We start from the raw sequence: 144,179 nt of genomic DNA on the forward strand, positions 1-144,179 counted from the left end.
CCAAGTATATCAATTACTCAATTATACACGTTCATTATAAATAAATCCAATTATTTTAAAAGTTTAATTCTACTCATACGAACTTACCTCGTATCGTTTGGATAACAACTATCGGCTAATCGTCAACTTTTTCTTTTACCCGATCTAAACTCGATCTCGGCTTAGCTTGATCTATATATTATCAAATTCAGTACATTTAGTATTCAATTTATTCAATTTAGCCCATAATTCATTTTTTGGCAATTTTACACATTTTCCCCTAAACTATTACAATATTTATAATTTAGTCCTTTTCACATAAAATTGCACATTCATGCAATTTAGTTCAATTACATGCTAGTTGAATTTCATAAGGACTCCTAGTGGCCCATATCTTTCATTATTTCACACTTTTAATATAACACCCCTCACCCGTACCCGAGGCTTGGACAGGGTACGAGGCATTACCGAACATGCATACAAATGTTCAAGCAAAAATGGGCTATAAAATTTCTTTCAATTCAAAAGTCATTCAAACATATGCAAAACGTCCCTTGTATGGACCTATGAGGTCCAAAACATACAGTGGAAATAGTTCGAGACAAAACGAAAACTTTAGAAAAACTTGGGAAATTTTCTTAAATACAGAGCCACACGCCCGTGTCCTCAGGCCTTGTAACTCTCTACCTATGACATCAGCACCAAAATAAGGTCACACGTCTGTGTCACATGCCCGTGTAACTAGGCCGTGTGGCCAAAAGAAATTAAATGATTTTTCATAAAATGGTGCAGACTTTACACGGCCAGAGTACACGCCCACGTGGTTAGGCCGTGTCTCTCACACGGCTAAGACACACTCCCGTGTCTTAGCCCGTGTGTTTACTACTGGGTATTCAGACTTGTAAAATTTAGGTGCAGATGACACACGATTGAACAACACACCTATAGGGCAAACCGTGTGTCACACACGGCCTAGACACATGCCCGTGTGTCTACCCGTGTGAACAAATTCTAGGCTATTTTCCAACCTTTTTGTCACCCTTCAAGACTTACTCATTTATACATGTTCTCAGCATACAACAAATCACATTTAAATTACTCTAATATCCAAATCCATGATTAAATTATATCCCTAATGCCTCCATGCACTATCTCAAATTTTACATGCATTTCTTAATCTTTTCATACCAATCCATGATTAAATTTATTTTTATAAACCTCTCAGTTTATGTGCTCGCCATTCATCTAGCTCCTCTATTTGAAGCCTTCGTTCCTCATGGGTGTCTTTGTTCTCTACATGATCATAGCGTACTGTCTCCGTTGTCTTGGTTCGAGGAGGTTCCTGCAAGGACAATTGAATATTAGTTTTATCATCGACAGGTTTTATAGCATTATCTCGAGTTTTAGAGGTTTTGACTGAGTCGCGTGCTTGGAGAGTTACTGCGTCGTCACTTGTACGAAGTGTTAGCTCTCCTGTGCCTACATTAATAATGGTTCTGGCAGTTGCTAAAAAGGGTCGTCCTAAAATTAAAGGTACCTCGTTATCCTTATCCATATCTAAGACAACAAAGTCTACTGGGTAAATAAATTTATCAATTTTAATGAGAACATCTTCAATAATACCCTTAGGAAATCTAACTGTTTTGTTAGCCAATTGTATGCTCATCCTAGTCTGTTTGGGTTTACCGAGACCTAGTCGTTTAAACATTTTATACGGCATAACATTTATACTTGCCCCTAGATCAGCTAAAGCATTATTCACAGATAAACTACCAATTAAGCAAAGAATTGTAAAACTCCCTAGATCTTTCAATTTGTTAGGTAGATTATTCTTTAGAATAGTGAGCAGACTGCATTGAGTTCCACATGCGATGTGGCGTCTAATTTTCTTTTATTGGTCAGAAGTTCCTTTAAGAATTTTTCTGAGTTGGGAATCTGTGAAAGAACTTCAATAACGGGTAAGTTAATATGTAATTTCTTTAAGAGTTTGACAAACTTACCAAATTGTTCTTCTGTTCTATCTTTCGTCATCGCTTTAGGATATGGCACACGAGGTTCATAATTCATACTTACCTGCTTAGGATCATCATCGTTTACCTCTTCTCGACCTTTTTTCATCGCGTTGTCTTGCTGTAATTCTGGCTCAGGTGCAATGATTCATTCTTTATCTTGAGTACTAATTGCATTGAGGTGTTCCCTCGAATTAGGTTCAGTATTACTTGGTAAGCTACCTTATGGTCATTCAGAGATTAGTTTGGATAGCTGGCCTATTTGAGTTTCGAGTCCTTGGATTGATGCTTGTTGATTCTTAAGTGCTGTCTCAGTATTTTGGAAACAGGTTTCTGACACCGAGATGAATTTAGAAAACATCTCTTCGAGTCCTTTATAACATGCCATTCTAACTTTTATACTAAACTTAATTACTCAAAACTTACTAAATTTATCACATACCTTAGGGCTTATACTTCTAGTTCGCACATGATATATGCATATCATAAAATTCATTGCATCATTCGAAAAAGGCACATAGCAAAATCAACAAGTACATTTCACATAGCATATCATATTCGTAATTCACTCTTTTCTCAATTTTGACACATCATAAGCATGTTCCAATCCTCTCAATACCATCTGCTACAGCTCGATCAGGATCAAAATTTATTATTATACGAAAAACACATTTTAACTATCAGAAATCATCACACTATCATTTTATCACTTTATGGCATGTATAGCTAGACTCATATGTGCTACGTTAGTCCTAGAATCGACTAAACCGTAGCTCTAATACCAATAAAATGTAACACCTCTATCCCGTAACCGTCGCCGGAATAGGTAAGGGGCATTACCGGACTTGTAACTCGTGTCAGAACAGTAAAATTTTGAACTTTTTCTTGAAATAAAGATCATTCATTTAAATAAGTACTAAGCACAGCCAGGGATAAAATTTAAACTTCTCTAAGTAAACATTCAAAAGATGCCATTTTCGCATGGCTTATATACATTAACCAAAATATTCTTCCGCCACTAGTCTATTCTATACATGCCATAAGATAATCCAAAACATAGCAGTACCAAGCAGTGGATAGTGATAGTGTGAGAAGTTGCTGACGATCCCCGAGCAAAAGGCCAAATTCAACAATCTATAAACCAGAGAAACATAACAAAAGAGTAAGCTTTTATAAGCTTAGTAAGTCTTAAGCAAATTTAAAAAAAAAAACTCTTGAACTCAAATATAACCAATTTGTTTATTTGATTCATATATATAACATTTCATTTCATATCTATAGTTACCCTCATCGGTCAAGTCAAAATGTATATCTCCCAATATCCTATAATATTTCTCCATAACTTTATACCCACATATTCATATGGCATTTTCATATTTGCTTTCCACTTTACAATCATGATGTAATTCTGATGGGTCTAACATGTACAAGTATTTATCACATACCTGACCAACCAAATTAAAGTCGATCTTACGAATTCTCATATAACCTCTTTCTAGGTATACTGCCCTTTTTGGCTGAATATACACAATTACGTAATACACAGATAGCAGATAAATTCTCACTTGATAGTGATCTCTTATAAACATAGGTACATTACATATTTTCACCTAAGTTTTCACATTGACAAAATGCGCAATAATCATAAAAATAGTCTTATTGTTTTACTCACATATGCATCACATAACGACCTTGTGATTTAATTCAAATCAAGCTTAAATATAAGCTCAGAATACATACTTGTCCAACTTAACGCATTGAACGTATTTATTAACAATTGTTACTATGAAGTCATATAATCTTACGCTTTACTCGAATCATCAACGAGACCTTTAGCTCGAATAATCCCCACACGTAGTCATCGGGTCTTACCAGGAATATATTTCCAAGTTTCATGTACATTTAATCCCACGTTACAACATTAACATCGACTATCATATTTGTAATTCATTTGCCTCATCAAATATCTACTAATACACACCTTTCACAATTTGTTATTCGGCCACAATATATATACACATCTCATACATATTTCACAATAGCCATTTGGCTTTACCACATATGCATGGCTCATACATATTTCACATTAGCCATTCGGCTTTACCACATATATATATCTCATACATATTTTACATTAGCCATTCGACTTTACCACATATATATATCTTGTACATCAATTTCATCGTAACAAAATTGACTAGGTACACTAGTCATTTACGGCTTATAGCCTCACTTTAATACAGATTCAGTACTTTGATTAAAATTTTAATTGATAGTTTATAAGCAACTCAAACAGTTTTATCAATGTTTATTACTTAATCACAAATTCACTCAATCTATTTTTCCCGAGCAATAGTCATTAAATTATTCGTAACTGGAGCTACAAAACTCAAAATGAAGTGCCGTTAATTTTCCTTAAAAATAGACTCATACATATTTTATCCATAAAATGTTTAGAATTTTTTGGTTTGGCCAATCAATACCAGATTTTTCTTAAAGTTTCCCCTATATCACTGTTTGACTATATTGACCACTCTTCACTACGAATCAAATTCCTCATTGTACAGAATTTAAAATATGTTCTTGTTTATTTCATTTGAAACTAGACTCATCAAGGAGTCTAAGCATATAAATTTTGTCTTATAAAAATTTTTGTACAATTTATAATTGTTTTCTAAAAATAGAACAGGGGATTTTGGAGTCATTTTGACACTGTCTCACACAACTTTAAATATCTCATTATCATCAATTCCTTTGCTTACACAGTTTCTTTTATAAGAAACTAGACTCATTAAGATTTAATTACATAATTTATTCAGCCCCTAATTCAACTCCAACAATTTATGGTGATTTTCTAAATTCACGTTACTGCTGCTGTCCTAAGCAGAGTTATTACAATTTATTCTTAAATTTCCAAAGTTCAAACACTTAAGAACTTACCTTGAATTTGATCGACTTAGTACAAATCGGCTATTCAACTACTTTCTCTTTTCCCCTATCCGAAGTTTGTGTCCTTTGTTCTTGAGCTTAGAAATTGGCCTCCAAAAGACCGAACATTCCCAAGTCACTTTCCCCTTTTTCTTTCTTTAGTTTCGGCTAGAACCCCAAAACAATGACGTCTCCCCTATGTTCTTATCACTCACTATCTTTTATTATAATCATTTTACTTAATACAAAATACATATACACATAAATTAAGTGCAATCATGGTCGGCCACTAAAATTAAAATGGTGCATCTGACATGGAAATCCCATCTTTTAAATCATGCAAATATTTGGCCCTTTTAATTAACCTCATACATTTTCAATGTTTCACATATAAGCCCCTTTAATAAAATTCACATCTAAATGACAAAATCAATACACCAAAATTTCACACATGTAATTTCACATATAATAGACATGAAATTTAACATTTAATTATTTTTGCGGCTCGGTTTAGTGGTTCCAAAACCACTTCTCGACTAGGGTCAGATTAGGAATGTTACAACACTCCCCCTCTTCAGGGATTTTCGTCCCCGAAAATCTTACTAATGAATAAGTTCAGATATTGTTCTCTCATTGAATTATGTCTATGTAAACATTAGCTCATCAATGACAATTGTAATTCATTACGGATTTCACATTGATCTATAACATCATTTGTTTATCTTAAAACAAATACATAACATCAACTGACATATTCATAACCCACATTTTCAATCATGTATAAGTTGTATCATGGCCGAAAGTACACATATTCTCAGACATCCCAATGAATATCCTTTACAACTTTATCATATCTAAATATTCAACTTAACTTATTTCCAAAAGAATATCAACTTCCACGTACCTGAACATTTAGTTCATTTAATTCATTTAATCATAGTTAAAATTACCAGTATACAGTCGAATAGGCATAAAGCATCACACAAGTGATGCCAGTGTCCTAGATGCGGTCTTACTCACTATCACAGATCAATGCCGTCGTCCTAGACGAGGTCTTACATGAAACAAAATCCGCACACACAGTGCCCACTGACAGATCTCGCACACATAGTGCTCAGTTGAAGAACTCGCACACATAAATCCTCATATTCATTCGTTCTTATTCATTAAAGTAACTTAACCAAGTCTATAAAACATCATATATGTACACTTTTAACGTATCTTTTCATTTAATTTGAATTCATATAGTGAAGAACACTAAACTTGCTCGAATCACTGGCATTAAGCCTGCTAGGCTTGAAGGCCCGAATACACATCACCAGTACAAGACCTGCGGAACTTTAACCCATAAATAATTTCAGCACAAAGGTCTTCGGACCTCAAGTCCAGATTTTGTCCCAGCACGACTGCCTTCGGGGCTTAGCCCGGATACATCACCAGCACGAATGCTCTTCGGGACTTAGCCCGGATATAACACCAGCACGAATGCTCTTCGGGACTTAGCCCGGATATAACATACTGAACTTTTATGCATATTTATCCATCAAGTATACATTTCACTAATTTATCACATTGGCATTTCATTTGCTTTATTCGTATACAAGCACATAATGTATAATTTCATTTGACATTCGATCTATATATACAAGGATCACATATCCACCTAATTCTCACAGTTTATTTTCTAATGATCATTCGGATACATGCTTTATACACAACTATCTCGTAAACAAATTTGAGTAAAGTAAGATCAATGGGCCATGATTCATATATCATACCTTTATAACATGCCATTCTAACTTTTATACTAAACTTAATTACTCAAAACATACTAAATTTATCACATACCTTAGGGCTTATACTTCTAGTTCGCACATGATATATGCATATCATAAAATTCATTGCATCATTCGAAAAAGGCACATAGCAAAATCAACAAGTACATTTCACATAGCATATCATATTCGTAATTCACTCTTTTCTCAATTTTGACACATCATAAGCATGTTCCAATCCTCTCAATACCATCTGCTACAGCTCGATCAGGATCAAATTTTATTATTATACGAAAAACACATTTTAACTGTCAGAAATCATAACACTATCATTTTATCACTTTATGGCATGTATAGCTAGACTCACACGTGCTATGTTAGTCCTAGAATCGACTAAACCGTAGCTCTGATACCAATAAAATGTAACACCCCTATCCCGTAACCGTCGCTGGAATAGGTAAGGGGCATTACCGGACTTGTAACTCATGTCAGAACAGTAAAATTTTGAACTTTTTCTTGAAAGAAAGATCATTCATTTAAATAAGTACTAAGCACAGCCAGGGATAAAATTTAAACTTCTCTAAGTAAACATTCGAAAGATGCCATTTTCGCATGGCTTATATACATTAACCAAAATATTCTTTCGCCACTAGTCTATTCTATACATGCCATAAGATAATCCAAAACATAGCAGTACCAAGCAGTGGATAGTGATAGTGTGACAAGTTGCTGACGATCCCCGAGCAAAAGGCCAAATTCAACAATCTATAAAACAGAGAAACATAACAACAGAGTAAGCTTTTATAAGCTTAGTAAGTCTTAAGCAAATTAAAAAAAAAAAACTCTTGAACTCAAATATAACCAATTTGTTTATTTGATTCATATATATAACATTTCATTTCATATCTATAGTTATCCTCATCGGTCAAGTCAAAATGTATATCTCCCAATATCCTATAATATTTCTCCATTACTGTATACCCACATATTCATATGGCATTTTCATATTTGCTTTCCACTTTACAATCATGATTTAATTCTGATGGGTCTAACATGTACAAGTATTTATCACCTACCTGACCAACCAAATTAAAGTCGATCTTACGAATTCTCATATAACCTCTTTCTAGGTATACTGCCCTTTTTGGCCGAATATACACAATTACGTAATACACAATAAGTAGATAAATTCTCACTTGATAGTGATCTCTTATAAACATAGGTACATTACATATTTTCACCTAACTTTTCACATTGACCAAATGCGCAATAATCATAGAAACAGTCTTATTGTTTACTCACATATGCATCGCATAACGACCTTGTGATTTAATTCAAATCAAGCTTAAATATAAGCTCAGAATACATACCTGTCCAACTTAACGCATTGAACGTATTTATTAACAATTGTTACTGTGAAGTCATATAATCTTACGCTTTACTCGAATCCTCAGCGAGACCTTTAGCTCGGATAATCCCCATACGTAGTCATCGGGTCTTACCCGGACATAATCTCCACACGTAGTCATCGGGTCTTACCAGGAATATATTTCCAAGTTTCATGCACATTTAATCCCATGTTACAACATTCACATCGACTATCATATTTGTATTTCATTTGCCTCATCAAATATCTACTAATACACACCTTTCACAATTTGTTATTCGGCCACAATATATATACACATCTCATACATATTTCACATTAGCCATTTGGCTTTACCACAAATGCATGGCTCATACATATTTCACATTAGCCATTCGGCTTTACCACATATATATATCTCATACATATTTTACATTAGCCATTTGGCTTCACCACATATATATATCTTGTACATCAATTTCATCATAACAAAATTGACTAGGTACAATAGTCATTTACGACTTATAGCCTCAATTTAATACGGATTCGGTACTTTGATTAAAATTTTAATTGATAGTTTATAAACAACTCAAAAAGTTTTATCAATGTTTATTACTTAATCACAAATTCACTACAAGCTATTTTTCCCGAGCAATAGTCATTAAATTATTCGTAACTGGAGCTACAAAACTCAAAATGAAGTGCCGTTAATTTTCCCTAAAAACAGACTCATACATATTTTATCCATAAAATGTTTAGAATTTTTGGTTTGGCCAATCAATACAAGATTTTTCTTAAAGTTTCCCCTGTGTCACTGTTTGACTATACTGACCACTCTTCACTACGAATCAAATTCCTCATTATACAGAATTTAAAATATGTTCTTGTTTATTTCATTTGAAAATAGACTCATTAAGGAGTCTAAGCATATAAAGTTTGTCTGATAAAAATTTTTGTACAATTTATAATTGTTTTCTAAAAATAGAACAGGGGATTTTGGAGTCATTCTGACACTGTCGCACACAACTTTAAATATCTTATTATAAACAATTCATTTGCTTACACAGTTTCTTTTATAAGAAACTAGACTCATTAAGCTTTAATTACATAATTTATTCAGCCCCTAATTCAACTCCAACAATTTATGGTGATTTTCTAAATTCACGTTACTGCTGCTGTCCTAAGCAGAGTTATTACAATTTATTCTTAAATTTCCAAAGTTCAAACACTTAAGAACTTACCTTGAATTTGATCGACTTAGTACAAATCGGCTATTCAACTACTTTCTCTTTTCCCCTATCCGAAGTTGGTGTCCTTTGTTCTTGAGATTAGAAATTGGCCTCCAAATGACAGAACATTCCCAAGTCACTTTCCCCTTTTTCTTTCTTTAGTTTCGGCTAGAAGCCCAAAACAATAAAGTCTCCCCTATGTTCTTATCACTCACTATCTTTTATTATAATCCTTTTACTTAATACAAAATACATATACACATAAATTAAGTAAATTCATGGTCAGCCACTAAAATTAAAATGGTGCATTTGACATGCAAATCCCATCTTTTAAATCATGCAAATATTTGGCCTTTTTAATTAACCTCATACATTTTCAATGTTTCACATATAAGCCCCTTTAATAAAATTCACATCTAAATGACAAAATCAATACACAAAAATTTCACACATGTAATTTCACATATAATAGACATGAAATTTAACATTTAATTATTTTTGCGGCTCGGTTTAGTGGTCCCAAGACCACTTCTCGACTAGGGTCAGATTAGGGATGTTACAACACTCCCTCCCTTCAGGGATTTTCGTCCCCGAAAATCTTACTAATGAATAAGTTCAGATATCGTTCTCTCATTGAATTATGTCTATGTAAACATTAGCTCATCAATGACAATTGTAATTCATTACGGATTTCACATTGATCTATAACATCATTTGTTTATCTTAAAACAAATACATAACATCAACTGACATATTCATAACCCACATTTTCATTCATGTATAAGTTGTATCATGGCCGAAAGTACACATATTCTCAGACATCCCAATGAATATCCTTTACAACTTTATCATATCTAAATATTCAACTTAACTTATTTCCAAAAGAATATCAACTTCCACGTACCTGAACATTTAGTTCATTTAATTCATTTAATCATAGTTAAAATTACCAGTATACAGTCGAATAGGCATAAAGCATCACACAAGTGATGCCAGTGTCCTAGATGCGGTCTTACTCACTATCACAGATCAATGCCGTCATCCTAGACGAGGTCTTACATGAAACAAAATCCGCACACACAGTGCCCACTGACCGATCTCGCACACATAGTGCTCGGTTGAAGAACTCGCACACATAAATCCTCATATTCATTCGTTCTTATTCATTAAAGTAACTTAACCAAGTCTATAAAACATCATATATGTACACTTTTAACGTATCTTTTCATTTAATTTGAATTCATATAGTGAAGAACACTAAACTTGCTCGAATCACTGGCATTAAGCCTGCTAGGCTTGAAGGCCCGAATACACATCACCAGTACAAGACCTGCGGAACTTTAACCCATAAATAATTTTAGCACAAAGGTCTTCGGACCTCAAGTGCAGATTTTGTCCCAGCACGACTGCCTTCGGGGCTTAGCCCGGATACATCACCAGCACGAATGCTCTTCGGGACTTAGCCCGGATATAACACCAGCACGAATGCTCTTCGGGACTTAGCCCGGATATAACATACTGAACTTTTATGCATATTTATCCATCAAGTATACATTTCACTAATTTATCACATTGGCATTTCATTTGCTTTATTCGTATACAAGCACATAATGTATAATTTCATTTGACATTCGATCTATATATACAAGGATCACATATCCACCTAATTCTCACAGTTTATTTTCTAATGATCATTCGGATACATGCTTTATACACAACTATCTCGTAAACAAATTTGAGTAAAGTAAGATCAATGGGCCATGAATCATATATCATACCTTTATAACATGCCATTCTAACTTTTATACTAAACTTAATTACTCAAAACTTACTAAATTTATCACATACCATAGGGCTTATACTTCTAGTTGGCACATGATATATGATTCATTGCATCATTCGAAAAAGGCACATAGCAAAATCAACAAGTACATTTCACATCATTTGTTTATTTGATTCATATATATAACATTTGTTTATTTGATTCATATATGATTCATAAAATTCATTGCATCATTCGAAAAAGGCATATAACCAATTTGTTTATTTGATTCATATGTATAACATTTCATTTCATATCTATAGTTACCCTCATCGGTCAAGTCAAAATGTATATCTCCCAATATCCTATAATATTTCTCCATAACTTTATACCCACATATTCATATGGCATTTTCATATTTGCTTTCCACTTTACAATCATGATGTAATTCTGATGGGTCTAACATGTACAAGTATTTATCACATACCTGACCAACCAAATTAAAGTCGATCTTACGAATTCTCATATAACCTCTTTCTAGGTATACTGCCCTTTTTGGCTGAATATACACAATTACGTAATACACAGATAGCAGATAAATTCTCACTTGATACTGATCTCTTATAAACATAGGTACATTACATATTTTCACCTAACTTTTCACATTGACAAAATGCGCAATAATCATAAAAATAGTCTTATTGTTTTACTCACATATGCATCACATAACGACCTTGTGATTTAATTCAAATCAAGCTTAAATATAAGCTCAGAATACATACCTGTCCAACTTAACGCATTGAACGTATTTATTAACAATTGTTACTGTGAAGTCATATAATCTTACGCTTTACTCGAATCATCAACGAGACCTTTAGCTCGAATAATCCCCACACGTAGTCATCGGGTCTTACCAGGAATATATTTCCAAGTTTCATGTACATTTAATCCCATGTTACAACATTAACATCGACTATCATATTTGTAATTCATTTGCCTCATCAAATATCTACTAATACACACCTTTCACAATTTGTTATTCGGCCACAATATATATACACATCTCATACATATTTCACAATAGCCATTTGGCTTTACCACATATGCATGGCTCATACATATTTCACATTAGCCATTCGGCTTTACCACATATATATCACATATATATATCTCATACATATTTTACATTAGCCATTCGGCTTTACCACATATATATATCTTGTACATCAATTTCATCATAACAAAATTGACTAGGTACACTAGTCATTTACGGCTTATAGCCTCACTTTAATACAGATTTGGTACTTTGATTAAAATTTTAATTGATAGTTTATAAGCAACTCAAACAGTTTTATCAATGTTTATTACTTAATCACAAATTCACTACAAGCTATTTTTCCCGAGCAATAGTCATTAAATTATTCGTAACTGGAGCTACAAAACTCAAAATGAAGTGCCGTTAATTTTCCTTAAAAATAGACACATACATATTTTATCCATAAAATGTTTAGAATTTTTTGGTTTGGCCAATCAATACCAGATTTTTCTTAAAGTTTCCCCTATATCACTGTTTGACTATATTGACCACTCTTCACTACGAATCAAATTCCTCATTGTACAGAATTTAAAATATGTTCTTGTTTATTTCATTTGAAACTAGACTCATCAAGGAGTCTAAGCATATAAATTTTGTCTTATAAAAATTTTTGTACAATTTATAATTGTTTTCTAAAAATAGAACAGGGGATTTTGGAGTCATTCTGACACTGTCTCACACAACTTTAAATATCTCATTATCAACAATTCCTTTGCTTACACAGTTTCTTTTATAAGAAACTAGACTCATTAAGATTTAATTACATAATTTATTCAGCCCCTAATTCAACTCCAACAATTTATGGTGATTTTCTAAATTCACGTTACTGCTGCTGTCCTAAGCAGAGTTATTACAATTTATTCTTAAATTTCCAAAGTTCAAACACTTAAGAACTTACCTTGAATTTGATCGACTTAGTACAAATCGGCTATTCAACTACTTTCTCTTTTCCCCTATCCGAAGTTTGTGTCCTTTGTTCTTGAGCTTAGAAATTGGCCTCCAAAAGACCGAACATTCCCAAGTCACTTTCCCCTTTTTCTTTCTTTAGTTTCGGCTAGAACCCAAAAAACAATGAAGTCTCCCCTATGTTCTTATCACTCACTATCTTTTATTATAATCATTTTACTTAATACAAAATACATATACACATAAATTAAGTGCAATCATGGTCGGCCACTAAAATTAAAATGGTGCATTTGACATGCAAATCCCATCTTTTAAATCATGCAAATATTTGGCCCTTTTAATTAACCTCATACATTTTCAATGTTTCACATATAAGCCCCTTTAATAAAATTCACATCTAAATGACAAAATCAATACACCAAAATTTCACACATGTAATTTCACATATAATAGACATGAAATTTAACATTTAATTATTTTTGCGGCTCGGTTTAGTGGTTCCAAAACCACTTCTCGACTAGGGTTAGATTAGGGATGTTACAACACTCCCTGTAACACCCCGTACCCGAGACCGTTACCGGAGTCGGACACGAGGGGTTCACAGACTAAATTCGCTTACTATCGCAGTCCATTTTAAAAATTTCCAGGCAGTTGGCTTACTGCGTCACTGTCACCTTAAAAATCATATCTTGAGTTTCACAACTCGAAAATCAGTTTCGTAATTTTTTTCCTGAAACTAGACTCATATGCCCATCTACATATTTTTTTCTAGAATATTTGGTCGGGCCAATTAGTACAGTTTATTCGTTAAATTCTCCCCTGTTACAGGGTGCGACTACACTGACCTTCATGCATTACGATTTGGATATCTCCCTGCACAGAGTTTCAATACTGATTCCGTTTGTTTCTATAGAAACTAGACTCAGAGAGGAATCTATACATATATGGCATGTCTCCTAATTATCTCTGGTTAATTTATAATGAATTTCCAAAGTCGGAACAGGGAATCCAGAAACCGTTCTGGCCCTGTCTCACGAGAACCTGAATATCTCTTAACATACTGTCCATATGATCGTTTCGTTACTTTCCTATGAAAATAGATTCATCAAGGTTCGCTTACATAATTTATTCACTATTTAATTCCATTCCTACTATTTTTAGTGAATTTCCAAATGTACATCACTGCTGCTGTCAGCATCTGCCTTTAAGGTAGACTTTACCTATTTCATAGTTTCCATGATTCAACTAGCCCTTTTAGCATAAATAGCACAATTTATGATAGTGATTAACCATTCCCATGGCCAATCCTTGTCAAGCATATCCACACCAAATGATTATAACATTATACTCAAACATATATAAGCCATTTTCGCATGGCTAACCAAAATTATACAAGTCCAAAGGGTCCATGACCCACAACAAACGGGTAGTCCTATACATGCCATTTCGAAGTTCAACCAAAATTGTACCAAAAGGGGGCTTTGATAGTGTGGGCGACTTCGACTTCAAGATCCCGAGTCCGATAGCTGGAGAACCAAAATCTATAAAATAGAGGATCAAAGAAACGGAGTAAGCAATTTATGCTTAGTAAGTTTTGAGCAAGGAATTCCAGCACAGCAAAAGTATAGCATTCATATAGCTAAACGAATAATTTCATATGCACAAATTTTTGATATCATACTTGCTTCACATTACCAACCCTTATGTACATACACAAAAGATCAACTTAGCCAAAGGCCGGTAGCTCGTTTATAAACTGAGCGAATACTTATTTGTAAGGGCTCAACTAAATTCAAGCACATACGAAACATACCTCAATGTTGGGATGTTTCTAGAGTATTTACTGAAACTTTTACAGCAAGATCATTCATTCCCAAATCACGTACCTTCGGAATTTAACCGGATATAGCTACTCGTTCAAATGCCTTCGGGACATAGCCCGGTTATAGTAACTCGCACAATTGCCTTCGGGACTTAACCCGGATTTAGTAACTCGCACAAATGCCTTCGGGCTTAGCCCGGAATTAGTATCTCGCACAAATGCCTTCGGATCTTAGTCCGGATATGGTCACTTAGCACAAAGCCTTCGGGACTTAGCCCGGACATCATTCAAATAACCATGCACATTTAACAGTAAATCATGGCACATTCGTATTTCATTTTCGTTAACAAAACTCAAACACAAGACACTTATCATTCTTGCAATTTCGGCTCAATAGCCACACACAAAGAGCATGATTTTGATTTGCTTAAAACATGATCTAATCAAATCATAATTTAAGCTCTATTACTCAAGAACTTACCTCGGGTGTTGTCGAACGATTCCGATAGCTATTCGACCACTTTTTCCTTCCCTTTATCGGATTTAGTTCCCCTTTGCTCTTGAGCTTAATTAAACAAATAAATTGATTTAATCATTTGAGCATCGGAAAGAGGAACACAAGGCACTTAGCCCATATTTATACATTAGACATTAAAGTCACATATGTACGGAATCATGAATCAAACTCAAAAATTTAGCTAATTTTCCCCCTTGGCCGAATTTTCTAAGCCAAGACAAAAGCATCAATATGCTTGCCTCCAACCGAATACATGCAACACCAAATCTTCTTCCTATGGCCGAATATGCATGTCTATGTTGGGGCCGATTATATGCTTAATACTTCCTACAAGTATGGTTACTTGTATTGATTATAAATATCATCTTGTTTCAAGTTGAAAACTTGGCTAATACACACATATATACACTAGTAAAGCATCCTCTCCCTTTCCATCAATTTAACACATGCATTGCTCATTAACATACAAAAGTTATATTCGGCCTTAGCACACAACTTGCTAGCTGATTCTTCCCCATCTAGCAACCAATGCACATATGTGCTCACTCAAAAATGCTAAAAATGAGATTCAAGAATCATCAATCCACCATCACATGCATCATTAACAAGCTTCATATTTAGCATGCAATGGCATTAACACAAAATCCACCTAGGCCGAATATCATCCCCATGACATAGCAAGGATTTGAACCATGGGCTAATTAGAACTCAAGCTAGCAACTAAAAACATGCATGAATCTCATGGCACAACCTCAAACATACCTTAATCTAGATATAAGTATGGCCAAACCTCCTCCTAATCCTCTTCCAAATCAAACATGAAGCAAGAACTCCTTCCTCCTTCCTTAGAATTTTCGGCCAAATGAAGATGAAAAAGGATGAACAAAATTTTCTCCTTTCTTTTCTTTAACTCACGGCAATGGGGGGGAAAGACAACCACACACATTTTTTTTTCTTTCCATCATATTCCCTTTCATTATTTTATGCCCATGCTCCTTATTTTATTTTTCCTAGCATACCTCACTAACATAACATGTTTGTGACATGTTTCCACTCATGATGCACTAACACAACATGTCTATGACATGTCTTGCCCATCACACTTGGTCTACCATGCTTGTCATGGCCGGCCACTACTCATTAGGGGGGAATTTGACATGCAAGTCCCCCCCTTTTTCCACATGCACTAATAGGTCCTTACGCATTGACCTATCACATTTTAAAATTTTCTCACATAAGTCCTATTTGATGAAATTCACTTACAATCGACTAAATCGAAGCTTGAAATTTTCACACATTCATAATTACATATTCTAGACAATAAATATCACATTCAAACATTTCGGTGACTCGGTTTAGCGGTCCCGAAACCACTTCCCGACTAGGGTCAATTTTGGGCTGTCACAACTCTCCCCCACTTAAGAAATTTTCTTCCTCGAAAATCTTACCGGTAAATAGGTTTGGGTATCGTTCTTTCATCGAGCTCTCGGTTTCCCAAGTAGCTTCCTCAATCCAGTGTTTGAGCCATAACACCTTAACTAACGGAACCCTTTTGTTTCGCAACTCTTTCACTTCACGAGCTAGGATACGAATCGGTTCTTCTTCATAACTCAAGTCAGATTGAATTTCAACTTCTGAGGGATTAATCACATGCGACGGATCGAATCTATAACGTCGAAGCATAGAAACATGAAAGACATCATGAATCTTTTCAAGTTCAGGGGGCAAAATCAATCTATACGCAACCGGACCAACTCGTTCGGAGATTTCGTACGGCCCAATGAATCTCGGGCTCAACTTGCCCTTACGGCCAAATCTGAGTACATTTTTCCAAGGCGAGACTTTAAGAAACACTTTATCTCCCACCTGATATTCAATGTCTTTTCGTTTCAAATCCGCATACGATTTTTGACGATCTGTGGCTGCTTTCAGACTTTCACGGATTACCTTTACTTTCTGTTCGGCATCCTTAATCAAATCAACTCCGAAAATTTTACTTTCACCGAGCTCGGTCCAAAACAATGGTGTACGGCATTTACGACCGTACAAAGCCTCGTAAGGTGCCATCTTAATACTTGATTGAAAACTATTGTTGTAAGTGAATTCAATCAAAGGTAAATACCGTTCCCATGAACTACTGAACTCGAGGATGCAACATCTCAACATATCCTCAAGTATCTAAATTATCCGCTCGGATTGACCATCGGTTTGGGGGTGAAAAGCAGTGCTAAAATGCAGCTTGGTACCCAAAGCTTCTTGCAATTTCTTCCAAAACCGTGAGGTGAATCTTGGATCTCTATCTGACACGATAGAAATAGGTACCCCGTGTAATCTCACAATTTGAGAAACATACAATTCAGCTAGTTTATCCAATGAAAAATCCGTACGCACGGGGATAAAGTGAGCCGACTTAGTCAGTCTATCAACAACAACCCAAATCGCATCCTTCTTACTTGCTGACAATGGCAGTCCAGACACAAAGTCCATTGTGACTCGATCCCATTTCCACTCGGGTATCATGATCGGCTGAAGTAATCCTGAAGGCACTTGATGTTCCGCTTTCACTTGTTGACATATTAAACATCTCGAAACAAAGTCGGAGATGTCTCGTTTCATACCATGCCACCATTTCGGTGACTAAATCGAAGCTTGAAATTTTCACACATTCATAATTACATATTCTAGACAATAAATATCACATTCAAACATTTCGGTGACTCGGTTTAGCGGTCCCGAAACCACTTCCCGACTAGGGTCAATTTTGGGCTGTCACACTCCCCCCTTTAGGGATTTTCGTCCCCGAAAATCTTACTAATGAATAAGTTCAGATATCGTTCTCTCTTTGAATTATGTCTATGTAAACATTAGCTCATCAATGACAATTGTAATTCATTATGGATTTCACATTGATCTATAACATCATTTGTTTATCTTAAAACAAATACATAACATCAACTGACATATTCATAACCCACATTTTCATTCATGTATAAGTTGTATCATGGCCGAAAGTACACATATTCTCAGACATCCCAATGAATATCCTTTACAACTTTATCATATCTAAATATTCAACTTAACTTATTTCCAAAAGAATATCAACTTCCACGTACCTGAACATTTAGTTCATTTAATTCATTTAATCATAGTTAAAATTACCAGTATACAGTCGAATAGGCATAAAGCATCACACAAGTGATGCCAGTGTCCTCGATGCGGTCTTACTCACTATCAGAGATCAATGCTGTCGTCCTAGACGAGGTCTTACATGAAACAAAATCCGCACACACAGTGCCCACTGACCGATCTCGCACACATAGTGCTCGGTTGAAGAACTCGCACACATAGTTCCTCATATTCATTCGTTCTTATTCATTAAAGTAACTTAACCAAGTCTATAAAACATCATATATGTACACTTTTAATGTATCTTTTCATTTAACTTTGAATTCATATAGTGAAGAACACTAAACTTGCTCGAATCACTGGCATTAAGCCTGCTAGGCATGAAGGCCCGAATACACATCACCAGTACAAGACCTGCGGAACTTTAACCCATAAATAATTTCAGGACAAAGGTCTTCGGACCTCAAGTCCGGATTTTGTCCCAGCACGAATGCCTTTGGGGCTTAGCCCGGATACATCACCAGCACGAATGCTCTTCGGGACTTAGCCCAGATATAACATACTGAACTTTTATGCATATTTATCCATCAAGTATACATTTCACTAATTTATCACATTGGCATTTCATTTGCTTTATTCGTATACAAGCACATAATGTATAACTTTCATTTGACATTCGATCTATATATACAAGGATCACATATCCACCTAATTCTCACAGTTTATTTTCTAATGATCATTCGGATACATGCTTTATACACAACTATCTCGTAAACAAATTTGAGTAAAGTAAGATCAATGGGCCATGATTCATATATCATACCTTTATAACATGCCATTCTAACTTTTATACTAAACTTAATTACTCAAAACTTACTAAATTTATCACATACCTTAGGGCTTATACTTCTAGTTCGCACATGATATATGCATATCATAAAATTCATTGCATCATTCGAAAAAGGCACATAGCAAAATCAACAAGTACATTTCACATAGCATATCATATTCGTAATTCACTCTTTTCTCAATTTTGACACATCATAAGCATGTTCCAATCCTCTCAATACCATCTGCTACAGCTCGATCAGGATCAAAATTTATTATTATACGAAAAACACATTTTAACTGTCAGAAATCATCACACTATCATTTTATCACTTTATGGCATGTATAGCTAGACTCATACGTGCTACGTTAGTCCTAGAATCGACTAAACCGTAGCTCTAATACCAATAAAATGTAACACCCCTATCCCGTAACCATCGACGGAATAGGTAAGGGGCATTACCGTACTTGTAACTCATGTCAGAATAGTAAAATTTTGAACTTTTTCTTGAAATAAAGATCATTCATTTAAATAAGTACTAAGAACAGCAAGGGATAAAATTTAAACTTCTCTAAGTAAACATTCAAAAGATGCCATTTTCGCATGGCTTATATACATTAACCAAAATATTCTTCCGCCACTAGTCTATTCTATACATGCCATAAGATAATCCAAAACATAGCAGTACCAAGCAGTGGATAGTGATAGTGTGAGAAGTTGCTGACGATCCCCGAGGAAAAGGCCAAATTCAACAATCTATAAACCAGAGAAACATAACAAAAGAGTAAGCTTTTATAAGCTTAGTAAGTCTTAAGCAAATTTAAAAAAAAAAACTCTTGAACTCAAATATAACCAATTTGTTTATTTGATTCATATATATAACATTTCATTTCATATCTATAGTTACCCTCATCGGTCAAGTCAAAATGTATATCTCCCAATATCCTATAATATTTCTCCATAACTGTATACCCACATATTCATATAGCATTTTCATATTTGCTTTCCAATTTACAATCATGATTTAATTCTGATGGGTCTAACATGTACAAGTATTTATCACATACCTGACCAACCAAATTAAAGTCGATCTTACGAATTCTCATATAACCTCTTTCTAGGTATACTGCCCTTTTTGGCCGAATATACACAATTACGTAATACACAATAAGCAGATAAATTCTCACTTGATAGTGATCTCTTATAAACATAGGTACATTACATATTTTCACCTAACTTTTCACATTGACCAAATGCACAATAATCATAGAAACAGTCTTATTGTTTTACTCACATATGCATCACATAACAACCTTGTGATTTAATTCAAATCAAGCTTAAATATAAACTCAGAATACATACCTGTCCAACTTAACGCATTGAATGTATTTATTAACAATTGTTACTGTGAAGTCATATAATCTTACGCTTTACTCGAATCCTCAGCGAGACCTTTAGCTCGGATAATCCTCACACGTAGTCATCGGGTCTTACCCGATATAATCTCCACATGTAGTCATTGGGTCTTACCAGGAATATATTTCCAAGTTTCATGTACATTTAATCCCATGTTACAACATTAACATCGACTATCATATTGTAATTCATTTGCCTCATCAAATATCTATACACATCTCATACATATTTCACATTAGCCATTTGGGTTTACTACATATGCATGGCTCATACATATTTCACATTAGCCATTCGGCTTTACCACATATATATATCTCATACATATTTTACATTAGCCATTCGGCTTTACCACATATATATATCTTGTACGTCAATTTCATCATAACAAAATTGACTAGGTACACTAGTCATTTACGGCTTATAGCCTCACTTTAATACGGATTCGGTACTTTGATTAAAATGGTGCATTTGACATGCAAATCCCATCTTTTAAATCATGCAAATATTTGGCCCTTTTAATTAACCTCATACATTTTCAATGTTTCACATATAAGCCCTTTTAATAAAATTCACATCTAAATGACAAAATCAATACACCAAAATTTCACACATGTAATTTCACATATAATAGACATGAAATTTAACATTTAATTATTTTTGCGGCTCGGCTTAGTGGTCCCAAAACCACTTCTCGACTAGGGTCAGATTAGGGATGTTACATTTAGCATAATCATACATAGTACGTGGAGCAGGATTTTGATTAACCGCAATTGCTGGAGGTAGCTGATTACCTTGGTTTTTAGCCATCTCGTTGGTTGGAGGTTGAGTATTGTCTTCTTGCTCGTTCTATGTGTATCTTAAGCTGCGCCTTATTTCTCTTTGATTTTTATGAATTGTACGATCGATTTCTTCATTAAAAAGTAATGGTCCCGACGGGTTTCTTCTAGTCATAAACTATAAAAACCTGCCAAGAGAGGGAAAAAGTAAATTAATAAATAATAAAATAAAATAAAATAAAATTGCAAGAAAAAATAAATGGCTAAAGTAATAAAAATTTAGCGTTCCTAATATTTCAGTTCACCGGCAACGGCGCCAAAAACTTGATCACGTGATTCGTAACAAGTAATAAATATTTATAATGAAGATCAAACCTAGACTAACTATTATCACAACGAAAAGGCAAGCGAACCTATCGAACAATAGTATAGTAATGGCAAGACTGGGATATCGTACCCAAGGGAACCAAAAGTACTAGTAATAACTATCTTTTTATTATCTAACCTAGAAATAAAGAGGGGTTGTTTATTAAACTAATTAACTAAACTAAGAACGCACAGAGAAAAGAATTGGGGAATTGTTGTTGGGAAAATCGATTGACTTGAGACAATACCTAAGGAAAAATCCACCTAGACTTTACTTGTTATTCTGGCTTCAAATCGGACGATGTATTCATTCAACTTGTTCCGTAGAGATCCCTAAGTTATGTTATTATCCCTATTAAAGACTAATAACGTCTAATCCCTAAATTGAATAACCGAGACTTTTCTCTAATTAACACTTTAGGTTGCATTAACTCGATCTATGGATCCTCTTATTAGGTTTCACCCTAATCCGAAAAAATCTTGTCACCCTATTTTTAGGCGCGCAATTAACTCCGCTTAATTATGAAAAAGTACTCTTAGACAGGGTCTATTCCTCCTCCAAATAAGAGCATGTCTTGAATCAGTATCCTGAGATATCAAAACAAAATTTAAGTACACATAATTAAGAACAAGTTAAATATTTATCATACGATGCAGAAAATAATAACAAGATTCATCTTAGGTTTCATTCTCCTTAGGTATTTAGGGGATTTAGTTCATAACTAAATAAGAAAACATCTCAGAAGAATAAAGAATACAAAACATAAAGAAAACCCAAAACTCCTGAAGGGAAATTGAGGAGAGATCTTCAATCTTGATGATGAACTCGGTTTCTGAGATGGATCATTCGGCTTTCTTGGTGTAATTCCTTACCCTCTTCTGTGTCTCCGTTTTCCTCTTCTCCTAGTGTGTATTTATAGGCTTTGGAATGCCTAGAAACCCTCCAAAGTGGCCTTTTTCGAATTAGACTTAACTTGGGCTCGGTGGGGACACGTCCGTGTGACACGACCGTGTGAAGTGATTGCCAGGCCGTGTGGGTCAATGGCCATGCCGTGTGAATCATGAAAGCCTTGGTCGACACCCTCGAAAGACACGGGCGTGTGAGCTGCCCGTGTGGCAAGGCTTAGGCCATGTCATATTCTCGATTTGGTCCGTTTTGTCCTTTTTTGGCTCGTTTTTGGCTCCTTTTGACTCTTGGTGCTCTTCTGAGTACAAAACATGAAATTAAAGCATTAGGAGTATCGGATTCACCAATTCTAATGAGAAATCATCTATAAAATGCATTAAACATGGGGTAAAATATGTATAATTTATGGTTTATCATTGTGGCCACACTCATTGATCATGGATCATTCTCCAAATAAACATGCCATACCTTACATCCATCATTCACAAGCAAACACATGAACATGAACACATTGCATGCATACATGATTAATAGGGGTTACAACCCAATAGTAAAATATAATCCATATCTCATGGCCATATACAAAATGATTCATTAACTATCATGAGCCATTACATTTGGCTAATTTACATGACACATATAACCAAAAGATAAGTTACCCTATACATGCCATCATATCAAAATGAATAGTTCTTTTATACCCAAAACGAGACTGCCGATAGTGTAATCAAACTCCCACCATCCTCTAACCTTCACAAGTCCAAAAGCTCTAAAAGACAGGGAAAAGTAAAAAGGGGGTAAGCATTACATGCTTAGTAAGTTAGTATAATGGAAAGTAAACTTACCGGTCATTTTAAACACATAATCACAATAAGCCATGTTATCAATCAATTATAAATAATTTTCCCTAAACACATGTACTCAATGAACAAGTTAGTCTTATTATTTTCAAGATCCATAGATGAGCTCATCACATTATATACATATTCAAATTCGTATTTCTCATGTCATTTATAAATTTTTATCCGGTGAATCATTGAATTCCCAATGGATATTTCATCACTTAGTATGCTTCAGGTGTACTATTTTATTAACCGTCAATTTATATCCAATAGTACCCTATTCGGTACATTCTAGAGCCCCATCTCTTACAGCAGAATTACAAGTCCAAGCTAAATTCTAGCTGTATCATGTACTCTAAGGGCTTTGTCAAATTACTAGTCCAAGCTAAATCCTTTATACGACAAAGAATTCCCTACAGAGTCTAATCTGGATTACCAGTCCAGGCTAAATCCAGTCAACTAGGATTACTAGTCCAAGCTAAATCCCAATTGAAACGTATACTCGATAGGCTCGTTTCAGGATTACTCGTCCGGGCTAAATCCTTTCCATAATGAGATCAATGGATTACTTGTGTGGGCTAAATTCTTTTTTGCAACACATGCAGGATCCGATTTCTAAGGAAAAATGACATATCCATAGGAATTCGATCTATATTCAAACGAATTCTAACCCATTTTCAATCAAATTCCAAATTATGGGCATTTTCATAATTCATTATTTATGGATTTCACATTCGATTCAACATAACAATTAAAGTCAACATGCAATAATATCAAATTAGGTTACACGGACTTACCTGAATGATGTCTCAAGTTTGGATTTCGACTATTCCAAAACCTTTTATTTTCCACAATCTACTTCCGGAATTAGTCTTTCCGAGTGTACATAAACAAGTTAAATTATTAATTCATCACATTCTTCAAGATCCATAGATGAACTCATCACATCATATACATATTCAAATTCATATTTCTCATATCAATTACAAATGTTTTATCTGGTGAATCATTGAATTCACGATGGATATTTCATCACTTAGTATGTTTTAGGTGTTCTATTTTATTAACCGTCAATTTATATCCAGTAGTACCCTATCTGGTACATTCTCGAGCCGCATCTCTTACAATAGAATTACCAGTCCGGACTAAATTCTAGCTATATCAGGTACTCTAAGGGCTTTGGCGGATTACCATTCCAGGCTAAATCCTTTATAAGACAAAGAATTCCTTACAGAGTCTAATGTGGATTACCAGTCCAGGCTAAATCCAGTCAACTAGGATTACCAGTCCAGGCTAAATCCTAATTGAAACGCATACTCGATAGGCTATTTTCAGGATTATCGGTCCGGGCTAAATCCTTTCCATGATGAGATCAATGGATTACCCGTCCAGGCTAAATCCTTTCTGCAACACATACAGGATCCGATTTCTCGTGAAAAGTGACCTATCCATTGGAATTCCATTTTCAAACGGATTCTAACCCATTTTCAATCAATTTCTGAATTATGGGCATTTTCATAATTCTTTATTTATGCATTTCACATTTGATTCAACACAACAATTAAAGTCAACATGCAATAACATCCAATTAGGTTACATGAACTTACCTGAATGATGTCTTGGGTTTGGATTTTGGCTATTCCAAAACCTTTTGTTTTCCACGATCTACTTTCGAAATTGATCTTTTTGAGTCTATATAAAAAAAATTTTAATTCATCACATTCTTCAATTTCAGCCTGTAAACTTACTCTATGGCAAAATTATCTTTTTACCCTTAACTTTGCATATTTTTTCATTTTAGTCCCTAGGCTCGTATAATGAAATACATGCATTCCCTTGATTTCCCACTCCTATCTGAATTATATTCTAGCTTATAACAGTCGACATTTTCCTTTATTTCACTTTTCTACTACCCACTTTTACATCTTTTACAACTTGGTCCCTTTTTGGGTGTTTTCATGGAAATCCACTTGACAAAGATGTTTATCATACATCAAACTTTCATATTCCACCGTTAAACACCAAAATAAAAACATGTCACACATGGGTAAGTTTTTGAACATGAACCCTAGCTTAAAATAAGGGTAGAAATGGCTAGAACATGCTTCTGGATCTCAAAAATATAAAGAACATCAAAAACAGGGATAAAACGCACTTACAGCCATGCTTGAAATGTTGAAAACCCTAGCTATGGAGCCCCTTGAATTTTTGACACAACATGAAGAAGATGGACAACATTTTTGCTTGATTTTCCCTTTTTATTCTTTAATTAACCAAATGACCAAAATGCCCTTAAGGCATTTCTTTAAAATTTTTCCCATGCATGCCCATTTTTGTCCAAATTTTTAGAACTTCATCAAATTACTTTTTGAGGACCTCTAATTTATAATCCAACTCAATTTCATGCTAATAGCTGCTAGAACTCAAATTTTGCATATTTTGCAATGTGGTCCCTAAGGTCAAATTGAGCATCTTAGGCATAGTATTTCTCCATGAAATTTTTACACAAGCATACATTCTCATTCTAGACCTCATAATCATGAAATAATTATTTCTATTTCAAATATGTGGTCTTGAAACCACTATTCCAATTAGGCCCTAAATTGGGATGTTACATTTAACCACCACATTTTACATTTGTACAAATTAATCCCTTTTTGACATTTTTGTCAAAAATCACTTTACAAAACATGTAAAACTATCATCACAATTTCATAATATATCATCAATCATCAAATTGCTCAAGCATTCAATAATGGCAACATGTTAAATCTTCAACAATTTCAAAATCTAGGGTACGTGCTAGCTAGGATATAAAGCAACGATCTCAAAAACGTAAAAATCATTAAAACTGAGTCAAAATCAGTTACCAATTTAATTTCCAAGTGACCAAACCCTAGGAAGCAAACTTTTCTTCTTTTTCTTCTTTAAAATCAGTTAAGTGAAGATGATAATGAGAAAATAGGTTTTTGTTTTAAGTATTATATCATTTATTAACCATTTATCATTTTAATCTTAAAATTAATTCAAAATTTCATTTATGCCAAACCATTAACATCCACTAACATAGAAATGGTATATTTATCACTTAGAAACTTTAATTTAATGTTCTATAGCTATTTCACACTTTTAGCTAATAGAACACAAGTTTTATGCTTTACACGATTTAGTCCTTTTTACCGAATGAAGCATTCAAACAGTAAAATTTCTTTACGACTCTTTCACACAATAATTCTATCATGCTGTAAACTTTAATAAAATAATAAAATAAATTTTTGACCTCGAATTTGTGGTCTCAAATCCACTGTTCCGATTTGACTCAAAATCGGGCTGTTACAACTCTCCCCTTTAGGGATTTTCGTCCCCGAAAATCTTACCAGTGAATAAGTTAGGGTACTATTTTCGCATAGCTTCCTCGGGTTCCAACGTAGCTTCCTCGATTCTGTGCTTATGCCAAAAAACCTTTACTAGGGCTATGCATTTATTTCTCAATTCTTTGATTTCACGAGCTAAAATCCTGATAGGTTCTTCGCTATATGTCAAATCAGCCTGTATCTCAACATCTACCGAAGAAATCACATCTGACGGATCGGATCTGTATCTATGTAGCATAGAAACATGAAAGACATTATGAATCTTTTCAAGTTCTGTCAGTAAAGCTAGTCCATATGCTACAGGCCCTATTCTCTCAAAAATCTCATACGGCCAGATGAATTGCGGACTTAGCTTTCCTTGACGGCCGAATTGAAGAATCTTTTTCCATGGTGACACCTTAAAAACACTCGGTCCCCGACTTGAAACTCAATTTCTTTACGTTTCAAATCTATGTAGGATTTTTTTCAATCTAAAGCTGCTATTAAATTGTTGCAAATCATTTTCACTTTTTCTTTAGTATCTCTGATCAGTTATCTTTTTCTCACTTAGTTCAGTCCAGTATAGATGGAGTTTGACATTTGTGACCATATAATGCTTAGTACAGTGTCATCTTAATCCTTGTTTGAAAACTATTGTTATATGCGAACTCAATCAACAGGAACAAACTTTAAAATACAACATTTCAACATATCTACGAGAATCTGAATAACTCGCTTGGTTTGACCGTTAATCTGAGGATGAAAAGCAGTACTGAAATTCAATTTCGTACCTAGAGCTTCTTGTAATTTCTTCCAAAATCGCGACGTAAATCTCAAATCTCTATCAGAAATAATGGATAATAGTACTTCGTGTAATCGAACAATCTCAGAAATGTACAATTCTGCTAATTTTTCAAGTGAGTAATCTGTATGTACCGGTATGAAATGAGCATATTTCGTTAGTCGATCAACAACAACCCAGATAGCATCTTTCTTTTTCAGAGTTAGAGGCAATCCCAACATAAAATCCACTGTAATTCTATCCCATTTCCACTTAGGAATCATCACAGGCTGTAGTAAACCTGATGGTACTTGATGTTCGGGTTTGACTTACTGAAAAATCAAACAGTTAGAAGCAAACTCTGATATATCTCTTTTCATGCCTTGCCACCAAAAAAACTATTTCAAATCGTTGTACACTTTAGTACTTCCTGGATGAACAGTTAAGTAACTATGGTGTGCTTTGTGCAAAATCTTCTGAATGAGTTCTGAATTTCTCGGTATGCAAATTCTATTTTGAAAACTTAAACAATCATCGGTTCCAATCTGAAACTCTGAATTAGGGATATTCTTACATTGAATTCGTTTAACTTGCAATTTGCAGTCATCTTTCTAAGCTTCACAGATTTGTTGAAGAAATAATTGACAATGGTACTCTGGGAAGTCTCACAATTTCAGTAATGTACAGCTCAGCTAACTTATCAAGTGAGAAATCGGTTTGTTCAATAGAACATAGATCCTACCATGGAACCTCAAACAATCTATTGACTCGCATTGAGCTCTTTTAGCTTGTAACTCTTTATTGACTTTTTGGCCATCACAAATCTGTTGAAAAAAGATCGGTCTAACTCTCAACTCTGCTAAGATCAAGCCATCTTCAGACAAAGCCAGCCTCGTACCCATAGCTCTCAAGGTAGACAATGATTTTCTACTCAAAGCATCAGCGACTATATTCACCTTACCGGATGGTAATCAATCACAAGCTCGTAATCTTTGAGTAATTCGAGCCATCTACGTTGCCTTAGGTTCAAATCCTTTTGAGTCATCAAGTATTTTAAACTTTTATGATCGGTGAACACCCAACACTTCTCACCATTTAGATAGTGTCTCCAAATCTTTAACGCAAAAAGAATGGCGGCCAATTCCATGTCATGTGTTGGGTAGTTCTTCTCGTGAGGCTTCAATTGCCTTGAAGCGTAGGCTACCACCTTAACCTCTTGCATGAGTACACATCCCAAGCCGTGCAAGGATGCATCACTATAAATCACGAATTCTTTACCCGACTCGAATTGTACCAAAACTAGTGCTTCAGCCAATAACGCCTTTAGTTTCTCAAAGCATTGTTGACACTTTTTCAACCACTCAAACTTAACATCCTTTTGAAGCAACCTAGTCATCGGAGTGGCGATCATAGAAAATCCTTTAACAAATCACTTGTAGTAGCCGGCCAAGCCTAAAAAGCTTCTACCTTCTATCACTTTCTTCAGAGGTGTCCATTCGATGATGGCCGCAATCTTACTCAGGTCAACTCTAATGCCATCACCCGAAACAATATGTCCCCAAAACCCAACTTTTTTAAGCCAAAATTCACTTTTGCTGAACTCAGCTTACATTTGTTTATCTCTCAAAGTTTGCAAAACTGTCCTCAAGTGTTCAGCATGCTCGGATTCATTATGAGAGTAAATCAGTATGTCATCAATAAACACTACAACAAACTTATACAAGTATGGTCAGAAAATTCAGTTCATTAAGTCCAGAAATACTGCAAGAGCATTCGTTAGCCCAAACGACATAACAAGAAATTCATAATAACCATACCTTGTTCAGAAAGCAGTTTTGGGCACATCTGATTCTTTAACCCGCAGTTTGTAATAGCTGGATCTCAGGTCTATCTTTGAAAATATTGTTGCTTCCCTCAACTGGTCAAATAGATCATCAATCCTCGGCAACAAGTATTTGTTCTTGATTGTCACCTTGTTGAGTTGACGATAATTGATGCATAGTCTCATAGAACCATCCTTCTTTTTCACAAATAGTACCGGTGTACCCCAAGGAGAGAAACTAGGCCTTGCAAAACCCTTATCCGTCAATTCTTGTAACTGAAACTTTAACTCTCTTAATTCTATCAGAGCCATTGATACGGGGTTATCGAAATAGTTGTTGTTCTCTAGGTCAATGCTAAATTCAAATCCTCTAATAGGAGGTAATCCTAGTAACTCCTCCAAAAACACATCTGGGTACTCGCATACTATCGGCACTCATTCGACTTTCAATTTAGATTCCTTAATATTCAACATATAAGCCAGGTAGGTTTCACATCCCTTTCTCAAGCATTTTTGAGCCTACATAAAGTAAGTCACAACAGATGGTACGTATGACTCATCTGGTTTAACCTGAAGAGTTTCACCATTTTCACACCTCAATTCAATGACCTTCTGCCTGCAATTTACTATAGCTTCATGTAGTGTCAACCAATCCATACCCAAAATAAGATCGAACTCATCAAATGACAACAACATTAAATTGGCTAGAAAACAATGGCCTCTAATCATTAAAGGGCATTTATTGCATACCTTTCAACTAGTACGTGTTTGCCTAACAGATTCGACACATTAATCACGTATTCCTTAAATTCTACAGGTAATTCTTTACTTGACACCAATTTCATGTAGGCATACAAATGGGTTGACCCCGAGTCAATCAAAGCAACAACAGGAATATCATAAAGAGAAAATGAACCCATAATGACATCAGGAGCAGAGGCTTCCTCTCTAGCGCGTATAACATAAGTTCTCTCCAAGGCTCGATCCTCTGATTTGGCAGTAGAGTCTTTTGCAACACTATGACCTCTAGTTGCACTTCCAGGGTATCTTGGAGGTCTACCTCGAGAGGTTGGAGCATTCGATTTTGGGTTTGGCTCAACTTCTTTGTTATCTCGTTCCGGGTAATCCTTAAGGAAGTGGTCAAGAGAACCACACCTATAACCTGCCCCGCTCCTCATCTGACACTATCCAAAGTGAAACTTGTTACAACTGTTACACCGCGGCTTTTGGTTTCCCACACTTCCCATACTAGTTGAAATGGGAGATGAAGACTGCGGATTAGGGCGCTTAGAGGTTCTTGTTTTACCTAAATATCCCACTGATGAATTAGAGCATTGCTGGTGGCTTCTCGACTTCTTTGTGGGAGATGTATATGTCTTGCCCATGAATCTATTACTCAGAATTCGAGCTTTCCTCTCTGCTTGTTTCTTTTCATTACTTAGTTCTTCAGCTTTCTTGGCTTTGTTGGCCAACACTACAAACTCTCTTATCTTAAGGATCACAATCAACAGTTTAACATCGTTGTTTAATCATTCTTCAAAGCGCTTGCACATTTCCGCTTCAGTCTGAACCAACTCTTGAACATACTGGCTTAGTCGGACAAACTCCCGTTCGAATTCTACCACAGTCTAATCTCCTTGCTTAAGTTCTAGAAATTCCTTTCTCTTCAGATCTAAGAATCTTTGACTAATATACTTCTTTTTAGATTCACCTTGAAAGAACTCCCATGTAATATTCTCTCTCACTGCCACTGAGGATACAGTCTTCCACTAGTGGTATGCAGTGTTTTTCAGGAAAGATACCACGTATTTCAAACATTCCTCAAGGGTACATGATAGTTCGTCAAGAACTCGTACGGTGTTATCAAGCAAGAACTCAGCCCGTTCTGGATCATCAACGATTGTAGCCCTAAACTCTTCAGCCACATATTTCCTCAGTTTATCTACTAGAGCTTTACCAATTCCTACTGGAGCCATACCTTGTGGTACTTCTTCTTTAGATCGGGTAGGGGGTGGTGGAGGTCGTGGTATAGCAGTGTTGGTCCTCAAGCATTCACCAAACCATTCATCCATTATTTCAAAAAAGACTACCTTGCGTCTTCCCATCCCCTAGACATGGGCCTCCTACCACTACCAGACGTGGCTTGCTGTACGGAAGCTGGAGCATGGCTCTCAGCTTCCTCAGACTCATCTTGGGCTTGGTTGGAAGACATTTACTATATACAAATACATTAAAAATGGTTTGGAGATGTCATACTATCATAACTTGTATAATGGCAACTATAGCTAGACACGATACACACTACGTTAGTTCAAGAATTGACTAAACCGTAGCTTTGATACCACTAAATATAACACCCTTACCAATACCCGAGGTTGGGATAGGGTACGAGGCATTACCGAACATGTATATAATTTTTCATGCAAAATCGGGCTATAACATTTCTTTCAATTCAAAAGTCATTCAAACATATGCAAACCTTTGTATGGACCTACGATGTCTAAAACATACATTGAAAATAGTTTGGGACCAAACTGAAAACTTTATAAAAACTTGGAAAAATTTCTTAAATATAGAGTCACACACCCGTGTGAGAAAGGGGACACGCCCGTGTGCTCTTACATGCCGGTGTCCTCAGGCTGTGTAACTCTCTGACTATGACGTCATCACCAAAATAAGGTTACACGGCCATGTCACGTGCCTATGTAACCGGGCCATGTGGCTAAATAAAATGAAATGATTTTTCATAAAAATGGTGCAGACTTCACATGGCCAGAGTACATGCCCATGTGGTTAGGTCCTGTCTCTCACACGGCTAAGACACACGCCCGTGTCTTAGCCCGTGTGTTTACTACTGGGCATTTTGACTTGTAAAATTTAGGTGCAGGGGACACACGACCAAACAACACGCCTATGGGGCAGGCCATGTGACACACACAGCCTAGACACATCCCCGTATGTCTACCCGTGTGATCAAATTCTAGGCTAGTTTCCAAGCCTTTTTGCCACCCTTAAAGACTCACTCCTTTATACATGTTCTCAGCATACAACAAATCACATTTAAATTACTCCAATATCCAAATCCATGATTAAATTATACCCCTAATGCCTTCATGCACTATCTCAATTTTTACATGCATTTCTTAATCATTACATACTAATTCAAAAACAAAGGTTTTTATATCCTTCTTTCCAACTTTACACATTTATAGCATTGTTGTGGCCACACTCATTGATCATGGATGATTCACCAAATTGACATGCCATACCTCACATCCATCATTCACAAGCAACCACATCAACATGAACACATTGTATGCATACATGATTAATAAGGGTTACAACCCAATAGTAAAATATGAGCCATATCTCATATCAAACATCATGAGCCATTACAATTGGCTAATTTAAATGACACATATAACCAAAATATATGTTACCCTATACATGCCATTATATAAAAATGAATAGTTCTTTTATATCCAAAATGAGATAGCCGATAGTATGATCAAACTCCCACTGTCCTCCAAGCTTCACCAGTCCAAAAGCTCTATAAGACAAGGAAAAGTAAAAAGGGGGTAAGCATTACATGCTTAGTAAGTTAGTATAATGGAAAGTAAACTTACCGATCATTTTAAACATATAATCACAATAAGCCATGTTATCCATCAATTATAAATAATTTTCCCTAAACACATGCATTCAATGAACAAGTTAGTCACATAATTTTCAAGATCCATATATGAGCTCATCACATCATATACATATTCAAATTCGTATTTCTCATATCATTTACAAATGCTTTATCTGGTGAATCATTGGATTCATGATGGATATTTCATCACTTAGTACGCTCTAGGTGTTCTATTTTATTAACCGTCAATTTATATCCAGTAGTACCCTATCCGGTACATTCTCGAGCCGTATATCTTACAACAAAATTACCAGTCCAGGCTAAATTCTAGCTGTATCAGGTACACTAAGGGCTTTGGCAGATTACCAGTCCAGGCTAAATCCTTTATAAGATAAAGAATTTCTTACAGAGTCTAATCTGGATTACCAGTCCAGGCTAAATCCAATCAACTAGGATTACCAGTCCAGGCTAAATCCTAATTGAAACGTATACTCAATAGGCTCATTTCAGGATTACCCGTTTGGGCTAAATCCTTTCCATAATGAGATCAATGGATTACCCATCTGGGCTAAATCATTTCTGCAACACATGCAGGATCCGATTTCTTGTGAAAAGTGACCTATCTATCAGAATTCCATTTTCAAACGGATTCTAACCCATTTTCAATCAATTTTCGAATTATGGGCATTTTCATAATTCTTTATTTAGCATTTCACTTTTGATTCAACACAACAATTAAAGTCAACATGCAATAACATCCAATTAGGTTACATGAACTTACCTTAATGATGTCTCGGGTTTGGATTTTGACTATTCCAAAACCTTTTGTTTTCCACGATCTACTTTTGAAATTGGTCTTTCCGAGTCTATATAAAAAAATTAAATTATTTCAGCTCGTAAACTTACTTTATGGAAAAATTACCTTTTTACCCCTAACTTTGCACATTTTTACATTTTAGTCCCTAGGCTCATATAATGAAATACATGCATTCCCTTGATTTCCCACACCTAGTTGAATTATATTCTAGCTTATAACAACCCACATTTTTCTTTATTTCACTTTTCTACTACCCACTTTTACATCTTTTACAACTTGGTCCCTTTTTAGGTGTTTTCATGGAAAACTAATTGACAAAAGATGTTTATCATACATCAAACTTTCATATTCCTCCATTAAACACCAAAATACAAACATGTCACACATGGGTAAGTTTTTGAACATGAACCCTAACTTAAAATAAGGGTAGAAATGGCTAGAACATGCTTTAAGGATCTCAAAAATATAAAGAACATAAAAAACGGGGTTAGGAAGCACTTACAATCAAGCTTGAAATGTTGAAAACTGTAGCTATGGAGCCCGTTGAATTTTTCGCACACCATGAAGAAGATGGACAACATTTTTTCTTGATTTTTCCCTTTTTATTCTTTAATTAACCAGATGACCAAAATGCCTTTAAGGCATTTCTTTAAAATTTTACCCATGCATGCCCATTTTTGTCCAAATTTGTAGAACTTGGTCAAATTACTATTTGAGGACCTCTAATTTATAATCCAACTCAATTTAATGCTAATAGCTTCTAGAACTCATGTTTTGCGTATTTTGCAATTTGGTCCCTAATGTCAAAATGAGCATCTTAAGCATAGTATTTCTTCATGAATTTTTTACACAAGCATAAATTCTCATTCTAGACCCCATAATAATCATGAAATAATTATTTATATTTTAGATATGTGGCCTTGAAACCACTGTTCCAACTAGGCCCTACATCGGGATGTTACATTTAACCACCACATTTTACATTTTTACAAATTAATCCCTTTTTGACATTTTTGTCAAAAATCACTTCACAAAACATGTAAAACTATCACCAAACTTTCATAATATATCATAAATCATCAAATTAATCAAGCATTCAACAATGGCTACATGTTAAATCTTCAACAATTTCAAAATCTAGGGTACGTGCTAGCTAGAATACAAAGCAACGATCTCAAAAATTAAAAAATCATTAAAAATTGAGTTCACTTGCCAATTTAATTACCAAGTGACCGAACCCTAGGAAGAAAAATTTTCTTCTTTTTCTTCTTTAAAATCGGTTAAGTGAAGATGATATTGAGAAAATAGGTTTTTGTTTTAATTATATTATCATTTATTAACCATTTACCAATTTAATCTTAAAATTAATTCAAAATTCCATTTATGCCAAACCATTAACATCCACTAATATAGAAATGGTATATTTATCACTTAAGGACCATTACTTTAATGTTCTACAGCTATTTGACACTTTTAGCTAATAGAACACAAGTTCTACGCTTTACGCGATTTAGTCCTTTTTACCTAATTAAGCATTCAAACAGTAAAATTTATTTACGAAACTTTCACACAATAATTCTATCATGCTGTAAACTTTAATAAAATGATAAAATAATTATTTTGACCTCATATTGTGGTCTCGAAACCACTATTTTGATTTCAATCAAAAACGGGTTGTTACAACTCTTCTCTCTTAGGGATTTTCGCCCCTGAAAATCTTACCAATGAATAAGTTAGGGTACTATTTTCACATAGCTTCCTCAGGTTCCCACGTGGCTTCCTCGATTCCGTGCTTATGCCAAAGAACCTTTACTAGGGCTATGCGTTTATTTCTCAATTCTTTGATTTTACGAGCTAAAATCCTGCTAGGTTCTTCGCTATATGTCAAATTAGCCTATATCTTAACATCTACCGGAGAAATCACATGTGACGGATCAAATCTGTATCTACGTAGCATAGAAACATGAAAGACATTATGAATCTTTCCAAGTTCTGTCGATAAAGCTAGTCAATAAGCTACAGGCTCTATTCTATCAATAATCTCATATGGCTTGATGAATCGCGGACTCAGCTTTCCTTGACGGTCGAATCGAAGATTCTTTTTCCATAGTGACACCTTTAAAAACACTTGGTCCCCGACTTGAAACTCAATTTCTTTACGTTTCAAATCTGCATAGGATTTCTATCGATCTAAAGCTGTTTTTAAACTGTTGCGAATCATTTTCACTTTTTCTTCAGTTTCTCTGATCAGTTCAACTTAATGAATCTTTTTCTCACTTAGTTTAGTCCAGTATAGCGGATTTTGACATTTGTGACCATATAAATCTTCGTACTGTGCCATTTTAATTCTCATTTGAAAACTATTTTTTACGCAAACTCAATCAATGACAAGTATTTTTCCCAACTACCCTCAAACTCTAAAATACAACATTTCAACATATCTTCGAGAATCTGAATTACTCTCTCAGTTTGACCGTCAGTCTGAGGATGAAAGCAGTACTAACATTCAATTTCCTACCTAGAGCTTCTTGCAATTTCTTCTAAAATCATGACGTAAATCTTAGATCTTTATCTGAAATAATGGATAGTGGTACTCCGTGTAATCAAACAATCTCAGAAATGTACAATTCAACTAATTTGTCAAGTGAGTAATCTGTATGTACCGGTATGAAATAAGCAAATTTAGTTAGTTGATCAACGATAACCCATATAGCATATTTCTTTTTCCGAGTTAAGGGCAATCCCAACATAAAATCCATTGTAATTCTATCCCATTTCCACTCAGGAATCATCACAGGCTGTAGTAAACACGATGGTACTTGATGTTTGGCTTTGACTTGCTGACAAATCAAACATTTAGAAACAAACTCTGATATATCTCTTTTCATGCCTTGCCACCAATAAAACTGTTTCAAATCATTGTACATTTTAGTACTTCTCGGATGAAAAGATAAGAAACTATGGTGTGCTTTGTGCAAACTCTTCTGAATGAGTTTTAAATTTCTTGGTATGCAAATTCTATTTCGGAACCTTAAACAATCATCAGTTCCAATCTGAAACTCTAAATCAGGTATATTCTCACATTGAATTCGTTTAACTTGCAATTCACAGTCATCTTTCTGAGCTTTAAAGATTTGTTGAAGAAATATCGGTTTAGCTTTTAATTCAGCTAAAATAGACCCATAATCACAAATCATCATCTGGGTATTCATTGCTCGTAATGTAAACAAAGATTTTCAGCTCAGGGCATTAGCAACAACATTAACTATTCCCAGGTGATAATAAATTACAAATTCATAATCTTTCAATAACTCAAGCCATCTTTGTTGTCTCAATTTCAAATCCTTCTGTGACATCAAATATTTTCTTTTGTGATCCATATAAATGTGGCATTTCTCACCGTAAAAGTAATGTCGCCAAATTTTAAATCTGAATACAATTGCAGCCAACTCTAAGTCATGCGTCTGTTAATTCTTTTCATGCTGTTTCAATTTTCGGGAAGCATAAGCTATAACTTTTCCTTCTTGCATTAGGACACATCCCAGACCATTTAATGACACGTCACTATAAATAAAAAATTCTTTCCTCGATTCCAGTTGAACTAAAACTGGTGTTTTAGTCAACAGTACTTTCAACTGCTTGAAACTCTGCTAACATTTTTCTACATTTGTTTACTGAATCACCTCGTGTATTCTTATTATGTTTAACTCATTGTACAGTGTAAAATCATGTTTACAAATTGAATAATAGAACTATTGTTTTATCCTTATTTCTATTACTATACAAAGTATTACATCTTGTGCGCAGACTTAAACTTTGCAATAAGGCTTTTCGTATCAACTCGTGCGTTATCATTATTTCTAAGTAGTTGTATGACTTTCTTAACTTTTCTTGGGGCTTAGATCGTTACTCTGCCACAATCTTTCTCTTCTCTGTATGTATATAAACACATACCACTGTTCCTACAGCGTAGCCTTGGCTTCATCTCTCATCTCCGTCTTTCTAATAGATCCTACAATTAGAGGTATCCATAATAAGTTCACAAGAGCTTAGTGAAGCATTATCATATATTTATACATCATTTCATATAAAATGTAAAATATTTCACTTTAGTCTATGGAACCAAACAAGTATTTCATTAAACTCAGTAGGAACATGTATTAAATCTCTACATACCTTATATTACTTCATATTCTATAAACAATCTTACCTTAGTAGTTATCATTCGACTTACTTATGATTTTATATTGGTAGCTTACTTTCCATTTCACCTTCCTACTGGTGGCCAAGGCAGATTTTGCCCGCTTTTTATCATCATGCATTTCTCAACATTCTTTCATTGTCTCAAGCTAGATAGTTACACTTTATTCAGAGTCCACCACTTCGGTGTTGCCATTGATTCTTTGTCCCGAGGTGATTTCATAGACAACGCCACTAAGGCATATTCCTAACTTTAGATGACTTCCTTTGTCTCCTGAAGCTGTAGACACTCGCTTGAGAAACCGATTGCAATGAAGGGGTCCACTTGACTTAGATAGCCATAAAGGTGTCCATACATAATTAAATAGCTACAGGGGCATCCATACAATATTAGATAGCCACAAGAGTGTCCAGATTCATACAAATAGACTTCGCCACGAAAGCGCTTCAAACAGAACCAGCCAAAAAGGCTGACATGTAACAAAGAACAACCAAAAAGGCTTCCACATATAATAGGTTCTGCCACTAGGGCTCACATGTAATAAAGAACAACCACAAAGGCATAACTTTTAGTTAATGATGTTTTTGAACATAGGGATTTACCTAAACTCATCGTCATGAGGTTGTCCCATCATTGCCACGTACTCACCCAACCATACTTCTCTTCATTTCCATATGACATCATAGTCCCAGACTAGTTCTTACACAATGTGGCCTTTATTTCCCCATATGATGCGATAGCCACCATGACTAGGTCTTACACTATATGGTCTTGACTTGCCATGGCCATGGACTTCCATATCAGAATTCGTGTTTACTATCCCGATGGACTTACACATGCAAGCAGACTCAACATGCAGACTTATGGACAGACTCCTCATGTAGAGGCTTACTCATGTAGAGCTTATTCATGCAGAGACTCCATCATGCTTTAACGCTTGTTTATGCATGTACACACTTACTTATAGTGGACAGAAGGTTCATTCTTTATGCTTACACTTTCTTCTATAGAGAAGAAACATATCTTCAAACTCATGCCTTCTTTACACATTCATCACGCACACATTTCTTTTTCTTAACAGAGGCGTATAACATTACAGAAGCATCACATACAAGTTCCACAAGCATTCATATTCACAGAATCAACATATTACATTTTCGTGCCTTTCATTCTCATTTCACAAAATAGTCATAAACAAAGAGAGATTGACATATAAACATACAAACATACATGTATGCATAAAGGGTATAGTTAGAGATTCGTGAGGTACTCATAGGACCCTTACGATATTCTTACATAATCCTCATTTAATCCTCACCTTTTATAGCTTTGAATATCAGATCTAGGTTTCCTTCAAGTAGATCAATAACCCCTAAACGTTAAACCACAATAAACTCATGAAGATATTTCCATCTAGTTCATTTTCTTTCTCACTTTGAACACTAGAATTGTACAACAAAGCTTTACCATTTTCGTTACTAAGCTAAAGAGATCTGCTCTAATGGCAGTAAGGCTATGAAACTTACCTTAATAGGGGCATCTCAGATCTTACTCTCTTGTTTCAAGCTTATTCGGAAGGATAAGAGGATTTTTCCCTCAACTCACCCTTATACAGATAGAAAATACTTCATAGGGAAGGAAGGGAACAATCCTTTTCACTTACCTCTTTAACTAGATATTTTCCTTTGTTCCAGTGGATGTTCATTATGTGTAGTAATCCATGTGATTTACCAGGTAGATGCACGAAAGCTGTAAAGATTGGCATACGAAAATACATACGAGACTCACCATTAGGTTTTAGCTCGTCCCTTATCCTTAGTCATTTCATCAGAGTGTATTCGATGGCGAAACAATACACACTTTGGTGTGTCACGCCTTTAGGAGGAATTTTCATACTACTATTTGATATCGATTACACTCCCACATACATGCCAAGAACTTTAGTAAGGCGGATAGCGATTTATTTTCTTATAGAATTTAGAGCTCGCCAAACGTCAGGCGTTACTTTACCTCGACTTTGCTTACCCCTCCAGCCTTTTTCTTAGCTCAGAGGAGTTTTCCTATCTTCCTTTAGCCTTGCTATCCTATGAAGAGAGAATATATCTTTTGTCTTAAACTCTTTGACTTGTCCCTAACTTTATTGGGACTTAACAAATGTCACATCAATCAATTGGTTGTCTTATTCAAATCTTCCAAATTCCAAGAATACTAATCAAGTGCTTTTCTTTGGTTCTTAACTATTTTAGTTCACATCCGGTTAATCCCTAACCATCTTTTCCATATATCTTAATCAGCTCAAGGCTAACATTACTAGGTGAACTTATTGCTGACATAAGCTTCTTACTTCAAGGTTCGTTCTCTTATAATGGAATTTTCCCAAGGTATTTATGCCAATAGAGGCTTTTAGGGGGAATCTTACCTCATTTGAGATAATTCTTAATTGTTATGTGCTACTCTAGAGATCACCTATATTAAGGCATCACAGATGCACTTAAAATGGTTCTTATCTTTATACTAACTTAAACACCATTCGCTTCTAACTCATCTTATCCAAACCATTCTCTGAATAGTATTCAGATACTAAGATTTCACCGGGCGGGATGTTACAATTTCACTCATAAAGAAGCCAAAGTCAAAATAGTCTTTCTGCTCAATGCATTAGCCACTACATTTTCTTTCCCTGGATGGTGCTTGATTACTAGATCATAATTTTTTAAAAACTATAATCATTACTACTAGCATAGATTTAGCTCCTTCTAGGTGACAAAATACTTGAAACTCTTAATATACGACACTTCTCTCTATAAATATAGTGTCTCTAAATTTTTAAAGCCAGGACAATGGTGGCCAGTTCCAGATCTTGTGTTGGATAGTTCTTCTTATGAGAATTAAGTTGGCGTGATACATATGCGATCACCTTTCTATTTTGTATGAGCACAAATCCCAAACCATTAAAGGATGCATCGGTAAACACTACATATTTTGCTCTTGATTCTAGTTGGCTTAGAACTTGGGCTTAGGTTAATGCCTTCTTTAACTTGTCAAAACTCTATTGGCATTCGTCTGACCAACAAAACTTCTCATTCTTTATCAGGTTTTGCATCAATGGAACCGCAATCATAAAAAATCCCTTTACAAATCTTCTATAGTAACACACCAACCCAAGAAAACTACATACTTCAGTGACAAACTTTGGCGGATTCCAATCCAACACAACCATGATCTTTTTAGAATCCACTTTAATTCCATTCGTTAAAATGTCTTGACCTAAGAAGTGGACTTCCTTTAGCCAAAATTCACACTTACTAAACTTTACGTAGACTTACTTTCACAGAGGATATACAAAAATATCCACAAGTGCTCCACATGCTTCATTTCACTTTTTAAATAAACTAGAATATCGTCAATGAAAATGACCATTCAACAATCAAGATAGGGCTAGAAAACCCTATTCATCAAATCCATAAACATGGATGACACATTCATCAAACTAAAAGGCATTAATAGGAATTCATAATGCCTGTAGCGTGTACGAAAGGCAGTTTTAGGAATAGCATCACCCTCGATCTTAACTTGGTAATACCCTGAATGAAGTTCAAACTTCAAAAACACTCTAGCTTCACTCAACTAATAAAAAAAGTCTTCAATTCTAGTCAACGGGTACTTATTCTTGATAGTAACCTTGTTTAGCTGTTAATAATCTATACATAAAAGAAGAGACCCATCCTTCTTTTTAACAAATTAGATTGGCGTGCCCCATGTTGAAACACTAGGCTATATAAATCTTTTGTCTAACAATTCTTGCAACTAAGTCTTTAACTCCTTCAATTCCACTAGTACCATTTGGTACGATACACTTGAAATATGAGTAGTTCCCGGTGCAACTCCAATTGAAAACTCTATGTCCCTATTTGGCGACATCCCTAGAAGCCCTTTAAGAAAGACATTTGGAAAGTCATTCACAATTGGCACTCGATTAAAATATTCTTTCACCATTGTTGAATCCAGAATGTACACCAAATAAGCTTCTTCACCTTTCACAGTTATCTTCTGAGATGAAACAATCGAGATTATATTGTTTCTAACATCACACTTCATTCCCAAAATAATACCCTTGTTGCCATCTATAGTTAACAGTCAAACACCTCTAGATTTACATTCAACAATTATGTTATGCCACGTTAGCCAATCCAACCTTAATATGACATCAAACTCATGGAAAGTTAGTAGCATCATGTCCACAAAAAAGACATATCAGCCAAAACTTAACGCGTGATCCTTTATTACCTTATTGACAACAGTACTCTGATTGATCAGGTTGGTAACTATTACACTAGTCTTAGTAGGGATGACCTTAAGAATATTTTCATCCATAAAGTTATCACATATATATAATTGAGTTGATCCAAGATCTATCAATGGATGAATGTTGTAACACCTTTATATCATTATTAACCCAAAAGTTAGGAAGCTAGGAGTAGATTGAGAGGATTACCAAATTCCAAGACCCCACAAGGAATTTAGAAATTTAAGTGGCCAAATTGTGATTAGTTTGATCCTAATTCTAGTTTAGTTAAGATTGAATCGATTGGTTCCAAAGTAGGACACATAATAATTAAGATTGAGTATCTTCAATGGTCTATGTTGACCGTGCCGAGGGAGTATATATAGAGGTGTGTGTAGGAACAAAATTCTTCTCAATTTTGCATTCCAAGCCTTTTTCCTTAAGCTTTGTATTCTTCAATCTCCCTAAAGAAGAAGAGGATATAGTTGAAGGAAATTCTGCATGTTAAAGCCATTGTGCAAATTTGAGTCTAGAAGTAGGAAGATTGGGAACTTTTGCTAGGATAAAGGTGTAACACCCCTTACCTGTATTCAATGCCGAAATAGGATACGAGGCATTATCGAACTTACATACAAGCAAACATACAAATCGAGTCATAAATTTGCATCCAAATTAAAAACCATTTGCATTTCAATCATAAAGTCCCTAATGCGAGCCTACGAGGCCTGAAAAATGCTTTGGAAGTGGTTCGGGACAAAACCAAGCACTTAGGAAAATTTTGCAGAACTTAGAAAATTTTTGCCATGAACAAGGGTCACACACCCGTGTAGTTTGGGACATGCCCATGTGGGCAGGCCGTGTGGTCACACACGCCTCTGTCCCTAACCCATGTAACTCTCTCTTTCGCAATCAATGAACAATTTGAGATCACACGGCCAAGTCACACGCCAGTGTGCTAGGCCGTGTGGTAAATTTAATTTTCATAAAATAGGTGCAGCTTCACATGGTTGGGACACATACCCGTGCCTGAGGCTGTGTCCCTCACATAGCTAAGACACATGCTCATGTCTCTGCCCGTGTGCTCAATTCTGAGCATTCTGTTTCTCAAAATTAAGGTGCAGGGGACACACGGCTGAGACACATGGTCATGGGGCAAGCCGTGTGTCACACACGGCCTAGACACATGCTCGTGTGTCTACCCTTGTGGACAAAATAAAGGCTATTTACCAAGCCATTTGTCACCTTCATTTACTCCTACACATGTACAAGTGCAAGGCATAATTCATAACACACTTGGACAACCAATACATCTACAAACAAGACCAATTCATGTCATTTCGTTATCCACGCTCAACATATTTACATTATTGTATTTTACCAAACCAAATCACGCCAAACTCACATTCTACAAGTTTCAACATGGCTACCAATAACATGCATAATTTTACTTAGTTTTCCTAGCATACCAATGAGCCATCCTTAACCAGTCAACAACAACCTATTAATCCATATTCAACCATTTATCGAGCATTTGCAAACCACATCAGACAAGAGATATTTGCACATGCATGTATATATATATAAGCTTACAACCAATTCAACCAAAATGAGCCAAGTTACATGGCTAAATACCACATCAAGCCTTCGACAATTATAGGCCAATACATTTGGCCAAATTCATAATGAAACATATAAAAAAATGACCAAGTCCCTATACATTTCATATTCTCAAATGTTTAAAGTCATCGGTACCCAAAATAACAGTTTGATAGTGTGATATGATCTCCGACGATCTCTAATCCGAGCTATCTTGGTGACACTGTAAAACATGGAAAATAAACAGAGTAAGCTATATAACTTAGTAAGCTCGTATGAAAGAAATAAGCTAACCTTACCATACATTAACATGCAAGTAACACATCATAAGAAAATGTAATTTACCATAATCTCATGATCATAATTCATTCCATCATAACTTATCTTGAGTTCCTCATTTCGTGAATTTAATAAATCATAAGTTGAAGTACATACCTATACCATATCGTAATAATTTACTTAGTATCATCGTTGTCATACCCAATGAACCACTTGGAATAATAATATCGGATACACGGGAAACCTTGCACACAAGGTTCCATATATGTAGCTATTGCTACCTTTATCTCATAACACATATGTGCTCACTCTCGAGCTATCAACGGGGCTGCTTACACAAGCTGTCAGTCGAGACGTAGCTACACGGTGCTGCTCACACAAGTTGTCAAGTAACCGTAACATATGCCGGTATACTCAGCAACTGGTAGGACGTACAGGACTAGCACCCAGAATCACGTAACATAAAACCCTAGTGACATGTCACTCGTATCGTAATCTATTCCTAAGGTTTGATTGGGATTTCTCGCTTGTCAAAACATCGTCAAATGTGCCCGTAAGATCGATTACACAATTCATGCATAAATTAAAGCACTTAAAATACATTTAAAGTAAAGCTTATTTAACATATGAACTTACCTCGGTTACAAAAAATGACCAAAATGACCTATTCGTCAAATACTTTATTTTTCCCCTGATCTACACCCGAACTACATTTTTCTTGATCTATAATACCACATTTAACTTATTTAATCATCACATTATTCAATTTAGCCCAAAAACACATTATGGAAAAATTTACATTTTTGCCCCTAACTTTTCAACATTTATGATTTAGTCTATAGGCTCGTAAAATGAATTTCATTCAATTTCATCACAACCCAAGCCTAGACGATTGTTATTTATACTCATGAAAGCCTACAATTTTTTATTTATTCACACTTTTCTACACATTTTTAAACTTTTACAAATAAGTCCCTATTTAACGTTTTTATCGAAAATTACTTTGCAAACGTTGTTTAACTAACAATGAACATGCATTTTCTACCATCAAACATCAAAATTCAAGCATATTAAACATGGGTAAAATTTTAGACCTTAATTTTCTTTCAACTTAGTCCTTGAAATAGCTAAATTAAGTTATAACGATCTCAAAAATATTAAAATCGTTAAAAACAGGACAATAACGGACTTAAAATCGAACTTGAAAGGTTGGCCAAACCCTAGCTATGTCTCCTTTTCTAATTTTCGGCTATAAGGACTAAACTGAAGAAGACATCTTTTATTTAGTTATTTTGGCTTTATTTACCAAATTACCTATTTACCCCTCACTTAAACTTTGAAATTTTACCTACTCCATGTCCATTTTTGTCCATCCTAAAGTGTAATGGTCTAATTACCATTTAAGGACCTCTAATTTAGAATTTCATAAAATTTTACTACCTTTAGCCTATAGAACTCAAATTTTGCACATATTGCAATTTAGTCCTTCTAGTCAAATTGAGTACTCAATCGATAAAATTTCTTAACGAAATTTTTACACAATTATTATATCATGCTGTAGAAATTAAAGAAATAGTAAAACAAATATTTATACTTTGGATTTGTGGTCTTGAAACCACTGTTCTGATTTGACCTAAAAACGGGTTGTTACAGAAGGAGACTCTAGGGTTTGGAGAAGATAAGCTAAGAAGGCAAGAAAACAAGGTGAGTTTCTGCACTCCAACCTTAAAATGCTAAGTATATTGAAAGCCTGTATGAGTTTATGAGTATCCGCCTTTTTAGTTCATTAGGCTTGACCCATGACGTTCCATTATCAAAATGCATGTATTGCTTATGAACTTCGAAAAGGGTCTTCGTCGAGATTAGATAAAGTTAGGTTAGGAAAATTGGTGAATCAATTAGATGCTACCATATGGTGTTGCTATTGCTCCTATGATGAGGGGACGTTGTGGTGTTCGAGTAGCAAGGTTAGGATGACAAATGGAGGAATAGATGGAATGCAATGGGGAAAGTAAATAAAAGATAACGACTAGCCTATGGGATCGATCAGAGGCTATAAGCCAATTATGAGTAAGGCCATAGCAGAAAGATGTTATGACATCATAAATGAGTAAGACCATAGCTAAAATACTTCATGACATCATGATAGAAATGAGTAAGACCATAGCTGAAAGACGCTATGGCATCATGTGAAAGCACGCTAGAATGGCTAAATAGGACTAAGACCATGGCTGAAAGATGCTATGACATACTTTGGAAGCCCATCGAGACACTAAACACAGGACAGTCCACCAAGACACTAAACACGAAAAAGTCCACCGGGACACTAAACGCAGGGAAATGCACCGAGACATTAAACATGGGGAAGTCCTTCGAGACACTCTATATGGGGAACTCTGCTGGGACACTAAACATGGGGTAATCAGCTGGGACTGTAACATGGGGAGTTTGCCAGGGTGTAAAGAAATAGAGATTGTAATTGAAAGCTCATGGTTCATTAAGAATATCAAGGGTGAAAGTGGAGTTCGTAGGTATTAGAGTGATAGGTCATATAAACAACTGGGTTGGCATGACCAAGGATTATAGACCACCGAAATGGCGAGCGACGCTAAGGTTATGTCTTAACCTAGATAGGGTGGGAAGCAAAAAAGCTCAGTTGGTAAAAATGGTATTCATAGTATACACATATACTAGTCTGCTAGGAAGGCTGCAAATTCCATGCAAAGTAAACAGGCATGGATAAGGATGCGCTGGTACATAGTGGTGTACATGTCATGGGAAAAGATCACCTGAAAGGTTTAATAGGCTAAACCGGGTTCTCTTGAGAGAAAATGAGTGCCAATGCTGGATGGCTAGCAAAGCTCACCTAAAGATGGGGGAAAGTAGATGTGAAATCTAGGCAAGAGAGCGGCATAAATTTTGTTGAGCTCCCAAGATCGAAGCATAAACATTAAGAAGACTTCTTTAGGGATATTTTGACAAGAGAAGGGCCTCGGTGTTAGTAGTGAGCACTAGTACAATGAGGCAGCGATGACATTGAATTTCTAAGGAATACCACAGATATAGAAATCACTCAAACAGTTGTAAATCGCTGGTCACTAGAGGAAATCAATATGGTTATCAGGGAGTTAAAACTTGAGCTAAATGCGTCATATTTTTCTTAAAATTTTTGTATGCAAATCTCACTAAGTTCGCCCAAAATTATAAGTTTTCTGTTCAAATGTGAGTTAGTTAAAGATTCAAAAAAATGAGAGGGGCCAAGTTGGACTTCGTTGGAAGCTATGAGGAACATAGTAGTTGTATATGCATATAGAAGGGCAGCCTAGAGGCCTTTCTTCAGGGATAAACTTGTCTAAATGTGTTATTGAGTCTCTGTCCAAAAATTTGTAATCGTCTGATAGATTCAAAGTCTTAAAGATTATTTATCCATTTAATACAAGTTGTAAATTCAATTAGATTTTAAAATCTAATTCGTTTAAGTATGCAATTAAGTGAACAAAATAAGATATGTTATGTAACACCCTTTACCTGTATTTGACGCCGGAATAGGGTACGAGGCATTACCGAACTTAAACACAAGCAAACATACACTTTCAGGTTATAAATTTTGCGTTCAAATTTAAAACTTTTTGTATTCAATCACAATGTCCCTATTATGAGCCTACGAGGCCCAAAAGATGCTTTGAAAATGGTTCGGGACTAAACCGAGAACTTTAGAAAATTTTACGACACTTAGAGAATTTTTGCTAAAACAGGGGTCACACGCCCATGTGGCTTGGGACACGCTCGTGTGCGCAGGCTGTGTGGTCACACATGCCCGTGTCCTTATCCCGTGTAGCTATCTGTTTGTCACCCAAGAACAAATTGAAGACACACGGCGAAGACACACGCCCATGTCCCGGGGCCGTGTCCTTCAAACGACTGAGACACACAGTTGTGTCTCACGCCCCTGTGCTCGATACTAAGCCTTTTGTTTTGCAACAATTTAGGTGTAGGAGACACATGGCCAGATTATGTAACACCCCTTGCCCGCATCCGACGCCGGGACGGGGTTCGAGGTGCTCCCTGACTTTTACTAACACTTCTATACTAAACAGGGCCATGAAATCTCAAATAATTAAAAACTTTTCTTTTCACATACAATCTGTCCCATATACGGGCTTACGAGGCCCAAAACATACATCCGGAGTGGTTTGGGATCCAACCGAGAACTCATGAAAAACTTAGAAAATCTCTTACATCAAGGCTTCATACGCCCGTGTGGGTATAGAGCACACGCCCGTGTGCTAGGGACACGCCCGTGTCCCGAACCCATGTCCAAAAACCTGGACAAATACAAGGCTATTTTCTAAGCCATTTTGTCACCCTCACAACACATGCACACATACTTATACAATAGCATACAACATGGCAAAAATTAGGCACTTAAACATTCCTAACATGACATGACCATGGTAATTCCACATGCAATAGATATCATAGATTTTTATCACATCTTTACCATATTCATGCTATAATCATTATAAACTCATCACGTAATACCATAGCACATGCAAGTATAATTAATATGAATTTACAATCCCATAATCAAAATAGGCCAACACATATGGTCAAAGCCATATCACATACTCAATACTTAAACTCCTATACATGCCATAGACTCAAAGTACTTGAAATCACTACACCAATAGCGTTAGCTTGACAGTGTGATAATATCTTCGATGAACACCAACCCGAGCAAACCTGGAAACCCTAGAGAACATGGGAAAGAAGGGGGGGTAAGCTTTCGCTTAGTAAGTTCATATGAAAACAATAAGCAACTGATTAACTTGTTTTATCAATGTTTACAACATATTCTCAAGTTCACGACAAGCTGTCTTCCTACACAACAGTCACTAAATTATTTATCTTTGGAGCTATGAAACTCAAAATTAAGTTTCGTAAATTTTATATAAAACTAGACTCATTTCTATTTCTTCCATAAAATTTTAAGAATTTTTGGTCCAGCAATTTTGTACAGTTTATTAGTTAAATTTTCCCCTATTTCAGGGTATGACTACTCTGACCCTTGTGAACTACAAACCAATTTCTCCCTGTAGAGAATTCCAATGACCATGCCGTTTAATTCCCTTAAAAATAGACTCAATAAGGAATCCATGAATGTAAGGTATGACTCTTAATAATTTTTTTACAATTTATGGTGAATTTCTAAAGTCAGAACAGGGTATCTCGAATTTATTAAGACCCTATTTTACAAGAATTCAAATATCACACAATATAGAATTCTTTTTCTTCCCCTGTTTCTTTCATGTGAAAATATACTCATTAAGCTTTAATCTCATATTTTATTCTGCCTCTAACTTATTTTCCACTATTTTTAGTGTATTTTCAAAGTTACACTACTGCAGTAACTCAAATTTGTCAAGGCTAAGTTGCTCATTCATGATCATTGTTCACAAAATTAATACAACATCATTTCATCCATCATGGTAAGAACACATATTATGCATCATAGATCATCACATATCAAGGCATTCTCATAGGCTTAATATACATACTTGCACAACTCGTAACATAACTCAAGTGTATACTCACCAATGACTTACCTCATTGGGACCATCATCAACTCTTTCCTTGAATTACCCGTTGAACACTGGGAATACTAATTAGATACTCGGAAAAGCATTTGCACATAAGCACCTTAATTGTAGCTAAAGCTACCTCATATCTCATGACATTTCAATGCTCACTCACGAGCCAGTCATCTAGACTCATAATTCCCAGTGACATGTCACTCGTATCCTATTCTATTCCTAGGGTTCAAACGGGATTTTTCCTCATCTATTAAGGCTTTGTCTTATCATATTTATATTAATCACATACACTTAATATCTTTACAATTCATGTAATGATAACATTTAAATACATGTACAGCATGGTATTGTTTACATACAAACTTACCTCGATACCACAAAGGTGAAAAGGACATAATCATCCCTTAATCAATTTCTTTCCGTTTTAGGTCCAAATCTCGATTTCCTTGATCTATAATATCACATTTAGCCTACCAATCAGTCACAATATTCATATGGGTCTAAAAATCATATTTTTATAAATTTTCATTTTGACCCCTAGACTTTGGCATATTTGCACTTTTTCCCCAATGCTCATAAAATAATTTTATCACATTTCTTTACTCCTTGAGTCTAGATGAACCATTTTCTTAACTATAGCAACTCATAATTTCAACTATTTTACACATTACAACTCATTTTACAACTTAGCAATCTAGCCCTTTTTTTAAGGTGTTTTCATGCAATTTCTTTCACAAAAGTTGTTTATTAGACAACTAGGACTCATAATCTTCCATAAAAACACAACAAACAACACATTTACTTTCATAGAAAAACCCTAGGCTCTTCATCATTTTGGAAATAGTCCCCTCTTATGAAAGCTCATGATTTAGGGGTTCCAAAAATGTAAAAATCATCAAGCAAAGACATTAAAATCACTTACAAGCAAGGGATATATGTTGCTGAAATTTTCCAGCTTCAAAACCCTTTCTATGCTGCATATTTCGGTGAAGGAGAAGAGAAAAATGATAGCTTTTTCTTTTTGATTTGTTAATAATAAAACTAGTCAAAATTGGAGACCAAATTTCACCTAATTTTGACTTTTCAACAATTTTGTCTCCCATGGCGGGCCATCACACTTTCAATGGCCTAATTTCACTTTAAAGACCCCCAATTTAAGATACAAGGCAATTTAACACCTTTAGGTATTAAAACACAACTTTTACCTTTTACGTGACTTAGTCCTTTTTCGAAATTGGACTAGAAATTGCTAAAATTAACTTACCAAAATTTACAATCACTTATAAAATTATATTATAACACATAAAATAATACTAAAATAATTTTCTCTGGCCTCAAAATAGTGGTCCCGAAACCACTGTTCTGACTAGGCCCAAAATCGGGCTGTTACATTTCTTCCCCCTTTTAGGGATTTTCGTCCCCGAAAATCTTACCAAAAAAAGTTGCTCTCTACTTTCACGAGTCACTTATATCTTTTTCTCAAAACTTACAAAACAACTCAGCTGAAGTTGATACTCAGGATTTCTGTAACCTTTCCACAATTACCATAAAAATCTCGGCTCAATTTGAAATACTGAAAACTGACATTCTAAGAACTATAAGCTTAGAAACACAACTCGTCCCAATCCGTCTAACAATACCTCTGTATATACCAAAATAGTCATGCGGACTACTATCATCAATCTATCACAATCCATTATGGTATCTCTTATTTCCTGGAGAAGAGAGACATCCCGATACAAAATTCATTCTAATCATTTCTCAATTTTCTCTTTCAATGTCAGCACTGACAATTATAATCTTGAATATATCTGATAATCGGCTTTCCCCGGTAGTCAATTTAACATCCTTTGGAAGAATAAACAAAAGACTGCTGTGAACTCTGTACACAATTCTTTGCATAGCCTGGAGTTTCTCAGTACCCTAATCTTACTCTGAAATAATAATAACAGAAACCAGAAATAAAATCTTCCTTGCAATTCCAAATTAAAAGTCGAATCATGATGTACTTGTTTAATTTACCACTTATAGCCACATTTCTATACTCTGATCATCAACTGTTTAGAAACTTTACTAACATGAATCAAACGATTCCAACTTCATAGATGTGGTCTCTTTACTAACCAGGATAACTATACTTATAACATCTATCGGACAAGAGAAATCCAACTAATATGTTTCCATAACATACTTTCAAGAATAAAACTCCATCATTTCTGACTGTACGACTACTTACCAAAGAACACGTAATGGTATTCTCGAACTAGAGAATAAACTTAAATCCACATAACTCAGATTTACTTTTACAGAATAACCATTCTTTACCCCCAAGAATTTTAAATAAATCTCGACACTGAAATCCCCACACTTTTATGGTGAGCCAGAAGCTTAATCATAACAGATTCTAATATCACAAGTCAAAGATTACTCGTAAAGATAAGCCAAGCTTGATAATTCTGGAAATAAGAATGAGAGAAAAGCCAATATAAGAAATTCCAATATATAAAGACTATACCAGAAATCCGAGAATATAATCCAGAAGAAAATAATAAAAATGATCCGAAAAATCCCTCAGAGAAAACCAGAAGGAAACTACTGTCTGGACACTCTAGAATTCCTCATAACAAAGATAATATAATTCCCGTATATATATAAACCATAATCAATAGAACATTAGAATAATCTCACATAGATTTTTACTATCAACTTCATTTCAATATATCAGAATAGAAATCTGAAGAGATGGGGAAAATGTCAATCATAACTAACTAGACTAATAGAGCTTTTCATCTAATATCACAGTCACTAGCATCCTCGTATGATAGAATTTCCATTCGAAAGGGATAACCATACGTATTTCCCAGAATTGAGGAAAACATAGAATACTCAGAAGAGAAAGATAGCCATCACTTTTGTTTAATTGAATCCGTCATACTCAGACATCTGTGCAAGTCCGACATTATTCCTCTAACTAATTCTGTCTTCGCTAATCTCATACTATTCCATTATTGTACTCTTCAGTTTCACTTTTTCAAGCTTATGCAACATATCTCTCAAAAATCTCATCGTATAACTCTATTCTGGTAAGGGGGCGAAGATTTTAAAGCCTCTAAACTTTTGACTCTCAAACAAATACATATTCAACAACAACATAGCATTACACACATCGATTCAAACATTTCAAATTTCCAACTTGTTATGAACATATTTTCACATATCTCAGTAATACATGCAACTTTATTTCATGCGAATATTAGCTAAACATAAGTGAATTTATCATAACTCAAACTTTCATTTCTTTTTTCTCAAATTACCCTTAATGTCTTATCAAGTTTCCACATTTAGTCTTAATCACTTTCCAATATTTATCAAATTGGAGAACGTCTTACGGTTTTGTGTACATCGTTTACTTGATGCCATAGTCCAACTATGGTCTTGTACTAGCTTTCGTCTATCTGTGCCGATGCCGTGTCCCAGACAGGTCTTACACTGACACATGTAACCGTGCCGATGCATGTCCCAGACATGTCTTACACTAGCACATCTCGTACCCGACGCATGCCCCAGACATGTCTGACACTGGCTAAAATCTCGAGGCCGATGCATGTCCCAAACATGTCTTACACTGGCTCTCATACTGTGGCTGATGCATGTCCTAGACATGTCTTACACTAGCCCTCGTCTCAATGCCGATGCAATGTCCCAGACATGGTCTTACACTGGCACACAAATCTCATGTATTGCCACGGTCCAACCATAGTCTTTTCCGTCAATTCATTAGTGAACGATCGTACTCATTCCCTGCGTTCCACCCAATTTGATCTTTCATTACAACTTTCATGCTATTGTGACATTTATGATTCTGTAATTAAGATTATAAGGCAGAACATTTCAGCATCTTAACTTCATTGATCTAGACAAAAATGTCAACCTCATGTATATATTGATTACTAATCATGCAATAAAAGCATTCATACATACACTCTGTCACTTCAAGCAAATTTCTTTCTTTTCATAAACACTTGGCCAAATCAAGTTGGACATTTAACATCGTATGAATACTAACATGCATAAAAGAGCTTTTCACAACTTAACTTTGTTTTATTTCACTATTTCACATTCTTTAACTCAAGAGTATCACATAATGAATACTAGGTCATGTAAAAATCATGAATTTCTTTTCATACCTTTCCCATTTTCAGCATATCACAAGCATTATTCAGTAATCTCAAGTTTACTCTTATCTCTATCAAGATTTGCTCGGTTGGAACTCATTCCTATCTTAACCAACAGTTCTGTTAGGGCAGAGAGATATCACACTATCACGAGTAATACTATGGCATGTATAGCTAGACTCTTTTACGCTAGGTTAGTCCGAGAACCGACTAAACCATGCTCTGATACCACTAAATGTAACACCCCTAGCCCGCATCCGACGCCGGGATGGGGTTCGAGGTGCTACCTGACTTTTACTAACACTTCTATACTAAACAGGGCCATGAAATCTCAAATAATTAAAAACTTTTCTTTTCACATACAATATGTCCCATATATGGGCTTACGAGGCCCAAAACATACATCCGGAGTGGTTCGGGACCCAACCGAGAACTCATGAAAAATTTAGAAAATCTCTTACATCAAGGCTTTATACGCCCGTGTGGGTATAGAGCACACGCCCGTGTGCTAGGGACATGCCCGTGTCTCGAACCCATGTCCAAAAACTTGGACAAATACAAGGCTATTTTCCAAGCCATTTTGTCACCCTCACATCACAAGCACACAAACTTATACAATAGCATATGACATGTCAAAATTAGGCACTTAAACATTCCTAACATGACATGACCATGGTAATTTCACATGCAATAGATATCATAGAGTTTTCTCACATCTTTACCACATTCATGCTATAATCATTATAAACTGATCACGTAATACCATAGCACACGCATGTATAATTAAAATGAATTTCCAATCCCGTAATCAAAATAGGCCAACACATATGGTCAAAGCCATATCACATACTCTAATATTTAAACTCCTATACATGTTATAGACTCAAAGTACTTGAAATCACTACACCAATAGCGTTAGCTTGACAGTGTGATAATATCTCCGATGAACTTCAACCCGAGCAAACCTGGAAACCCTAGAGAACATGGGAAAGAAGGGGGGGTAAGCTTTCTCTTAGTAAGTTCATATGAAAACAATAAGCAACTCATTAACTTGTTTTATCAATGTTTACAACATATTCTCAAGCTCACGACAAGCTGTCTTCCTGCGCAAGAGTCACTAAATTATTTATATCTAGAGCTACAAAACTCCAAATTAAGTTCCGTAAATTTTATCTAAAACTAGTCTCATTTATATTTCTTCCATAAAATTTTAAGATTTTTTAGTCGAGCCATTTTCTACAGTTTATTAGTTAAATTATCCCCTATTTCAGGGTATGACTACTCTGACCCTTGTGTACTACGAACCGAATTTCTCCCTGTACAGAATGCCAATGACCATACCGTTTGTTTCCTTTAAAAATAGACTCAATAAGGAATCCATGAAATGTAAGGTATGACTCTTAATAAGTTTTTTACAATTTATGGTGAGTTTCTAAATTCAGAATAGGGGATCTCGAATTCATTGAGACCCTATTTTACAAAAATTCAAATATCACACAATATACAATTCATTTTCTTCCCCTGTTTCTTTCATGTGAAAATAGACTCATTAAGCTTTAATCCCATATTTTATTCTGCCTCTAATTCATTTTCCACAATTTTTAGTGTATTTTTAAATGTTACACTACTGCAGTAACTCAAATCTGTCAAGGCTAAGTTACTCATTCATGATCATTGTTCACAAAATTAATACAACATCATTTCATCCATCATGGTAAGAACACATATTATGCATCATAGATCATCACATATCAAGGCATTCTCATAGGCTTAATATACATACTTGCACAACTCGTAACATAACTCAAGTGTATACTCACCAATGACTTACCTCATTGGGACCATCATCAACTCTTTCCTTGGATTACCCGTTGAACACTTGGAATACTAATTGGATACTCGGAAAAGCCTTTGCACATAAGCCTCAATTGTAGCTAAATCTACCTCATATCTCATGACATTTCAATGCTCACTCTCGAGCTAGTCATCTAGACTTATAATTCTGAGTGACATGTCACTCGTATCCTATTCTATTCCTAAGGTTCAAACGGGATTTTTCCTCGTCTATTAAGGCTTTGTCTTATCATATTTCTATTAATCACATACACTTAATATCTGTACAATTCATGTAATGATAACATTTAATTACATCTATAGCATGGTATTGTTTACATACAAACTTACCTCGATACCACAAAGGTGAAAAGGACATAATCATCCCTTAATCAATTTCTTTCCGTTCTAGGTCCAAATCTCGATTTCCTTGATCTATAATATCACATTTAGCCTACCAATCAATCACAATATTCATATGGGTCTAAAAATCATATTTTTACAAATTTTCATTTTGACCCCTAGACTTTTGCATATTTGCAGTTTTGCCCCAATGCTCGTAAAATAATTTTTATCACATTTCTTTACTCCTTGAGTCTAGATGAACCATTTTCATAACTATAGTAACTCATAATTTCAACTATTTTATACATTACAACTCATTTTACAACTTAGCAATCTAGCCCTTTTTTAAGGTGTTTTTATGCAATTCTTTCACAAAAGTTGTTTATTAGACAACTAGGACTCATAATCTTCCATAAAAACATAGCAAACAACACATTTACTTTCATAGCAAAACCCTAGGTTCTTCATCATTTTGCAAAATAGTCCCCTTTTATGAAAGCTCATGCTTTAGGGTTCCAAAAATGTAAAAATCATCAAGCAAAGACATTAAAATCACTTACAAGCAAGGGAAATATGTTGCTGAAATTTTCCAGCTTCAAAACCCTTTCTTTGCTGCATATTTCGGTGAAGGAGAAGAGAAAAATAATAGCTTTTTCTTTTTGATTTGTTAATAATAAAACAAGTCAAAATTGGAGACCAAAGTTCACCTAATTTTGACTTTTCAACAATTTTGTCTCCCATGGCAGGCCATCACACTTTCAATGGCCTAATTTCACTTTAAAGATCCCCAATTTAAGATACAAGGCAATTTAACACCTTTAGGTATTAAAACACAACTTTTACCTTTTACGTGATTTAGTCATTTTTCGAAATTGGACTAGAAATTGCTAAAAGTAACTTACCAAAATTTACATGCACTTATAAAATTATATTATAACACATAAAATAATACTAAAATAATTTTCTCTGGCCTCAAAATAGTGGTCCCGAAACCATTGTTCCGACTAGGCCCAAAATCGGGCTGTTACATTTCTTCCCCCCTTTAGGGATTTTCGTCCCCGAAAATCTTACCAGAAAATGTTGCTCTCTACTTTCACGAGTCACTTATATCTTTTTCTCAAAACTTACAAAACAACTCAGCTGAAGTTGATACTCAGGATTTCTGTAACCTTTCCACAATTACCATAAAATTCTCGGCTCAATTCGAAATACTGAAAATTGACATTCTAAGAACTATAAGCTTAGAAACACAACTCGTCCCAATCCGTCTAACAATACCTCTGTCTATACCAAAATAGTCATGCGGACTACTATCATCAATCTATCACAATCCATTATGGTATCTCTTATTTCCCGGAGAAGAGAGACATCCCGAGACAAAATTCATTCTAATCATTTCTCAATTATCTCTTTCAATGGCAGCACTGACAATTATAATCTTGAATATATCTGATAATCGGCTTTCCCCGGTAGTCAATTTAACATCCTTTGGAAGAATAAACAAAGGACTGCTGTGAACTCTGTACACTATTCTCTACATAGCCTGGAGTTTCTCAATACCCTAATCTTACTTTGAAATAATAGTAACAGAAACCAAATATCAAATATTCCTTGCAATTCCAAATTAAAAGTCGAATCATGCTGTACTTGCTTAATTTACCACTTATAGCCACATTTCTATACTCTGATCATCAACTGTTTAGAAACTTTACTAACATGAATCAAATGATTCCAACTTCATAGATGTGGTCTCTTTACTAATCAAGATAACTATACTTATAACATCTCTCGGACAAGAGAAATCCAACTAATATGTTTCCATAACATACTTTCAAGAATAAAACCCCATCGTTTCTGACTGTACGACTACTTACCAAAGAACACGTAACGGTATTCTCGAACCAGAGAATAAACATAAATGCACATAACTCAGATTTACTTTTACAGAATAACCATTCTTTACCCCAAGAATTTTAAAGAAATCTCGACACTGAAATCCCCACACTTTTATGGTCGAGCCAGAAGCTTAATCATAACAGATTCTAATATCGCAAGTCAAAGATTACTCGTAAAGATAAGCCAAGCTTGATAATTCTCGAAACAAGAACGAGAGAAAAGCCAATATAAGAAATTCCAAGATATAAAGACTATACCAGAAATCCGAGAATATAATCCAGAAGAAAATAATAAAAATGATCCAGAAAACCCCTCAGAGAAAACCAGAAGGAAACTACTATCTGGACACTCTAGAATTCCTCATAACAGAGATAATATAATTCCCGTATATATATAAACCATAATCAATAGAACATCAGAATAATCTCACATAGATTTTTACTATCAACTTCATTTCAATATATCAGAATAGAAATCTGAAGAGATGGGGAAAATGTCAATCATAACTAACTAGACTAATAGAGCTTTTCATCTAATATCACAGTCACTAGCATCCTCGTATGATAGAATTTCCATTCGAAAGGGATAACCATACGTATTCCCCAGAATTGAGGAAAACATAGAATAATCAGAAGAGAAAGATAGCCATTACTTTTGTTTAATTGAATCCGTCATACTCAGACATCTGTGCAAGTCCGACATTATTCCTCTAACTAATTCTGTCTTCGCTAATCTCATACTATTCCATTATTGTACTCTTCAGTTTCACTTTTTCAAGCTTATGCAACATATCTCTCGAAACTCTCATCGTATAACTCTATTCTGGTAAGGGGGCGTAGATTTTAAAGCCTCTAAACTTTTGACTCTCAAGCAAATACATATTCAACAACAACATAACATTACACACATCGATTCAAACATTTCAAATTTCCAACTTGTTATGAACACATTTTCACATATCTCAGTAATACATGCAACTTTATTTCATGCGAATATTAGCTAAACATAAGTGAATTTATCATAACTCAAACTTTCATTTCTTTTTTCTCAAATTACCCTTAATGTCTTATCAAGTTTCCACATTTAGTCTTAATCACTTTCCAATATTTATCAAATTGGAGAACGTCTTACGGTTTTGTGTACATCGTTTACTTGATGCCATAGTCCAACTATGGTCTTGTACTAGCTTTCGTCTATCTGTGCCGATGCCGTGTCCCAGACAGGTCTTACACTGACACATGTAACCGTGCTGATGCATGTCCCAGACATGTCTTACACTAGCACATCTTGTACCCGACGCATGTCCCAGACATGTCTGACACCGGCTAAAATCTCGAGGCCAATGCATGTCCCAAACATGTCTTACACTGGCTCTCATACTGTGGCTGATGCATGTCCTAGACATGTCTTACACTAGCCCTCGTCTCAATGCCGATGCCATGTCCCAGACATGGTCTTACACTGGCACACAAATCTCATGTATTGCCACGGTCCAACCATAGTCTTTTCGTCAATTCATTAGTGAACGATCGTACTCATTCCCTGCGTTCCACCCAATTTGATCTTTCATTACAACTTTCATGCTATTGTGACATTTATGATTCTGTAATTAAGATTATAAGGCATACCATTTCGGCATCTTAACTTCATTAATCTAGACAAAAATGTCAACCTCATGTATATACTGATTACTAATCATGCAATAAAAGCATTCATACATACACTCTGTCACTTCAAGAAAATTTCTTTCTTTTCATAAACACTTGGCCAAATCAAGTTGGACATTTAACATCGTATGAATACTAATATGCATAAAAGAGCTTTTCACAACTTAACTTTGTTTTATTTCACTATTTCACATTCTTTAACTCAAGAGTATCACATAATGAATACTAGGTCATGTAAAAATCATGAATTTCTTTTCATACCTTTCCTATTTTCAGCATATCACAAGCATGATTCAATAATCTCAAGTTTACTCTTATCTCTATCAAGATTTGCTCGGTTGGAACTCATTCCTCTCTTAACCAACAGTTGTGCTAGGGCTGAGAGATATCACACTATCACGAGTAATACTATGGCATGTATAGCTAGACTCTTTTACGCTAGGTTAGTCCGAGAACCGACTAAACCATGCTCTGATACCACTAAATGTAACATCCCTAGCCCGCATCCGACGCCGGGACAGGGTTCGAGGTGCTACCTGACTTTTACTAACACTTCTATACTAAATAGGGCCATGAAATCTCAAATAATTAAAAATTTTTCTTTTCACATACAACCTGTCCCATATATGGGCTTACGAGGCCCAAAACATACATCCGGAGTGGTTCGGGACCCAACCGAGAACTCATGAAAAACTTAGAAAATCTCTTACATCAAGGCTTCATACGCCCATGTGGGTATAGAGCACACGCTCGTGTGCTAGGGACACGCCCGTGTCCCGAACCCATGTCCAAAAACCTGGACAAATACAAGGCTATTTTCCAAGCCATTTTGTCACCCTCACAACACATGCACACATACTTATACAATAGCATACAAGATGGCAAAATTAGGCACTTAAACATTCCTAACATGACATGACCATGGTAATTTCACATGCAATAGATATCATAGATTTTTCTCACATCTTTACCACATTCAGGTATAATTAAAATGAATTTACAATGAATTTACAATCCTATAGTCATTATAAACTCATCACGTAATACCATAGCACACGCATGTATAATTAAAATGAATTTACAATCCCATAATCAAAATAGGCCAACACATATGGTCAAAGCCATATCACATACTCTAATATTTAAACTCCTATACATGCCATAGACTCAAAGTACTTGAAATCACTATACCAATAGCGTTAGCTTGACAGTGTGATAATATCTCCGACGAACTCCAACCCGAGCAAACCTGAAAACCCTAGAGAACATGGGAAAGAAGGGGGGGTAAGCTTTCTCTTAGTAAGTTCATATGAAAACAATAAGAAACTCATTAACTTGTTTTATCAATGTTTACAATATATTCTCAAGTTCACGGCAAGCTGTCTTCCTGCGCAACAGTCACTAAATTATTTATATCTAGAGCTACGAAACTCCAAATTAAGTTCCGTAAATTTTATCTGAAACTAGACTCATTTATATTACTTCAATAAAATTTTAAGAATTTTTGGTTCAGCCATTCAGTACAGATTATTAGTTAAATTATCCCCTATTTCAGGGTATGACTACTCTGACCCTTGTGCACTACGAACTGAATTTCTCCCTGTACAGAGTTCCAATGACCATACCGTTTGTTTCCCTTAAAAATAGACTCAATAAGGAATCCATGAAATGTAAGGTATGACTCTTAAGAAATTTTTTACAATTTATAGTGAATTTCTAAATTCAAAACTGGGGATCTCGAATTCAGTCAGACCCTGTTTTACAAGAATTCAAATATCACACAATATAGAATTCTTTTTCTTCCCCTGTTTCTTTCATGTGAAAATAGACTCATTAATCCTTAATCCCATATTTTATTCTGCCTCTAACACATTTTCCACAATTTTTAGTTTATTTTTCAAAGTTACACTACTGCAGTAACTCAAATCTGTCAAGGCTAAGTTACTCACTCATGATCATTGTTCACAAAATTAATACAACATCATTTCAACCATCATGGTAAGAACACATATTATGCATCATAGATCATCACATATCAAGGCATTCTCATAGGCTTAATATACATACTTGCACAACTCGTAACATAACTCAAGTGTATACTCACCAATGACTTACCTCATTGGGTCCATCATCAACTCTTTCCTTGGATTACCCGTTGAACACTTGGAATACTAATTGGATACTCGGAAAAGCCTTTGCACATAAGTGCCTCAATTGTAGCTAAAGCTACCTCATATCTCATGACATTTCAATGCTCACTCTCGAGCTAGTCATCTAGACTCATAATTCCTAGTGACATGTCACTCGTATCCTATTCTATTCCTAAGGTTCAAACGGGATTTTTCCTCGTCTATTAAGGCTTTGTCTTATCATATTTCAATTAATCACTTACACTTAATATCTGTACAATTCATGTAATGATAACATTTAAATACATGTATAGCATGGTATTGTTTACATACAAACTTACCTCGATACCACAAAGGTGAAAAGGACATAATCATCCCTTAATCAATTTCTTTCCGTTCTAGGTCCAAATCTCGATTTCCTTGATCTATAATATCACATTTAGCCTACCAATCAGTCACAATATTCATATGGGTCTAAAAATCATATTTTTACAAATTTTCATTTTGACCCCTAGACTTTTGCATATTTGCACTTTTGCCCCAATGCTCGTAAAATATTTTTTTATCACATTTCTTTACTCCTTGAGTCTAGATGAACCATTTTCATAACTATAGCAACTCATAATTTCAACTATTTTATACATTACAACTCATTTTACAACTTAGCAATCTAGCCCTTTTTTAAAGGTGTTTTCATGCAATTTCTCTCACAAAAGTTGTTTATTAGACAACTAGTGTGACAGCCCTAATTTGACCCTAGTCGGAATGTGGTTTCGAGACCACAAAACCGAGTTATAAAAATTTATTTAAAATTTATTTGCATAACTTCTATGTGTGATAATGCATGTGTGAAAATTTGATGTTTTAATTTAGTCTTATGAATGGGAATTTTACTTGAAAGGACTTGGTTGGGAAACCTTGAAAATGGGATAGGCAAATGTGTAGTAGCCAAACATTTTATGTTTTAGTATTATGGGGGACTTGCATGTCAAATAGACCAATTTTAAATGTAAATGGCCGGCCAACATGCATGTAATCATGGGTTCTATTGTTTTTATTTTAATTGGTGGGAATTATATATATATAATTAATATAGAAATAAGCATTTTATCATAAAATGATTTTTATATTGTGAATCCTTTCTTTCATTTTGCCGAATCTAAAGAAAGAAAAAAAAAATGGAGCAAGACATTTTATCCTAAAAAAATATAGAAATATGCATGATATTTGATGTGTATCCGTACTTAGGGTCCGCAGGCTATGTGCTGGAATTATATCTGGACTTAAGGTCCGCAGGCTACGTGCTGGAAATATGTCCGGGCTAAAGTCCCGCAGGCTTCAAGCTGGTATTATACCGGGTTTAAATTCCCGCAGGCTTGTGCTGGTAATTGGTTTCAAGTCCTAAGACCTGACAGGATTAATGCCAGTAAGTTAAGTAAGATTACGATATTGAATGTTCGCAGTAAACCATCGTCGAGTAAGTACTATACATTTAATGTGTTCAGGTACGTATTACTTACTCATCGGCGAATTGATTTCGAAGTGAATCATTAGCATCAAAGAAGAATATATATATAAATATGATTGATGGTTATATTTGCGAATATGAGAATGATTTAATCGGTCATGGTATATTTGTATATGAATTATATGTTAAAATTTCTTTATGTACTCATGTACATTCAGTCAATGATTTTGTGAATTATTAGTATCAAAGAATGATACTTAAGTGTGAATGATTGTTATATCTACGAGTAAAACAATGACCTATTCGGTCAAATGTTGTTATTATATGAGATTATTTGATTTAAATGCATCGCATGAACTTTTAGTAAAAGAAAAATATGTGCTGAGAATCTATGTTTATGTTTATGTGTATTCGGCCATGAAGCAATTTGAATTGAGAATAAGTCTGTTTAAATGAATGTTTTGATTTTCGATAAGTTTTAATTATTTGTGATGCTTAAAACTTACTAAGCTTTGAAAGCTTACTTCGTTTGTTACGTTCTCTGTTTTATAGATTGTTGATTCCAGCTACCTGCTCGGAAAGGGAATCGTCAGCTACTCGTCACACTATCTATCATTTTGGGGTACTACTATATTTTGGAGCTAGTATGGCATGTATGGAATAGACTTAAGCGAATGATATTTGAGACGTACTTATATATAAGCCATGTGAATATGGCTACTTTTGAATGTCGATACAAGTTTGAATTTCGATCTTTAACTGAGTTTGGCGATGTATATTTTTATTTTATTTTTATTGTGTATGTTTTTTTTAAATATTAAATTTTGGATCAGTAACTCTTCATAACCCACCCTGACGACGGACACGGGTTATAGGGGTGTTACAATTTTATTGGTATCAGAGCTACGGTTTAGTCGATTCTAGGACTAACGTAGCGTGTGTGAGTCTAGCTATACATGCCATAAAGTGTTAAAAGGATAGTGTGATGATTTCTGACAGTTAAAACGTGTTTTTTCGTATAGTAATGGATTCTGATCCCGATCGAGCAGTAGCTGAAGATGTTGAGAGCGTAGCGCCTGCTCCCGCGATAGGGACAGCACCGGTAGGCTCTCAACCGAATGCTAGCAATCAAAATGATGAGGCTAAACAAGCCTTCTATACTATGATGAACGATTGGTTTACCCAATATATTCGAACTAATCCGGCTGTTACACAACCCCTACCCCGACTAATACAACCCCTATACCTGTGGTAACTCCTATTGTTGACCGTTGAGGTTAAGCAAACCCCCAGTTGATAGAATTCGAAAGCACGGGGCTACTGAGTTCAAAGCTACTAACAATGATGATGCCGAGCAGGCTGAGTTTTGGCTCGATAATACCATTCGTGTGTTTGATGAATTATCGTACACACCCGATGAGTGCTTAAAATGTACTATATCACTATTATGTGATTCTACCTACTATTGGTGGAATACTTTTGTTTCAGTGGTGCCGAGAGAACGGGTTACTTGGGATTTCTTTCAAACCAAATTTCATAAGAAATATATCAGTCAAAGATTTATCGATCAGAAACGAAAGGAATTTCTTGAGCTCAATCAGGGTTCTATGACAGTTACCGATTATGAGTGAAAGTTTGTCAAACTTAGTAGATATGCTCAGGAATGTGTTTCGTCTGAGGCTATTATGTGTAAACGTTTCGAGGATGGGCTAAATGAAGATATTAAAATGTTTGTTGGCATTCTTAAAATCAGAGAGTTCGTAGTACCTGTCGAGCGAGCTTGCAAAGCCGAGGAGCTTAGTAAGGAAAAAAGTAAAGCTAATGTTGGAGCTGGAGAGTTTCAGAAAAGATCTTTGGGAAAGCCTTTTCAGCAATTATCGAAGAAATTTCGAGATGATTCGGGCCGATCTAAGAACACTTCGGGCTTGTCCAGACAAGACCGTGATCGACCTCCTATGAGTACGCGAGCCGCATCAGTTGCCAGTGTTGTAAATGATAGTCGGGATAGGATCGAGTGCAAATTTTATGGAAAATGGCATTCGGGGAGTTGTAGATTTCATGATCACTCCTGTTATAGATGCGGATCATTCGACCACTTCATCAAAGACTGCCCGAGGTTGTCAGAACGAAATGTGAATCAGATTGGAAAACTGAGTACTGCTATAGCTCGAGGTAGACCACCTAGGAATACGGGAAATGTTAGTGGAGGCCAGAGAGTGTCTAGAGATGCTACAACTAGATCTGAGGCTCATGCTCCTGCGAGAGCATATGCTATAAGCGCACGCGAGGATGCTTCTTCGCCTGATGTTATTACCGGTACTTTCACTCTCTTTGATACTGATGTGATTGCTTTGATTGACCCTGGTTCTACTCATTCATATGTATGTGAGACTTTAGCATCCAGTAAGACTCTACCTGTTGAGTCTACTGAGTTCGTAATCCGAGTGTCAAATCCCTTGGGTCAATATGTGTTAGTTGACAAAGTGTACAGGAAATGTCCCCTGATAATACGAGATTCCTGTTTTTCGGCCGATTTGATGCTTTTACCATTTAATGAATTTGATGTTATTCTCGGTATGGATTGGTTAACTGTTCATGATGCAGTTGTGAATTGCAAAAGAAAGACTATTGATTTGAGATGTGCAAATGATGAGATAATCCGAGTTGAGTCTACTGATATGAACGGGTTACCAACAGTTATATCCTTGATGTTCGCTCAGAAATATGTCAAAAAAGGGGTGTGAGGCGTATCTTACGTATGTAATTGATAATAAAGAATCAAAAAAGAAGCTTGAATCAGTATCAGTGGTTTGTGAGTATCCAGATGTTTTTCCTGAGGAATTGCCAGGGTTACCACCTATTCGAGAGGTAGAATTCGGCATCGAACTTGTACCTGGGACTACGCCAATTTCGATAGCTCCGTATCGTATGGCATCAACAGAATTGAAGGAATTGAAAGCTCAGTTGAAAGAGTTGACGGATAGAGGTTTCGCTCGACCGAGTTTCTCACCTTGGGGTGTACCACTATTGTTTGTGAAAAAGAAAGACGGAACTATGAGAATGTGCATCGACTACCGTCAATTAAATAAAGTGACAATCAAGAACAAATATCCGTTATCGCATATCAATGATTTGTTTGATCAGCTGAAAGGAGCCTCAGTGTTTTCAAAGATAGATTTGAGTTCGGGTTATTATCAGTTGCGAGTGCGAGACTCAGATGTGCCCAAAACTGCTTTCAGAACGAGATACGATCATTACGAGTTCTTAGTGATGCCGTTTGGGCTCACTAATGCCCCTGCGGTATTTATGGACTTGATGAATTGGATCTTCAGACAGCATTTGGACTGGTTTGTAGTTGTGTTTATAAACGACATTTTAATCTATTCGCGAGATGAAACCGAACATGCCGAGCACCTAAGATTAGTGTTGCAAATTTTACGTGACAAGAAGCTATATGCTAAGTTCAGTAAATGTGAGTTTTGGTTGAGAGAAGTTAGCTTTTTGGGGCATGTAGTATCCGCATCAGGTATTCGTGTTGATCCGAGTAAAATATCAGCTATACTTGATTGGAAGCCTCCTAGAAATGTTACTGAAGTTCGGAGCTTTCCGGGACTTGCCGGCTACTACAAACGGTTTGTAAAGGGTTTTTCGATGATAGCCACACCAATGACGAAGCCACTTCAGAAAGATATTAAGTTCGAATGGTCAGAAAAGTGTCAGAAAAGTTTCGACCAACTAAAAATGCTTTTGACAGAAGCCCTAGTGTTAGTGCAGCCTGAATCCGGTAAAGAGTTTGTCATTTACAGTGATGCATCATTACATGGATTGGGTTGTGTATTGATGCAAGAGGGTCGAGTTGTGGCTTACGCATCGAGGCAATTGAAGCCACATGAGAAAAACTATCCGACTCATGATCTCGAATTAGCTGCCATAGTATTTGCTTTGAAAATATGGAGACATTACTTGTTCGAAGAGAGATGTCATATATATTCGGATCATAAAAGCCTCAAATATTTAATGACTCAAAAAGATTTGAATCTGCGACAAAGACGTTGGCTTGAATTGTTGAAAGAATATGATCTTGTTATTGACTATCACCTTGAAAAGGCTAACGTGGTTGCCGATGCTTTGAGTCACAAGTCACTGTTTGCTTTGCAAGCAATGAATGTTCACTTGTCCATTTCATCTGATAATGTGTTAGTAGCAGAATTAAAAGCCAAACCGTTATTGATTCATCAAATATATGAAACTCAGAAAGTTGATGATGAATTTGTTGCTAAACGAGCTGAATGTGTTGCGAATGTGGATTCAGAATTTCAAATTGACAACAATGATTGTTTGAGGTTCAGAAGTCGATTGTGTGTTCCAAGAAATTCGAAACTTATTTCGATGATTTTGAGCGAGGTACATAGCAGCCGAATGTCAGTTCACCTGGGTAGTACAAAAATGTATAACGATCTGAAACGTCAGTATTGGTGGCACGGTATGAAACGAGACATTTCTAACTTTGTCTCGAAGTGTTTGATATGTCAACAAGTGAAAGCAGAACATCAAGTTCCTTCGGGATTACTTTAGCCGATTATGATACCCGAATGGAAATGGGATCGAGCCATGATGGATTTTGTATCTGGGTTGCCATTGTCACCAAGCAAGAAAGATGCGATCTGGGTTGTTATTGATAGATTGACAAAGTTGGCTCATTTTATCCCCCTACGTACTAATTATTCACTTGACAAGTTAGCCGAACTGTATGTTTCTCAGATTGTAAGGTTACACGGGGTACCTAATTCTATTGTGTCAGATAGAGATCCGAGATTCACATCGCAATTTTGGAAGAAATCGCAAGAAGCATTGGGTACCAAGTTGCATTTCAGACCGATGGTCAATCCGAGTGGATAATTCAGATATTCGAGGATATGTTGAGATGTTGCATCCTTGAGTTTAGTGGTTCATGGGAACGATATTTGCCTTTGATTGAATTCGCTTACAATAATAGTTTTCAATCAAGCATTAAGATGGCACCTTACGAGGCTTTGTATGGTCGTAAATGCCGTACACCGTTGTTTTGGACTGAGCTCAATTGAAAGGAAAATCTTCGGGGTTGATTTGGTTAAAGATGCTGAACAGAAAGTAAAAGTGATCCGTGAAAGTCTGAAAGTAGCTTCAGATCGTCAGAAGTCGTATACGGATTTAAAACAAAAAGACATTGAGTATCAGGTCGGAGACAAAGTATTTCTTAAAGTTTCACCTTGGAAAAAGGTGCTCAGATTTGGTTGAAAGGGCAAATTGAGTCCGAGGTTCATCGGGCCGTACAAAATATCCGAACGAGTTGGGCCGGTAGCATACAGATTGATTCTGCCCCCTGAACTTGAAAAGATTCACAATGTTTTTCATGTTTCGATGCTTCGACATTATAGATCTGATCCATCGCATGTAATTAGTCCATCAGAGGTTGAGATTCGATCTGATTTGAGTTACGAAGAAGTACCGGTTCGTATTTTGGCTCGTGAAGTAAAAGAACTACGAAATAAGAAAATCTCATTAGTGAAAGTACTGTGGCTCAAACACGAGGTTGAAGAAGCAACTTGGGAGCCAAAGGACTCAATGAAAGAATGTTATCCTAACCTTTTCGCTAGTAAGATTTTCGGGGACGAAAATTTCTAAGGGGGAGAGAGTTGTGACAGCCCTAATTTGACCCTAGTCGAAATGTGGTTTCGGGACCACAAAACCGAGTCATAAAAATTTATTTAAAATTTATTTGCCTAACTTCTATGTGTGATAGTGCATGTGTGAAAATTTGATGTTTTAATTTAGTCTTATGAATGGGAATTTTACTTGAAAGGACTTGGTTGAGAAACCTTGAAAATGGGATAGGCAAATGTGTAGTAGCCAAACATTTTATGTTTTAGTATTATGGGGACTTGCATGTCAAATAGACCAATTTTAAATGTAAATGGCCGGCCAACATGCATGTAATCATGGGTTCTATTGTTTTTATTTTAATTGGTGGGAATTATATATATAATTAATATAGAAATAAGCATTTTATGATGAAATGATTTTTATATTGTGAAATAATGAATTTATAATAGTAAATGGTGATAAAAACAAAGTTCCATGATCCTTTCTTTCATTTTGCCGAATCTAAAGAAAGAAAAAAAAATAGAGCAAGACATTCAGCCATTTGAATCATAAGGAAGGTTAGTAAATTGTGTTAGTTTTTTTTTTAAATTCTAGCTTGTTTTAGGTTAATCATCATGTTTCTTACTTAGGCCATGTTAAAATTTTGGATTTGGGTGGTGAATGGAGCATTCAGACATGGTTGTTAATGAAGAGATTGGATTATTTTCTTTATGTTTTGATGAATAAATGTTTATGAGAGAAGTTTGAACTAGTTAAAAGTTTAATTTGATAGTATTTATATGTGTAATAGCCGAACTTGGACTTGTTTAGTTACTTGAATAAATGTTTTGAAGTTAAATGCTAAAATATGAGTATTGTTGTTTAGATGATTTGAAAAGATAAGGGTAGATGTTTGAATGTCTAAAGGTTTGGTATTGTACATGAATTCTAATGGTATGATTTTGTAAATTGCCGAATGAGCTATAGGAGTTCGAAAATGGTTTAATTTTCATGTCTAAATTCGGTTATATCCAATCATGGTTGGAGTTATTTTGATATGCATAGTATAAGGTATGTATGATTTGTGTTTTGGTTGCATAACTATACATGTTTAAATGGTATGAATGCAAAGAGTTGTGAAATAGTAAATTGTAGTAAATCTGCTTGGGACAGCAGCTGTAATGTGATTTTGGAAAATCACCATAAATTTTGGGAGTGGAGTTAGAAGCTGAATAAACTATTTAATTAAATCTTAATGAGTTTAGTTTCAAATGAAATCAACGAGAACATATTTTGACTTCTGTACAATTAGAAATTTGATTTGAAGTAAAGGGTGGTCAGATTAGTCAAACAGTGAAACAGGGGAAACTTTAAGAAAAATCTGGTATTGATTGGCCAAGCTAAAAATTCTGAAAATTTTATGGATGAAATATATATGAGTCTATTTTCAGGGAAATTTTACGGAAATTGATTCGGAGTTTCGTAGCTCCAATTATAAATAATTTAGTGACTATTGCGCAGGAAGACAACTTATTGTGAATTTGTGATTATGTGGTAAATATTGATAAAAATTTGTTAACGAGTTGCTTAATGTTTTCTTATAAACTTACGATGATCTATATGTGTGAAAGTCGTATATATATATTATATTCTGAAAGTAATGCTTGAATAGTCGAATAATGACTAGTTTAAAATTGTTGAATTTAAGCTCAAGAGCATAGAGAACCAAGGTTGGACAAGGGAAAAGAGAAAGTAGTAGAATAGCCGATCCGAGACTGTTCGAAAATATTCGAGGTATGTTTTGAGTAGTCACCTTTAGTATATAATTGATGATGCCTTGATATGTGATATTTATGTATGCTTTTCGAATCGAAATGTAAATGATGGTATTCATATGGAGCTTATATCCGAACGTAGCAAATGACTACTAATGTGATATGTTGAATAAGTTGTGTTAATATATGATTAAATATGCATGATATTTGATGTGTATCCGTACTTAGGGTCCGCAGGCTATGTGCTGGAATTATATTTGGACTTAAGGTCCGCAGGCTACGTGCTGGAAATATGTCCGGGCTAAAGTCCCGCAGGCTTCAAGCTGGTATTATACCGGGTTTAAATTCCCGCAGGCTTGTGCTGGTAATTGGTTTCAAGTCCTAAGACCTGACAGGATTAATGCCAGTAAGTTAAGTAAGATTACGATATTGAATGTTCGCAGTAAACCATCGTCGAGTAAGTACTATACATTTAATGTGTTCAGGTACGTATTACTTACTCATCGGCGAATTGATTTCGAAGTGAATCATTAGCATCAAAGAAGAATATAAATATAAATATGATTGATGGTTATATTTGCGAATATGAGAATGATTTAATCGGTCATGGTATATTTGTATATGAATTATATGTTAAAATTTCTTTATGTACTCATGTACATTCAGTCAATGATTTTGTGAATTATTAGTATCAAAGAATGATACTTAAGTGTGAATGATTGTTATATCTACGAGTAAAATAATGACCTATTCGGTCAAATGTTGTTATTATATGAGATTATTTGATTTAAATGCATCGCATGAACTTTTAGTAAAAGAAAAATATGTGCTGAGAATCTATGTTTATGTTTATGTGTATTCGACCATGAAGCAATTTGAATTGAGAATAAGTCTGTTTAAATGAATGTTTTGATTTTCGATAAGTTTTAATTATTTGTGATGCTTAAAACTTACTAAGCTTTGAAAGCTTACTTCGTTTGTTACGTTCTCTGTTTTATAGATTATTGATTCCAGTTACCTGCTCAGAAAGGGAATCGTCAGCTACTCGTCACACTATCTATCATTTTAGGGTACTACTATATTTTGGAGCTAGTATGGCATGTATGGAATAGACTTAAGAGAATGATATTTTGAGACGTACTTATATATAAGCCATGTGAATATGGCTACTTCTGAATGTCGATACAAGTTTGAATTTTGATCTTTAATTGAGTTTGGCGATGTATATTTTTATTTTATTTTTATTGTGTATGTTTTTTTTAAAATATTAAATTTTGGATCAGTAACTCTTCATAACCCACCCCGGCGACGGACACGGGTTATAGGGGTGTTACAACTAGCACTCATAATCTTCCATAAAAACACAGCAAACAACACATTTACTTTCATAGCAAAACCCTAGGCTCTTCATCATTTTGCAAAATAGTCCCTTCTTATGAAAGCTCATGCTTTAGGGGTTCCAAAAATGTAAAAATCATCAAGCAAAGACATTAAAATCACTTACAAGCAAGGGAAATATGTTGCTGAAATTTTCCAGCTTCAAAACCCTTTCTTTGCTGCATATTTCGGTGAAGGAGAAGAGAAAAATGATAGCTTTTTCTTTTTGATTTGTTAATAACAAAACTAGTCAAAATTGGTGACAAAATTTCACCTAATTTTGACTTTTCAACAATTTTGTCTCCCATGGCCGGCCATTACACTTTCAATGGCCTAATTTCACTTTAAATACCCCCAATTTAAGATACAAGGAAATTTAACACCTTTAGGTATTAAAACACAACTTTTACCTTTTACGCGATTTAGTTCTTTTTCGAAATTGGACTAGAAATTGCTAAAATTAACTTACCAAAATTTACATGCACTTATAAAATTATATTATAACACATAAAATAATACTAAAATAATTTTCTCTCGCCTCGAAATAGTGGTCCCAAAACCACTGTTTTGACTAGGCCCAAAATCGGGCTGTTACAGATTACACGCCCATGGGGTTGACCGTGTGTCACACACGGCTTACACACATGCCCGCGTGTTTACTCGTATGGACAATAATAAGGCTATTTACCAAGATATTTTCCACCCTTATTCATACATACACCTACCCCAATTAAAAGGCATGAAACAATACATACTTAGGCAACCAAAACACCTACATTCATGGTTAAAACATACCAAGTTCCATTATACACACAACATTTATCATGCCATAAATCACTCATGTCAATTTCACCTTCCTTAGGCTTCATTTAACTACTTTTAGTTACCTTATTGTACACACAAATTTATCATCTCATCAATAGGTCACAATTCCAAACATTACACATTCTTGCCATAAATCACATTTTCAAACAATTCGCATTCACCAAGCATACTATGATCATATCACCAAAGACATTAACATATATATGAATATAGTTAGGCTTACAACCATGTTAGCCAAATAAGCCAATTTACATGGCCAAATATCAAAAAAAGCCTTTGACCCTTACAAGGCAATACATTGGCTAAAGTCATAATGACACATATGACAAATTGACCAAGTCCCTATACATGCCATAAACTCAAAATACTTGAATTCATCAATACCCAAAATGATAGCATGATAGTGTGAGAGGATCTCCGTCGATCTCTAACTCGAGCTAGCTTGATGGCACTATAAAACATGGGAAAGGAAGAGGGTAAGCTGTATAGCTTAGTAAGTCCGTATGAACATAATAAGCAACTGTTACCAATTATTTACCATATAAGGCTTCATATGGTGCCATTTTAATGCTCGATTGAAAACTGTTATTATAAGCGAATTCAATCAAAGGCAAATACTGTTCCCATGTACATTCAAACTCAAGAATGCAACATCTCAACATATCTTCAAGAATCTGAATAATCTGCTCGGATTGACCATCCGTTTGTGGGTGAAAAGCAGTTCTGAAGTGCAATTTCATACCCAAAGCATCTTGCAATTTCTTCCAAAATCGCGATGTGAATCTCTGATCTCTGTCTGACATAATAGATAATGGCACACTGTGCAATCTCAGAATATCGAAAATGTATAACTCAGCTAACTTATCAAGCGAGTAATCGGATCATATCGAAATAATGAGCTGATTTCGTCAATCAATCAACCACAACCCAGATAACATCTTTCTTTCACGGAGATAGGGGCAAACGCGAAACAAAATCCATTGTCACTCTATAACATTTCCATTCCGGAATCATAATCGGTTGTAACAAACTGAATGGCACCTGATGTTTAGCTTTAACTTGCTGAAAGATTAAACATTTAGAAACAAAGTTGGAGATATCTCTTTTCATTTCGGACCACCAATAATGCATTTCAAATCATTATACATTTTAGTACTACTCGGATGAACAGATAAACGACTGTTTTGAGCTTCATTCAAAATCTTATGAATCAACTCTGGATTTCTCGAAACATAAATCTGATCTTGGAATCTCAAACAATCGTCATTACTAACTCGATATTCAAAATCAGAATTCAAATCACACTGAGCTCATTTTGCTATTATCTCATTATCAACCTTCTAAGCATCAATAATCTGTAGTAAAAATAACGGTCTCACTTTCAATTCTGCTAAAACCAAACCATCATCAAACAAAGCTAAATGAGTATTCATGGCATGTAATGCAAACAATGATTTTCAACTCAAAGCATCAGCAACAACATCTGCTTTTCCTGGATGATAGTCAATCACAAGCTCACAGTCTTTTAACAGTTCTAACCACCTTCTTTTTCGCAGATTCAGATCTTTCTGGGTCATCAGTTATTTCAAACTTTTGTGACCAGAATAAACATGACATTTCTCACCAAACAGATAGTGGCGCCAAATCTTCAAAGCAAATACAATCGCAGCTAACTCAAGGTCTTGCGTTGGATAGTTCTTTTCATGTGGCTTTAATTGTCTTGAAGCATAAGAAATGACTTTGCCTTCCTGCATCAAAACACATCCCAGACCGTTTAACGAAGCATCACTGTAGATCACAAATTCTTTACCCGATTCGGGTTGTACTAACTCTAGAGCTTCAGTCAATAGTACTTTAACTGATCAAAGCTTTTCTGACACTTTTTAGACCATTCAAATTTCACCTCTTTCTGAAACAGTTTCGTCAATGGAGTTGCAATCATAGAAAAGCCTTTTACGAACCTTCTATAATAATCAGCAAGTCCCAGAAAACTATATGCTTTAGAAACATTTCTCGGAGGCTTCCAATCCAAAATAGTTAAAATTTTGATCGGATCGACTTGGATACCTGATACTAACACAATATGGTCTAAAAAACCAACTTCATGCAACCAGAATTCACATTTACTAAACTTCGCATACAGCTGCTTATCTCGCAAAGTCTGTAGCACTATTCTCAAAAGCTCAATAGTTCAGTTTCATCATGTAAATATATTAATATATCATCAATGAACTCAACAACAAATAGATCTAGGTACGGTCTAAATATCCAATTCATCAAGTCCATAAAGATAGCAGGTGCATTAGTCAATTCGAAAGGCATAACTAAAAACTAGTAATGGCCATACCTCGTTCTGAATGCAGTTTTCGGAATGTCTGAATGTTTTACCCGCAACTGATGATAACTTGATCTCAGATCTATCTTCGAAAATACGGTTGCTCCTTTCAATTGATCAAACAAATCATCAATTCGAGGCAGAGGGTATTTGTTCTTGATAGTCACCTTGTTGAACTAACGATAATCTATTCACATTCTCATCGTACCGTCTTTCTTTTTCACAAAAAGAACAGGAGCACCCCAAGGTGAGAAAATCAGTCTTGCGAATCCCCTATCCGTCAATTCTCGCAACTGAGACTTCAATTCTTTTAATTCAGTCGAAGCTATTCTATATAGAGCTATCAAAATCAGAGTAGTTCCTGGTACTAACTCAATGCTAAATTCTACTTCTTGAATCGGAGGTAATCCTAAAAGTTCTTCAGGAAACACATCAGTGAATTCGCAGACAACAGGCACTGATTGTAACACCCCTTACCCGTACCTAAGACCGAGACCAGGTACAAGGAGTTACCAGACATGTACTCAAACATTTTCAGAAATACGAGTTCTAAAATTTATTTCCAATTTGAACCCAATCAAACAACATCTTAGTGTCCCTATTATGGGCCTACGGCGCCCAAAACATACATTAAAAATGGTCCGGAACCAAATAGAGAACATGAGAAAGTTTTTGGAAAATTTGCTAGGTTAAGCCTCACACACCTGTGTGGAGGCAATGCACACGCCCGTTTGCTTTAGGACAGGCCCGTGTCCCTCACCCGTGTGGAATTAATTGAATTTATTTCTAATTTCGAACCTACAGGGGTTTTCACATGGCCAAACACATGCCCGTGTCCCCTACTTGTCTCCTTCACACGGCCTAGACACGCCCGTGTGGTCACCCGTGTCTAAAAACTTGAGCATTCTGTTAATGATGTTAGCATGCATTTGGGGGCACACGGCCAAGACACACGCCTGTGTGCTAGGCTGTGCCCACCACACGGTTGAGACACACGGCCGTGTCTCTACGCGTGTGTTTACTACCATGCATTCTGACTTTAAAATTTTTAGGTGCAGAGGACACACGGCCATATCACATGCCCATGGGGCGATCCGTGTGTCACACATGGCCTAGGCACATGCCCGTGTGTCTACCTGTGTGGACCTTGTTGGGCTATTTTCCAAGCCTTAGGTCACCCTCTAATAACCATATCCACTTATAGTTTTCAATAACACTTGACATGGTCTAATTATACTCTTAAATGACCCTAGTATGTCTCTTTGCATGTAAACCTCATCTCATCGGTTTTTATACATGCTAGGTTATCCCATTTATATTAAGGATTTCCATGACTTGTAACTCAATTAAGCTTGGCTCGTTATCTTAACTCATTGCCAAAATGTGGCCTAACCACCCTATGTGATTTTTTCACATTACATGTGTTTAAATGTGATATACCATATTTCATCCTCACTAGCACAACTGAACACAAGCATGCATAAAATTTGTAGTCATAACCTACCTCAATATAAGCCAATTCCATGGCCACATACAAGTGAATATGTATACCTTTACAAGCCTTCGTAGTGGCTAATCAAATGAAACATATAACAAAATAACAAAAGACCTATACATGCCATTGAACAAAATAAGAGTATTTATATACCAAAGCTAAACAAGATGATAGTGTGTTGATTCTCCAACTGTCTCCCAATCTTCAAGAATCCACAAGCTCTGTAAGACAGGGAAAAGAGAAGGGTAAGCATTTACATGCTTAGTAAGCCCGAACAACTAGAAAGTAAACTTACCAATTAATTAGCATACAACCATATTAGGCAATAAAACCAACAAGCATGGAATGGTTTCCCTATCATATACACTCAATCAACAAGTTAGTCTCATAACAATACACCATGTAAATTTGTCTTAGATGAGCTCATCATTCAACATTTTCATTTTCATATCTCTTATTGATCCCGTTGAGTTTCTCAGAAATCTCGATGGGTTATCCATTTACCGTCAGATCATAAGAGCGACCATCTCAAGTGCGCACTCCTGCGAACCTCACATCATACAGCAGGATTACCAGTCCTGGCTAAATCCCCCGTAATATCAACTTATAGGGTGATGTCAGGATTACCAGTCCAAGTTAACTCCCTTATAGCGACAAACACCCTTAATGAGCTTGGATCTGAATTCCAGTCCAGGCTAAATTCAGACCCTAATTGGATTACCCATCCGGGCTAAATCCATAATGCACACATATTCTTCGGGAGGCTCGATCACTCAAGGAACACCCGTTCGGGCTAGATCCTTTCTATACTTGAGATCAACGGATTACCCGTCCAGGCTAAATCCTTTTCTGTAACACATGCAGATCTCAAGTCATGTAAGCCATGGTTTATCCATCAAATTTCCATTTTTACTTCAACCGGGACATTTATCATCATGTCATTATTATTAACATATTTCATGGATTTTCATGCCATTATTATAACCAATTATCATACATTCATAAAACATGCAATTAGACATATTAATAGTTTACTTATAGTTATTCGAACTTACCTGATACTCGTTTCGGTTTTACATCTCGGTTATTCTGAAACTTTTCGTTTTCCTCGATCGACCTCCGAAATTTATTCCTCGGGGTCTATAACAGTAAAAATGAATCATTAATACCTCACATTATTCTTTTCGAGTCTAAATTTCACCCCAGACAAAATGACCGTTTTGCCCCTAACCTTTCACATTATTTACGATTTAGTCCCTAGGGTCGTATGATGAAATGCATGAATTTTCTACATTACCCAAGCCTAGCTGAATGTTTTTTCCTCTTATGGCAGCCCACAATTTTCCCTTATTTCACATTTCTACCATATATTTTACACCTTTTTGCAAAAGTCCTTTTAGGGGTTTTCCATTAAAATCACCTAGAAAAATATGTTTATCACACATCCAACTTTCATATTCCTCCATAAAACATCAAAGAATAAACATGTCACACATGGGTCACTTTGCAAACATGAACCCTAACTCAAAATATGGGTAGAAATGGAGAGAGTAAGCTACCGGGATTTCAAAAATACGAAGAACATTAAAAATGGGGCTAGGGAGCACTTACTATTGAGCTTGAAAAATGAGGAAACCTTAGCTATGGTGGCTCTCAAATTTCAGCAGCTAGGTGGAGAAGATGAGCTGATTTTTGTCTTCATTTTCTCATTTTATTTCATTAATTAGCCAAATGACCAAAATGCCTTTAAGCCCTTTCTTTGAAATTGTATCCATACATGCCCATTTTTGTCCAAAAACTTAGAGATTAGGCCAATTGCTCTTTAAGGACTTCTAATTAATAATATAAATCAATTTCATACAAATTGGTTCTAGAATCCATGTTTTTTAATTTATTCAATTTGGTCCTTATTTTCCAATTGAACACCTTACTCATAAAATTTCTTCATGAAACTTTAACACATGCATAATTTCATATTCTAAACCTCATAATAATCATATAATAAATATTTCGACGTCGAATTTGTGGTTGCAAAACCACTTTTCTGACTAGGCCCTATTTTGGGATGTTAGACTGATTCAACTTTCTTTTCTGATACTTTTGAATCAATCAAATAGGAAAAGTAGGCTTCATAACATTTTCTTACAATACTCAGAGCTTTCATCGAAGATATCATAGTCGATAACCCATTCAAATCACTAGATTCAATTTAGACTATTCCACCATTCTTGCATCTCAAATCAATAGTTTTCCATTTGCAGTTCACAATAGCATCGTGCGAAGTTAACCAATCCATACCCAGAATTATATCAAACTCATCAAAGGGTAATAACGTTAGATCAGCCGGAAAAAAAATGTCTTGAAATATTAACGGACAATTCTTGCAGACTTTATCAACCAAAACACATCTGCCTAGGGGGTTCGATACTTTAATTACAAATTCAGTAGACTTTACGGGCAAAGTCTTACTGGATACTAAATTCATGCATATATACGAATGCGTTGATCCAGGATCTATCAAAGCAATCACAGAAGTATCGTAAAGTGTAAATGTACCCGTTATAACATCAGAAGATGAAGCTTCCTCATGAGCTCGGGTGGCGTAGGCTCTAGCAGGTGCTCTAGCTGCGGATCGTACAGTCGTGTCTTTAGTTCCTCTGTGACTACCACTCACATTTCCCATGTTTCTGGGAGCATAGGAAGTTTACCTCGAGCTGAGGTGTTACTCTGTCTCAGATTTTGCACAATTTCTTGCTCGACAGACTCAGGGTAATCACAGATAAAGTGATCTAAAGATCCACATTTAAAGCAAGCTTGATCATACAATCTACAATTGTCGAGATGTATTTTACCACAATGTCCACACTCGGGTCGATTAGATCTAGCATTTCCAACACTAGTAACAAAAGTAGTTGGAGCTCTGAAGCTCGAATGTGATCTAGCATGATCTCTACTCGAATGTCCCATATTAGCAATTGAAGGACTAAAATCATCTCAGAACTTCTTTGATGCAGACTGAAATGATTTACTTGCACATCTCTTTCCCACATCTCTAGCTTCAAAATCGGCTTTCTTTTCTCTTTCCCGAGTTCTTCAGCTTTACATGCTCGTTCAACAAGCACAACAAACTCTTTTATTTTCAAAATTGCCGACTAACAAATGGATATATTCATTTAAGCCATCCTTGAATCTCTTGCACATAATAGCTTCATTTGAAACACATTCTCGAGCATACTGGCTTAATCTCACAAATTCTTGCTCGTATTCTGTAACAGACATATGGCCTTGTTTAAGCTCAAGAAACTCTTTGCGTTTTTAATCGATGAATATCTGACTGATGGATTTCTTTTGGAATTCAACTTGAAAGAAATCCCAGGTAACTCGCTCTCTCGGGACCATATGTATCAGTGTCTTCCACCAATGATATGCTGTATCTCTCAGAAGCGAAACAACATATTTGATACATTCATCCGGAGTCAATGACAATTCATCGAATACTCTTATGTTCTCTAGCCAAAAATTGACTCTCTCAGCATTATCATTCGTAGTAGTACGGAGCTCTTTAGCTCTATATTTTCTAATCTTATCAACCGGTGGCTTACTTAATTAAATCAGATTCGCTTGTGGCATAATAGGGACTTGTGGAGGATTAGTTGGGATTGGAGGTTGTTGAACAACCGGATTAATTCTAATGTACTGACTGAACCAATCATTCATCATTTGTTAGGAGGCTTGTCTAGCCTTTCTATCATGGCTACTCGTAGCTGGCCTAGAGTTGGATGGCACTGTCCTTTGCGCGGGAGCAGGAGCGTTACTTTCGAAATATCGTCATCTACAGCTCATTCGAGATCCATTTGCTATATAAAAACACATTTTCATTGTCAGGATTCATCACACTATCGCAGTTCATAAATATGACATGTATAGCTAGACTCACATATGCTATGTTAGTCCTATAATCGACTAAACCGTTGCTCTGATACCAACCAAATGTAATACCCCTAACCTGTATCCGTCGCCAGACTAGGGTTAATAGGCATTACCAGACAAATCGGAACATTTCACAAATAAATTCACGAGCATCATTCAAGCATATTCATATATCATTGCAGAGTCCCTTACACAGGTCAATGAGACCTTAAACATATAGAAAGGGGTCGAGACTAAAATGAATGCATACAAAATTTTTCTAAACTCAAACATTTTTCAAAGTTGTACAGGTTACATGCCTGTGTGAACAGGCTGTGTGCCTCACACGGCTTTAGACACACCCGTGTATCTAGGCTGTGTCAAAACAAGGCATACATACTGACTTGTCCACACGGCCACAAGACATGCCCATATGCCAGGCCGTGTGAAAATTAGGGAGGCTACTGACTTGAGTCACACGGCCAGTCACACGCTCGTGTGTCTAGACCGTGCTCGAAACTAACTTGGCCACACTGCTGACCGGACGCCCATGTGCGCGACCATATGGTCTACCCAGGCTCATTTTGAAATGGCCCTCGAGCAACATGGCTGAGACACACGCCCGTGTCCCTATCCGTGTGGGCAAAAATAGGCCGTTTGCAAGGCCAAATTGCCACCCATTAAGGGTCCTCCCTACAAACATCAAATAGGCATCATATTTTCAACCAATTTCAAACCCAAAACACACATCATTCATATCATATATTCATCAACCTATTTCATTCATAATTCACAAATCAAAACATAACATTCATAAGCCAAAGACATATGAAAACATATAATTTGTAACATCAATTTACCTCATTCATTCTCATGCCAAATTCTTACCAAATCCACAATCAAACATATACCAATAACTTCCAAAATTGACCATTTCTTTTGGCCAACCAAAAACATCTCATAATAGCAACATTGCATCACATATCATATACCAAATTCAAACCATAATTTTAACCATAATCTAGCCATATCACATGGCATGATAGACAAATTACAAAATATATTCTAATACCTTTAGCCTATACATGCCATACTTCAATAATTACACTTTCAAAAGGTACCAAAATATAGTTCGATAGTGTGGTGATGATCCTCGACGATCCCCAAGCTCCCGATAGCTACGATATCTATAAAACAATGCAAACACACTCAAAGTAAGCTTTCAAAAGCTTAGTAAGCCATATACAAATAAACTTAACAATATAAACATATAAGCATCATAATATACATATACTCCTTAACCAAATGCTATCACAAAACACATAGCTCAAATACATTTCACATATTCCCCATTCTTTTGCACATATAGCATTATTTTTCATACTTTTGTCACATATAATCACTTGATCACAAAGATACATAGACTTACCTTTCAACATCAAATATGATATACAATTTCAAACATACCTAAATCGGATACACATTTCATATAATCATTTATTTCTCGGAATGCCCGTTGAATCGTTTGGAATTAATAAGGATACTCGGATAGCTCGAAAAGCTCGTACAATGCCAACGTCCAAGACGTGGTCTTACATGTAATCAAATATCAATGCTACTATCCCAGAAAAGGTCTTACACGAAATCAAATACGATGCCAATGTCCCAGACATGGTCTTACATGTAAATCATAAGTCGATGCCAATGTCCTAGACGTGGTCTTACACGAAAACACATATCGGATCCTATGTCATGACATATGTATCCTAACTATTCCTATGGTTCGTACGGGGCTTTCCGGACATCGAAACTTTGTCGATACTCTCTCAGATATCTCATATTTAATGCATTAAGCTATTCATCATTAATCAATAGCATATAAGCACAAATAAATCATTTCAAACACATTTATTTGTATATAGACTTACCTCGTACGGAATCGATCGAACGAAATTGACTACTCGACGACTTTCAACTTTCACCGATCTAATTCTGAATTCTTTGGTTTTTGATCTAAACATATTCAAATTTGACTCCTTTATTCACCAAGTCATTCAATCCAATCCAAAAACACATATTTAGGGCATTTTACAAATTAGCCCTCACATTTTCACATTTTAACAATTTAGTCACTAATTCATAAAATCACAAAATACACAAAATTTCCATATACTTATGCTTAGCCGAATTTTCATAGTGTTCATATAAGTCCATATATTTCATTTATTTCACATTTTAGTCCCTCAAAATATAATTTTCACAATTTAGCCCAATTTACTCAATTTCATCAAAAATTCAAAGACAAAATTTAGTAATCTAACACATATCTTTCATTTACTAACATCAAACTTCATAAATCTCACATTATCAACAATGGCATAACTTAAAATCATCAACAAAATCAAAAATTAGGACATGGGCCTGATAGATTGCTAAGCAACGATTACAAAAACGTAGAAATTATCAAAAAATGATCGAAACGCATACCTCAATCAAGCAAAACCTTAGCCGAACCCTAGCAAGCTTCTATTTCCTTTTATTTTTGGCAAACACAACATAAAATGGCCTAATTTCATACTTTATTTTAATTATAATAGATTTATTTCATCATTTACTTATTTACCCTTTATAATTAAACATATAACTCATATTAATTATGGCCATTAATGTCCACTCATACTTCCAATTGTCAAATATCAACATAAGGACCTCTCATTTAAAAAGACATAGCAAATAGGCACTTTAACAATTAGAAGGCCATTTTTACATTTTACGCGATTAGGTCCTTTTCACAAATTAAGCACACAAATGATCAAATTTTCATACGAAACTTTCACACATGCTAATTCACATATTATAAACATAGAAAATAGTATTAAAATAATATTTGACTCGGATTTGTGGTCCCAAAACCACTATTTTGACTAGGGTCTAAACTGGACTAGTACAAATCATTCCTTTTTCTCATATCCGATAAACCACAATTTGTGTGAATAAAACATGTTATATCATAACTCAATTTTACTCGAAAGCCAATCACATGATCTTCAACTGAATTTATCATGAATTTCATACATTAAAAGTATAGGCCAATAATCACAAGGTTTCCACAAAAATGATTCTCGTGGAAATCATGAACTCACAATTTCATGAAGTTAATGCTTATAAACTTTACGTACATACCTGTACCAATTCCTAATACTTACATGCTCTTTCTCTTCTTTGACATATGCATTAAATTTCTCGTTAAACTACTTGGAATACAGGATATTCGAGATTCTGGTACACACAGTACTATATCAATTCCATATCCCAGATATGGTCTTACATGAAATCTCGTATCGATGCCAATAGCCCAGCTATGGTCTTACACAAAGTCTCATATCAATGCCAAATCTCAGATATGGTCTTACAAGAAGTCTCGTATCGATGCCATATCCCAGATATGGTCTTACACGTAATCCTAGTAACCATAATGTCATGACATTTGTATTCTATCTATTCCTAAGGCTCAATCGGGAATTTTGTTGTATTGAATCTCTGCCAGTCATTTCCGTAGTATCGTATCCAATAGCATTCACATTTCATTTTCAATAATATAGCATTTACCACAATTATATTAATTAACCATTTATACATATCTAATTTAATGCTTATTAAGCATACAAACTTACCTCGGCATAAAAATGGTGAAAAGGGCCTAACTGTCAAATAATTGTTTTTTCCTGTTCTAATTCTGAACCTCGTTTTTCTTTATCTACATTGTCACATTTAACTTATTTATTCATTATACTACTTAAATCAGCCCAAATTCACATTATAGTAAAAATTACATTTTTGCCCCTAAAGTTTGACATTTTTACATTTTAGTCCCTAGGCTCGTAAAATGAAATGTACTCAATTTCTTCAATACCCAAGCCTATCCGAACCTTATACATGCTTATAAAATCCTACATTTTTCTTTTATTCGCATTTTAACACCTACTTTACAACTTTTTACAAATAAATCCTTTTTAGGCATGTTCATCGAAAATCACTTAGCAAAAGTCATTTATCATACACCAAACATACATTTTCTACCATTAAAGATCAAAATACACAAATATCCATCATGGGTAAAATTTTAGACTTTGATTATGTCTTAAATTAGTGGTAGAAATAGATAGATCATGTAACAAGGATTTCAAAAACATAAAAATCATTAAAAACGGGGCTAGAACGGACTTGAAAAACCCTAGCCATGGTTTCTTCTTAGTACTTTCACCCATGGGAGGAAGATGGACAAAATTTGGCTTTTAAATTCATTTAATTACCAAATTACCAAAATGCCCTTAATGAAAAACTTTAAAAACATACCTAACCATGTCTATTTTTGTCCACTAACTTAATCAATGGTCTAATTGCCATTTAAGGACCTCCAATTTAAAATTTCATAACAATTAGACACCTCTAGCTTATAGAACTCAAGTTTTGCACTTTTTGCAATTTAGTCCTTTTCACCAAATTGAGTGCCCAAACGTCAAAAATTTTGAACAAAATTTTCACGAAATCATCCCATAAAACAGTTGACCATAAAAATATAATAAAAGTAAATTTTCTGCATCAGATTTGTGGTCCTGAAAGCTATTCCGACTAGACCAAAATCTGGTTGTTACAACTCTCCCCCTTAGGGATTTTCGTCCCCGAAAATCTTACCAGAAAAGAGATTAGGGTAATGTTCTCATATTTTTCTCTATCTCATCAAAGAGTCATCTTCGAGGGTAATACTTTCAGAAGCATTCTGTCATTGATCTGGAAAAAATATATTAAAATTTCAAATCTGTATACTACTTATGTCAGTCTGAAATTGCTTTTAACTTTCATGAATCAATTTCGCCTTTTTCCCTAAGAATCACAAATCAATTTCACCTCTTATATCTTTTTCCAATCATCTTTGAACTCTGAAACACAGTGTCGGATCATATCGTCAAAGATCTGAATTACTCATTGATTGAACAAATGACCTACTATTGAGTTTCGTACAATATTTTCTGCATGAGTTTATCACAATATAAACATTCATTTCATTTCATAAAATCACCATAATCTATTGAAACACAATGATCAACCGCAACAATGACATTTTACCCATATTTCTCAACTTATGGTTATTTCATTTTGTACATCAACACATATATATCATGAACTCTTATTCATACCTTTCCAAGTTCCGGCTCTTCACAAACACATTTTCAAATATCTTAGTATCATTTTCAGCATTTTCAAAAGTAGCTCGGTTGGAAAGCATCTTTGCCTCAACAAACCAATCTCATCAGAATCGGAAGATATCACACAATCACAGGTTAAATATGGCATGTATAGCTAGACTCTCACACATGCTAGGTTAGTCTGAGAATCAACTAAATCATAGCTCTGATACCACTAAATGTAACACCCCTTACTTGTATTCAATGTCGAAACAGAGTACGAGGCATTACCGGACATAAACACAAGCAAACATAACTTTCGGGTTATAAATTTTACTTTCAAATTTAAAAATTTTTGTATTCAATCACAATGTCCCTATTACAAGCCTACGAGGCCCAAAACATGCTTTGGAAGTGGTTCAGGACTAAACTGAGATCTTTAGAAAATTTTACAACACTTAGAGAATTTTTGCTAAAACAGGGGTCACACGCCCGTGTGGCTTGGGACACGCCCTTGTGGGGCCGTGTGGTCACACACGCCCGATTCCTTACCCCGTGTAACTATCTGTTTGTCACCCAAGAACAAATTGAAGTCACACGGACAAGACACACTCCCATTTCCTGAGGCTGTGTCCTTCACACGGTTGAGACACATGGCTGTGTCTCATGCACGTGTGCTCAATACTAAGCATTCTGTTTTGCAACAATTTAGGTGCAGGGGACACATGGCTGGATTACACGGCCATGGGGTTGACCATGTGTCACGCACGGCCTAGACACATGCCCATGTGTCTACCTATGTGGACAATAATAAGGCTATTTACCAAGCCATTTGCCACCCTTATTCATACATACACTTACCCCAATTCAAAGGAACGAAAGAATACATACTTAGGCAACTAAAACATCCACATTCATGGTTAAAACATATCAACTTCCATCATACACACAACATTTATCATGCCATAAATCATTCATGTCAATTTCACCTTCCTTAAGCTTCATTTAACTACTTTTAGTTACCTTATTGTACACACAAAATTATCATCTCATCAATAGGTCACAATTCCAAACATTACACATTCATGCCATAAATCACATTTTCAAACAATTCACATTCACCAAGCATATTATGATAATATCACCAAAGACATTGACATATATATGAATATAGTTAGGCTTACAACCATGTCAGCCAAATAAGCCAATTTACATGGCCAAATATCAAAACAAGACTTTGACCCATATAAGGCAATACATTGGCTAAAGTCATAATGACACATATGACAAAATGACCAAGTCCCTATACATTCTATAAACTCAAAATACTTGAATTCATCAATACCCAAAGTGATAGCATGATAGTGTGATAGGATCTCCGTCGATCTCTAACTCGAGCTAGATTGATGGCACTATAAAACATGGGAAAGGAAGGGGGTAAGCTGTATAGCTTAGTAAGTCCGTATGAACATAATAAGCAACTCTTACCAATCATTTACCAATTCTAACAATATAAACACAAAATAAAATAGTATAAATTGCTATAAACCTCATAGTTATAAATTATCCAGTCACATTGTTTGCTATATTAATTTGCAAGCATAATTTAACATGTCTTGACTTTAGCCTAACAACTGTAATCTCTCCATTATAATCTATTACCACAATCAACCAATCATTTAAAACCTCATAATAAACATACACATTAATTATGAGCATTAACTTTTCAAGCATATAATTTAACATCTTTCAATTGTTAAAGTTCATATATTCCCATACTTCCATAGCCATTTTAATAGGCAATTATGCCAATCATTCCTTTTTTCTCATATCCAATAAACCACAATTTGTGTGAATAAAACATGTTATATCATAACTCAATTTGGCCCGAAAGCCAATCATATGATCTTCAACTGAATTTATCATGAATTTCATACATCACAAGTATAGGCCAATAATCACAAGGTTTTCATAAAATCATTCTCATGGAAATCATGAACTCACAATTTCATGAAGTCAATGCTTATAAACTTTACATTCATACCTGTACCAATTCATAATACTTACATGCTCTTTCTCTTCTTTGACATACCTTTTAAATTTCTTGTTGAACCACTTGGAATACAGGATATTTGGGATTCTCGTACACACAGTACTGTACCAATTCCATATCCCAGATATGGTCTTACATGAAATCTCGTATCGATGCCAATAGCCCAATTATGGTCTTACAGGAAGTCTCGTATTGATGCCATATCCCAGATATAGTCTTACACGAAGTTGTATCGATGCCATATCCCAGATATGGTCTTACACATAATATTAGTAACCATAATGTCATGACATTTGTATCCTATCTATTCCTAAGGTTCAACCTGGACTTTCGCTGTATCTAATCTCTGTCGGTCATTTCCGTAGTATCGTACTCAATAGCATTCACATTTCATTTTCAATAATATAGTATTTACCACAATTATATCAATTAAACATTTATACATATATAATTTAAGGCTTATTAAACATACAAACTTACCTCGACATAAAAATGGTGAAAACGGCCTAACTGTCAAATACTTGTTTTTCCCTCGTTCTAATTCTGGACCTTATTTTTCTTGATCTATATTGTCACATTTAATTTATTTAATCATTATACTATTCAAATCAACCAAAAATCACATTATGGCATATATTACATTTTTGCCCCCAAAGTTTGAATTTTTTAAATTTTAGTTCTTAGGCTCGTAAAATGAAATGTACTCAATTTCTTCAATACCCAAGCCTATCTGAACCTTGTACATGCTTATAATAGCCCAAATTTTTCTTTTATTCACATTTTAACACCTACTTTACAACTTTTTACAAATAAGTCCTTTTTAGGCATTTTGATCGAAAATCACATAGCAAAAGTCGTTTATCATACGCCAAACAAACATTTTCTACCATTAGACATCAAAATACACAAATATCCATCATGGGTAAAATTTTAGACTTTGATTATGTCTTAAATTAGTGGTAGAAATAGATAGATCATGTTACAAGGATTTCAAAAACATAAAAATCATTAAAAACAGGGCTAGAACGAACTTGAAAAACCCTATCCATGGTTTCTTCTTGGTACTTTCACCCATGGGAGGAAGATGGACAAAAATTGGATTTTAATTTGGCTTTTTAATTCATTTAATTTCCAAATTACCAAAATGCCCTTAATCAAAAACTTTAAAAACAACCTAACCATGTCCATTTTTGTCCACCAACTTAATCAGTGGTATAATTACCATTTAAGGACCTCTAATTTAAAATTTCATAGCAATTAGACACATCTAGCTTATAGACTCAAGTTTTGCCCTTTTTGCAATTTAGTCCTTTTGAATAAATTGAGTGCCCAAATGTCAAAATTTTTGAACAAAATTTTCACGAAATCATTCCATAAAACTGTAGTCCATAAAAATATAATAAAAATAATTTTTATACATTGGATTTGTGGTCTCAAAACCACTGTTGCGACTAGACCCAAAATCGGGCTGTTAAATGTTAGGTCAATCCGATTGTCCGATTAGTGTAGCATTCGATATCCAGAACTGGTGTTTGGGTTGGGTATAAGGTGTTACAAATTTAGTAGTATTAGAGCTTCAGTTTAGTCAATCCTCTAGACATAGGAATCAGAGGAATAGCCTCTATATGCATGTCACGGTAACCATAGCTTAGTTCTTTAGGCTATTTTACGAGATTAATGTGTATTATGGAAATGAATGCAAATGTGCAAATAATCAAATCGGTATTGAGCATACTTTAGTTGTGGGAAATATGATGGGGCAATGTATGAAAGATGAGGAAAGAGAATAGAGAAAATCTTCATTTCCTCTTAACTAGCTCCGAAAGGGTTGTAAATGTCAAAGCCAAGACCAAATTAGGCGTACCAACAAATATGACTAAAATTTATTTGACTTAAGTCAAAGGGCCGGCAGTGACCTATGTGTTCAGGACAAGGTTAGCTCTTAACTTTGGCAGAAAGTCTTAAATGCCTTGCTGAGTATCCACCTTGAATTTTGACAGTGTCTCCTCATTCCCCTTCCAAATGCGCTCCATAATGGCAAGGTGTCGTTGCTCAAGGTTCTTCAACTGGAGAACTCTCTCTTTCCACTCTTTTACTTGAGTTTTCAAGGATTAACATTGAGTTTCCTATGAAAAGGCAGACTCTAAAAGTTTAGTAGTTCACTGAATAGATGTTTCATATGACTGTCGGAGTTGGCAAGAGACTGCTCCCTAAAAAGAAGGGCCATTTCATAGTCAGCCTGTTTGGTTTCAACTTTGCCACAGGCCTTTTGGAGAGCCCAATTCGCAAGGCTACTTTCTACGAATAGCATGGAAAGGGAGACCGCTAGCTTAAATAGAGTGGGCTTGTGAGTTCTAGAAGAATGGGAGGAAGGATAAGCAATCTCCTCCAATTTTGAGGGCAGTGCCTTATCCTAATGACGTTAAAAGCAAAAAATGAGAGAATGGATATTTGCCTACACGGATGTGACATCGCCAGGATAAGAAGGTTTTCACTTCTCCTATAAGGGGAATATGAATGAGGGCATGGAGAGGTGAAGTGAGAGGAGCTAAAGTAGTAGTATAGGGGCCCACAGCATTGTCAGACCTAACACTAGATGATCAAGAAGGCATGGGGAAGGCAGAATAAGGCATGTTGGGGAGTCAGGTATTGGGATCTTGGGTAATGGAAGGGGAATGGTGGATTTTTCCTCTGGAAAATAGGTAGTTGTTTGGGCCTATGATGGATGACTCATGGTTTTTACTCTCCCTAAAATTTGATGCCCCCTCTTCAAATCTCTATCTCTTGTGACTAATGTTGTTGGGTCGTACTCTCAGATCCACATCATTTATGACCTGTTGGGCACTCTCAAACAAGGTCACCACACCCATGAATTTAGGTTAGGGCACTGATGTTAGAGGAAAATGATGAGTAGCCCCTGTGAAAGGAACAATGGGTTCAACGATGCTTTCAACTAAGTCTCCATCCGTTGATTCGCCTAAGGAACCTGGAGTTGAGGTCAGCCAGCAATGGGGAGGGATATTGTAAACGTAGTAAAATAAATCAGTAGGCTCCTTCAATTTTCCACCAAGAGCCTAGGCTAACTTATTCTCGACCCCAAACACCCATGCCTCCTTAGCACATTGAACCATTCTGGGGTTCATGCCAAGATAGTGATATGACACTCACCAACCATTTGGGCTACTTTCCTCCAAACAGTAGCAAAATATGTTTCTAACAGCGAGAAGTAAATTTTACTCTAGAATCCACCTTAGATTCAATCTTTCTAGTTGTGCCACTATGATCTCTTTGCCTAAGGGCTGGAATTGGGGGCAAGTTGAACCGGTAGGAATCAACCACCTTGTGGGAAGATCAAAACTATAACACCCCTCACCCGTACCCGACTTCGGGATAGGGTTCGAGGCATTCCCAGAACTTTACATTTTGAAATGTACCAAATCGGGTCACCAAGTTTTACTCAAATTTTAAGCTTTTCATCCATGAAGAACTCATCCCTTATATAGGCCTTCGAGGCCTATAACATACCTAGAGGCAGTGCAGGACAAATTCGGGTACATTCGATAAACCTTGGGATCCTTAGGAAATTTTTCCTTATCATAAAAGTGTCATACACCTGTGTAGGTGCGCTGTGTGGACTCACATGCCCGTGTGACTTGAGGCACGCCCATGCCCTTCAGCTGTGGGCAACATTGACTTATCAACACGGCCATGGCACACACCTGTGCTGCCTGCCCATGGACGATACTATCTTTTTAACACAACCATGGTGCACGCCTGTGTGGCCTACCCGTATACAACTTTGAGCTAAAATTTTAAGTGCAAGGGACACACGACCATAGCACACTCCCATGGGAAGGAACCGTGTGTCACACACAGCCTAGACATACGCCCGTGTGTCTAACCATGTGGACTCTAATAGGCTATTTTCCAAGCCTTTAGTCACCCCTTTCTACTACTTATGCTTAATGGTTACCAAATTCAAAGTAAAACACAATTATACACTTGTAAATAATCTTGATTAAACTAGATGTATGAAAACCTCATATCAGTGGTTTCATACATGATAGGTTATTTCCGATTTACTGTTTATGGGTTCCCGTGTCACTATAATTCATCCGAAATTGGCTCGTTCGTGTGACTCATTGCCAATTGGCAACGACCCATCACTTGTAAATAAAACCATGCATAAATTCGTAGGTCATAGCCTACTTCAATTAAGCCAATTTTCGTGGCCATATACAAAGAGATAAACATATTCTTACATGCCTTTATTTGGAAAATCAAATGACACATAAAACAAAATACTCAAGCATACTATACATGCCATTGAACAAAACAAACAAAGTCTTTATACCAAAGCTTCTCTAGTTGATAGTGTGTTGACTCTCCAATCGTCTTCCAATCCTTTCGAGTCCTCGAGCTCTATGAGACAGAGAAAAAGAGAGGGATAAGCATTTACATGCTTAGTAAGCTTTAATAACTAGAAAGTAAACTTACCGAGTAATTAGTATACATCCATATTTAAATCATGAAATCATCAATTATGAAACGATTCCCTATCACATGCACTCAGTCAATAAGTTAGTTACATAACAAAGCATCAAGTAATTTATGTAGATGAGCTTATCATTCATCATCTTATTAACATACATCATATTAATCCCGTTGAGTTTCTAGGAAGTCTTGATGGAATACCCATTATTCGTCAATTCTTACGAATGATCATTTCACATATATGAACTCCCACAAACCCTACATCTCATGGCAGGATTACCAGTCCAGGCTAAATCCCCCATATCATGAACTCATAAGGTGATATCCGAATTACCAGTCCAGGCTGAATCTCTTATAACGACAAACACCCTTAATGAGCTTGGGTTTGAATTACCAGTCCAGGCTAAATTCAGACCCTAATTGGATTACCCGTCTGGGCTAAATCCATAATGCACACATATTTTTCGGAAGGCTTGATCATTCAAGGAACACCCATCCGGGTTAGATCCTTTTCATACTTGAGATCACGGATTACCCGTCCAGGCTAAATCCTTACTGCAACACATGCAGGATCTCTTTACACATATCAATGAGGGCTTATCCATCGAATTCCCTTTGTCAATCTCATCCGAGACATTTTTCACATGTTACCATCAAATATGCATTTCTATGATATTTCATGCTAATAATAAATGCAATCATCATACATTCATAAATCATTCAATTATGCATATTAGGAGTTTACTTTAAGTTATTCGAACTTACCTGGTATTCTTTTCGGAGTTGTGTTTCGATTATTCCGAAACCTTACGTTTACCTTGATCGACCTCTGGAATTTGTTCCTTGGGGTCTATAACAACAAAATTTAACTCTTTAATACACTACATTATACATTTCAAGTTTAATATCTACCCCCAGTCCAAATGACCGTTTTCCCCCTAACCTTTCACATTTTTACGATTTAGTCCCTAGGCTCGTGTAATGAAACACATGCATTTTTTATCTTACCCAAGCCTAGCCAAACACTTTTCCTTCTTATGGTAGCCCACATTTTCCATTATTTTCTCATTTCTACCACACATTTACATCTTTTGCAAAATAGTCCCTATAAGGGTTTTTTCATGAAAATCAACTAGGAAAAGATGTTTAATACACATTCATCTTTCATATTCCTCCATAATCCATCAAAATACAAGCAAATCATGCGTGGGAAAATTTTTAAACATGAACCCTAGCATGAAATATGGGTAGAAATGGAGAGAGAAAGCTACCGGGATTTTAGAAATACAAAGAGCATGAAAAACAGGGCTTGGGAGCACTTACTATTGAGCTTGGAAAGCTTGAAAACCCTAGCTATGGAAACCCTTGATGTTTCGGCTAGACAAGGAAGAGAATGGGCTGATTTTGGTTCATTTTTCCCATTTTATTTCATTAAAATACCAAATGACCAAAATGCCCTTAAGCCCTTTCCTTAAAATTCCATCCATGCAAGCCCATTTTTGTCCAAAAACTTAAAATTTGGGAAAATTGCTCTCCAAGACCTTCTAATTCATAACCCAAAGCAATTTCATACAAATTGCTTCTAGAATTCAAGTTTTGCAATTTATTCAATTTAGTCTTTAATTTTCAATTGAACACCTTACTCAAAGAATTTCTTCATGAAATTTTAACACATGTATATACTCATATTCTAGGCCTCATAATAATCATAATGTAAATATTTTGATGTCAGATTTGTGGTCCCGAAACTACCATTCCAGCTGGGCCCTATTTTAGGATGTTACATTTCTCCCCCCTTAGGGACTTTCGTCCTCGAAAGTCTTACCAGAAAACAGATTCGAATACTGACTTCTCATGGTTTCTTCCGGCTCCCATGTAGCCTTTTCTACACCATGTCGATGCCATAAAACTTTTACTAGAGCCACATCTTTATTTCTCAACTGTTTGATTTCACGAGCCAATATCTTAACCGGTTCATCTCCATAAGTCATGTCCGGTCGAATTTCAATCTCAGTCGGTGAAATTACATGAGAGGGGTTTGGTCGGTATCTCCTTAACATGGATACATGGAACACGTCATGAATCTTTTCCAGTTCAGGTGGCAACGCTAAATGATTGGCTAACAGTCCAACTCTTTCGGTGATCTCATACGGTCCGATAAATTGTGGACTCAGTTTACCTTTCCGACCAAATCTCAATACCTTTTTCCATGGAGATACTTTCAAGAATACTCTATCTCCAACTTGAAAGTCAATTTCCTTTCTTTTCAGATTAGCATAATACTTTTGCCCATCTGATGTTGCTTTTAAACAATCCGTATTACTTTAAATTTTTCTTCAGTTTCTTTAATCAGATCAACTCCATGAATCCGATTTTCCTTGAGTTCTATCCAGTACAATGGAGTTTGGCACTTCCTGCCATACAAGGCCTCATAAGGCACCATCTTCAAACTTGTTTGGAAACTATTGTTGTAGGCAAATTCTACCAATGGCAAGTATATTTCCCAGCTACCCTGAAATTTGAGGATGCAACAACATAACATGTCCTCGAGAATCTGAATCATCTGCTCAGACTGGCCATCGGTCTAAGGGTGAAAAGCTGTGCTAAAGCTCAACTTTGTACCCAAGGCTTCTTGTATCTTCTTCCAGAATCTCGAAGTGAACCTCAGGTCTCTGTTCGAAATAATCGACAGTAATACTCTATGCAATCTTACTATTTCAGAAATGTACAAATCGGCCAATCTATCAAGAGAATAATCCGTCCTTACCGGGATGAAATGAGTCGACTTTGTCAATTTGTCCACTATAACCCATATGGCATCTTTCTTTTTCGGAGTTAAAGGAATCCCGTCACGAAGTCCATGGTAACTTTGTCCCACTTCCATTCGGGGACCATTATAGGCTGTAACAAACTTGAAGGCACTTGATGTTCAGCTTTAACTTGCTGACATACCAAGCATTTCGATACAAATTCAGAAACATCTCTTGTCATGCCGTTTCACTAGTACATCTTCTTTAAATCGTTGTACATCTTGGTACTTCTCGGGTGAAAAGACAGACGACTGTTATGTGCTTCTTGCAAAATCTTCTGAATAAGTTCATTGTCTTTAGGTACACAAACCCTATCTCTAAACATTAAACATCCATCACGACTAATTCGAAAATATGACTCAACTCTAGACACACATTGAGCTCTTTTTGCTTGCAAGTCATCATCATTAAGCTAAGCATCATGAATTTCCTGCAGAAATGTTGGCCTAGCCTCCAGCTCGGCCAGAACTGAATCATCATCAAACAATGTCAAACGAGTATCCATGGCTCTCAAAGCATATAGGGATTTTCTACTCAATGCATCGGTGACAACATTCACCTTTCCCGGGTGATAGTTGATAATCAGATCATATTCCTTAATTAATTCTAACTATCTCCACTGTCTCAAATTTAATTCTTTCTAAGTCATCAAGTATTTCAAACTCTTGTGGTCTGTGAATATACGGCAAGTCTCGCCATACAAATAATGCCTTCAAATTTTCAAGGCAAAAACAATAACAGCAAGCTCTAGGTTGTGGGTTGGATAATTCTTCTTGTGAGGCTTCAATTGTTTGAAGCATAGGCTATCACCTTGCCATTTTGCATAAGTACACAACCCAATCCATTTAAGGATGCATCACTCTAGACCACAAGCTCTTTTCCCGGTTTAGGTAGCACTAAAATAGGAGCTTCGATCAGCAGTATCTTTAACTTCTCAAAACTTTGCTGACACTTCTTTGTCCATTCAAACTTAATGTCTTTCTGTAGCAGCTGTAATACCCCTTACCCGTATCCAAGGCCGGAACAGGGTACGAGCCATTACCAGACTTAACCATACACAAAGACGAAAATCGGGCCATAAAATTTCATTTAATTCAAAACTTTTCAAACACATGCATAGAGTCATATTTAAAGACATATAACGTGGCATAAATGAGCACTTACACATCCATAATCATGCAATAACATGTCATTCACTTTAAACATATTTGCTTACCATCCTGTATATAATATACATTCTTACATTAACTAGAACTAGACATGCCAAATCTTATTCTCATTTTATACCATCATAATGTAGTTACTAATTTGTCCATTAATCATCCATATTCAAGGAAAAATTACTCATTTCCATTTAATTCATGATCCACTGGCCTGCATTTAACTTACCTGATGTATTACCAATCATGCATAACAAACAAAGTTAACTATATCATCACATCAAAACATAGGACATGGCATGATTAATTAAACTTATAAACCATAATGGATAAGGACCACATCTCATGATCATATACGATAACTCAATGCAGACTAATACATATGGTCAAAGTAATAATAATAATACATATCACAAACCAATTTCCTATACATGCCACTCACTTGATATTTCTAATATTTGAATTAATTCTCCCAAAAATGATAGTTTGATAGTGTGATTTTGCGTCCGACGATCTCCAACCCCGAGCTGACCTGCCAATACTAAACAAATGGAGAGGATGGGTAAGCTTTACGCTTAGTAAGTCCATATGAAATTAATAAGCAATTACTAACATGCTTTTCAAGATAAAACACTATAATTGTACAATTACACATGTTTAGGTTAAGCTGTTTTATCGAGTTACAATTACTAAATCATTCATATCTGGAGCTATAAAACTCCAAATTTAGTTTCGTTAATTTTCCTTGAAACTAGACTCATATACCTTTAGTCCATAAAATTTTAATAATTTTCTGTTTAGCCAATTAGTACAGTTTATTCATTAAAATTTCCCCTATTTCATGTCCAACAGTTCTGACCTCTCTTCAAAAAAATTATTTATCTCATATTTCGGGACTCGGATGATGTTACTGTTCATTTCTCCTAAAAGTAGACTCATTGAGGATTCTATTAATATAAATTATAACTCATAATTATTTTTTTAAAATTTTTAATGGATTTTCCAACTCAGAACAGGGGATCTCGAATTCATTCTGACACTATCTCACAAAAATTAGAATATCACATAATATAGAACTCTGTTGCTCCCCCTGTTTCTTTTAGATGAAAATAGACTCATTAATCATTAATTCAATAATTTTTTTGAAATTTAATTCAACTTACAAAATTTTTGATGAATTTTCAAAGTCACGCAACTGCTGCTGTCCAACACTTTTTTACTACTAAAATTCACTCTTACATAATTTCACTTAATCCATTTTGTCCTATCAATGTTCACTCAAATATCGAGCACATTGCTCATAATTTTCATAAACATATACCTACACTTATTCATCATATAATCATGTTCACATGTAGTTTTACTTAATCGATTTTCCTGTTAAACTCTTCGAAATAATGACTGATACTCAGTTGCCTGCACATATTTTCACACTTGTAGACAATGCTATCTGGTACGCATAGTAGCCTGCACTTAGTACTACACATGTGACCAATTATCCGGTACACGTAGTAGCCTGCACTTAGTACTACACATGTGACCTAACCATCTGATACACGTAGTAGCCTGCACTTAGTACTACACATGTGATCGAAGTTATCAGGTACGCATAGTAGCCTGCACTTAGTACTACACATGCGACCTCATAATAGATCATTCGTATCGTTTCTATTCCGAAGGCTCAACCGGGAAATTCCTCACTTTCCAACATGTTACAAATTTATTCATAGTCCTTTTTCAATTTTCAATTTACAGCAAATAATCATTCTATAGGCAGCCCACATTTCATATGATAACAAAATATAATAAAATAAAAAGAATCGATAAATTATTTACGTACAAACTTGTCGAAATCTCATCAGGTACAACCCATGTAATAGTAATTTAACATTCAATTCATGTAACAATAATTTGCCATTGAATTTCACATGACACAACAAGCATCACATTTTCCATATTATACACACCATCCATCAACTTCTCCTAAACATATTAAATCATACAATTTATGCCATAACAATAGAAAATTACAATTCAAGTATGGTATTGCATTATTATTAACACACAAAATTATCTCGTATAAGAAAATGGCCATTTTTACCATTTTGTCCACAACTTGGTATTTTGCTGATTTTAGCCCAAATTTCAATTTTTCTTGCTCTATCATTACAAATATAGCCTAATTAGAACTCACATTATTCAAATTGACCCAAAATTATATTTTGAGAATTACAATTTTGCCCTTAAACTTTGTCAAAATTACATTTTTGCCCTTAGGCTCGTAAATTAAACTTCATCCTATTTTCTTATTTTTTTATGACATGCTGATCATTTTTCCCTTCTATAGCAACATCAAATTCACACTCTAACATGTACTTATGAACATTAGGTATTTTTACCGATTATGTCGTTTTACTCGTTTTCACGTAAAATCGCTTAGTAAAAGTTGTTTAACACAATTTCAAACTTCATATTATACCATAAAACATCAAAATAAACACATTTCACCTATGGGTATTTTTCCAAATATAAACCCTAGGTTAAATTATTGTTAGAATAAGCTTAACTAAGTTATCGGGATTTCAAAAATGTAAAGAACTTTAAAAACGGGGCTAAGGAGCACTGACAATCGATCTTGGGAGTTTGAGCAAACCTTAACCATGGATGTTGCTGGTAGAAACGCTTGAATGAAGAAGATGATAGCTAATTTGGCTTATTTCCCTTTTTAATTCTTATAATTATTAGTTTACCAAAATACCCCTAACTTAAAAATATTTTATTACACCCATTTCATGTCTATTTTTATCCAGCAATTAACCAATGGTCTAATTACCATTTAAGGACCCTCAATTTAAAATTTCATAACAATTGGACACCTCCAGTATGTAGAACTCAACTTTTGCACTTTTTACGATTTAGTCCTTTTGACTAAATTAAGTGCCCGAATGTCAAAATTTTCGAATGAAATTTTCACGAAATTATTCCGTGAAATAGTAAACCATAAAAATATAATAAAAAAATTTTCATCATCGGATTTGTGGTCCTGAAACCACTGTTCCGACTAGGCCCAAGATCAAGGTGTTACAGCAGCTTCGTCATCGGAGTCGCTATCATGGAAATTCCTTTTACAAACCTTCGATAATAACCGGCTAAGCCCAAAAAGCTTCTAACCTCGGTTACATTCTTAGGTGATTTCCATTCAACAATTGCAGAAATCTTACTTGGATTAAACTCAGATGCCTTCACCTGAAACTATATGACCCAAAAATCCAACTTCCTGGAGCCAAAACTCACTCTCGCTAAACTTAGCATACAATTGCTTTTCACGCAAGGTCTACAATACGATTATCAAGTTCTTCGCATGCTCTGTCTCAAATTTAGAGTAGATTAAAATGTCGTCAATAAACACAACGACAAACTTATCAAATATGGCCGGAAGATCCTATTCATTAGATCCATAAACACAGCCGGTGCATTCGTCAGCCCAAACAGCATGACAAGAAATTCATAATAGCCATACCTCGTCCTAAAAGCTATCTTGGGTACATCCGAGTCTTTAACTCGCAGCTGATAATAGTCAGACCTCAAGTCTATCTTGGAGAATACGGTGGCTCCTCTCAACTGGTCAAACAAATCATCGATCCTTGGCAAAGGATACTTATTCTTGGTAGTCATCTTATTCAGTTGCCGATAATCGATACATAACCTCATCGAACCATCTTTCTTCTTTACAAACAACACAGGGGCACCCCAAGGTGAAAAACTTGGCCTAGCAAATCCTTTATCCGTCAGCTCTTGCAACTATGCTTTTAACTCCTTCAGCTCGGTAGGTGTCATACTGTACGGGTTAATATAAATGGGAGTCGTCCCTAGTATCAATTCAATACCAAACTCTATCTCCCTTTCAAGAGGTAATTCGGGTAATTCTTCTGGAAACACATCTAGGTACTCACATACTATCGGCACGGACTCGATTTTCAGCTCTGTTTCCTTAGTGTTCAGTACAAATGCAAGGTAGGCTTCATATCCTTTCCTCATATATCTCTGGGCACCCATTGTCGTGATTACAACCAGTGACGAACCCAATTCTCTTTATTCGACCCGTAGAATCTTACCATCCAGGCATTTTAATTTAATATACTTACTACCACAATTTACTGTTACATCATGAAAGGCTAACCAATCCATACCAAGTATTACATCAAATTCATCAAATGGTAACAACATAAGGTTAGCCGGGAAACAACGACCTTGAATCGTCAAAGGACAATTCTTACAGACTTTATCAACTAGAACTGATCTGCCTAGTGGGTTCGATACTCTAATAATATCTTACGTACGTTCAACAGGTATGTTCATACTAGACGCCAATCTCATGCAGATATATGAATGCGTCGGCCCCAGGTCAATTAAAGCAACAACACTTACATTAAAAAGAGAGAAAGTACCCGTAATAACATCAAGAGCAGTAGCTTTCTCTCGAGCACATACCACATACGTTCTTGTCGGGGCTCGAACCTCTGATTTTGCAGTGTTTTTGGTCATGACTCGACAACCACTAGCATTGCCAGGGTATCTCGGAGGTCTACCTCATATAATAGGAGAAATCGACTTCGGAGCTATATTTCCACTTCTTTTTCGGCTTGTTCCTGGCAGTATCTGAGAAAGTGATCAAGAGAACCACATCTGAAACACACGCCACTCTTCATTCGGCACTCTCCGAAGTGAAATTTGTTACAGCTCTTGCACTTCAGTTTTTGATCATCTACACTCCCCACACTAGTCACCATTGGGGAGGAAGACTTTTGACCTCATCGTTTAGAGCTTCTCGATCTACCCGAATATCCTACTAACGAAGTGGAGCGTTCATGCAGGCTCTTAGCTTTCTTCGTGGAGAACGAGAGTGTTTTACCGCTAGACCTCTTGCTCGCAACTTGAGCCTCTCTCTTAGCTTGTTTTCTTTCATTATTAAGTTCCTCAGCCTTCTTGGCTCGATTGGCCAATGCGGCAAACTCTTGTATTTCCAAGATCCCAATCAACTTGATATCCTCATTCAGACCTTCCTCGAAGCGTTTACACATTTCTGATTCAATTTGGACCCATTCAGTTGCGTACTGACTTAGTCATACGAACTCTCTCTCGTATTCTGCTACAGTCTTGTTCCCTTGTTTGAGTTCCAGGAACTCCTTTCGCTTCGAGTCCAAAAACCGTTGGCTAATATATTTCATCCTAAAATCTACTTGGAAGAAATCCCAAGTAATATTTTCTTTCAGCACTACCGAGGATACAGTCTTCCACCAATTGTATGCAGTATCCTTCAAAAGGGACACAATACACTTCAAACATTCCTCGGGTGTGCATGACAAATCATCTAACACCCGTGTAGTATTTTCGAGCCAGAACTCGGCTCTTTTAGCGTCATCATCAACTTTAGCTCTGAATTCCTCAGCCCTATACTTTCTAAGCTTATCTACAGGGGCTTTACCGATTCTCACTGGTGACATACCTCGTGGCACATCCTTATCAGGTTAGTTAGGGGGCGGGGGAGGTCTTGGTATATTGGGGCGATTTCTCAGATAATCCTCAAACCATTCATCCATCATATCAAAGAAGGCAGCTCGGGCCTCTTCTCGGCCTTCTAACATCAGCCTTCTACTACTGGATACAACTCGCTGTACGGAAGCTGGAGCATGGCTCTCGGCTCCCTCAGACTCATCTTGTGCTTGATTGGAAAACATTCACTATATTAAAAACAGTTTAAACAATTAGGAGATGTCACACTATCAACATTCAAAAAATGGCATGTATAGCGAACTTTAACATCCTCTACAGCAGTCCTAGAACCAACTAAACCGTAGCTTTGATACCAATAAATGTAACACCACTCACCAGTACCCGACACCAGGATAGGGTTCGAGGTATTACCCGGACTTTACATTTTGAAATGTACCAAATTTGGTCACCAAGTTGTACTCAAATTTTAAGTTTTTCATCCATGAACAACTCGTCCCTTATATAGGCCTTCGAGGCCTATAACATACCTAGAGGTAGTGCGGGACACATTCAGGTACGTTCGATAAACCTTGGGCTCCTTTATCATAAAGTGTCATACGCCCGTGTAGGTGGGCCGTGTGAACAAACACGCCCGTGTGTCTTGGGGCACGCCCATGCCCTTCAGCTGTGGGCAACACTGACTTATCAACACGGCCATGGCACACACCCATGTTGCCTGCCCATGGACGACACTGTCTTTTTAACATGGCCATGGTACGCGCCAGTGTGGCCTACCCGTGTACAACTTTGAGCTAAAATTTTAAGTATAGGGGACACACGGCCATAGCACACACCTATGAGAGGGAACCGTGTGTCACACATGGCCTAGACACACACCTGTGTGTCTAACCATGTGGACTCTAATAGGCTATTTTTCAAGCTTTTAGTCGCCCCTTTCTCCTACTTATGCTTAATAGTTACCAAATTCAAAGTAAAACACAGTTATACACTTGTAAATAATCTTGATTAAACTAGATGTCTGGAAACCTCATATCATTGGTTTCATACATGATAGGTTATTTCCCATTTGGTGTTTATGGGTTCCCATGTCACTATAATTCATCAGAAATTTGGTGCTTTTGACCCTTTCTCCTAAAATGAGAGGAATTTCAAACATAGTAGTATAGTAAAAGACAAATGAAAGGAACGGTGAAAGATTTCCTGAAAATTAAGAACTGACTAAAATGAGAGGGTAACCATTATGAAGGGGAGAGGAACAAAACAAGGAAGATGAAGAAATGGAACTTAGAGCCTAAAAAGGAATTCGAACGACAGAAGTGTTGAGGTGGAAAGTTGATCCCTCCTCCTGATGTATTGGGTTAAGTAACCAAGCATCTTGGGAAAGTTTGAATTCCAAGGGTAACAAACAATCCGAGTCCCCAAACATGGTCCTGAAAACTATTAACTAAGAGAAGGGTTTTTCCTAAACCCTTTATTGATCAAATAACGAGAAAGCTCGCTAGAGAAAGAGGACTATCACATATTTGCCTGATAGAGTGCATTTGTATAGGAAATGTTTGGTACTAGGAATAAGTGAAAGGCATGCTAGGAAAACATTAGAGTTGTCTTCGAACTTAGTACCTCTACAGATGGTGGATGGGTAGACCCACTACTTAGTGGAATAGATTCAAAGAATCACGCTAGGATATTAGTTAGCACTAAGGTAATAGGGATATGTAATAATAACCATCATAACAGTATGGAATAAGTACAATGAAAGTCCACTTCTAAAGTTAAACCCAAAAGGAAATTTCGAGCACAAAATTTTTCTTTAAGGGATGAGGGAGTTGTAACACTTGAATATCATTATTAACTTAAAATTTATGAAGCTAAGGCTAGATTGAGAGCATTTGCGAATTCCAGGACCCTACCGGGCAATTTAGAAATTTATGTGGCCAAATTTCGATTAGTTGGATACAAATTCTGGTTCAGTTAAGATGGAACTGACTGGTTCAAAAGTGGAAGACATAATAACTAGGATTGAGTGGCAACAATGGTCTATGAAAACAGTGCCAATGGAGTATATATAAGTGTGTGTGGGAACAAAATTCTTCTCAATTCTGCGTTCCAAGCCTTTTTCCCTAAGCATCATTTACTTCAGTTGCCTTGAATAAGAAGAGCACATAGTTGAAGGAAGTTTTACATGTTACAGCCATTGTGTAAATTTGAGTCTAGATGTAGGAAGATTTAGAACTGCTACTGTAACATCCATCACCCCTCTTCGTCATCAGATTAGGTTTACAGGATGCTACAACACATAACAGAACAAAATCATGCTATATCAATTAAAATTTCCCTAAACGATAATCATTCATAAATCATATAGTCAAAAAACATGTTATTCATACATTATCAGGGTTAAATCAAGCTTACGAAAGCTCTAAAAAAGTTTAGAACAAAATAGAGACTAATTTGAAACATTTCAAAAAATTATGGCAAAAAATGCAAAATAGGGGTTACACGGTCATGCAACAGGTTAAGGCCATGTGCAGCTGAACCACACAGACGTGTCCCTAAATCAGGTAACAAATTGATTCCATGTAATCTAGGGTCACATGGCAGTGTTGCTAGGCCGTGTAACTAACTGTGGCTGTGTGGATCTAATTTTCACCTAATTATACAGCCACACGACCATGCCATCTGCCCGTGTGAGGCACATAGTCATGTTTCAAATTGTCTGTACCTATAAATACTATAACACCCCATACCTGGTCCAGACGCTAGACTTGAGCTACATGATTCTACTACATAAATCAAGACAAGTGCAAGCAATTTACATAAGTATCATTCACATATATTGCAAAGTAATAATTTGAAAACTACGACTAAATTGTGAAATTCAAGCATGAAATAGGATTGATTTGTAAAATTTCAAAATTTTAAAATTGGTATCGATATTTAATTGTTGGGTATCGATACTGTATTGATACCATATCTATCTAACGATACAAAATCATGATTTTGTTTGTTATGGAAAACAAGGGTGTCAATTTTTATTTTTTAGTATCGATATTTTAAGAAAAGTATCAATACTTGTATAAAAATCATACCAGTTTGGCATTTTGTTTGTTTAACAAACTACTATTATGGCCAAATATCAATTCCAAATGCCAAAATATTGATACTTAAACTCAGAAATGGAAAAATCCTATCTTTAAAATGTCTATTTCATGAAAAAATCACCTAAAGGCAAACCTATTCATATCCAACATGCCAAAAACATCACTTTAACAATTAACCTACCTGCCTAACCAAGATGTCATAATGGCACCACAATTTAGTCATTAAGCAACAACCATTCATGTCAAGCTATCCATACCTAGGCATACATATGCAACTATCATTCTTATAGCTAGAACACCAATATGAAAATTCACCAAATGGCCTAAAGCATATGCCCCTATTTCTTCAAGCAAAACATAACATAATTGTAAATGTCTCAAACCATTTCAAAACTCAACTTAATCATACCAAACATAAATATATGCCTTGTGCAATTACAAAAAATTGATAGTCATTTCATGTCATTGCCTAAGCATATACAAAATGCTATTCAAAATTGTACCCACATCATCAACCTAATAAGTATTAAGTTAGTACCAACCACATAACACAACAAGATTACATATATAAGATTATACACAACCAAAGTACCAAAACATGTTCAATAGTTTGCCAAGTAAACATCCTATATACATGCCACAAGTAACCAACTTCAAAACATCAAAAAATCTACTGAATCGAGAGATGATAGGTGTGAGCTTCTCACTGATCCAATTGACACGTTCCAAGTGTCCAAAATCTACAGAAAAGTAGTAACATGAGTAAGTATATAAATACTTAATAAGCTCATACAATGTAAACATTTAATTACCTCTATCAATTTAACATAATTTAATTCATTAAGTATCTCAAATATACCCAATAAGATTCGACAACAACATCAACTTATAAGATTTTGAGCTTAATCACATAAATAACCTCAATTGTTATCATTTTCATTTCAAACCAACTTATACATATATTAAAATCATATACATCATCTTGCCAACACATAATGACATACGATACCATTTCATTCACAATATTCTCTATGAAAATTCATACAAGAACTCTGTACATAGGTGAAAATAATAGTGCTTGGTTACTCGTTAAGGTCGAACCTGCATGATGAATAGCTTGGCCAGAGCTTGATATTCTTTCATTTTGGAGTTCGCAACATATGCACGAACTCAGAAACTGGGCAAAAACTCATAACCTCGTGTACGAGACTTTTACTGATTTAATCGTGATTTATCTTGCATTATGACATAAATTCCCATTTTCCAAAAATCAATATTAAAAAATAAAATATAACACATTTACATAAGAAATTTAAATTACACTGTATAAACTTACCTGATTTCATTGTAGCGATTTAGCTAACAGAGACTAGTCGACAAATTTCCCTTTTCCTTATACGTCCCCCGTTTGTTGTATTTCTTGATCTAAAGCATGATTTGACTCCATTAACTATTCCAATCAATATTTAACATCAAATTACGGTCATACCTTAGCTTAATTTCATTTTTACAATAATTCTCTTAGCTTAATTTCATTTTTACAATAATTCTCTAAGTTTTACATTTATTTCAATTTAGTCCCTAAAATCGAAAATACTATAACATTCACATTTGATCTTTGTAACACCCTATATCATGCCTAGTTTCCAAGCTCGAATATCAGGATGCCACATCATTGTCTTGTGTCATACACAACATTTTAAAATCTCATTTTAAAAGAAATGTCTTATAATATTCATATAGGTGTTAAGTTAATCTTATGTTTTAGTTATTATCGTTACATGCTAAACATACATCACATAGTCTTATAAAAATAATTATACATGCATTTTGACCAGTCAACAAATTTTCCAAACTGTTATGTAGGTATTGTGTAGCAACCCGCTTTTCAGTTGTGTGGAAATAGTGGTTTTAATATCACAAATCCGATTAGTGAGTTCGTATAATTAGTACTTAATATATATGAGTCAATAATAATTTTATTTATTGAAACTGAATTTTGATTTGATGAATTTAAAACAATTGAATTAAAAGTTAGTATAAGTGGTTCGGTTCAAAAGTCAAGTGGTTATTGAAAATGAGGTATTAAGACTTTGTTTCTATAATATAAAGCCTTAAATATTTTTATTAAATATTTACAGAGTCGTATTATATGTGAATTGAAGTTTGGTCTGATAATTTTGATGATTTATTGCTTAATTAAGACAAAATGACTAAATTGTAAAAGAGGTAAAAGTTAATCGCTATAGATTTAAAATAGTAAAAGGACCAAAATGGTAATTAAACCATGGTTAAAAAGTCCAAGCGCTGGTGGATATGATTAAATCCACTAACTTTTGGAATATTTAGTTGGAATTAAGTTTATTTAGTTGGAATTTAATTATATTGAAGGATCAATTGTGCAATTAAACATTCCTTAAATAGTAATTAAACCATATATTCATTAAATGGACAATTATGGATATGTTTTAGTGATTTTATAAGTTTATTACAAAGGTTAATTTGGTAAATGGTTAAATGTAAATGTAAATTAAATATGATAAAATAACATCATCATCCTTTTCTTTCATTTTTTCGAACCGAAAAGCCTTAGATGGAGATGGAGAAGCTCCGGTCTAGTTAGATTTTTCCAATTTGATATGTGTTTGATGCTTGGTTTTAGTAATTTTCATATTTTTGACCTCGTATTAGCTTAATCTAGCTAGCCCGGGGACTAATTTTTAAAACTGGCAAACATTTTGGATTATGCCATTGATGATTTTAATGTGTTTTTGAATTTTTATGAGAGATTATTAAATTGGTTGTTAAATAAGACAATTTTGTAAAGTGATTTTTGATTTTTTTTATAAAAAAACGACCCTAAGGTCAACCTCATTTTATTGCATCTTTAATGACAATACTATGGATTTCCACAAGATAATCCACATTGAAATACAAATTACACTTTTCCTTAATGGCTAAATTACAAAGTAAATCAATAGCCTTATTTTTACAACGGTCAATCCAATTAATTTGGACCGAGGCAAAATTTCTAAAAATCATACAGGCCTTTTTTACACAGCAGCCCAAAATGGTGATGTCTTGGTCTCTCTTTTTTACTGCGTTGACTAATGTAGCACTGTTAGATTCCAAAATGAGCTTTTCCACTTTCAACTTTGAAGCCAAATTTAAACCTTCCACTAAAGCTTCAAACTCTGCCCAAGTCATGTCCAGGTATTTATTCGCATAACCATAACTACCCCCAATAATGAATCCATCTTGGTCTCTGGCTATAGTCCCGTACCCGACATTTCCATTCAAAACTGCAGCGTTGACATTTATTTTAAGAAAAGCATTTGGAGGTTTCGTCTAGCTTTTACGCACAGGAGTTGGAGGGAGAACAGGAGGGTCGGCCAGGTTAAAAATTCTGAACTCTTTGCTGAGGGTCTGTGCTCTTTCCACACCACCATAGCCGTATCTTCCTTACCCTGAAAGTCCAAATTGTTCCTATCATTCTAGCAGTTCCAAATGAGATTAAAAAGTCAGCAGTAGCTTTTTGTCAAGCTCTCGAAGGACATCTTCCAACCAGTCAATGCATCGCTCGTATCTACCATCAATCAGCCTATTATTTAGCCCACCAATGCTGAGGATCTCTCAGAACTTAGGGCACTCTTTCATGACATGGATAAGCATTTCATCCCTGATATTGCATCTGGGATAGGCTATCAAGAAGTCTTGACAAATACGGGCAATATTGTCATAGGTAGGCAGAATACTATGGCCAATTCTCTAGCTGAAGACTTTGATCTTAGGGAGCATTTTTAACTTCTAAATAATTCTCCAAATCAATCTGTGAGGACCGAAACCAATTCTCTTATAGGATAACCACGAATAAACTGATTTTGAGGTGTAAAAGCCATGAGGGTTTTGAGTCCACGTTCTGCTATCATGTATCCCATTATAGAGAATGGGTAAATTGCAAATATGATCCCCCATGGTTTTGCCATATAATTCAATAACCCTGTCCTTTTTCCATCGCCCATTATTGTGGTCCCACAAGTTTTTGTCTTTTCTTTCTTCATTTGTTAACAGTGATCGAGAAACAGAATCCCTGTTAAGACCTTCGAATGTCTATAGTGTTGCCATCCCCAATCTGCCATAGAAAGCCATCCTTGAGAGCTTTGACCGCTTTAGCAATACTAAACCAAGTAAAAGATAGTTTATCACAGTATTTTGCTCTAAGCACATCACCCTCCGGGAAATATTTTGCACCTATCACCTTAAAACATAAGGTGTCCATGAAATTCAAAAGCCTCCAAACTTGTCTACCTAGGAGGACAATATTAAACAAATGCATGTCCTGAAAACCAATGCCTCCAATGCTGTCCGGATAACATATACACTCCTAAGCCATCTTAGCCAGACCCCAAATTTTCTCATTGTTCGTCTACCACATCCGACACATTTTCAAGTGTAATTCCTCAATAATTCCTTTTGGGGCAAGAAAAACAAAAAGAGCATAGGTTGGGATAGACTAAATAATAACTTTTATGAAAATCTCTTTTTCTCCATAAGATAGTAGCCACTTCGACCAGCTATTGATCTTGCATTCACAACGATCCATGATATTGGTAAAAGCAATTGATTTCTTTCTACTAATAGGCAAAGGTAACCTAAGATAATTATCGAGGTGGTCAACCATTCACATCCCAAGCATAAAGAAAAAAAGGTGTCTTTGAGTCAAAGGAATTTTTAGACTAAACATAATCATGGACTTATCATTATTAATTTTTTGGCCTGACACACAAGTAAATTTCGTTATAATATTGACAACTTCTTCTACATTCTTTTTTTTGTTACGAATAAAAAGAACTGTAACATCGGCAAAAAATAGGTGTTTAATATGTGGTCCATTAATGCTAGCCTGAATTCCTTTTAACTGATTATTATTTTGAGCTTGAATTAACAATTTAGAAAAAGCTTCCATGCAAAAGATAAAAAGATAGTAAGAGAGAGGATCCCCTTGTCTGAGGCCCATTTCTGACACAATAGTTTTAAAAAGGGTTGAGTTGCATTTGACCATGTAACGGACCGAACAAATGCAGCTCATTATTTTAGTTAGCCAAGCCTCCATATAGCCCATTCTTTTCATAAGCTCTTCGATAAAATTCCATTTGACCCTGTCATATGCTTTGCTTATGTCAAGCTTGATCACAAAGCCTTTATTTGGACCATTTTTAGCACTTTGAAGGTATTGAACCAACACATGAGCGATCAAGACGTTGTCGTGAATCATACGTCTGGGAACAATTGCACTTTGGTTTTGGCTAATACACATCGGAAGAGTATCTTTCAATCGATTTGCAAGAACTTTAGCTACAATTTTGTAGATCACCCTTCAAAGGCTAATCGGATGGAAATTAGTCATATCAAGAGGCTCTTTAATTTTTTGGATAAGGACAATATGGTCTCATTGAGACAATCCGCACTTCTATCACCCCTAAGAACTCCATGACACAGATTTATAATATCATTGCCCACCACGTCCCAATTTTCTTCGTAGAAATTTCTTGATAGACCATCAATGCCCGAGGCTTTCCTAAGATCCATTTGCTTGAAAGCCTTTTTAATTTCATGATCCAAGAACTCCATGTTCAGTCTATCATTAATCTCTTCTGAAACAAAATTATCAATATAGTCAAGATTTAATATTTCATCTATATGTAAAGTTGACCCAAATAAATTTTGAAAATACTCCCTGGCAGCCTCACAAATATCTTTGGTATTATCCCTCTAGTAGCCATGCATATATTTCAACATTTCAATTCTATTCATCTTTTTTCTACTAGTAGCCCTCACGTCAAAAAACCTTATTTTTCTATCACCTACTTTAAGCCAATTAACTCTCAATTTTTGTGCCCAGTACTACTTGATGTGAATCGGCTCGGTGATGTTGAGTCGAATCACCTAAGTTGCCCGATCGTCATTGAGGAAGTATCGTTTGGCTTAAGAAAAGGACGTATTAAACTAAGTATGAGCGAAAGTTGACAAAGTAGTTCAAATGATAGGCTAGGTATGATTTTGGTAGGTTTGATTTAACAAAGGAACAGGTCAATAGTTGATAGATAGAATGGAATGGAAAAGTGAACTCAAGCTCCAAGAGCAATTCAATACTATAAGGAGTATTGCCTCGGGACTTATATCGCTTAAGGTGGTTAAGTGTTTGATAGAAGATGGACCTTGACCCGTTATCTAAGGAGGTAGGAACCAAAGGTATAATTTGATGGATGAACGCCACACCAAGATTGGTGATAAGTTCAGGAAAGAGTTCAGGTTGATTCCACTAGCAAGCTAGATAAGTCAATCTGGACTCAAACAAAATAGAGAGGAAGAAACCTCACAAGAACAATGTTCATTCAATAATATGGAAAAAAGTCTATACAAAGTGAATTGAGCTACATATTTATAGCTTTTACATGGGATAGCCGAATAGGCAATTAAGGGTGCTGAATGGACAGCAAATTAAAGTTAAAAGAGGTTGGAAATTTCTTTGGAAGCCTCCTTGAAGTTTCCTAGCATGGGAGACACCAATGGACAACATCTACAAGCCTACATTCAACTAGAGTTTAATTAAGTTGATTAATGGGCTGAAACTTCTTGACTCCTTCTTAAAAACATCCTTTAATGCTTTCTAGACCAGTTTGATTAATTGGAGTGAGGAATGAGCTGAATAGAGCCACATTTGATCAGCCAAAGAGTTATGATCAGCTTTCAATTCTTCCTTGTGCAGCTGAACAAGAAGCAGGCATAATAAAGGTAGCTTACGCGCACAAACAGTCCCTTGTGTGAACACTTGAATTCAATCGGCCTTGAGGTGTGAAAAGGGTGATTTGAGCAGCCACCAGGGTATGAAAAACATTGCTAGCTGAATAGGTTCAATGTGAATTGCATCTTGGCTATTGGACTCCATGAACAACCACTTAGAGAAGCTAAAAACTGCTATTGACTTTTAATTCAGCTTATTTGCTCCAACTCCAAATACATGTGCTCATTAATACTATCCATGCACTAGCTGAATTTGGCCGAATGGTCACTTGGGAGAAGCCAATCATTAGCACACTTTACATTAATCTTCATTCATGCACTTATGCCATCCCTTGTACATGTACCTGCACTAAATAAATTCAGCAAATTAATTCTCTTTTAGACACATTAATTCAGCAACTAAAAACACATTAAAATGATGCATTCAGCTAGGACACATTAAAGCTATTAATAACTAAGACATATTTAAAACCTGCACTTAAAGTGTTCAGCTTAAGACACATTAAAATGTTGTAGCTAGACATATTAAAAACATGTATTAAAATTTAAACACACTTAACTCAAATTAATAGATATCAAATTTAAACATATTTATAAGCTAAAAACTAATTAACTAATTTAATTAAATAATTAATTTAATTCCAGCCACTTAAAACACTTAAAATAAAAAGGATGGAAATGAACTCGTTGAGCTAGAATCAAGCTGAATTGAGCTTGTTGAGATGGAATTGAGCTAGACCAACTGGTATAAGATTGCCAAGCAGGCTTAGTGATCTAAATGAGCTTCATTTTTCACTTAGGCCCCTCGAGCTTAGGCTATTCTCGATGTTGTGGAGTTGGGTCGTAACATGATGCGATCGTGTTTGCATCACTTCTCCTCTTTGTCTAGTAGCTTCCCAAGCTTTAAACTCATGGCTTTAAGCTTGTTTCCATAGTAAACTCTGTCAGGTCTATCAATGAGCCTATTAATTTTGGATTTAAGTGCATCAATCTGTTTGCTCATCATCTTGTACTTCTTATACTGCCACACACTAAGGTCATGTCCCACCTTCTCTGTCTTACCCATAATATCCACCATAGCCACCTTCTAATAATTTTTAATGATATTTTTTGCTTTTCCTCTTTAGCCTAATAGACATCATATCTAAAATTAAGCTTAGAATCCCTCAGCTCCTCTCTTGGCTATCGGCCCTTGGTGTCTAACACAATAGCATCATGGTCAGAATTTGACTAACGGATAACCTTGGTTTCAATGAAAGGGAAACTTGCCAAAGCACTCGCCGAGATCAAAAAGTGATCGAGTCTTTCTTTGACCATCGTGGTGCCCTCTCGATTATTAAACCAAGTAAACCACCGATTGTGTGTTTTCATGTCAACCAACAATAACCCATCAACAACTGCATGGAAGTCGTCCATCAGGGCTTGCAGTTTTCTCCTACCACCTTCCTTTTCCGAGTTGTCAAGTATAGCATTGAAGTGGCCTCCAATAATCCACTTTTCCTTGAGCTTCCCACCCTCTTAAGCATATCCTACGAGCTCTTCCTATTGATAGGATCGACGTTCCCATAAAACCCAATGAACTGAATGGGATTGTCGTTTTTAGCGTGAATCAAAGAGTCAATGTGATTGCAAGAGTAAGTTTTCATTTCAACCTTTATACCCTCCTTCCACATCATGACTAGCCCACCACTTTTACCACTAGCATTTACTGCCAGGCATCCCTCCATCCTACACTTGCTTCAGATATAAGAAAATTTATTAGTTTGCACTTTAGTTGTACATAGAAAAATAACCTCAGGGTCATTTGCAACGAGAAGTTGCTTTAATTTGGGAATTGTCATATGGTTCCCAATCCCACGACAATTCCAACATAGGATCTTCATTGCTCTTGGTCAGCCGCCACCTTGCATGGTGATACATTATCCATCATCCTTCTCCTCATAACTTTTGAAGGACTTTCATCTGTGTTATCTCCATTCAATCCCCTTTGTCTCTTCATTTTTCTTTTAAAGTGTCCCAATCCATCACACATCGATTTATGATTTATTTTATCCATTGGAGAGTTAGATACCGAATCTTCTTCACACACATTTTCTTTTCCTTTTTATAAGATTTGCCCACTTTCTTCCCTTGTGTTCGTTTTACTCTCATCTCTTTCCTCATTCGACATCTTTCTGGTTGCCACTATCTCAATTCCATTTCTCCACATTCCTCTTTCTTGGTTCGGAGCCACTATATTAGCCCTTAACCAATTTCCATATTGGAAGCTGAAGTTGTTTGAATTAGAGACTCCATCTTTTTTTATGCCTTTTTTTTGTTGTGTGTCTAATTAATCCACACAAGTAACAGAAGGTTGGTATCCTCTTGTAATTGAGCACACAAATGATTTCGGCCTCATCTTTTCCCACTAGATTCACCATTCTTTGTAAAGGACTTGACACATTGATCTTTATTTTTAGCCTTAAGAATTCTATCTATCCCTCATTCCTATCCTTTCAATTGATCACCACTAGCTCTCTAATGGCATTTCCAACATCCAGTGCTATTTGACAATCCATGTTCCCAAAGGGATATTGTGGACACGCACCCAAAAAGGAGACAGATTGAACTGGTATGTATCTAGATCTTTACCCTTAATGAACGAAATCATGGAAAATAGGCAGTTGTTAAACAACCAGGGCATAAGATTGAGTATTCTACTTCTATCTTCCATGCATCCAAAATTTACCAGAATTGCTTCTTCATTTAGGGCTACAAAATTTACCTCCTCTTTTGTGAACCATGTTGACCTAAAAACCCTATACATTGCCTCTTTGTTCGGTTTCCCTATTGCCATTATTTTGCCTACGACTCATGCTTTGAACCCTTGAAAACTATTTTCAAAATTGGTGCTAATGACCCTGACTGACTCTTCTTCTGAGAACTTAAATCTTTCTAACATCGCATTGATATATTTAGCCATTGTGATCCTTATCGCATTAAGACTTCTCACCCTACAGATCACCAACAACCAAGATTGAGATTACCTTTTAAGAAAAAGAAAACGCAAGAAAATTGAAACCAGGAGCCAAAACCAAGAACAATTTGGACTGTTACCTGCATATGGAATATGAGATAGTAATTATTCATATATTGTTTTGTGTTGAGATACTCTGAACCGATGAATGTAGGATAGAGTATGATTGGTATGCCAATAGGTTATTATGAACATGATACAGGATTGATTTGAGGAGTGAAGATGATTTCTATGTATTCTCTATTCATTGGATATGTCGAGGTCCTGCATTTGTTGCAGACTATCCTGATATTTTATAGTGTTAAATGGCGTGCTGGATGGTACTGGCTCTTACGAGCAACTGGTGTGCTAGACGGTACTGGCTCTTATGAGCATCTGGTGTGTTGATTGGTTAACAGTGTACTCGTATCTGTATATCGTTCATCGGGCATTATCTTTAATGCTCACTGAATTTTATTAAAATGTGGAAATTAATTGCACAATTGTATTGAGCTTTACTCACTTGTTGTGAGTTATGATTGATAGAAACTCTGTTAAAAACCTTATTGCCAGGAACTCTGTTTAGGACTTTATTGTTAGAAACATTGTTTATAGATTTCATTAAATCAAATTTTTATGCCTGAATCATTTGATCTACGAACTTACTAAGCTTTATAAAAGCTTACTCAAATTTTGTTGTGTTTCTTATAAATAACATTTTGTGGAGCAGGAGATCGAATCCGTACGAAGGAATCACACTATACGGGGATTCTTTTGGTAACCCTTGAATTTAACTTGGCTTATATGGCATGTAATAGGGAAAATTCAGTTATGTTCTATATTGTTTCATAGTTACATGGATTGTGTTTGAAGGTGCATTTTGATGTTGTGGTATGCATGTTAAATTCCAATTTAAAGTATAGTGAATAATCATGAAAATGGTAAGTGTGGTTTGAATTTGGTATGGTATAAGTGAATTGAAGGTAAGTTAAATTTGAGCATGCTAAGGCTTGTGTGATGAAATTAAAGTAGTGAAATGTTGGATAATTGAGATTATTAACCCATTGGTTAGGTCTTAAATGGATTGGATTGGCATGTATTGGATGTTCTTGTATGTGTTTGAAGCCTTGTGATCCCATGTTTTTTTATTGGTTTAGGTACCTATGCAATTGGGTGAAATTTGAGCTTGAAGTAGGACATTTTGGCTCACATGGCTTGGGACACGGGTTGTCACACAGCTGTATGAAGTACATGGGCAGGCACACGGCCAATGACATGGCCTAGGAAGGGTATTTCAATTATTGCATGGGCTGGCACACAACCTACGACACAACCGTGTGATCCAAATGAGAGAGTTACATGGTCCATGAACACGATCGTGTAGGACAACCACACAACCATTTTTGGAGCCACACGGGCTGGGCTCTGTCACACGGCTTGGACACATGGCCGTGTGACCCCTGACTTGAAAATTTTCAACTTCTTTCTAAATGTTCTGATTTGCTCTAGATTGGTCCCTTAATGTTCGTAACTTATTTTTAGAGCATTTAAAGCTCAATTTAAGGCCCGAAATTGAATGACCATTTTAAAATTGAATAGTACTTGTGGTTATGGAATTGAATTGATTTTAAAAAAAATTAATCCTTATTAACCATTCCAACTTGACTAGTAACATCTTGTATCCTACTTCGGTAACAGAAATGGGATATGGGCGTTACATATTGATACTAAAAAAGTGATATCGATATTTCTCTCAAGTGGTACCGATACCAAATTAGCTTACTATTTCTTGTTTCAAAAACCCAACTTTCAGAACGTGTCGGTACCACTGGCTAAGTATCGATAATTTCACCCTGATTTTCGATACTCGAGATAAAATATCGATACCTACAAGCAAAATAGACTTCCTGAAATTCAAAAATAGTATAGGTATCATTTTAAATCCTAAATATTGATACCTCTGTTCTATACCTTAAAAATATAACATGTATTAGCACATTGATCATTCTTGATTAGTTCTAAACGTCATGCATCGAATAACTTATAAAATACGCACAAAATACCTCAAATGGCAGTCTCAAACATCATATTTTCAAGTCTACAAAATACCAATCATAATAGGCACGCAATCAACTAAAAATTCATAGTAAAATCATATAACATCTACCACATTACCTTTTATTCCCAAAACCCAAATAAACAAAAACACCTACTAATAGCAACTAAGTTCCTAGCTTGGATCACAGCTCGAGACCACACCGACACTACTTATCTATAATGGCTTTAAAAGGAGTGGGTGAGCTTAACAAGCTCAATGACTGCTCAGAATAACCACTACGCAAATAGGTCTTCATGCACCAACCAAACAACTTATAATATTTTCCAAAATGTCTTTAACTTAGTGCCATAATTTACATATTTAATCATCTTTCATGTATCCCTTTTACACATTTATATAGGAATATTTAGGAAAATATTTCGATACATATTAATCTCATATAGTCACATATAATCCCATTTAAATGAAATTTATAATAATTTGCATAGCATCCACATACTCATTTACGCATACATCATATTGCACATATATACACTTTTTAAGATAATTTGGCACTTGAGCTATGAAACATAAAAGTGAGCTCTATCATCACTAATCGGATACACAGATCTCCAACACACCATGCATAGACTCGTAGAGTCGAACATATCCCATTTGTGTAACTTAGAGCTAACATTCTCTAACACACCAAACACACATATCTCTGTGAATGAGCTTAGCTTGCATTCCTTTATCTCTCCACAAATTGTCACTAAGCCTCAACGCCTCAAATATCACGACACATATAAGTGAGTACTCACAATCCTATGGCATGCAAACTATATCCAATGGTGTAACACTCCAAACCCAGCCTAGACGTTATGGCCGAATCTACGATGTCACATTGAAGTGTGATTTGAAAAGAATCGTTCTGTTGAAAAAAATCTGTACTATATAAAAACCCTCGTAGTGATCTTTTACAAAACTTTAGGGTATCTTGTTATTTGTTAAAAACTCAAGTGGGTTTAGCAAAAAGTTTAATCATTATAGATTGTTATTGCACTTTAAAAATAATATTTTCTTACGGAAGCTTTTAAAGTATGTTGCAAAGGCGTGGTCTTTTGAAAGCATTTAATCTTATGAAAAATCGTGACCTACTTCTAATAGACATGATCCAAGATAAACAAAACCCAAATCAAAAGTAAAACTTTAAAAAGAACTTATTACATAACAAATACCCCAAACTAAATTACTTATAAAATAGAAGTTAAAAAGTGAAAACAAGTGCGGTTGTGTGGCCACCGTTGAGTCCCTCGCAGCACCATCCCACCTAAGGATTACCTGCACAGAGAAGCAAAAGGGTTGGTTTACACAAACTCAATGTGCAATCCCTTATTAAACAAACAATCAGTCATATAATAGGCAAATACAGTCTGGTCCTAAGCCCGTTTCAATAATAGTCCAGTAATAGTTAGGGCCTTAGCCTAGTACAGTATTAGTAGCAGTGTGGGCTTTAGCCCATTACAGTAACAGTAACAGAAATGCAATCAGAAGCCCTACCCATCCATCCTCTACACTCCACTCCGTCCAGCCCTACACTCCATGTGGGGATAAAATCGACCCACCCATCCCTATACTCCAAAATATAGCACCAGTTGCAGCACTAAACAGTATATGCAGTAGAGCTACCAGTACAATACACTTCCTCCAAATATATCAAACCCACCCCATGCAATATGTCATGTCATAATATCATACGCGTATGCAAAAATGTCATGCTCGAATACAGTCAAACAAATCATAGGGGCATATCAGTCATTTTACCTCACTAGGGTATAACGGTCATTTCATCAGTATAGGATCTAAGTATACTTACTGACCCAATAGTAGGTCCACAGTCATCTCGGACGACCCGTGCAGCCTTAACAGTCAATTAATGAAAATGGGCCTAAAGCCCATAATACGGCCCATATGGGCCTACACGCCCGTCTAACCTACAAATCCCAAAAATGGCTATGACCGTGTAAACCACACAACCTGGCCCAATAATCTCCAAACGTTCGTGTGGTTTACCCGTGTGGGCCCTACAAGCTCGTAGGACTCACACGGCCCATTTTGGTCCAACATGGCCCAAAACGGCCTAAGCCCATAAAATCGCTCATGGTGGCCTTTACGATCGATCGCGCATGATTTGTACTTTCGATTCACCGCAAAAGCAAGCACACGCTCGTGTAGCGACACTAGTCATGTTTTTCAGCTTTTGTTGATTTATGATTATAGCAGTGTGATTACACACCTTAAACGAAGATGTGCAAGTAGCCTACGAGCCCAAAGCCTACATTCAATCAAAATACTCCATTAATCAATGACAATAGGATTAACATCTCCTCCTTAAATTTATCGCAAAAAATTCCACTAATACTTGCCTTTGTAGTACTAATGAAGATTCCACCCTTAAACCGATACACGTAACTGATTATGAACTCCTTCAGAGATAACCTGCATTCCAAACAAACTTATTAACTAACACTGTACACAAACATAAATTGAACCAAGTGCACAATCACTTACAGAAGGTACAAAGCCAAAACTAGGGAAGGAAAGTAATCGGTTCACAATCCCTAAAAAGTTTGCGCTATAACAAGGCAGAACTAGCGCAATCAATCCCATAACAATAATTGGCTAGAAAAGAATGAGTTAAAAGAAAACTATAGATTCGGCAGAAAGGGAATAGGGGTGAAAAAAAACAAAATCTAAATAGCAACACTTACCACCCGATCGGTAGAGAAAAACAAAAGAAAGAGTCGGGACACAGAGGGTAAATGAAAGAGGAATATTTGGCCAACAAAGATTCAATTGCACTCGAGAGAAGGATGAAGAAAAAGTTAGGAAAGAATCGATCACCCCAAGCTAAAGCCGAAAGGGTTTGAGAGATAGGAAAGTAATAAGTATTTGGCTAAGAAGGAGAAAAAAAACCATGGACAAGAGGGTTGGAGAGAGGAGTAGAATCGCAAGTAAAAAGGACTGAAAGATACCTGAATTAGAACAATGCGACTTCAGAAACAAAAGAAACAAACCACAATTTTACAAAAACCTGAAAGAAAATGGAGAGAAAAGAACCCAGAAGAGTAGACAATGCCGAAAGTATTAGAGAATAGCAACTCAGCCAAAAATCCCTATGACCTCTACCCAATTTCGGCACAACTCTACCATACCTCAAACTCCATTTTTTCCTCCCTTATCTCTCTCCTAAAATCTCCCCACCATAATCTACTCAACTGCCCATTCAAACTACAATAAATACCTCAATTTTGGTCAACCAAGGACACTTCCCCAGCACTTGTAGCAAAAATAAAATGTTCCATTTGCCTTGTCATGCCTTGAATCTCAAACCCCAAGGAACACCCTACACGCCACTCACCCCTAGGCTAGCAATCCCTTTGTGACATATTTTACCCACAATAATTTAAAAGTCTACTAACTACAGTAAGGGTTAATTTCCTAAAAACAAGGTTTTTGCAAATGCCCAAGCTTGAACCCAAGACTTCTCAGGCGCTTTCCAGGACACTTAACCATTGAAACAAGCATGCATTTGAGTTACACAACATACAGAAGATAAGTACCTACATTTTGGGGAGTTACAACTCTACCCCCAAAAACAAAATTTCAGCCTTGAAATTTACCTGGTCAAAACAGATGAGGGATTAATGTTGCATCATCTCCTCGGGTTCCTATGTGGCTTCCTCAGAGCTGTGATTATGCCACAGTACCTTAACCAGTGGAACGGACTTCCTCCTCAGAACCTTTACATCATAGTCTAAAATTTGAACCGGTTCTTCCTCAAAAGTTAGATTTAGCCTAACCTCAATCTCCTCAATCGAGACGATATGCACAGGATCAGAGCGATATCGCCTCAGCATAAAGATGTGGAACACATCATGAATATGGTCCAACTTTGGAGGTAAGTCAAGTTGATAGGCAATCGGTCCCATACGTTTCAGTATGCGGTAAGGCCCAATGAACCTAGGGCTTAGCTTGCCCTACCGTCCAAACCTCAGAACCTTTTTCCATGGTGAGACCTTGAGAAAAACTAAATTCCCCACAGAATATTCAATCTCCTTACGTTTCAAATCCACATATGACTTCTTTCTGTCAGATGCCGCCTTCAGTCGATCCCGAATAAATCTAATTTTATCCTCAGTATTAAAAATTAATTCTGGGCCCAGAACACGCTACTCACCCAACTCAGTCCAACACGTAGGAGTATGACACCTACGACCGTACAATGCCTTGTAAGGTGCCATCTGTATGCTAGACAGGTAGCTATTGTTATACGCAAACTCTGCTAATGGCAAGTAGTCCTCCTAACTTCCTCGAAAGTCTATCACACAACCCCTTAACATGTCTGAGGGTGGAATGCTATACTAAAGTCCAACCTAGTACCCAAAGCCTCATGTAACTTTTTCTAGAACCGAGACGTGAAGCAAGGATCTCTATTAGATATTATGGAAACTGGTACCCCATACAGTCTCATTATTTCAAACACATACAGTTTAGCCAGCTTCTATAATGAGTAATCAGTACGAACAGGTATGAAATGGATAGACTTGGTCAATCGATCCATGATGACCCATACTGAATCTTTCTTAGAAGGTGTTAGGGGTAGCCCACTAACAAAGTCCATAGTCACTCTCTCCTACTTCCACAGTGAAATCTTAACTGGCTGAAGCAATCCTGATGGTAACTGGTGTTTAGCTTTAACCCTGCTTACAAGGAAGGCATTTACTCTCAAAGTCAGTAACTTCACGCTTAAGACCTGGCCACCAATATAACTCATGAAGGTCTCAGTACATCTTATCCCCGCCAGGATGCATAGCACAGGAACTACTATGTGCCTCTTGCAGTGTAGACTGCCTCAGATCGGTATCTTTCAGTACACAGACTCTCCCACGGAAACAAAGTACCACTTTGCTATTCAGTCCAAAATTTGAAGTTTCCCCACTCTCTATCTGTCGTAAATGAAGACCCAAAAACTTATCCTCCAACTGTTTTCTTTTAATCTGCTTAATCCACCTTGGTTTAACTTGAAGTTCTACCAACAAGTTGCCATCATCAAACAAACTGAGACGAGCAAACATCTCCCTCAGATTAGTCACAGCACTACAACTCAGTGTGTCGGCTACCACATTAGCTTTACTAGGATGGTATTCAATCGACCAGTCATAATTCTTAAGCAGCTCAATCCATCTACGTTGCCTAAGGTTTAGATCATTCTGCGTGAGGAGATACTTGAGGCTCTTATGATCCCTGTAAATGATACGCTTCTTACCGTACAAGTAATGCCTCCAAATTTTTAGTGCGAACACGGCCGTAGATGTGTCGGGTAGTTCGCCTCATACGCCTTAAGCTGACGAGACGCATAAGCCACTACCTTACCCTCTTGCATCAACACACATCCTAAACCAACATGTGATGCATCGCTATAGACAGTTAATTCTTTCCCATTCTCTGACTGTATTAAGATAGAAGCCTCAGTCAGAACTTTCTTAAGCTTCTCAAATCTTTCCTGCTGCTTATAAGTCCAGTTAAACGAACCCCTTTACGCAACAACTTAGTCAGAGGTGCAGCAATCAACGAAAACCCTTCCACAAAACATCTATAATACCCTACCAGACCTAGAAAAATTTGAATCTCAGATACCGACTTAGGCTGCTTCCAATCCAGAACAGCTTCTATTTTCTGAGGATCAACCCTAATCCCCTCAGCAGATACCATATGGCCCAGAAATGTTACCTCTTGTAACCAAAATTCACACTTGCTGAACTTAGCATACAATTGTTTCTCCCTCAAAATCTGCAAAAGAACTCGGAGATGAGCATCATGTTCACCTTCAGTTCTTGAATACACCAGAGTATCATTATAAACACCACCATGAACCGATCGAGATAGAGCTGGAACACTCGGTTCATCAGATCTATAAAAGCTACCGATGCATTCGTCAGTCCAAATGGCATCACTAGGAACTCATAATGACCATAACGAGTCCTAAACGATGTCTTGTAAACATTAGTCTCCTTGACTCTCAGTTGATGATACCCCGATCGGAGATCAATCTTAGAGAAGACCGAAGCTTCTCGTAACTGGTCAAATAGATCGTCTATCCTCAGTAGGGGGTACTTATTCTAAATAGTCAATTTGTTCAGTTGCCGATAATTGATGCGCATACACATGGTTCCATCATTCTTTTTCACAAATAAAATCGATGCTCCCCATGGAGACACACTAGGACGGATGAACCCTCAATCCAGTAACTCTTGAATCTGAGCTTTAAGCTCCTATAGCTCCTTCGGGGCCATTCTATAAGGGACAACGGACACCAGAGCTGTACCAGGTAGGATCTCAATCCCAAACTCGACTTCACAGTTTGGAGGTAACCCAGATAGTTCATCGGGAAAAACATCCAAAAAATCCTTAGCCGTACTGATATATTTAACAGATGAAACCTTAGAATCAGAAGCACCGATATAGGCTAGATATGCCTCACAACCCTTATGAACCAATTTCTTGGCCCTAAGTGCAGAAATCACATTTGACAGATAATTCCAATGCTTCACAATCATAACTACCTCATCACCCTTTGCAGATTTCAATACAACCCATTTTGCAGCATAGTCCAAATTCACCTGATGCTTAATCAGCCAGTCCATGCCCAATATTAAGTCGAATTCTCCAAAATGAAGTTCCATTAAATCTGCCAAAAAGATCATTCCTTGAACCTCCAAAGGTACATGCTTAAATAGTTTATTCACTCTCACCGGCTGCCTAATGGACTTAACACAGTAACCTCACTCGTAGTGTTTTCAACCATAATACCCAAAATCTCAAACACAGTGCATGCTATATATGAATGCGTAGACCCTACATCAATCAATGCAGTATAAGGTACATTATGGATAAATAACGTACTCGTAATAACATCTGGGGTGTCTCCGTCCACTCGACAACGTGTGCATAAAAAAGTGTCAGCTGCCTCACATCCATATAACCAATACCTCTACTCGGTGCTTCACGACCACAACCCATACCATTTCCACCTCGGGCTTGACCATGGCCTCTCGGTGGCTGCTGAACACCTCTCAACGAATGCACAGTACCCATACCCATAGCTTGCATCTGATCGAGCCTCCGTGGATAATCTCTAATATGGTACTCCATAGATCTGAACCTCAAACATCCCCCTACCCTTTTCCAGCATTTTCCCTGATGGCGTCTCCCATAATCAGCACAAGGCTGCGGCCCAAAAGTAGCAATAGGGGGCCCAACTATGACTGGCCCATCAACTCTGGCCTTTTTCTTAGGCCTCTAAAATGAACTTGAGGGCTCTGAATTTCTCTTATTTCTACCCTTCTCTTTCTCACGGTTCTGGTGCTAAGCGCACTTCATATCTTCGGTGATCTTCACCTTGTCCACTAAAATAGTAAAATCTCACTCCCTCTGTGGAGCTATCAGAATCCTTAAACTATCTTCAAGGCCGTCTTCGAACCGAACACAACGCTCATTTCAATTGCCGCCATCCCACGTACATAGCGGCTAAGTCCCAAAAACTCAGAAACTCTATCCTCTGGGCATCCACATAACTATCACCCTCATATTTCCCTTGGAATGCAATTTTTAAAAATTCCCAAGTCAACCGATCGGGCTGAGTACCCTCTTCCACTGTAAGCCACCACTGATAGGTATCATCTCGTAGCAACAACACTGCACCTTTTAATTTCTGCTCTGGGATGCAGCCGAGGTCATCCATGATCCTCTCTGTGGCCTTAATCCAATACTCAACCACATTAGGGGCAACTCCAGTGACACCCCTAAAAATCTCAGCCTCATTAGATCAGAGTCGTTCCATAACCGACCCACGAGCCACAGTACCAGTATTAGGCCTAGCGACCCTTTCCAAAATTTGTAACATAGCTGAGGACAGTGCGTCATCCCTAGTTGCATGATCATGTGACCTAGTCATAGTTATAGGTGAAGTCTATGCCTCCCTAGCTTCATTGTTAGGCATGTGGCTCGATGCCAACAATCTAACCCGAGCACTTTCCCGGCCTCCGTCGCGGCCTCTTGTACCCCTTCCACGAGTACCTCTGGTGCTCATTATTGGTTTGCGTATTATCTGAATTATAAATCTTATGCATCAGTTTATAGTTCCAGTGTTTATTACAGGATATGTTATGGAAAATATTATTACTAATTTAGAATTTTGTTTCGCAGATTGTAGTCTTACTACAGTTTTACGTTAAACTAAACAGACTATTTCGGTACAGTCTATTGCCTGTAGTAGTCTTAGTATTTCAATTTAAGTTGACAGTAATTTCAAGGAACTTACAGAATCAGAGCCAGAGGCTCGGTAGACCACAGATTCAGAAATAACACTTCAAAATACTTTCCAACCATTTGAAACAGTTCTTTTTGGGAATTTTATGTTTTTAGAAAAACTCAAATCCACAGTCGAGTTTTGTAACCTGGCTCTGATACCACTAAATGTAACACCCCAAACCCGGCTTAGACATTATGGTCGAATTGCGATGCCACATTGAAGTGTGATTTGAAAAGCATCGTTCTCTTGAAAAAAATCCATACTATATAAAAAAGCTTATTGTGATCTTTAACAAAACTTTAGGGTATCTTGTTCGTTGTAAAAAACTCAAGTAGGTTTACCAAAAATTTAATCATTATAGATTGTTATTGCACTTTAAAAACAATGTTTGCTTGTGGAAGCTTTTAAAGTATGTTGCAAAGGCGTGGTGTTTTGAAAGCATTTAATCTTATGAAAAACCGCGACCTACTTCTAACAGACATGATCAAAGATAAATAAAACCCAAATAAAAAATAAAACTTTAAAAAGGCCTTATTACATAACAAATACCCCAAACTAAATTACTTATAAAATAGAAGTTAAAAAGTGAAAACAAGTGCGGTTGTGTAGCCACCGTCGACTCCCTCGTAGCACCATCTCGCCTAAGGATTACCTGCGCAGAGAAGCAAAAGGGTGAGTTTACGCAAACTCATTGTGTAATCCCTTATTAAACAAACAATCAATCATACAATAGGCAAAAATAGTCTGGGCCTAAGCCCGTTTCAGTAACAGTCCAGTAACAGTTAGGGCCATAGTCCAATATAGTATCAGTAGTAGTGTGGGCCTTAGCCCATTACAGTAACAGTAACAGAAATGCAATCAGAAGTCCTACCCATCCATCCTCTACACTCCACTCCGTCTAGTCGTACACTCCATGTGAGGATAAAATCGACCCACCCATCCCTACACTCCAAAATATAACACTGGTTGCGGCACTAAACAGTATATGCAGCTGAGCTGCCAGTACAGTACACTTCCTCCAAATATATCAATCCTACCCCCATGCAACATGTCATGTCATAATGTCAAACGTGTATACAAAAATATCATGCTCGAATTTAGTCATACAAATCATAGGGGCATATCAGTCATTTTACCTCATAAAGGTATAAAAGTCATTTCATTAGTATGAGATATAAGTATACTTATCGACCCAACAGTAGGTCCACAGTTATCTCAGGTGACCCATGTAGCCTTAACAGTTAATCAATGAACATGGGTCCAAAGCCCATAATAGGCCCATGTGGGCCCACACGCTCGTGTGGCCCACAAAGCCTAAAAATGGTCATGCCGTGTAAACCACACAGCATGGCCTAATAATCTCCACACGTCCGTGTGGTTTACCCGTGTAGGGCTCACACAGTCCATTTCGGCCCAACATGACCCAAAACGGCCTAAGCCCATAAAATCGCTCATGGTGGCCTCTACGATCGAACACCCTTGTTTTGTACTTTCATTCACCACAGAAGCGAGCGCACGCTCGTGTAGCGACACTAGTCATGTCTTTCGGCTTTTGTCGATTTATGATTATAGCAGTGTGATTACACCCTTAAACGAATATGCACGAGTAGCCCACGAGCCCAAAGCCTACATTCAATCAAAATACTCCATTAATCAATGACAATAGGATTAACATCTCCTCCTTAAATTTATCGCAAAAATTTCCACTAATAATTGCCTTTGTCGTACTAATGAAGATTCCACCCTTAAAATGATACACGCAACTGATTACAACCTCCTTTAGAGATTACCTACATTCCGAATAAACTTATTAACTAACACAGTACACACATATAAATTGAACCAAGCGCACAACCACTTACTGAAGATGCAAAGCCGAAAATAGGGAAGGAAAGTAATTGGTTCACAATCCCCAAAAAGATCGCTGCTACAACAAGGCAGAACTAGCATAATCACTCCTCTAACAATAGTCAGCCGGAAAAGAAAGTGTTAAAAGAAAACTATAGATTCGGAAGAAAGAGAAGAGGGATGAACAAAAACAAAACCTAAATAGTAGCACTTACCACTCGATCGACAAAGAAAAACAAAAGAAAGAGTCGGCACATAGAGGGTAAATCAAAGAGCAATATTCGACCAACAAAGATTCAACTGCACTTGAAAGAATAAGAAAAAAGAAGGCAGGAAAGAATCGATCTCCCTAAGCTAGAGCTGAAATGGTTTGAGAGATAGGAAAGCAATAGGTATTTGACCAAGAAGGAGAAAAAATTGGTGGACAAGAGGGTTGGAGAGAGGAGTAGAATTGCAAGCAAAAAAGACTGAAAATACTCGAAATAGCACAACACGACTTTAGAAACAAAAGAAACCAACCATAATTTTGCAAAAACCCAAAAGAAAATAGAGAGAAAAGAACCCCGAAGAGTAGATAATGCTGAAAGTATTAAAGAATGACAACTCAGCCGAAATCCCTATGCCCAATACCCAATTTCTGTAACACCCCAAACCCGGCCTAGACATTATGACCGGATCTGATGCGCCACATCGAAGCATTCAAAACATTCCGTATTGCTTAATTGGAAAACTTAGTTGGTGTTGTAAAAGACACTTTTAAAAATAGATTAAAGTGAATGGAAGCTGTGCACCAGGTAGGAAACCAGGAAAGAGAGGAGGTGAGTCCGTCGGACTGCTTAAGTACCAAGCTCCCTTCCGATCCAATCCTAGACATGCACACCGCCATTGCCACACTCTAACATCTCGTATAATTTTGAGAAAACCGTTTGGTTATGTCCATCTTAAGAAAATGATTAAGTTTGAAAACATTTTCTTAGCGGAAGTCTTACCTGTATTTGGGTTATTTTGAAATCATTTAATGTTTTTGAAAATGCGTCCTAGAGCTAATCCATTTCGTTAGTTATCATAGTTCAGTTTTATCATAATAGAATTAAATAATAAAGAAACAACCCAAACCATAAAAATAATTAGCGGCCTTATTACAAAAAACCCAAAACCATAAACGGAAAATACAGAAAATCCAGTTCACCAGAAGAAAACGAATTTGTAGAAAACGTGTGGACACTCCGAATCCCGCCCAGCTCCAAGTCCACCAACTAGGGCTCACCTGCAAGGATGGAAGGAAAAAGGGATGAGTTTGGGAAAACGCAGTGTATACAGAAACCCATCCAAAGCCCAAATTAGCTCGAGCCCCATTGGGCCTAAGCCCTATCCAGATAACAGTACACAGTGGACCGAAGCCCTTTTCAGAATACAGTAGCAAGGCCTTAGCCCCTTTTTACATAACAGTGTGGCCCATAGGCCCAGTTCAGTAACATAGGTAACAATAGTAGTAATGCATGCAAACCCATCTGGGGAGACTACTCAACCCACCAACCGCTACACTGCCCCGTACCAGCCCTACACTCCATGTGGGGAATATCTCAACCCACCCAGCCCTACACTCCACAGTTGCAGCAACGCTGCTTAAATATCAGTAAGTTGAGGCAAAGCCTCCAGTACGTGGATGAACCACTTTCAATACTTCCTCCATCAATACCCCAATCCCATGCAATAGATATTAATAAAGCATATCATGTACAATACAGTATTAATCAATCATGCAGTTTAGCCAATTTAAACCCTAGGGGTATTTCGGTAATTATACTCACTAGGGGTAATTTCGTAACTTACGCAACTACACATGCTATTTCAGTAATTTTAGCAGTTTTATGCAATTTGGTTCCACCATCTAACTAACAGGCTACTTTGCCCATCTCTTACCCATATTGTTCCGTAAGCCCATTGGGCTCAGTTTTGGCCCATTGGGCTCAGTTTTGGCCCATCTGGCCCCTTTTTTCGAAGTACGCTAAAATGTCACACGAACTTACTTACCACTTTGCGGTGCTAGATCTAACAATTACTCTATGTCTTGAAAGCATTCGCATACTCACAAGCCTATGAAATGCCAGAATTTTGGCATTTAGGCTTTTGCCGAATTGAATTACGAAAGGGTGTTCGGTACACACCTGATTCGCGACGACTGCTACCGAGATCCCTCTCAATGTCCTACAATTGATTAGTACAGTTCTTATTTACAAACCGTAATCACTAAACCCAAAACTTGCTCAACCAAAATCGAACCATGTTCCTAAAAAGCCTTTGAACCCTTACCTTTTTGCCAAAATCGATAGCTAGCTCCGAATCCGATTGTTCCAATGATTCACGCTTTTGATCCAACGCTTAAGAAGACTCTAATCACCGCAAGAAAACATCAGTTACAAACCCTTAAAGCCTTATGCTCAAATCGACAGCCTCCCTAATTTTTTAGGGATTTCGGCTTTTCCTAACATTGTAAAATAAGAATAGGTCTGAGATGATAAGTACTTACCCCTCACTCCTACTTGATTTCCACGCAATCTGGTGCAGATTTATCCTTAAAACAATGGTAAAACCCAAATCCAAGGGTTGAAGAAGTTTCGGCTATAAGCCCCTAAACCAATGGTACTTTCGGCTTTTGGGTGGTAAAGGAGATGACGATATGAGGCTATGACCTTGAAGTAGAATTGCCGTTAGGTATCTAGGATTAAGAAAAGATAATCGTTGATTTAATAAAAATAAAATAACATAGAAGGACCTGGCTTTGAAGAAATCGGCACAAGCAGTGATCACAGGATTTCGGCTTTTGCGACTTCGGCAAAGGTGCTGATGAATAGAAGGTTTGATGGACAGCTTTGGAGAAGAAAAATAGAAAAAGAAGAATAGGGGAAGTGGTAGTTTCGGCTAGAGAGGAAAAAAAGAGAGAAAAGAAAACCTTGTGATGTCTGAGCAGAAGAGAACGGCACCACTCAATACCCTAGGTGCTGAAATACTAACCTCAAAACCCCCTGCCGATTTTCCCCTCTTCAATTCCCAAAACTCGGCCAACTCCTAGCCTCTCTCCTAATCCCTTAAATCTCTCCCCTTATCACTCCTTAATCCAAGCGTTTAGACTGATCCAAACTTTCCTTTAGCAGAATCCACTTGGACTCCAACACTTACCCCTCCTGCACTTAAAAATAAATGCATCTATTTGCCAACACAGGGAATCGATCCCATGCCTTCCCCAATGCTCCACACGCCACTTTTCTAGGAGCCTAGTGGCGTCACCCTTGCACTTTACCAGAGGCTCATTTGTGATGCAATTTACCCATCACTCCACTTAAGGGCCACTTAGCCAGAACCCCTTACTCTTTTAAGTCCAAAATTCAAAAATCCAATCGGGTTTTGGCCAACACATGGGCCTTCTACAAGCCCATTTACCTTCTCAAAATATTATTTTCACATCCAAAAACAAAATTTTAAAGTCTTTACAAAATATTGAAAACTACGAATAAATCCGAAAATCAGGGCGTTACAATTTCAACACAACTCTACCATACCTTAAACTCCACTTTTTCCTCCTTTATCTCTCTCCTAGAATCTCTCTACCATAATCTACTCAATCACCCATTCAAACTTCAATCAAACACCTCAATTTCGGTCAACCAATGACACTTCCCCAACACTTGTAGCAAAAATAAAAAACTCCATTTGCCTTGCCATGCCTCGAACCTCAAACCTCGAGGAACACCCCACACGCCACTCACCTCTATGCTAGCAAGCCCTTTGTGACATATTTTACCCACAATAATTTAAAAGTCTACTAACTACAGAAATGGTTAATTTCCTAAAAAAAAATTTTTTGCAAATGAGGAGCTTTCCAGGACACTTAACCATTGAAACAAGCATGCATTTCAGTTACACAACATACAGAAGATAAGTACCTATATTTTGGGGTGTTACAAATGGTATCATTAAGTTACAAGGCCAAATATCCATACTGCCATCAAATATTACTTTATCGATTATTCATACATATTTTCTGCATAACCATACCATTAGTACATTATACATACTATCACATGGCATGAATAACAAAAATATGTTTGATTGAAAACCCAAAAAATTCGAAAGCCTGACAATAGAGGAACTATGGTATTTATGGGTGTTTTTCTTGGACTTTTATAGAGGTTTAAGGTTCAAGAGTGACAGAAATAAAAAAGGATTAGGAATTGGAGTTCAAAATTGATTGAAATAGCAAGAAAGAATTAAGGGACAACAACTGTCACAACCCAAAATAGGGCCTAATATTTTTAGGGGTATTTTAGGAATTTTGGCATATATGAGCTTAGAATTTCGTAAGGTTGGCACTCAATAATGTTTTCGATAATGGTTTCCATAAAGTTAATTCAATTTTTTGAAATTAGTATTGAATATCTTTAATTTTAATAAAAAGAGACTGATTTGTAAAAGGGTCAAAACAGTGAGCATTTATGTAGTAATTTAACCAATTTTTAAATTTTAACTTAAAAGTCACCCCCACATACAATTTTCACGATTATTTCATCTCCTTTCAAGCTTGTGTCACCCTTGCCATTCCCCTAGACTGTTAAACTGATTTTTGATTCCCAAACCATAATACCTTGGTTTCCTATCATTCCCAAGTCATTTACCATCATAAATCTTCAGGAAAAAAACCCAAAACTCCATAGATTTCATCATTTTCTCTAAATGCGGGTTTTTTGGAATTGCATCAAAACTTGTCTAATCATCTATCAAAGGTAACATTTTGAATTCCTATGAGTTTCTCATGATATCCAGTCCTTAAAACTGAATTATTAGCCCTCGAGATGCATATTTTAAATAAAAGTCAAAAATCGAGCCATTAATGGTGGATTTCAGGATTTTACATAAAAATATAGTTTCAAAGAGTTTTTCAACTTTTTTTCAGCATGATTAGAAGGTTTTTAAACTTACCTTGAAGTTTCGTTAATGATTTATTATATTTTAATGAATTTTGTGAAAATTGCCTAAAATATGTCAAAAAATGTTGATAACATGAATTGAATAGATTTGTCTAGTTTAAAGGGTGCGAATTAGGCGTAGATGATTAATTACATGAACAGAACTAATTTTAGGCAAAAATATTGAGTATAGATAAAGATATTAGAATTTAAAGTTTGTTGTGTAAATACTTTAAGTTACATGAGAACTTAGCTTAAAGATTGTGTTTTAGTTGGTTTGAGTGAATTTTTCTGTTGTTATTTGACTGTGGTTATTGTATGATTTTTGTGTGGAAAGCCTTGGATTTGTTAGATCTTGCTACGAGCTAGGGAGGAGTTAGTTGAGCTTTTGACTTTTCAAAAAAAGCATAAAGTGGTGAGTGTATGAAATTGGTACACATAAACACAAGTCATGTGTTTTTGGGAATATAGCTATAGCCCAAGTCCCTACTCTAAGTTCAGAACGTAAGTCTTCTTGAATCTATAATTATCTTGTGATTATGTATTGTGCATGAAATGTGATAAGTGAGTATGGTGATTATTTTGTAAAGAGCAATCATATACATGAAATAAATGTGTAATATATATGTTATATGACTATGCTGGTGTTTTGCAAAAGATGCAAATATGTAGCGATAGTGCACGGATAATCAATAATAATATGTGTCGTTTTCCAATATTTTGGCTTTGTTGTCTTGGAACCATTGGATATAGTTGGCATGCCATAGAATTGTGAGTACTCACTTATATTTATAGTGGTTTTGGGCGTTTTAACTCTGAGACATATTTAGAGGGATAAGGGAATGGGAGCTAAGCTCTATTCAATGAGACATGTGAGGGGAAATAAGAAGAGTGTTAGCTAAATGCTTCACTTTTGGGAGATGTTTGACTCTGTGAGTCTATGTGGTGTAATGGAGATCTGTGTATCCGATGTGTGATGATAAAGCTCACTATATGTTTTATAATTGTAACACCCCTTACCCGTACCCGAGATCGAGACAAGGTATGAGGCGTTACCAGACATATACTCAGATATTTTCAGAAGATACGGGTTATAAAATTTCATTCTAATTTAAAATCGATCAAATAACATCATAGTGTCCCAATTATGGACCTACGTGGCCCAAAACATACATTAAAAATGATCCGGGACTAAACCGAGAACTATAAAAAAATTTAGTAAAATTACTAGGGTTATGCCTCACACCCTCGTGTGAAGGCAAAGCACACGCCCGCGTGTTTCACCTGTGTTGAATTATTTAGATTTATTTTCCATTTCGAACCTACAGCGGTTTTCACACGGCCAAGCACACGCCCGTGTCCCTCACACGGCCTAGACACCCCCGTGTCGTCGTCCGTGTCCAAAAACTGGACATTTTGTTTATGACGTCATCACTCATTTTGAGGCACACGGCCAAGGTACACACCCATGTGCTAGGCTGTGTCCTCCACACGGCTGAGACACATGGCTGTGTCTCTACCCGTGTGTTTACTACCATGCAATCTGACCCAAAATTTTAGGTGCAGGGGATACACAGTCTGACAACAAGCCCATGAGGCTACCCGTATGTCACACACGGCCTAGACACATGCCCGTGTGTCTACCCGTGCGAACCTTTTTAGGGCTCTTTACCAAGCCTTTGGTCACCCTCTATCATCCATACACACTTAAAGACTTCAATGGTATTTAACATGGCAAAATCATACTCTTAAACGACCTTAGCATAACCCTATTGCATGTCAACCGCATCTCATCGATTTAGTACATGATAAATTATCCATTTTGTATTAGGGATTAACATAGCACATTTTTCATTTAGGCCATGTTGTAACCATATACCATTATATGCTATGTCCACTCTCAAATTATTAGGTTCCATTTCAATCATTCATTCATGATAACCCTCATCATCACATCTCATGAAACAATTAAACATAGACATGCATCATTGGTAGGTTTACTACCTACATCAATATGAGCCATATCTCATGGCCATAAACAAAAGAATAAGTATACCATTTAGTCCCTTACATTGGCTAGCCAAAAGACGCATATAACAAAATAACCAAAATTCTTATACATGCCATTAAATAAAATGAAAGTATCTATATACCAAAGCAAGACAAGTCGATAGTGTGTTGATTCTCCAACCGTCTTCCAATCTTCACGAGTCCACGAGCTCTGTAAGATAGGGAAAAGAGAAGGGGGTAAGCATTTATATGCTTAGCAAGTCCAGATAACTAGAAAGTAAACTTACCGGTTAATTAGCATACAACCATATTTAGGCAATAATTCCATCAAGCATGAAATAGTTTCCCTATCACATTCACTCAATCATCAAGTTAGTTTCATAACAATACATCATGCCATTAGTCTTAAATGAGCTCATCAATTCAATATTTCCATTCTTTATTTCTCATGTTAATCCCGTTGAACTTTCTCAGAAATGTTGATGTATAGCCATTTACCGTCAAGTCATACAAATGATCATCTCGAGTACGCACTCCCATGAACCTTATATCTTACTGCAGGATTACCAGTCCAGGCTAAATCCCTTGTACTAGTATCTCATAGAGCAATGTTGGGATTATCAATCAAGGCTAAATCCCTTTTAACGAAAATTGCTCTCATAAGCTCGGATCTGAATTGCCAGTCTAGGCTAAATTCAGTCCTCAAATCGGATTACCCATCTAGGCTAAATCCTTAATGCACCCATATTCTTGGGGAGGCTCAATCACTCAAGGAACACCCGTCCGGGCTAGATCCTTTCTATTTTGAGATCATCGAATTACCCGTCAGGGCTAAATCCTTTTCTGCAACACATGCAGGATCTCATGTCATGTAAGCCATAATTTATCCATCGGATTTCTCTTTCTATTTCAACCGGGATATTTATCATCTTTTCAATTACACTACCACATTTCATGGATTATCATGCAATGAATATCTAATTTTTTTCATACATTCAAGAACATGAATATTTAAGTATATTAAGAGTTTACTTTGAGTTATACGAATTTACGTGGTAATTGCTTCGATTTTGTATTTTGGTTATTCCGAAACCTTTTGTTTTCCACAGTCAACATTCAAAACTGGTTCCTCGGGGTCTATATCAATAAAATTTGACTACTAGTACATCACATTTTCTTTTAGGATTTAAAACTCACCCCCTGGCAAAATGACCAATTTGCCCCTGGCCTTTCATACTTTTACAATTTAGTCCTATGGATCGTATAATGAAATGCATGAAATTTTTAAGTTACCCAAGTCTAGCCGAATATTTTTCTTGCCTATAGCAGCCCACATTTTCTTTCATTTCACATTTTTCTACCCATTTTCACAACTTTTACAAAATCGTCCCTTAAGACATTTCCATAAAAAACTACTTAGTAAAGGTTGTTTACCATCCTTTAAACCCTCATATTCCTCCATAAAACATCAAAACACAAGCATCTCATGCATGGGTAAATTTTTGAACATGAACCCTAGCTTGAAATATGGGTAGGAATAGAGAGAGCATGTTACGAGGATCTCAAAAATACGAAGAACGTTAAAAAGGGGGCTAAGGAGCACTTACTATTGAGCTTTTGAAAACCCTAGCTATGGAGAGCCTTAGAATTTCAGTAGCATGGAGAAGAAAATGAGTTGATTTTAGCTTGATTTTTCCCTTTTTTTATTTAGTTTATTACCAAATGACCAGAATGCCCTTCTTTACTAAACTTCCAAAATTTTTCATACATGGCCATTTTTGTCCAAAAACTTAAAAATTGGGAAAATTACTCTTTAAGGACCTCTAATTAATATTCAAAAGTAATCAAATTTTGAAATCTATTCAATTTGGTCCCTAATTTCCAATTGGACAACTTACACATAGAATTTCTTCATGAATCTTTAACACATGCTTATTTTCATATCCTAGACCTCATAATGATCATAAAATAATTATTTAAACGTCAGATTCATGGTCCCAAAAACCATTATTCCGACTAAGCCCTAATTTGGGATGTTACATTTCTCCCCCTAAGGGACTTTCATCCTCGAAAGTCTTAAATCCTAAAAAAAATGTGATGTACTAATAGTCAAATTTTATTGATATAGACCCCGAGGAACCAATTTTGAATGTCGACTGTGGAAAAAAAGTTTTCGGAATAACCAAAATACAAAATCGAAGCAATTACCACGTAAGTTCGTATAACTCGAAGTAAACTTTTAATATACTTAAATATGCATGTTCTTGAATGTATGAAAAAAATTAGATATTCATTGCATGATAATCCATGAAATGTGGTAGTGTAATTGAAAAGATGATAAATGTCCCGGTTGAAATAGAAAGAGAAATTCGATGGATAAATTATGGCTTACATGACATGAGATCCTGCATGTGTTGCAGAAAAGGATTTAGCCCTGACGGGTAATTCGATGATCTCAAAATAGAAAGGATCTAGCCCGGACGGGTGTTCCTTGAGTGGTTGAGCCTCCCCAAGAATATGGGTGCATTAAGGATTTAGCCTAGACGGGTAATCCGATTTGAGGACTGAATTTAGCCTAGACTAGCAATTCAGATCCGAGCTTATGAGAGCAATTTTCGTTAAAAGGGATTTAGCCTTGACTGATAATCCCAACATTGCTCTATGAGTTACTAGTATGGGGGATTTAGCCTGGACTGGTAATCTCGCCGTAAGATATAAGGTTCATGGGAGTGCGTACTCGAGATGATCATTTGTATGACTTGACGGTAAATGGCTATACATCAAGATTTCTGAGAAAGTTCAACGGGATTAACATGAGAAATAAAGAATGGAAATATTGAATTGATGAGCTCATTTAAGACTAATGGCATGATGTATTGTTATGAAACTAACTGATGATGATGCATGTGATAGGAACTATTTCATGCTTGATGGAATATGCTAAATGGCTGTATGCTAATTAACCAGTAAGTTTACTTTCCAGTTATCTGGACTTACTAAGCATATAAATGCTTACCCCCTTCTCTTTTCCCTGTCTTGCAGAGCTCGTGGACTCATAAAGATTGGAAGACGGTTGGAGAATCAACATACTATCGACTTGTCTTGCTTTGGTATATAGATACTTTCATTTTGTTTAATGGCATGTATAGGAATTTTGGTTATTTTGTTATATGTGTCTTTTGGCTAGCCAATGTAAGGGACTAAATGGTATACTTATTCTTTTGTTTATGGCCATGAGATATGGCTCATATTGATGTAGGTAGTAAACCTACCAATGATGCATGTCTATGTTTAATTGTTTCATGAGATGTGATGATGAGGGTTATCATGAATGAATGATTGAAATGGAACCTAATAATTTGAGAGTGGACATAGCATATAATGGTATATGGTTACAACATGACCTAAATGAAAAATGTGCTATGTTAATCCCTAATACAAAATGGATAATTTATCATGTACTAAATCAATGAGATGTGGTTGACATGCAATAGGGTTATGCTAAGGTCGTTTAAGAGTATGATTTGGCCATGTTAAATACCATTGAAGTCTTTAAGTGTGTATGGATGATAGAGGGTGACCAAAGGCTTGGTAAAGAACCCTAAAAAGGTTCGCACGGGTAGACACATGGGCATGTGTCTAGGCTGTGTGTGACATACGGGTAGCCTCATGGGCTTGTTGTCTGGCTGTGTATCCCCTGCACCTAAAATTTTGGGTCAGATTGCATGGTAGTAAACACACGGGTAGAGACATTGCTAATAAATAGGTTTGGATATTGACTTCTCATGGTATCTTCAGGTTCCCATGTGGCCTCTTCTACTCCGTGTCTATGCCATAAGACTTTCACCAATGATATATTCTTATTCCTCAATTCTTTGACTTCTCGAGCCACAATCTTGACTAGTTCTTCACCATAAGTCATGTCTGGTCTAATTTCAACTTTCGTAGGTGAAATCATATAGGAGGGGTGTAATCAATATTGTTGCAACATGGATACATGGAATACATCATGAATCTTTTCCAATTCGGGTGGCAATGCTAAACGATAGGCTAACGGTCCAATTTTCTCAGTAATCTCGTAGGGTCCAATAAACCTTGGCCTTTTTCCATGGGGATACTTTCAAGAACACTTTGTCTCCAACTTGAAATTCAATCTCTTTTCTTTTCATATCAGCATATGACTTTTTCCTATTCGATGCCACTTTCAAACAATCATGTATCACTTTAACCTTTTCTTCAGTTTCCTTAATCAAATCAACTCCATGAATCTGGCGCTCCTTGAGCTCTGTCTAGTACAATGGTGTCCGAAACTTTCAACCATACAATGCCTCGTAAGGTGCCATTTTTAAACTCGTCTAGAAACTGTTGTTGTAGGAAAATTCCACCAACGGTAATTATTTTTCCCAATTGCCTTGAAGTTCAAGGACACAACACCTTAACATGTCCTCGAGAGTCTGAATCGCCATTCAAACTGACCATCTGTCTGTGGGTCAAATTCCATACTAAAACTCAACTTTGTACCCAAGGCTTCTTACAACTTTTTCCAAAATCTCGAAGTGAATCTCAAGTCCTTGTCTGAAATAATTGATAATAGTACCCCGTGTAATCTCACAATCTCGGATAAGTACAAGCCAACCAATCTGTCAAGAGAGAAATCTGTCCACACAGAAATAAAATGAGCCGACTTCGTTAGTCTATCAACTATAACCCAAATGGCATCTTTCTTTTTCGGTGCTAACGGTAATCCTGTCAGAAAATCCATAGTAATCCTATCCCATTTCCATTCAGGAACCATCACAGGCTGTAATAAACCTGAAGGTACTTGGTGTTCAGCCTTGACTTGTTGACATATCAAGCATTTCGATACAAATTCGAAGATATCTCTTTTCATGTCGTTCCACCAATACATTTTCTTCAAATTGTTGTACATCTTGGTACTTCCCTGATGAATAGACAAACGGCTATGATGTGCTTCTTGCAAAATTCTTCGAATAAGCTCATCATCTCTCGATACACAATCCTGTCTCTGAACATCAAACAACCATCGGGACCAATTCGGAAATCTGATTCGATGCCTATCCCGTATTGAGTTCTCTTGGCTTGTAAATTGCTATCATTGATCTAAGCTGTACAAATTTCTTATAGAAACGTTGGCCTGGCTCTTGACTCTGCCAAAACTGAACCATCATCTAACAAGGCCAACTACGTATTCAAGGCTCTCAAAGAAAACAAGAATTTTCTGCCTAGTGCATCTGTGACTACATTCGCCTTTCCCGGGTGGTAGTCAATAATCAGTTCATAATCTTTTATCAGCTCTAACCATCTCCGTTGTATAAAATTCAATTCTTTTTGAGTCATCAAATATTTCAAACTCTTGTGATCTGTGAATATACAGCAAGTTTCGCCATACAGATGGTGCCTCCAAATCTTTAAGGCAAATACAATGGTATCTAGCTTCAAGTCATGTGTTGGATTATTTTTCTCGTGTGGCTTTAGTTTTCTCAAAGTATATGCTATTACTTTGCCTTCTTGCATCAGCACGCAACCTAGTCCATTTAAGGACGCATCACTAAAGACAAAGAATTCCTTTCCCGGCTCGGGTTGCACTAAAACTAGAGCTTCGGTTAACAATGTCTTCAATTTTTCAAAACTCTGCTGACACTTCTCTGACCATTCAAACTTAACATCTTTTTGCAACAACCTCATCAAAGGAGTTGCAATCATAGAATACCCTTTTATGAAGCATCGATAGTAACCAGCCAAGCCTAAAAAGCTTCTAACCTCAATTACATTCTTCGGCTTATTTAGGTGAACTCGAATGCCATCATCTGACACAATGTGATCGAGAAATCCACCCTCTTAGAGCCAAAACTCATTCTTGCTAAATTTAGCATACAATTATTTGTCCCGTAAGATCTGTAAAACCATTCTCAAATGTTCCGCATGCTCAGTCTCGTCCTTGGAATTAATCAGGATATCATCAATAAACACAACGACAAACTTGTCTAAGTATTGTCGAAAAACAAGATTCATTTAGTCCATAAACATAGCTGGGTCGTTCGTTAGACCAAAAGGCATGACCAGGAACTCGAAATGACCATACCTCATCTTGAAAGCGGTCTTATGCACGTCCAACTCTTTAACTCGCAACTGGTAGTAGCTGGATCTCAGGTTTATCTTAGAAAACATAGTGGCTCCCATCAATTGATCAAACAGATCATCAATCCTCGACAACGGATACTTGTTCTTGATAGTTACCTTGTTGAGCTGTCGGTAGTCTATACATAGCCTCATAGAACCATCTTTCTTCCTTACAAATAATACTAAAGCACCCTAAAGCGAGAAACTCGGTCTTGTAAAACTTTTATCCGTTAGTTCTTACAACTGTGCTTTTAATTCTTTCAGCTCGGTTGGTGCCATCCTATATGACGCAATAGAAATAGGAGCTGTCCCAGACACCAGTTCAATACCAAACTCTACTTCTCTAATGGGAGGTAATCCATGTAACTCTTCTGGAAACACATCTAGATACTCGCATACTATCGGTACCGATTCCAATTTCAACTCAGATTCTTTAGTATTCAACACAAAAGCAAGGTAGGCTTCATACCCTTTTCTCATATACCTTTGAGCCATCATTGAGGTAACCACAGCCGGCGGAGTATCCAACTCGCTTGAATCAATTCGGAGAATCTCACCATCTGAGCATTTCAATTCAATATACTTGCTAGCACTATTTACAATCACATCATGCACAACTAACCAATCTATGCCAAGTATTACATCAAACTCATCGAATGGCAATAACATAAGGTTAGCCGGAAAACAATGACCTTGAATCGTCAAGGGACAATTCTTACAGATCTTTCCAACTAAGACTGACTTGCCTAGAGGGTTTGACACCTTAATACAAATTCTATAGGTTCTACTGACATATTCATACTAGACACCAATTTCATGCAAATGTATGAATGGGTTGACCCTGGGTCAATTAAGGCAATGACACGAGTATTATAAATAGAAAATGTACCGGTGATGACATCGGGAGTAGAGGCTTACTCGCGAGTGTGTATTGCATAAGTTCTTACCGGGGCTCAAGCCTTTGATTTTGCAGTAGCATCCTTGGCAACAGTTCGACTACCACTTGCACTTCCGGGATGTCTCGGAGGTCTGCCTTAAGAAATAGGAGCATTCGGTTGTGGAGGTAATTCAACCTCTTTATTAGCTCACTCTGGGCAGTCTCTGAGAAAATGGTCCAGAGACCCACATCTAAAACACGCACCACTCTTCATTCGACACTCTCCGAAGTGAAATTTGTTACAGCTTTTACACTTCGGCTTTTGATCATCTACGCTTCCCACACTAGTTACCATAGGGGAAGAAAACTTCAGGAGCTTCTTGCTCTACCCAAGTATCCTACTGATGAAGTGGAACGTTCTTGGTGACTTCTTGATTTCTTTGTAGGGAAGGAGTGTGCTCTGCCGCTAGACCTCTTACTCAAAACTCGAGCCTCTCTCTTAGTTTGCTTTCTTTTATTATTTAGCTCTTCAAACTTCTTGGCCCGATTAGCTAATGCGGTGAACTCTCGTATCTCAAGGATCTCGATCAGCGATTTAATTTCCTCATTCAAGCCTTCCTCAAAGCGCTTACACATTTCTATCTCTGATTGGACCCACTCCGTTGCATATTGACTTAACCTCATGAATTCCCTTTCGTACTCTGACACAATCTTATTTCCCTTTCTGAGTTCCAGGAACTCCTTTCACTTCAAGTCTAAAAATCTTTGACTGATGTATTTCTTTTTAAATTCAGCTTGGAAGAACTCCCATGTAATGTCTTCCTTCAGTACCACTGAGGATATCGTCTTCCACCAATGATATGTTGTATCTTTTAGAAGAGATACAGCACACTTCAAGCATTCCTCGGGTGTACATGACAATTCATCCAAAACTCGCACAATATTCTCGAGCCAGAACTCAACTCGTTCAGCATCATCATCAACCTTAGCTCTAAACTCTTCAGCCCCATATTTTCTAAATTTGTCCACTGAGGCTTTACCAATTCTCATGGGTGCCATACCCTGTGGCACTTCTCCTTTAGGCCAAGCAGAGGGCGGAGGAGGTTGTGGTATATTGGGGCGGTTTCTCAAATAATCCCTAAACCATTCATCCATCATATCGAAGAAGGCAACTCTTGCCTCTTCCTAGACTTCAGACATAGGCTTTCTACTACTACTAGAGACAGCTCATTGTATGGAAGCTGGAAAATGGCTCTCGGCTCCATCAGACTCATCTTGGGCTTTATTAGAAGACATTTACGATATTCAAATACAATTAAAAATGGTTAGGAGATGTCACATTATCATAACTTGTATAATGGCATGTATGGCTATACTCAATACATGCCACGTTAGTTTGAGAATCAAGTAAATCTTAGCTCTGATAACACTAAATGTAACACCCCTTACCCATACCCAAGATCAAAACAAGTACGAGGAATTACCAAACACATACTCGAATATATTTGGAAGATACGGGTTATAAAATTTCATTCTAATTTAAAACCGATCAAATAACATCATAGTGTCCCGATTATGGACCTAGGAGGCCCAAAATATATATTAAAAGTGATTCGGGACTAAACCTAGAACTACAAAAAATTTTAGTAAAATTACTAGGGTTATGCCTCACACGCCCGTGTGGAGACAAAGCACACACCCGTGTGCTTAGGGACACGCCCTTGTGTTTTACCCGTGTTGAATTATTCAGATTTATTTTCCATTTCGAACCTACAGGGGTTTTCACACAGCCAAGCAGATGTCCGTATCTCTGGCCCGTGTCCCTCACACTGCCTAGACATGCCCGTGTCATCGTCCGTGTCCAAAAATCAGACATTTTGTTTATGACATCATCACTCATTTTGAGGCACACGGCCAAGGCACATGTAATGCCCTAAATCTCAAAAACCCTGTTTAAATTATTTTTGTGTGTTTGTGACATGGATACATGTCTGACTTAGTGATCTAATGCTCTGGGAGTGTCTGAGTAGTTGTGGGATCAAGTTCTGGCTTGAGCAAAAATTTTGGTTCTATTTGAATAAACCCTCGCCTGATACCAGAAGACTTTTAAATTAATGTGAGTAGGACATGAAAAAGTGATCATGCTAGCCTAGTGGTAAGTGGCGTGTAGAGTGTGCATGGAGTTTGAGGTTCGAATCCCTGCTTGTGCAAAGGGAGATTATTTTTATTGCTTGCTTTGGGGAGGTAGTAGTGGTTGACCGAAACACTGATAAGGGGAGGGGAGTTTGAATCAGTCATGGAGGGTTGTAGGAGGAAGTTGAGGAGAGATATGAGGAGAGTTTTTAGGAGCGAATCAAGGGATTTGAAGTTGCAGGAGTTGGTACCGAATGGTGACACTAGGCACTCATGAATTCGGCCTAGGGGTCATACTCCTCATTTTTGGTTAGTTTAGTACTCTCGTTTTCCCTTTTTGCATTTTGAAGTCCTCTTTTTCACTTTTGTTGAGTAGCCAGTTTCTGCTAAGGGTCTTAGGGGTACTTCTCGTTTTGACCATACAGGCACTTGCCTATTCCGTTTTGGCACTTCACAACTGTGCTTATTGATCAACTGTATTATTTTCCTCTCATTCTCAACTTCGGGTTTTTGTTCATGATTCCTTGACCAATTATTTTCTTCTTTCCTTCAAACTTCATTGCTTTTGTACCATGGTGGCCGAACCTAAGATCTTTTGTTCTTCAAGCCGAACAACCTGTTCCCACTTTTTCCCTTTCTTCTCTTAACCGAATAGTCTTGGTCGATTATTCCTTTACAATTCAGGCGACTTCTAGGCTGGGGTCTTGGCTAAGTATTGGTAAGTCTTCTTCTCAAGGGATGTCGACTTCTTCTTCTTTAGGCCGAATGTACCCTTCTTACTTATTCTATTTTTCACCTTAGTGATTGACGTAT

The sequence above is a fragment of the Gossypium hirsutum genome, chromosome A02 (assembly GCF_007990345.1).
Source record: "Gossypium hirsutum isolate 1008001.06 chromosome A02, Gossypium_hirsutum_v2.1, whole genome shotgun sequence".
Lineage (NCBI taxonomy): Eukaryota > Viridiplantae > Streptophyta > Magnoliopsida > Malvales > Malvaceae > Gossypium > Gossypium hirsutum.